Source organism: Trichosurus vulpecula, chromosome 5 (genome assembly GCF_011100635.1).
Source record: "Trichosurus vulpecula isolate mTriVul1 chromosome 5, mTriVul1.pri, whole genome shotgun sequence".
Lineage (NCBI taxonomy): Eukaryota > Metazoa > Chordata > Mammalia > Diprotodontia > Phalangeridae > Trichosurus > Trichosurus vulpecula.
In genome coordinates, this window is record NC_050577.1 from 92909599 (window position 1) to 93053777 (window position 144179).

Sequence of the window (144179 nt, forward strand, 5' to 3'; positions counted from 1 at the left end):
TGAAATCAGTTGCGTTTTTGTTGCTGTTGTGTCATTTTTGAATCTTTATCACCCCTTTTGGGGTTTTCTTGGTAAAGATACTGGAATAGTTTGCCATTTCTTTCTCCAGCTCATTTTACAGATGAGCAAACTGAGGCAAAAAGGTTAAACAACTTGCCCAGAGTCACACAGCTAGTGTCTGAGGCCAGACTTGAACTCAGATGTTCCTGACTCCAGGCCTAGTGCTCTATCTACTACGCCACCTGGCTGTCCAGAAATCAGGTGACCCTGAGTTCAAATCTCTCCTCAATACTAGCTGTGTGACCCTGGGCAAGTCACTTAATCTTTGCCAACTCCATTTTCCCTCTCTGTAAAATGGGGATGGTAATAGCACCTCCCTCCCAGAGTTGCTATGAGAATCAAATAAGATAATATTTGTAAAGCATTTAGCACAATGCCTGATGTATAGTAGATACTTTAAAAAATATTTCTTATTCCCTGTCCCTTCATCTCTTCTTTGGGGATAAGATTGGTTATTATAATTATGTACTACTCAATTTCGTTTTTTTCTTTATATTTACATTGTTGTGGAAACTGTGTATATTATTTTCCTGGTTTTACTTACTTTACAATGAACTTCACAGTTCAAGCAAATCTACCCATGCTTCCCTGAGTTCTTTATATTCATTTCTTATGATCAAGTAATATTACATTATATTCATGTACTATAATTGTTTTAGTTATTCCTTACCAATGAGCATCTACTTTGTTTCTAGTTCTTTGCTACTAGAAAAATGTTGCCATAAATATTTTGGAATATGTCAGACTTTACTTTCTGTCTTTGATGCCTTTGGGGTATGTGCTTAGCAGTAGGATCAAAGGGTCAAAAGACATGGACAATTTAGTCACTTTCATAGCATAATTCCAAATTGCTTTCCAGAATGATTGGGCTCATCCATGGTTCTGCCAACAGTATATTAGTGTGTCTGTCATTCCACAGCATCTCTAACATTGACTATTACCATCTTTTTTATCATCTTTGCCAGTTTGCTGGGTATGAGAGAAAACCTCGTATTTGCTTTGATTTATACTTCTCATATTATTAGTGATTCAGAGGATTCTTCCACATGGTTAATAAGTTGCAACTACTCCCTTTAGAAGTATTTATTTATATCCTTTGATTACTTATGCATTAGGAGAATGGCTTTTGGTTTTATAGGTTTGTGTTGGTTCCTTTTATATATTGGATAGCAGATCCCTATCAGAGATAGTTGTTGGAAAGATTCCCCTCCGCACCCCCCCTCCAGTTAACAGTGTATTTACATGTCCTGGTTCTAGCAGTTTTTGTTAGTGCAAAAACTTTTCAATATCATATAATCAAAATTATCTATTTTATCTTCTATGATTTCCTCTAGCTCTTACTTGATTAAGAATTCTGCTGGAATGTTTTCAAACAAGAAATGTTTTGGGGAGAGAGTCTCCTTATTTCTCAGGACAGTCACAGACATACTTTGGAGAGCATTCTAGAATGAAAAATGAAGGAAAAAGAGACAGTAAAGAGGAGAAAAGAGATTAGTAGCCAGAAGAATGCAAAGCTATTAAGACAAAGGGAAAGAACTGCAGGAGTTAATTCACAAGGGAAGGAATGGGATAAAAATGAAGAGAAAGGTCCTTATAGTAAAAAGAAGCTGCTGGCTGGAAGGGGATGTGGGTGGTAAGAAAGAAAAGGAAGAGAAAGCAGCTTCAAAAGCGAGCTACATGTCAACAGATTACTGAGAAACTCGGGAAGGCAGTTAGTTAGTTCCTTGTAGGTAACCTGCACACACACTCAGAATCCCCACTTGCACGAAGGCATCAGTAACTCAGGGGGATTAGGATAAAAAGGAACCAAAAGATTGTGGAAGAAAGTAATCAAGGAGAATAGCTCCTTAAGAAGAGGGACTCTGGCCAGGAGGGGAATAAATATAAAAGACCTGGAAAACTGGAGACATGGAATGGAAAGTAAGAGACCCCAGCTTGGCCATTATCCCACCCCCTACAAAGTAATCACTAACGCCTTCAGGGTCATATTTTCTTTCTTACAATCATGTCCCTCAGGAGTCAGTGGGTGTGGTATTTCTTAGGTAATTAAGATGCCCTTTGAGTCGCAGATTATGTCAATTAAGTGGATTTTTTTTTAAGGGAACTTCTAATTTCTTCAGTGTTGAGAACTCACCCCTCTACAAATACAGAACTGTTCTGCAACTTATAGTCTTGGAGAATTGCTTGGGGAACTGAAAGGTTACATGATTAGCCCAGGGTCAAAAAGCCAGTATGACTCTGAAGTGGAATTTGAACCCAGACCAACCTAACACAGAGGCCTGCTCTATATCCACTATGTTGAAATGATGGTTTACTTCTTGTGTGTATGTTTTTATATATGTGTATGTGTATACATGCATATATACTATCTCTTGAGGAAAAGGGAGAGAGAAAGAGGAAGGAGGATGGAGGGAAGGGGAAGAAAAGAGAGAGACAGAGAGAGCACATGAGAGAGACAGAGAGACAGAGACAGAGAGAGAAAGAGAGAGGAGAAAAAGGAAAGAGAGAGAGACAGAGAGAGATACACAGAGAGAGAGAGACAGAGACAGAGAGAGAAAGAGAGAGGAGAAAAAGGAAAGAGAGAGAGACAGAGAGAGAGAGAGAGAGAGAGAGAGAGAGAGAGAGAGAGAGAGAATATGAACCTCCCTTGCGGGCAGACTATTTTTGCCTTTTCTTTGCATCCTCAGAGTTTAGCACAGTGCTTTCCATATGGTAACCATCTACTAAACGCTTGTTGAATGATTTGTTGATGCCATACTGCCTCCCAAATAGGTAAGACACACAGAGGTTGGGAGGAAGCAGTACAATCTAGGCACTCATCAGGAAGCAAAAGAACCAAGGGATAAAGAAGTAAAGAACCTTGAGGATGATGAAGGGCAGAACTTCAGCTTAGAAATCATAGAAACAGACTTTTAGTCTTTGCTCCCTGAGCAAAAAAGCAAAGAAAAGGAGGTGAAGGGGAAAATGAAGAATATAAATCCTGTAATATACTACCTATATGATCTTGAGCAAGTCAATTAACTTCTTTAGTCCTCTTTCCTCATCTATAAAATTAAAGGATTAGATTAGATTAACTCTAAACTCCTCACTAGCCCCAAATCTACAATCCCATGACTATAAGGTAAGGAGACAATGACTATGGGTAACTGATCAGAATTTGTCCACTATTTTATTTCCCTAAGCTTCTAAGGTAGGCAAAGATTTTGCCCTATCCATCTTCGCTTTCCCCACAGTATCTTGCATTGAGTAGATGCCATCCTGGCCTAGCAGAAAACTGAGAGGTAAAGGAAGATATGAGCAGTAGGGGAAAGACCTTTATAGGTAGAAAGCTGCTTCTTTTTCCCCCAGATGTCATTGCCCAAGAACAAAGTCCTGGTCACCTCAGCTGGTTACTGTTCAGCCTCGGGGGACAAAAATTCACCTGTCCACTTAAGATATATTCATAATTTCCCTTATAGATATAGGAAACAGGAAAAGACTATTGTGCTTTTTTTTAGTCACATCTGATATTTTGTGTTTGAATCAAGCCAAAACGTAGTAAAAAAAAAATAAAAAAAAGGCTTGTCTGGTTTATGGTGTATTTTAAAATAACCTGCACAGAAAAACACATTGCTGCATAAATAAGTGCCTTATCCTCCTGTGCTTGAAGGTCAACAGTCCTACAATGATAAGTTCATTTGGAACAAAAACCAAAGCATTAGGACTTCCCATTAGTAAATCTATACGTTTACAGCCCAATTGACAAGGCCCTAAATGCATAAACACCAAAACAAACTTTGAAAGTTGAAATTTTTCGTACATTCCTTGACTCAAAAAAGGCTAAATGATGAAGCTTTTTTAAAAAAAGATGAAAGACAATGTAAAATGTTTTTTTCTGGGCCACACTTTAGTGTAATATACCAGGAATTAAACCCCCAAAGTCAGAGGAAAATAAAGAGCTGTGGCACAAGGTTAAGGAGATGCTGCTGAACAGAATGGGCTCATGTCAAAGCTGACAATGATTCTTTTTTTTTCAAGACATTTTAAATTACTTTAATTATCTCTTGGTTCATACATACTGTCTCCTCACTTCTGCCTTGTAGAATCCCTGCTGTCCTGTAGGACAGCTCAAGTGTCCCCCACCACCCAACACATGAAGACACAAAGCCATTCCTACCCCTCCACCTCCAGCAGCTAGGTCCCGCTCTTCTAAGACTTTGTTGTTGCTGTATTTATTTTACATATACATATTTTTATACATGTCTCCCCAGTTAGAATGTAAACTTCCTGAGGGTAGGGGCTGGTTTCGTTTTTTTTTGTTTTTGCTTAGCACATAAGTCAGAGCTTACTAAATGCTTTTTGATGGATCGAACTTTGGTCTTTCTCTGTGGCCTTTATTTTCATCTGCCATGCAGCCCCAGGCAAGGTCTCAAGTGGGGGACGCCAGACTCATCTCTCCATCCTTTTTTAAAGAAATTTATTTGATATTTTAGTTTTTAGCATTGATTTCCACAACATTTTGAATTACAAATTTTCTCCCCATTTCTACCCTCCCCCACTCCAAGATGGCAAATACTCTGATTGCCCTGTTCCCCAGTCAGCCCTCTCTTCTGTCACCCCACTCCCCCCATCCCCTTTTCCCTAACTTTCTTGTTGGACAAGAGAGATTTCTATGCCCCATTGCCTGCATATCTTATTTCCCAGTTGCATGCTAAAACAACTCTTTTTTTGAACATCTGCTTTTAAAACTTTGAGTTCCAAATTCTCTCCCCTCTTCCCTCCCCACCCACCCTCCCTAAGAAGGTAAGCAATTCAACATAGGCCATACATGTATCATTATGTAAAACCCTTCCACAGTACTCACGTTGTGAAAGACTAACTATGTTTTCCTCCCTCCTATCCTGTCCCCCTTTATTCAATTTTCTCCCTTGACACTGTCCCTTTTCAAAAGTGTTTGCTTTTGATTACCTCCTCCCCCTATCTGCCCTCCCTTCTACCATCCCCCTTTTTTATCTCCTTCCTCCTTCTTTCCTGTGGGGTAAGATACCCAATTGAGTGTGTATGTTATTTCCTTCTCAAGTCAAATACTATGAGAGCAAGATTCACTCATTCCCCCTCACCTGCCCTCTCTTCCCTTCCAACAGAACTGCTTTTTCTTGCCACTTTTATGTGAGATAATTTACCCCATTTTATCTCTCCCTTTCTCCCTCTCTCAATATATTCCTCTCTTATCCCTTAATTTGATTTTTTTTTAGATATCATCCCTTCACATTCAACTCACCCTGTGCCCTCCGTCTATACATACATACATACATATATACATATATATATTTTCCCTTCAGCTACCCTAATACTGAGGTCTCATGAATTACACACATCATCTTTCCATGTAGGAATGTAAACAAAACAGTTCAACTTTAGTAAGTTCCTTATGATTTCTTTTTCTTGTTTACCTTTTCATGCTTCTCTTGATTCTTGTGTTTGAAAGTCAGATTTTCTGTTCAGCTCTGGTCTTTTCACTGAGAAAGCTTGAAAGTCCTCTATTTTATTGAAAATCCATATTTTGCCTTGGAACATTATACTCAGTTTTGCTGGGTAGGTGATTCTTGGTTTTACTTCTAGCTCCATTGACCTCCAGAATATCATAGTCCAAGCCCTTCAATCCCTTAATGTAGAAGCTTCTAGATCTTGTATTATCCTGATTGTGTTTCCACAATACTCAAATTGTTTCTTTCTGGCTGCTTGCAGTATTTTCTCCTTGATCTGGGAGCTCTGGAATTTGGCGACAATATTCCTAGGAATTTTCTTTTGGGGATCTTTTTCAGGAGGTGATTGGTGGATTCTTTCAATTTCTATTTTCTAGAGCCCTCTGGCTCTAGAATATCAAGGCAGCTTTCCTTGATAATTTCTTGAAAGATGATATCTAGGCTCTTTTATTGATCATGGCTTTCAGGTAGTCCAAAAATTTTTAAATTATCTCTCCTGGATCTATTTTCCAGGTCAGTGGTTTTTCCAATGAGATATTTCACATTGTCTTCCATTTTTTCATTCCTTTGGTTCTGTTTTATAATAGCTTGATTTCTCATAAAGTCACTAGCTTCCACTTGCTCCAATCTAATTTTTAAGGTAGTATTTTCTTCAGCAGTCTTTTGGAACTCCTTTTCCATTTGGCTAATTCTGCCTTCAAGGCATTCTTCTTCTCATTGGATTTTTGGAGCTCTTTGCCATTTGAGTTAGTCTATTTTTTAAGGTGTATTTTCTCAGTATTTTTTGGGTCTCCTTTAGCAAATCATTGACTTGTTTTCATGGTTTTCTAGCATCACTCTCATTTCTCTTCCCAAGTTTTCCTCTACTTCTCTTGTTTGCTTTTCCAAATCCTTTTTGAGCTCTTCCATGGCCTGAGACCAGTTCATGTTTTTCTTGGAAGCTTTTGATGTAGGCTCTTTGACTTTGTTGACTTCTTCTGGCTGTATGTTTTGGTCTTCTTTGTCACCAAAGAAGGATTCCAAAGTCTGAGTCTGAATTTGAGACCATTTTCACTGCCTGTTCATGTTCCCAGCCAACTACTTGACCCTTGAGTTTTTCAGCGGGGTATCACTGCTTGTAGAGTAGAGAGTACTTTGTCCCAAGCTTGAGGGGCTGCGCTACTATTTTCAGAGCTACTTCTACACAGCAAGCTCTGTCACACCAGCGCTCCTTCTCCCCCAAGAACCACCAACCAGGATTGTGGCCCAGATGAGGCTGGGCAAAGTAGGCTTTGCACTCCTGCTCTAATCTACTGCTTAATTCCTCCTACTAGGTGGGCCTGGGGCCGGAAGCAACTGCAGCTGTAGCTCTGGAAGCAGCCTCAGAACTGCACCCCCTCCACGGCCCTTGGGGCAGTGGCTGACCGGGAACTCCTTTCACTCTGTCCCAGAAGCTTTTCCCACTAACCTCTCTGTTGTCTTGGCGTTTGTGGGTTGAGAAGTCTGGTAACTGCCACAGCTCACTGATTCAGGGCTCTAGGGCCTGCTCTGCCCAGCTCCCAGTCTGGTTGGTCCTGGTGTGGCCCATGCTGGGCTCTGCTCCTCTCTGCTCCCAGCTCTGTGCGAGAGACCCTTCCCAGCAACCATCCAGGCTGTCCTGGGCTGCGGCCCTGCTTCCGTTTGCTATTTTGTGGGTTCTGCAGTTCTAGAATTTGTTCAGGCCATTTTGCAGGTGTTGGAGGGACCTGGGGCAGAGCTTAAGCAAGTCCCTGCTTTCCAGCCACCATCTTGGCTCCTCCCCCGACAATGTAAAGCATTGATTGTATGGAGCATGGTCACATTCAGAGCCACCAGTGGAACTCAACAAAGCACTTTCTATATCTTTAGGTAACAACAAACAACAATAATATCTAGTATTTGTAAAGTGCTTTATATATGTTAACTCATTTGATCCTCATAAAACCCCAAGATGTAGGTGCTATTATTATCCCCATTTTACAGATGAGAGAAAATTGAGACAGAGAGATTAAGTGACTTGTCCAGGGTCACATTGCAAGTGTCTGAGGCAGAACTCAACTCAGATCTTCCTGACTCCAAGCCCCGTGCTTATCTAGTATGCCATCTAAAATATTCATGCTTGTCATTTTCATCTGTCTTGTACCCTTATTTTCTTGGGCTTAATTTTTATTTTAATCTTTAAAATTTTAATGGTGTCTTTTGTTGTCATACCACAATCCTTTCCATAACCCTTCCACCACCATTATCACTGAAACAGAAAAAAAGTTTAAAGCAAACCAGTACAATTACTATTCTTTATTGTATGCAACAATCTAAACCTACAGTTTCCTACTCATCAATATATAGAAGGAAAGTAGGTTCATTAGCTATTCTTCAGAACCAAAACTGTTCATTGAATTAATAAGAATCTATTAGCTGTGCAACCCTGGGGAAGCCCAATAACCTCTCTGAGTCTTAATTTCTTCATTAAATTCTTTAGTGCTATTTTAAATTCAATTATTGTAGTCATTGTGTATATTTTTTTTTCTCCTGGTTTCCTTCATTCTGCATCATTTCATCAAAATCTTCATATGTCTCTTTGGATTTCTCATAGTATAATTATATTGCATTACTTTCCTGTCCCACAATTTGTTCAGCTGTTCTCCAATTGTTGGATTACCCCATTTGTCTTCAGGTTTTTGCTACTATGAAAAGTTCTGCTCTGACTATTTGGTGTATGTGAGACCTTTCTGTCTTTCAATTCCTGGGGTGGAGGATATATCCATTAGTGCAAGAGCTGGGCCAAAGGATACATCTAGTTTCATGTCTTGTCTCTCTCAGGCTTTATGTTGTGTTAAAAAAAACAAAAACAAAAGACTTGCATACCTCAGGTGTTGGGCAGGTGATGACGATCCAGCCTAGAGGTAAGTGGTCTGAAGAACTTTTGCAAGGAATCTTAAATACACTAAATCCAGGTGATGGTCTTTTGTGTTTTATGGAACTTAAATGCCTGAATGTGAAAAAGTACTGGTACTAGACCCTCCTTCCATCTATTAACTTTTAAGATGGCCTTCAGTATGGTCACTCATGTGTTCTTAGCATAATGGTATAATATGAAAAGACCACTGACCTAGGAGTAGGAAGATCTGTGCTTAAGATCTGGGGAATCCAGCCCTACTATTTAATAGCTCTGCAATCCTAGGCACATCAAAAACTTGATCCTTAGTTTATTTATATACAAAAAGGGGTGATAAGAGTTGCTATGCTGGTCTAAGGCAGCAAAGTGTTTAGTTATCTATATTGATTCAATAGAACTTTTACTTAGGATTCCATTTTGAGCCAAAGAAGGAGTCTATACTTGCTATTTAGCTGACCAAGGTTATTTTTTAGAAAGGACACTCACCAAGAATATGTGTACTTGATACACAGTCACCACTGGCCCCAGATTCAAGTACATAATGAGACGTATTATAACATAGGGCAGCTAGGTGGCACAGTGGATAGAGACCTGAGCCTCGAGTCAGGAAGACCTGAGTTCAAATCTGGCCTCAGACACATACTAGTTGTGTGATCCTGGGCAAGTCACTTAACCCTATTTTCTGCCTCAGTTTCTTCATCTGTAAAATGAGCTGAAGAAGGAAATGGCAAACCACTCCAGTACCTTTGCCAAGAAAGCCCCAAAAGGGGTGATGAAGAGACAGACATGACTGAAAAATGACTAAAGAACAATGATCACAAAATAATGTCTGCTTTTGATGCGAGCTAGTAGTAAATGGCAGAATGCATACTTGAGTGGCTTGCAGATATAACATTCAGTATTATAATTCAGTACAGAATCTGCCACCATTGGGAATTTCTCTCTGGCCTTGATACTCAGCTAGGGAAACCATTGCTTAAAATAAGGTCACATAAGGGTCTAGATGAATGTGCAGCTTTTTATATAGTTTCTAGTAGTATGAAGTAGCAAAAATTATGATCCTGAACTAATCAGCCACTAAGTGTCATGAAGTAAAGAAAAGCATTACAAACTGTCTTAATCATAGGCAAGAATTATAAAATTCTGCACTTACAAGTCAATCAGGGCTGCAAAATTACAGCTTATCTCACTAAAAATGGGATAAACACCATCTGGCTTAGGGCAGGGAGTCTTATCTAGATCAGATGGGACGTGCAAGCACAAAGAACAATTCCATGAAATGCTAGAGCGAGTGCCATGTGTAGTGGAATATGGTGAGTCATGAAGCAAAGATGACCAGTCCAGAAACATGCCTCACTAGGCGCATCAACCTATAATGATGACCAGTTCTTCTGGTCTGCTTCACTTATATTACCTAATTCTCAGAGCTGTAATGAAAATCAAATGAGATAATATATGTAAAGTCTTTTGTTACCATTCAATTCAGCAAATATTTAAGTTCCTATTATAGCTGCTTTAAGGAGAACTTGCGCAGCATCCTTCTACAGAATTGCCCCTTCCTTTTATTTTTTTTTGCTTTGTTTATAGCAAGAATATCATGATTAGTACAATTTGTTTCTTCCAATATTATTGAGAGAATCGTATCAGCCAATAATTATTTAGCCTTTGGACAAGGATTTCACATTTGGAGTACCAATAGCTAAATTAAAATTTATAGGCAGTTTTAGAATTGTTATCATTCTTAGCACCCTCTGCCCCCTTTCTACTACTCTGTCACCACTATGGCACAAGCAGGGGGAAGCTTCATGGCCCGGGGGCCATTTTGTATTTTCTTTGCTTCATAGCTTATCATGGAAATAGCAGAACTGGTTTTTATTGAATGCCTAAAGGCAACAAGAAACATAATTTCATGGGTCATTTGGCCATCTCGTATTGCAATGCTCATGATGAGCATTTGCAAAAAGACCACCACAAGAATAATTATGTCATATATACCAACATTTGCTTCAGAGTATGAAGATCCAGAGAAATTCTATGAAAAACTCAAGACCCTCCATTTAAATCAACATAAATTCAATATGTGATAACTTCAAAGTGAAGATAGGAATAGGTGAGGATGTCAAGAAATATGTAGGAAAATATGGATCAGAAATAAAGAATGAGAGAGCCGAAGACTTGTAGGCTACACAGAAGCTTCATGCCTATATAAAACAAATATTTTCTTCAATCAGAAGAATCAGAAAGCTGGACATAGTAAGCACAGAAAAATATCACAAAAATGAAATTTGATTATGTTTTAATAACCAGGAAATGACATAGCTAACGTAAGGGTCATTCCTAAATTCGGTGTCTGTAAATGCTCAGCCCACTAACTTGCTAGAAAAAAGATTGAAATTAGTACAAAACTAGAATATATACCTGAAATTTATGGCGTTGTATGGTCTGAACCCTGAAGCACAACTCCTTTTCCACCATATTGTAGCCAGGTTTCCTAACGGAATAATTATTGCTTTCCTCCCTCCCTAAGATAGTAACATTTATAAAATAATAACCTTTTGTATACATTGGAATTTCCTTGCCATAGTTTATCATACAAACTCGTTTCTAGAATGGTATAAAAGAGGGTGATATAAAATTATAAGCTGTATGACCTCCAAAAACTGTAAAAAAAAAAACCAATGCAAGTGAAAAGTAGGCAATAAAAAGTAGGGAACTAAGTGGTAAAGTGGATAAAGCACGGGAATTCGAGTCAGAAAAACCCAAGTTCTTTTTCTTTAATTTTTTTTTAAATTTTTTGGGGGGAGAGGGGAAGGCAGGGCAATTGGGGTTAAGTGACTTGCCCAAGGTCACACAGCTAGTAAGTGTGTCAAGTGTCTGAGGCTGGATTTGAACTTAGGTCGTCCTGACTCCAGGGCTGCCCCCCAAATCCTTCTTTTAAGTTGTGTGATTGGTTGGACAAGTCACTTACCATCTCTATCTCAGTTTCCTCAACTATGCAATTGTGGAAAATGATGGCGCCCAGCCTTGGAGGGTTGTGAGGATCAAGTGCTTTGCAAACCTTAAAATGCTATTTGAATGTTGATATGAGATCCAAATAAGCCAAATCATCTCAAGATTTAACTCAAGATGAAACCAGAAGACAAATTCAAAATAGAAGAGAGGTAATGTGACATAATGGATAGTGTATTAGATAGTTAGAGCCAGGAAAACCTGGGTTCAGATCCTGCCTTTTGTACTGACTAGCCATGTGACTGACCATAAGCTGTTCATTTAATGTCCTAAGCTTCAGTTTCTTCAACTCTACAATGGAGATAGTAACACACATAGTACCTACGTCACAGGCTATTGTGAGGCTCAAATGAAATAATTAAATGAACATGTTTAAAATTCCTATTATGTGCCTATTATTAGAATAATAATAACAGGAATGATGTTCCTATTATTCCTATGATGTAAATGTAACTTATTTGCCAGCATTACCATAAATATCTATTCTTATCATAGATACCAGGTAATGAGTCCCTCATCATGAAAGGTGTGCAATCATCTATTAGAGATGTTGCAGAGAAGATTTCTGTTCAAATACTGGCTAAACTTGATGACCATGAGTTCCCTTCTCCTCTGAGATTCTGTGATTCTGTGATGGTGATACTACTAAATTCGGTTTCTCTAACAGTGCCCCATGTTCTATGTGAGGAAGTGGAAATAGCACCGAAGTGGAGGAGTGTAGCTGAACAAATACATAGAGAAGATATTGGTGCCTGACATGACAACCTTGAAAGTACTGAGAGATCGGATTTCAAGATATCATAGAGAAGAGAGGACGTCAAAAGAGTAACAAATATAATAGAGAAGATTGTTCCTACAAAAAAAGCAACCTTGGACCACAATAAGTCCCGGCCCAAGCTCCACTTAATGGCTGTATTTAGGGTTCTCCAGGCTTGGAGTGAATATCATTGGTAACTGTTTCTTTTTGGAATAGCAACCCTGAGGGTCTTTCCCTCCCAGCTTGATTTGTTTTTCTTTTTTTCTAATTGAAGAGGCCATCCCTTGACTCACTTCTTAAAGAGGCCTGTTCACTGAATGGGCATTACCTCTCTCTGAGTGAGTGCATGAAAAGGCCTGAGCCCAAAAGGGCCAGGGTCTCCCATTGCCTCCTGGGTCATCTCCAGTCATCTTGATGAATATGTGGTCACTTGATCCAGATGGCTCTGGAGGAGAAAGTGAGGCTGGTGACCTTGCACAGCCCTCACTCACTCAAATAAAGGTCAACTGCAAGGCATGTCATCATTTCCCTGATGTCATAGTCCACTTTGAAAATGAAGGACAAACACAACAGAAAGAAAAAGTTGTAGTGACAGACAAGTACAGAATCATATCTGCTTTCTTCGACATATATTAATATATATATATATATATATTATATATGATGTATATGTATGTGTGTTTCTATTTACTAGAAAATATTAAAAAGAAAAGATATAGATAACTTTATTTCTTGTGATGTTATTACATACTTCCCATCTCCCACATCTCCTAACTTTTTTCTTGAACAAAGTATTCATACACTTACAGCTGGAAGGGACCTCAGAGGTCACTTAGTCAATCAACAAATATGCATTTGCTAAGTACCTACTGAGAAGATTAAAACTGATCGTGTATCATTTTCTTATTGATCCTATTTACAGCTAATTGATTTTGATCCTGTAACTGCCTACGTCATAGTTCTCTGCCTCTAAACTTAGTTCAGAGTTCAGCTGGCCTATAATGGATTAAGTTTAGAAATCCAGTTCTCTGGACACAAGACCAACAACAAGAACACACAGGAGGGCTGCTAGCATAGGTTCTTTGATCTACTTTTCTAAGGAAAGCAACTTTAAGGGGTTAACAATCTCTCTTTAATTAAACATTCATATATCATTCACTTAATTCAGGGGAAAAAGTCAGCACCTTGAACTTTAGAGAGAATACAAACAGAAATTACAAGCATACACTATATAAACAGAACAAACACAAATCAGTAGACAGGCTTCTATCTGTCCATAGCAATAGATACAGTGACCAGAGAGCGAAGCACCAACATCTGGATTTTCAAAGCTGGGGGGTTCTGTGACAGCTACCCAGAGTCTCATCTGGTCAAATCACATGACACTCTTCCAGTGAGTGAGAGCCCCAAAACAAAACGCCAACCTCAGATCTTATATACCCTTCTTAGGGTCAGAGGATGTCACATCCATGGAACTCAAACCCATGTGAACTAGGCTTGATTGTTTCTTAAGCAGGTCATCAAAGACTCTTGATTCAATCAAAGAAACAAAGGCAGGACTATGGCAAAGGCACTAGATTACCTCAGTGATGAGAAGCACCAAAAACAGCAAAAAGTCCCACCTTGCTTGCCATTACATTTGAAAGGCAAGACTCAATGGTACTTGATTACCTTAGCATTCCAAAAGAGAAAACAGTCAAAAAAAAAAGTCCCACCCTGATTACCATTACAGAAGCTTGCATTAAGGGCCTCAGGCCAAATATCTTTATACCATTAAACTATCCTTCAGATATGCCTGGTTTGCTACCCAAAGAAGTCTAGGCCACTGTCTTACAGGTAGGGTCATACAATGAACACTTCTTAGTCACAAGAAGGAAGGAATGGGGTTGTGGCTAGCCCGCATTCCCAACTTCCAATCAATCATATTGTTCTCCACACTCCAGCTCTGTAACCAATCATATTGTCCTCAGCTCCATGATGTTACCTACTCTGTTCCATTCTTTATTCAAAACCTATAAGGGGAGCTGTCCTTTTACTCAGAGTCTTTAGCATAAATGGAGGCACACCATGGACGCATCTTATACTCAGGATTCGTAGCCTGTGAATAAAATCCTATCTTGCTTGGAGAAATGTGCCTCAGTTTACCTTTTTGTTTAATTTCATTCACAATGCTACTCTGTGCCAGGAACTATACCAGGCACTAGGGATACATAGAAAAAAAATGAAACAGCCCCTGTTCTTGAGTTTATATTCTATTCTGAGAGAACAGGTCTACATATAAATATAATGCAAAGTAATTTGGGGGAAGGAGAGTAGGGGAAAAGGTATTAATACTAGTTCAAGTTCCTCTTTTTACAGATAAGGACACAGAGAGGATAAATGACTTTATCCAAGGTCACAAAGGTAGTAAGGGACAGAGCCAGAATTCAAACTCAGCCTCTCTGACTCCAAGCCCAGTAAGTATAAAAGCATGAGTGCCATCTATGAGCATCTGAAACCTTTTGTTTCTTGATCTCAAGCCACATTTTCTAACATGTTTTTGCTGTCTTCCTTTATGCCCATCTTTGCAATTAAATCATTATTAGAGTAATAATAATAATATTTAGCATTTATATCATACCTACTATGTGGCAGGCACTGTGTTAAGTGCTTTACAAACTAATTAACTCATTTAATCCTCACAACTCTGGGAGGTAAGTGCTATTATTATCATAATTTTACATTTGAGGAAACTGAGGCAGACAGATTTTAAGTGATTTGCCCAGGGTCACACAGCTATTACTTGCTTAAGGCTGGATTTGAACCCAGGTCTTCCTGATTCCTGGCCCAGAACTCTATCCACTGTGCCACCTAAAGTATATGTTGATTTAATTTGGTAGAACTTAGCAAGTTCTTTGTGGAATTTATGTACAAAAAACAATTTACGGTTAAAAAACCCCCCAAGAATATGAATTGTTTTACATGCACATACTAAGGTAGATGAGCAATAAACAAATGTTGACTCTGTTAAATAATTAATTCCAAACTCCATCAGAACCTAATTTTTTTTGTTGTATTACACACACACCCTTTATACAATCATATACATATATTATATATATACATATATGTATATATATATATATATATGTTTCTCAAAGAAAGCAGACATGATTCTGTACTTGTCTGTCACTACAACTTTTTTCTTTTCAAATTCCTTTTGGACTGCTTTGCAGAATCCCAAGATCCCACAGAACACAATTTAATAAATACTGCATTACAGCATATTGTCTCCTAATCCTAGCACTGATCCTTGAGAAATTTTACTTTTCTCTCCAGATACATGTCTGCTTTTTCTCACCCTTTGTTTTCTGCCTATATGCCAATTCTATATCCATAATAAAACATTCTTCTAATCCCATTGGTGACTCAATTTTTAAAACAGTCTTTGGTGTAGGATAGCATCAGACGTTTTCCAAAAGTATAAAAAAATTATATATACTGGTAACTCTTTATCTACAGATATTATTTTCCCCCAGAAAACTTAACGATCATGCTTTCCCCTAGTAAAAACCATAGTCTTCTCTCCAATTGTTCATGTCAATCTAAGTATTTAATGAGCCTATCCTTTATTCTCATCTTTTTTCTTCTTCCCCTTTCTTTCCTTTTTGCTATTTTTCTTCCTTTTCTCTTATTTTCTTTATCATTTTAGTGAAGAAAAAGACCTTTTAAAGGCTTCACCACTTCCACTAGCTGGCACACAGTAGCTGCCCCTTTCCCCCATGACTTCACCAGCTTTTGATGTATGTTGTGAAAAATAAACATCTAAAAGTGTGGCACAGCCAGGCAGCCTGTAAAAACAAAACAGTTCGGACCAGGAAACCTATATGATGTTGTGAAGGGTCAGGTCAGAATTCAGCAACTTTAAAGTTAATCTAGGCTTGGATTCATATAAGTAATGAAGATGGAATAAGCCACAGGTCATTAGGTAGGGTATTAGGATGGAGATTCAGGGAGATGGGAGAGAAGGCGGACAGGAGAAATAAGGAAGGAAACAAGTATTTGTTTATTAAGTACTTACCATATGCCAGTCACTAAACTAAATGCATTAAAAAATATTGTCTCATTTAAACCTTACAACAACCCTGAGAAGTAAATACTGTGGTTATTATTCCCATTTTAGAGTTGAGGTAATTGAGGCTGATAGATTAAGTGATTTGCCCAGAGTCACAGAGCTAGTAAGCATCTGAAGCCACATTTGAACTTGGGTCTTCCTGACTCAAGGGCTAGCCCTTTATCCATTGGGCCACCTAGCTACCGCTAAGCTGTGCTAGGTAGTAAGACAAAGCCAAACGGGGAAACTGACCAGGCATCAGAGATCAGAAAACCAGGTGAGCAGGCTATAGAAATTGGGAACAGAAACACAAACCACAAAGTGATATTAAGAACGCAGTCAAAGGAATCTGGACAAAAGGTACAGGGTTGAATTGGTAAGAAAGGAGCTTGACAGCCAGAAACTGTTCTCCATGTACTTCTGTGGTGGGGAATTTACCTTAGATCACCTGGTCAGATTAGTGAATGAGAAGTCAGTTCCTGACCATTAGAAGCATGTAGTAGAGAAGCATGGGAACTAATTGTACAGCTTTATCTCCATCCCAATCTATGATAAGATCTAAATGTGAATTGTGTGACAATTCTACCCAAATATAAAATTTCTAAGTCCTTGACCCTGGAAAAATGAAGTCAGTATCCTTTAGAGCCAGAGCAGTAACAGACATTATGGACTCTCATTAAATAAATGAAGCTAAATTAATTTTTTTTAGAACGCCATTTATTTCATCTTTCATGTGTTTCACAGCTTTTGAAACATACAGGAAGTTCCCTGATGGTTTTATTTTCTCATTCTTCTATGTTGCAGAATATGAGGTCATTTTGATTTCCTCTTTATTCAGAAGGGTTAATTTTCTTTAGCAGGGAGTGGAAATACCTCCAGTTCTGGATAGATGTTATCCAAATACCACTGAAATGATTTGCAACCCAGCATTTTTCTCAATTCAACACGCTCACTGATGTTTCCATACTTTCTTTTCCTCAGGTCAGGTCTTTGTAAAAAAAATTGCTCCTAAATTGGAAATAAGGGATAGGAAAATCCAGAGGGTTAGGGTTAAGGTTAGAATTAGGATTAGAAACAGAATTAGGGTTACAATGTAATTCCGAGGACATGGAAAAGTATAGGAAGTTAATCAGGATGTCGAGGGGACAAGATACCATGTCATACGAGATTCAGTTGAAAGGAACCAAGAAAGTTTATCACAGAAAAGAGAAAAGTTAGGGGAGACTTGAAGGTAATCTCCAAGGATCTGAAGGGCCCTTATGTAGTAAGAAGCATTATATTTGTTCTTCGTGATCTTAGAGGGCTGATCTAGGAACAAGTTTAGAGAGGCAGATTTTAACTTGAGGGGTGGAGAGTTTCTAACAATTAGAGTTCCCTAAAGTGGAATATGTTGCTCCAGGAGGTTGCAAGTTTCCCATTACTAGATAGACCTCTTTTAACAGAGGTTGGTTAGCTACTTGCTGGGGATGTTGTTGAGGAACCTCTTTTTCAGTTGCTAATTAGACTAGAATGACCTCTAAGATCTCTTCTAACTCCAAGATACTCTCATTTGATGACATATAACCTCTTTTTGAAGGTTAAAACCTTAATATTGACTTTTAAACTTGAAATACTAGCAGCTCATATTCATGTACTGTGAAATTTTTGTCTGACCATAATCTTTTATCATTCCATCTTTCCCTATGCCTTACAACTCCAACATTGTTCTTTGCTGTCATTATGATTTCCAATTCCTTCACTTCCAGGTTCTTTCCCAGGCTATCACCTCCATACTGGCTATGCTCTCCTCCCTCCCTTCCCTATTTGACTTCTTGATGAATCAACCCTACCCTAACTTTTACGCTTAAATCACTTGCCCCCTTGCTCCTATTACTGATCAAATCTTTCCAAACTCAGATGTAGATTACCTATACTGTTGACCTGCCTCCTTTGCTTCTTGTTCACATGCTACTGAAGGGAGCTGGAGAAAATCACAGAACCATGCTGACTTGGTGTACTATAAATTTGTTAGATAACCTCAGCTGGATCCTCACTACAGCAAAGCAATCTTTCAATCCCTTAAATCAGTTTGCCATCCCATATGCCACAGCTGTTCTAAACATTTTCATACCTCCTCAAGGTCATCACAGTAGCCCTTCCCCACTCTCTCAGCTGAGGTCCTTGCCTCATATTTCCCTGAAAAAATTGAGGCCATTTGCTTAGAGCTGCCTTGTCTCCCATCACTCAGATATCTTCCCCCTCTATTTCCTCCTTCACCCAGCTCTCACATAAAGGAGTGGCCCTACTTCTTGTCAAGGCAGACCTCTCAATGTACACTTTTAATCGCATTCTCTCTTGTTTTCTCCAGTAGATTGTCCCATTCATCATCCCCACTCTCTTCCTATTCTTCAAACTCTCCCTTTCCTCTGGCTCTTTGTTGCCAGTCCACATGCCCATGTATTCCTCATTTTCAAAAAATGCTTATTGATCATATCTCTCCTTCTCTCCTAGGCTAAAATTCTTGGGAAAAGCTGTCTACATTCCCACATCTCTCGTGCATTTCTAAATCCTCTACAATCTGGCTCCCAAACTAATAGTTCAATTGAAACTTCTCCCTCCAAAGTTGCTAGTGATCTCTTAATTTCCAAATCTGACGGCCTTTTCTGTTCTCATCCTTCTTGACTTATCTGCTACCTTTGACACTGTTGATCCTCCTCTCCTCCTGGATTCTCTTTCCTTTCTGCTCTTTCCTGGCTCCCCTCTTGCCTACTTGACTATTCTTTCTCAGTCTTCTTTGCTGGATCTTCAGTCAAGTTATACCCACTAGCTGTGGTGTTTCCTAAGGGTCCTCTTCTTTTCCCCCCCTCACACTTGATGATCATCAGTTCCCATGGAACTAGTTATCACCCATAGGCAGATGATTCCCAGAACTGTATATTTACCTCTACTCTCCCTCCTGAGCTCTAGTTTTGCATTACCAACTGCTTTTTGGATATTTCAAACTGGATGTCCTGTAGGCACCTCAAATTTAACATGTCCAAATCAAAACTCAGTATCTTTCTCCCAAACCTTCCCTCTTCCCAAATTTCCTACTTCTGTTGAAGGCATCCCATTCTCCTAATCACCTAGGCTTCCAACTTCAGTGTCATCTTTGCCTCCCCACTTTTACTTATTCTACCTATCCAATCCATGGATCAAGCCTTGTCATTTCTACCTTTACATCATCATCTCTTATACACATCCACTCATCTCCATGCACACAATCACCACCCTGGGTCAGGCTCTTATCACTTCTTGCTTAAACCATCAAAATCATATTCTAGTTAGTCTCCCTGCCTCAAGTTCTCCATACTTCCATTCATTCTCCACTCAGATGATAATGTAATTTTTTTTTCTAAAAAAATGACAGGTCTGATTCTACATGACAGGTCTGATCCTGTCATCCTCCTTACTCAACAAACATCAGTGGCTCCCAATTACTTCCAAAATCAGATATAAAATGCTGTTTAGCATTGAAAGCCTTTTACAACCTGGACCCCTCTTATTCTTCTACCTTTCTGACACTTTACTCCCTCAACAAATTCTCTGATCCACCAACCTATTTGCTTTTTTTTTTTTTTGGAATTTTGGCAAGGCAATTGGGGTTAAGTGACTTGCCCAAGGTTACACAGCTAGTACATGTGTCAAGTGTCTGAGGTCAGATCTGAACTCAGGTCTCCCTGACTCCAGGGCCCCTGCTCTACTCACTGTGCCACCTAACTGCCCCCTCACCAGCCTATTTGCTGATACTAGCACAGGATACTCCAGCTCCCAACTCTGTACCTTTTCACTGTTTGTCTCCCATATTTGGAACACTCTGCCTCCTCACCTCTGCCTCCTGGATTCTTTCAAGACAGCACAGATTCCACCTTCTGCAAGAAGTGTATAAACACACTATATACATCTTATATGTAAAATTTTTACATGCCTTCCCCATTAGGATGTGAGCTCCTAGAGAGCAGTTACCATGTTTTTTTCCCCTTTCTTTGTATTCTTTAAATAAATGCTCTTTGATTGGCTCCTTCCTTATATCATGGCCGAAACCCAACTGATATCCACGTACTTTCCACATTTCTACTTATTTATCTGAAAAAAAGGCCTCTCAGTTAGTTTATAGCTCCAATGAAAAAAATCTCTATGTGTTCTGGGTGTGTATCTTATCCTGGGATGGCTAGGATCAAGGACCTTAAGGGAATACATTAATGGAGATGAGCATCTTGTTCACTTTTGAAGCTGTTGAACTTTTGACTATGGTTGAAAGAAAAACAGGTCCCAGCCAGCTGAGGCGTTGGCATTTTAAGAACCTGAGAAGGGTGTGGCAGCTAAAAATTCCATTGGTCAAAACCCCTCCCTTAACCGTAGAGTCCTTTTGGTGACCCGTGGCTGCTTCCTTTGTCTACTCTGATGAGTTGCCTGCTTCTCCTCATTTTGCCTTCTTTGACTCTAGTTCTAACATCTCTCTGAATTAGACTCCTATTGGTTCCCATCAAGCCTTATTGATTTGTTAGCCTTCTTCCCTAGGTCTGTCTCCTAACTATGCTCCCATACTACCTTCCTTCTTTCACATCACAGGGTACACTCTCTAAGATTCTTCCATGTGCTCCTCAGTCCCCATCAAGTGACACTTCTTTAGAACCAGCTTTTGTGGTTTATTGCCTTGCTTCCCACTACTCTTTTGGCCACAGCCAAAACACCATCACTGCTGGGGCATTGCTGCCCTCTGCTGGCTATGGGAAACTGGAACCATCAAGTCCCAAGCCCTGTGTGTCCTCCCTTGAGAGAAGACGGGAAGTAGAAACTAATTAGGGACCCAATAACTGATGGAATGGAGCTAGGCCATGTTGGCTAGGGGTACATTCATTTACTGTGAGGAATAGATCCAAGGGAATAATGCCAAGAAGAAATGAAGTGAGTAAGAGAGAAAGGATCTCATATTGACCTCTGCCTGACTTACCACTAAGGAATTTAAAGTTTCTTACAGCGTAAAGTGAAAATAAGAGTTAGAATTGACAGGGAAGGGAATAATGAAGATGAATAAGCAGGGAAAATAATGAAACCTCCTCCCCAAAGAGAAGGATAGAAATAAAGAAGATGTCAATCAAAAGCGAACATAAATGGATTTGAAACTGAAAGAGGGAAGGTTTAGAAAACATAACCATAGCAGTCACTGTGCCTCTCCCTCCTCTTTTCAAATTAGGAATTAATTCTTACCTTATATTCATCCAACCAAACATGTGCCAGCCGCAGAGTGTTATACTGCAAAGAGTCCATTAGTTCATGAGCTTTGTGTGGTAATATTTTACGGGAAATGTGTCCAACTCTGGAGCAAGGAATGATGAAGAGCTTGCCCCCACACATCCAGATCTAACCATAAGGAAAGGAATACAAACTAACATCTTGTGACTGTGAGATGCGATTACTGTTCTTTGGAAATGACTGTGATACAGATCCTTATAAAACTTGGCAGACTATTTTAGCTAATTACATTGAAGTATTATCAAATAATGCTCTGAAGGTTGAATGTGCTTATATATTATCTTAGTAGAATCATAGAATATGAGAGTTAGAAGGGACCTTAGATTTCATCTTTTCTAATCTCCCACCTAATGCAGGGATCCCCTCTGACAGGAGAAGGAATTCATAGCTCATAAGATTGCCCATTCTATTTTCAAATATTTTCTAATGCTTAAAAAGCTAATCCTTATATTAAACTGAAATGGGTCTTAACCCCTGTAACTTCCATTTAGTTCTGCCTTCTGCTAAACAAATTGTCTGATCCTTCCGACATAAGGTAGCTCTTCATAAATGAGGTTATTAATCAGGGTTGCCTTACATAGCTTATCTAAATCAGATAAGAGCTCCTCTTATTCTGTTTCTGGACAGGAGTGCCTTTGTTGGAGTGGGAACCAGTGTGAAATAGGGTATGGAACATATGGGACAGTGAGCGGCAGTTATATATTTTTATGCACAGCCCTGGAGCTTCAGCTGTCTACTCCTGTCATTTCGATTTCCAAATCTCTCCCTTTCTTTCCACTCCCATCACAACCATCCTAGTTCAAGCCCTTACCTCGTTTCATCTGAAAATGAAAAGAGCCTTCTAACTGGTTCTAATAGGTTTTCCAGTGTCTGGTCTACCACCTTTCTTATTCATCCTTCATGCTTGGTGACCTGGTAATTTTCCTCATCCATGGCTCTGATCCATTCACTTCCCCACTCAAAAATCTTTAATGGATCCTTACTGCCTAAATAATAATATTATTGTCCCAGAGTAGCAAGCCTGTTGGACTGCCAAGAATGATATGAAGGAATGACTTGTGCCTTAGGCAGAAATCCCAGTCTATGATTCTTCAGACCTCCTTAATCCCTTTGGGAGTTGCACTGATAGCTTGGCCAGATTTTGACTGAAAAACTAGTCCCTCCAATCCTAAGAGTAAAGTCAAACCTGAAGCAGGAATGAAGTGTTAGCATGAAAGAAGTGGGCAGTAAAAAAGGGCACCTTGAGAGCATCCCAAACAACTGGTGGTGACGGGGGTGCTTGGGTGCTTGTGCTTGGACTCTAATTCTAACATCACTTTTCTCCTTAGCCTCTGCTTGGGTGCCTGTGCCTGGACCCCAATTCCAAAATCACATCCAGCTCTAAAATCACATCTTTCCCTAGCCTCAAAATACTGTCTCAGGCAGTTCCTCTCCAGTTCAAGGGCAGCATGCCTTAGCAAAACATTTATCTCTCCTTCTGATTCTGCGGCCAGCTGCACTTATAAAACTTATTAGTTTGGATTCCCTGTGTACTGCTAATTGGCTGTGCACTGGGCCATAATGATATTTACTACTTACTGACCTTATGGATATGTATCCTAGACATAGTCAAATGTATACTCCCTTACCTTTATCTTGTCTAACAAAACATTTGATGGAAGCAGCCTGGATATTTCCAGTCAGTCCTGACCGTTACTTGAGTTAGGTTTCATGGTCAAAACCACACCTCCTAGTAGCCCACCCCTTGGGCTATTTCCCAGTGAACTCTGGGTAAGATACAGTAGATATAAAAAGTTCATGTTCCTGTAAGAACTGACTAACCCTTAACCACTCCCTGATCCTACCCCAAAATACCTAATTGACATGCTTCACCCCAAAATCTCTGATAAAAACTTTTGCTGCATCCTGGTAAGGTTGCAGGTTATTATGCTGTAAAGAGTAATAAATCTTTGCCACTTTGACTTGAAAAATGCTTGGGTCTGCAAATTCATTCCAGATGGACCTGACCCTCTCCAGTATTCGGATCCTTGAGGGTTACTCCCCTTCAACAACCCTATCTGGGAACTCCAGTCTTGGGGTTTCTGGACCTCATCTCCCCAACCCTCAACAGTGGAGTGGTAGACCTGGACAGCAGAAGCAAGTGCCATTAAACTGATCAAAGCTGCAGAAATAAAGTCATCAGCTTTGGACTCCAGGGCCAGGAAGTATATCTGAGTAGATCCTATTTGTGCTAAGTTCACCCAGAGGGGCAGACCCAAGGCTGGTGAATCCTGGCTCTGTCACTGTTTGCACAACCTTGGCCAAGTCGTTTAATGTGTTTGGAGCTTCCTTACCTGCAAAATGAAGAGCCTAAACTAGATGACCTCCAAAATCCCTTTCAGCTCTAAACTCTATGATAATCCATAAATGACAAATTATCAGATCAACTTTCACCTTGTTTAGGAGCATTATTAACAACCTCTAGGTCAAGATAAGAACATTTTTTGTGACTCTAATATAGAGCTTTTTACTCTATTCATTAATTTTGGAGGTTAAGAATAGAATTAACATTGTTTGTGATCCACACTGTGCATTTGTTACACAGAAATTTAAAGCCATAAGCATTGTTCTAACTCTTTCTTTTTATTTTCTGTTGTCTTTTATATACGTTGATAATCTTTTTCTTATATAATTAATTACATATACTAATATAGTTCCAAGATATATCCACTGAGCATTGGCTAAACAGAGTTTGGTGATAATAATGTGGAAAAATGAGTAGAGTAGGGAACCCTGGATGAATATCAGATTCTATTCTCTAATGTAAAAAACTACTAATTTAACAAACATAAAGTCTGAATTACCCTAAATGAAATTTCCAAATTTTCTCCTCCCCAGGTATTCATACCACTGTCATACTGTCCAATTTCAAAGAAATAGTGTCTGTTTATAGCAAAAATACCTCCAGCCATTGTAGGGGACCTAGAAAGGGAAAATAATTATTAAACAGATTCCATATATATATCATCATCATCTTGGCTACTTCTTCCTTAAAAAATATTACTTTGAGGGGATTAACCATTGATAAAAAAGGAGATTACTATTATAATAATTAATTATAATTCTGGTTAAAAGCTTAGGATATTTTTTTTCAGAAAAAGCTATCAAAATATAAATAACCACTATTCAGATATAAGTAGCAACTTTCAATCAGCACATATCAGATTCTTTCGGGAAAACAAATACTAATTGTCAGTGAAAAGTGGTTTTAGCTTACAAATGAGGGCAATTAAACAGCATGATGGAGTTCAGGTGATGATTCATCTGGTTAATCTTCCACCTCCACAGGCCTTGGAAAGGAGGGCTCTGCCCTCACCAGCTGTCTGGCAAGTTCTCTTTCCTTTCCCTTGTCTATAAAATAAATGAGTTGGACTTCTTGATCTTGTAGGTCCTTTCTAGTACTTCTGATTCGTGTTGTGTGTGTGTGTGGTGTGTGTGTGGTGTGTATGTATGTGTATGAATAAGAACCACAAACCAAGAGAATCAAGCTTCTTGACTATAAGACAACAGTAGCCTGGCTAAACCTTTCAAGCAAGCAACATTGAAATCATGGTGACAAATTCCATTATTTTACTGCTGAATGAAATTTAACACATTGATTTTTTCCCATGTTTTTTCAAAAGTTGTACTTAATATAGTGTTGAAAATTATATAAAATCTATTTACTACTAGGAAAATTCATTAAATTCAGGGTTCTAATTTCCCCTTGGTAACATAAGTTCTAGGCCTGCTCTCTGCTGCTCCTGACTAGCTGTGTGACATTGAATGTGCTACTTCCTCTTTCAGTTTCTTCATCTATAAAATAAGGGGGCTGAACTAATTGATCTCTAAGGCCCCTTCCAGGGCTAAAATTCTGTGCTTCTATGAATATCTAATAATAACTATATAACATTTATATAGTCCTTGAAAAGCATTTAAAGAAGGAATAGTAATAATTATAATAGCTAATATTTCTTCTTATTTAACATATTTTTTCCCCCAATTACATGTTAAAATAATTATTTTTAACATCTGGGTCTTTTTTTAAGTTTTGAGTTCCAAATTCTATCCCTCCTTCCCTCCTCCTTCACTTCCCTCCTCCCTGAGACAGTAAGCAATCAGATATAGGTTATACATGTACAATCATGTTGTAAAACATTTCCATATTAGTCATTTCATACAAGAAGACTCGAATAAAAGAAAAAGAATAAAGAAAGAAAGTGAAAAATAGTATGATTCAGTCTGTATTCAAACAATATCTATTCTTTCTCTGGTGGTAGTTAGTATGCTTCATCATTAATCCTTTGGGATTATCTTGGATCACTGCCTTCCTGAGAATAGCTAACTCATTCACAGTTCTTCATTGTACAATATTGCTGTTACTGTGTACAGTGTTCTCCTGATTCTGCTCACTTCACTTTGCATCAGTTCATGTAAGTCTTTCCAGGTTTTTCTGAAATCATCCTGTTTGTCATTTCTTATAGCACAATAATATAGATCACATCACATACCATGGTTTGTTTAGCCATTCCCCAATCGATGAGCATTCCCTTGATTTCCAGTTTTTAGCCACCACAAAAAAAATGCTAGCATTTATATAGCACTTTAAGGTTTGCAAAATGGTTTACAAATATTATCTCATATGATCCTTCACAATTATCCTGAGAGGCAGGTACTATTGTCATCATCCCTATTTTACAGAGGAAAACTGAGGCAGAAAGAGGTGAATGGATTGTCCAGGGTCATACAACTATGAAGTGTCTGAAGCTGGATTTGTACTCAGGTCTCCAAATACGTGAGCATAAATTCCGGAAAGGATGAAGACCATGTCTTTTTGTGTATGTGTACATAAACATAACATAATTTATGTATATTATGCATGCACACACATCAATACCATTTTTCACAGAACATGGGAATAATGGATTCTGAATGCACTCTAAAGAAGGTCATCTAGATATAATGAGAAGAAACTCAGTTATTCAGAAGAATTATGGGATTTGGTTTTCTGAATAATGGAATTTTTTGGACAAATGAATATTCTTTCTTTGTGTACCAAAACTTTTAATTATTTTTTGTGAAAACCTTTCTAATGGGTATTATACACACCCTCATTGAACCTGTTCTTTATAGTGGACAAAGTGCTTTCTATATAGTTTCTCAGTTGAGCTTCACAAGAGTCTTGTGGAGTGTGTCTTACAGGTATTATTAACCTCATTTTACAGATAAAGGAAATAAAGTTCAGTATGGTTAGGTGATTGGCCCATAGTCATATAGTTGGTACTAAAGGCAGGGTTTGAATCTATCTTTCCTGACTTTGGTTCCATCTTTTTCCTCTATACCAACCTGCTCCTCAGTAAACTCAATGTAATTAAACTTTTGAAAAAGCATAGAAAAATCTAGATTAGCTTGACATAATATTTCTGAAACTCTCAACCATCTGAAATGACCCCATTTCTGTTTTTCAAAGCACAGTTCCTGGATTCTGTCCTTCTCCCATATTATCTGGTAAACTGAGAAATGAAGGAGTATGTTATATCCTTCTTTCTATCTTCCCCAGTGCCTAGTAGATTGCCTTGCACAAAATAAATGCTTAATAAAAATTCCTTAGTATGAATTAAAAAACTGGAATTAAGAAAAAAAAACTTTGGCTATGAAGAAATAACTTAATACCAAACAAATAGCAATCAAAAAGATGTTGCTGTTCAGTCATTTTCAGTCATGTCTAACTCTTTGTGACCCCATTTGGGGTTTCCTTGGCAAAGATTCTAGAGTAGTTTGCCATTTCCTTCTCCAGCTCATTTTTACAGATGAGAAAACTGAGGCAAACAGGGCTAAGTGACTTGCCCAGGGTCACACAACTCATGACTGAGGTCAGATTTGAACTCAAGAAGATGAGTCTTGCTGACTCCAGGCCCAGAATTCTATCTACTGTACCACCTAACTGCCCCATTAAAATACAAGTCAAATAATAGAAGATAATGAAAAAGTTTGGTTCGGCTGATGTCGTGTGGGGAGGTGGAAGGAGGTAAGTAAGACGAATTGTCTTGTTCTCTTACATACTGTGTGAAGTCCCAACATATGTTCTAAGTAACAACAGAGCAGGGCACATGTCCACATGTTCATGAAGGAAAACTCAATATATAATAAACAGTTCAGTAAATTTTGTGCTGGGCATCATTTGGTACACATCAGTGTTGCCTGTGATCCTGTTTTCTTAGGTGCTTTCTAATTTTGTAGATGTTGGTGTGAATCAATAGAGTAGACATTAAGACTGGAAAATCTGGGTTAAGTCTTTTACAGAGACACACAGACACAAACACACAGAATGGGAGTCTTTGGGGCATGTCCAGAGCATCTAATATGGAGGCGTCCTGGAGGCCTTGCCTAGATATATTCAGATAGATAGAACAACAGCTAGATTGATAGATAACTATATAAAATCATATAGTATGTACAGTTATCCCTTTCACATCACAACTTTCTACATTGCAGTTTTGATATATCGTGGGTCTGCATAAGAAATTAAATGGGAATTTTGGGGGAGTTTTGAGGAAGCCACAGATGACACATGAAGGCCAGCAGATGATATAACCAAATATTTAACCCAAATTTTACAATAACGTTCTTACTGTAAACATTCCATAAAAGAAAAAGAAAAACTTCAGACTTCTTCTTTGGTACCAAGGGAGGGCCAAAACAATTTTACACAGATTTCTCATATTGTGGGGGTGTTGTACCCCTAATCCCCATGGTGTGGTAGGGATAACTGTGTATGTATATGTGCATATATACAATGTATATATCTATGTGAATGTATGTATATACATATACACATACATACATGTCTATGTGTCTATACTGTATATACATGCATGTGTGTAAGTTGCAGAACAATGACTTTGCACTGATAGAGGAAACGTCCTTTTTGACAGTTCCTTCCACTACTGAAATCACTAGTCTGGACAAGGAAAAAAGATGGAGTGCATTATCTGAAGTACATCTTGTTTGTCAATCAACTGAATAGTTTTTATTTTGTATGGGGAAGACTAACTTTTACAACTCAAGGACAAAACTTTACTCCTCTAGTTAAGAAGGCATAAAAACTTTATTTTCGCTGTAATGTGGTTGATCAAGATAAGGCTTAGCTCCCTTACTGGGGCTCTATCATTTATGTTAGATTACCTGGTCACATGGATCTCAACACATGCTTTTTGTAGCTCTCATGATATGGAGAGAAAAAAATGCCATTCAAAAAGAGAACATTTTTGCTTAACAAGTTTATCAAGAATCATCTCTAAGACAAAAAATACTTATGCAACAGAGGGGCCTGCTGGCCACACCGCAGCCCACAACACTCCTGAGTGCTACCCAAACCAGATTAAAATGTAATTGGGAAATGTTTAATGAAATAATATAATATATAAATATCATCATATAATTATATAATATATAAATGTATATTATATAATATGTAATATAATAGAACATAGATAATGTTAACATAGTGTTGTCTTTCTCAATAAGTGGCCCACAGGGAATCTTATGTTCACTGTGGTGGCTTCCCATTTCTATTTGAGTTTGACACTGCTACTATACAGTATTTAAAGTTACCATCACCTATAAGACCTGTTTTATACAGCAAAGAGTTACCTGTACCAAAACCACAGGTAACTTGAAATTTAAATGAAGATGAATGTCCTGATTTAGGTTGTAATGATGAAGCTAAGCATGACAAAATACAGTAGCAGACTGGAGCCTATACAGTTACTTATGCACAAGCTGAACAACAAACAAACATATCTTAGGAGCCACCTATTTGTGATACATATTATGGACCTGTGGGGCAGGGGTTCTTAATCATTTTTGTGATGAAACCCATTGAGTTCTTTCCAGACTAATGCTTTAAGTACATAAAATAAACATCTAGGATTAAAGAAAAACTAAGATAACTAAGTATACTGAAATAGTTATCTATATATTATGTAAATATTAAAAAATAAGCCCGTGAATCCCAGGTAAGAAACCCTGAAAGTTGTAAATGGCAAGGGACAAAAATACAGAATATGTACTTTGTAGATGGCTTGAAATGGCCATGCATAGAGTGAAATCTTAATCTTATCATAAAATAGTAATTCATCCATATTAATGGTATCAAGGCTTAGAAAGATCATCTTTTCAAAGGCTTTGTCGATGCTGACTCATTTTGAAGATATTAGGCTGCTCTGTGCCATAAATAAAGCTATATGTGAGCACCCTAGACTAGGTTTTATAGAGTAATTCTTTGTTAAAGAGCAGAAGCTGCCCCTACCTTAGGCATCTTGCTAAAGAAAGACAAATGTGTTTTAACGGAACACTGTCAATTGGGACATATTTTGAAAGGTGGCTTTGGTGTTTCAAATTGTAACATGCATTAAAAGGATAATAGCTAGTGAAAAACGGTCACCCAACCTCAAAGACCACAGAATGATTCTGTGACTTTTTTTTCAAAGAACTCAATTCTGAGCAGCCTGAACAGTTTCATAAGGTGACTTTTTTAAAAATGTTTGACAACTTCTATCTGGATACATACCAACAAATCAATTCTCCTTGGATTTAAGCAGAATAAATCTGGGGAGAGTCTGGTATAGGTAATGCTGCAGTTTCCCATTAAATAAACTTTTTTTGTGATGAAAAAAAAATCCATCATGCAAGAGCCTTGGAAGGTATTGTAAATATGCCTGTTGTCTACAGAGTATGAGTTAATACACAAATAAACAAAAGAACAAATATCTTTTCTGACTAGTTCTATTACTTTGGGTGCCTTCTGTGAAAAATCATTTCAGAGCCACAGAGCTGTGTACTTAGCCAAGGATATCAAAATTATTCCATTGCTAGATAATTGCCAACCTCACTTTAAGGAAGCAGTGTCAGTGTCTGTGAATATATGTGGATAAGTATATATATAATTTTCATGTGTATATACACATGTAACATGGGTGTGCATGTTTATAATTATATAGCAATATATCTATTTGTATAACATATATGTGTGTGTATGTATGTGGATATATAGATAGATTAATCTTACCATTTTCTGTTCCTCTGTGTTTCTGGAGTGATGCAATCTAATGGTCCAGAACGTTATTCAGAACATCAAATATTTATTACAGATGAGATCTGATGAATAAGTTGATTCAAAATACTGAACTTTGAATCTTGTCATGACATTAAAGATACAGTACTTTTAATGTTGCTTATCCCTGGAATTCTGTTCCAAGTCATACATTAAAGAGAGCTTGGAGGAAATTATGACCTGGCATCATGTCAGTAGAGTACAAGTCAATTATCATTATCATAATGATAATAATAATAGTTCACATTTTATATAACTCCTTAAGATTTACAGTTTTTTCATCACCATAGTCCTGGAGCAGGTGATATAAGCATTATTATCCCCATTTTACAGATCAGTAAATTAAGGGGAAGATAGGGGAATTGACTTGTGCATAATCACAGGGATGCAAACCCCTCTCTTTTGACTCCATGGCCAGTATTATTTCCTGTTGTATCAGATGGAGGAATTTATAGATGAGGATAATGTGTAGGCTTTGGAGTAAGCTACTTCCCCCACCAAATACCTGAGCACAAATTTATGAAATGGTAAAGGACATACATTTTTCATATTCCATGAACAAACTTACTTGTAAGTGATGAAAACAGAAACTTATGAGCCTGTGGCTCATTGAGCTTGTGATGTAGAAATCAAATATTTTAAATGAGGTTGACTAGTCAACATCAAGAGTGGAGAATAAATTCTCTGAAGGTTGAGAAAATGACTTAAGAGAAGGCTTTAATAATTGGTCTGATAATTAATTTTTTTGAAAGGCAGCCATGGTATATAGCCTAGGATTTTATGGTTTCACATGCTTCTTTCCACTTTTATAAAAAAAAGGTAATGACCAAAAAGGGAGATTTTTTTTCAGGAAATCAAGTTCTAAATTTGCTATAATAGTTTATATTCAACAAAATATTATAATTCAATAAACATATCCAAATATAGATATGCATGGAACATTGTGTTAGTATACCGTATGGTATATCCTGGATGGAATTTCCAATTTTCCTTACCTTCGGGGAAAGGGGAAGAATTAATAGGAATACTTTCCTAGGGTGTGCATTCCACACCATCTACAAGTGATGCTATTGCTGACTGTCTCTACAATACCCCATAATGATGCTCATAATGATGGCTCTGAGTTATTAAGAAAAAAAGTAGCTTATATTTATTGTTTAAGAAAGCTAGGAAGCAGGACACATTTAGATTTCTGTTAAATTGGTGCATTGGAATGAGAGAATCTCCCATTATATAGCAAATTCACTTATTTATAAAGCTGTCAGTACCAGATAACCAATCATCTACTGTGATGTAGGTATATAGGCCACTGAACTGAAATCTGTACCAATCCGGACATATTTTGGAATTTGCTTCCTGAACAAAAGCCTTATATTAGATTTTCCCCTACATTTTCTTATTTTACAAAAAACACCCCCCAAAACAAACAAAAACCTTAAAAACACAATGGAATGAAGAATGCGTCTTATCTGATCTCCTGGGCAATATACATGCTGCTTTTCAGTGAAATTGATTATTAATATAAACTAAAGAAGCTTTCTCTAAAGCTATGTCATCACCCTCAAAATAAAAAATTAAACTTCTTTGTCACTATAATGGGGTTTTATGCATGCCCAGATCATCTAAGGTGAAGGCATCCATATGCGAGACGCTGGAGGCCTGCTTCTGGGAAAAGACATTTTGCATTCCCCTACCATTTGAGGGGGAATAGCCTCTTTCCTTTGATTGCATATTCAGAACAGGTTCTGTCCTTTGAAACTACCTGACTGGGAAATGTCTCTCTTTCTGGCAATGCCCAGGGGGTGACGGTCCTATTCACTCACAGCGATGGGCCACAGGGCCTAAAGCAGGGGTGACAGCCCTTCCCCATACCCGACTCAGTTCATGGCACACATGCTGTGGGTGATCAGGATTGTCATCATTTTTTTTTTAAACTCTTGGAAAGAGTGAGAACAGCTCTTACCATCTGGTAGTTTTAAAGAAAGTCTGATTCACCTGTGCAGACACTGAAAGGAAGCTATTCCTCCCCCAATTCCTTAATGTCCTCTCGCAGAAATGAGTCTCAGTCCTGCTACATCACTTTGATTGTAATAATAATAGAAATAGAACTAACTTAGCACTTTAGGGTTTGCAAAGCACTTTATATATGTTATTTCATTTGATCCTCACAACAACCCTGAGAGTTAAGCATTGTTACTTTTATCTCCATTTTTATAGATGAGGAAACAGGTTCAGAGAGCATACATGACTTGCCCATGGTTGCACTAGTAAATGTCTGAGGTGGTGTTTGAGGTCAGATCTTCCTGATTTTCTATGCCCGGAGCTACCTCGGAGCCACAGTATAAACTTTTTACATATTCTTTCTATAATTCTTACATTCTTTATTTTAGCATCAGTAACTTCTACAATGTACTTCTATGATGTCATTTTTCAACTCACACTATTTATCATTGGCATTCATTTTTTGATCTAGAAACTGGGGCACATCTTGCTTCATTTGGAGCCGATACTGTCTTAATTTAAGGGCAAACATCACCATCTTGTAAACTTTAAAGTTATTGCCACTAAGGACCACGAAATATAAAGTTATACGTACTTCACATCTTTAGGCTTTCTTCATTTCATTCCAATTCAATTAAGTATTTAAGTGCCTACTATGTGCAAGATGCTAGGTACTGTGTTAGGTGCCGGGGATACAAAAGCAAAAGGAAAAGCAATCCCTGCTTTTAAAGATAGTTCACTGTGGGAGAAATCCTGACAGGGTGTTCTTTTGATTCACTAATTACAATTACAGAACAATAAAAGGTAAACATTAAGGTAAGCTTCATGAATTTCAGTTCTTGGACATGTATACTATAGGTTTGAACCCCCTACTATGTGCAGAGCTGTTTCTGGAATGATTTTGGTAAAAATAAATACCAACTCTGTTTTGGAGCCATATTTTGGTGAGGGAGCTATATTAAATCAGGAGAGTGCCAAGAATATATTCCATTTGTGAGGTCACAGCACTTTGCAAATGATGGATACTAGATTATGGAAGCACCTTCATTGATTGCCAGATAATAGGTCTTCCTGTACTTTTTGGTTCAGCATCATACTCTGTCAATAACCTGAACTACATTAACCTGCCTTTTAAAGTAAAGATTTTCCATCCCCCTTGATTTCATCCTATGTCCAAAACTTTGTGTTAAAGAAATAACCAGAGAAATGCTTCAAGATGAAACTATCACTGCTTAGAACTGGTCACTGGAGAGCAATGTGGGCAGCAGGAGCTCTTCAGCTGCAGAGAGTTTAGAGGGAGCTAGATGTCAGAACCAGCTACACACATACTAACATTAAAGTATACATGAGTGTGCAGAATGTTGAGTATGGCAAACTGAGGGGAGAAAACTGAATTCACACCTTGCTCCATGCTTATCTCAGTGTCAAACTCTAGAAGCCTAGAACTCCAGACTTAATAGTCTTTCCAAAAACTGTATCCTAATTTCTGACTGACTTATCATGAGACAATTCTGCCTTCTATCTGCATGAATTTCCAGATTATTCACTTCCCTTGCTCCATAGGTTAAAGAGGCTTCAACCTACAGCATGAAATCCAAGGAAAGTCCACTCATGAGACATCTCACTCCCATTCCTATCTCCACTCAAGGATAGGGCCCAGAGGATCAGAACAGATCTGAAGCAGTTAGGCACCTTAAGAGAGATGGGAGGCAGCATGTGTGGAGAAACAAACGGTCATTGCCTCAACCACCAACCTCTAATCAAACCATGATAGAGCTAGCTCAGGACGCAGATTCAAAGAGTTCTGGGAATAGCAATGTCCCACAAAGCATCAGCCCTGCTTCCACTCTGGGCCCCATAGCCATCACCAAGGGGAACAATCACCAGGGAGAAGGGTCCCATCTTTCTGCCAACACCAACACTATTAAACCACATGCTACTAACAGTCATGAAACCCAAGCACCCTGGCAGGGGTAGCACCCCCTGCCCCACCCCCACCACTGGACTTGCTTCCAGCCTAGCCCTTGCAACCATTGTTCCCAGAAGCAACCTCTGTGGAGGTGCGACCTGCCAACAGATTCTGTGGGTGTTTCAGACACTGCTTCTTCAGCAGCCACAGCTAAGAAGACCCAGAAATGTCTCACCACTAAAGTCCTTGGCATTGTCGAATGGTTTCACATTAGAAACAGACATGGCTTCATCCACAGAAGAGACATCAAAGAAGAAGCATTTTCTGTCTGCTTTCCCATTGAGCCTTCACGACAATGAGAACATTCCATATGACTTGAAGCTGAAACCTCTTACATATATTGTCTCTCCCCTATGAAAATGTGAGCTCCTTGAGAGTGGGGACTATTTCCACTTTTTTATTTCTATCCTCAGCCCTTTACATAGTGTTTTGTGCATAGTAAACACGTCTTTCATTCATTTATTCAAAAAAGTATTTTTGAGCACCTGATTTGTATATGTCACCACATTAAGTACTGGGAGGGATACAAAAGAAGTCTAAGACACTATCCCTATCCCTCAGATTGGGAAAAAGCAAAGGGAAAAAATTTAGGAAATATAAATGAAGTCCCTTCCTATTCTTGCCATACACCCCTCCCTGGGCTTGAGTTTTATTTTGTCAGGAAAAAATTTTAAGAGTTGGATTTTTTTTAACATAATGAATAGCATGCTTAACATAGGTATATTGCTACTCACCCTCTATCTGCCTCTCCTCTGCCATGGTAAATCCTTGCAAAAACCCATACAGCAGGAATGGCCTCAGTAGTGGATTGTAGTGGAGAGGGTACCACCCTAGGGCCCTGGGTTGGAGTCTACCATCATACACATTTTAGTTATATGAAAATGGGCAAAATATTTAGTCTCTCTGATCCTCAGTTTCCACATATGTAAGATGGGGATAATAATAGTGCTTACAGGGTTGTTGTCAGGATCAAGTGAGAGCAGTTGTAAAATGTTACCTAAATTTCAGCATTATGGTATTTTGAGAATAAGCAATTCAGAACAATTCTCAAATGTAACAGCAAGAAGCATTTCTATCTCCAAGGCCCTGTCTTTTTCACACAAGAATGAAGAAAGTTTCTGTCATCTTTGCTTGTAAGCTTACTTTGGTTGTCTTTGGATCTAGTGGTTGGTGGATGTTTCTCCCTATACCTAACTAGGCATTGAAAGACTCATGCATCCACTTACTACTGTAGAGATTAGAAATGATGACTTTACTGCTGTCCTTGCTAAAAAGTCTCAGAGTGGAAAAGATAAAATCGATTTGATTTTAGAGTTGAAAAGAAGTATAAACGTAAGTTTTCCTTAAGATTCACAAATGAGTCAACTCATTTATTTATTGAAAGCTGGGAACTTAAGTTATCCGAATTCTGAATATTAAACCAATATTTCATTTGTCTTAACATACGTTAAAAATTTATGTAAATGAAGTTGAATTGATCCAGACTCAATTTTCCATTCATTTTTGTCTCATAAGATATAATTGTTTATGTTGAATAAGCTACTAGACAAATACCTCCAGATAAAACTTTAATTCCTAACTCCTTCTCTCTCACCTGCTTCAGCACAGTGGAAAAAAGCTTCTGTTTAGAAATAGTAATACTAAATTAAGAAATATAATGACATGTGAAAAGGTAGAAAAAAAACAAATCTCAATTTTAAGAAATCCATCAAAATTATTTAAGGAATTTTTCCATAAATTACAAAAATACAAGGTCGTTGAAATCTACCATCAGAGGAAATAGGAACCACTGATATTGACCGCTCCGAAAATGAGACATTTGATTAGACAGAGTTCCATGAGATGAGTTCTACTCAGTGATTTTGGAATTCCCTCTCACCCCTTCCTTTTTGCCTGAGCTCCTTTTATGAAAACGAACGAGTCTATTTGACATATTTTCAGGATTTATGGTCCTTTTTAGTAATATTTCTCTTTGCTTTCTAATAATGCTGATAGTCTCTTCTATTCTCAGGGATTTGCCTATGTCTCTTAAATAAGCAAAACACAAGAAACAAAATTCCCTAAACTTTGGAAGCTTATGGCTCCATTTTGTAACAAAATAAACAAAATATTTAAACATAAATTCCATAAGCCAATGTATGTTATTTAAATAAATTAATCTAAAACTTCAAAATGTGATCATTTAATGAGCAAGCTAAATTATGCCTAATGTATTTTTTATGTTTTGAAACTAACATAGTCAATTTGAATCTGGACAGAGCACTAAAAACATGTATTATATGTATTTCCTTTTCCCTCTCAAAATATCTCCTTATTTTTACAACAACAAAAATAGGAAAGTGGTTTGTTTTCAGCGATTTCAAAATTTTTGAATATTTTTTTTCTATCTAGTATGAATTTTAAAAATCCTCCAGATCCGGAATTTCCCAAGAAAGAATCTTTGTTTTCATTACTCTATATCTAAATTCTCTGACCTAGGGCTTCTTTAAGTTTTTCCACTTGCAGTTCCTTTTCATGTTTGGCAGAGTTAGTTAGCATTGTGTTACCTGAGGGCATGCACAGTGCAAAGAGCACATATTTTGTGTCCAGAACCAAGGCTGCAGTGAAGTTGCAATGCAACATGGGTAAGCACTGCCAGAAACACCTTGGATTCTTTACAAGTTAGATTTTTTCTGAGTAATTTAAACATTTATTAATAAGACCAGCATGTTTATTAATAAAAGATGGTCATTTGGCCATTTTTCTTAGACTAGAGCTGGTGAACCTGCAGCCCCAAGGTCACATGCGGCCCTCTAGGTCCTTCACAGAACAAGTCCCCTTAATAAAAGGATTTGTTCTGTAAAACTTGTACTCAGTCAAAAAGCTGCACTCAAGGACCTAGAAGACCACATGTGGCCTTAAGGCCACAGGCTCCCCACCCCTGTCTTAGACCAAAGACCCCACATGGTGCTAGCCTCACAGTTTATATGCCCCCCTTGGAAGAGCAGGTGTTTCTGAGGGTGGCAATCAAATCCGAGTGATTAACAATTAATGAGAAAATTAATATTAAAATGAGAGGGTAGGCTATATTACAATGAGGTACATGACTTGGGTCACCAAATCTTGGTCATAGAGACTTGTCAATTTCCATAACATCTGTCTGACAAAAGGGAGGATCCACATTTCTCCAGACCTGTCTGACTAAACACAATGAGCAGGAATGCACCCATTAGTCTAAACTCAGAATTTCTTTTACTATCTGATTAGACCTTAGCCTGGGTAAATCTTTTTTTTCCAGGTTTCTTTTTTTAAAAATATTTATTCATATTTTATTATTTAATATTTTTAGTTTTCAGCATTGATTTCCACAAGATTTTGAGTTACAAATTTTCTCCCTGTTTCTACCCTCCTCCCCACTTCAATATGGCATATATTCTGATTGCCCCGTTCCTCAATCAGCTCTCCCTTCTGTTACCCCCCTCCCCCTCCCCATACACTTTCCCCGTACTTTCTTGTAGGGCAAGATAGATTTCAATACCCCATTGCCTGTATATCTTACTTCCGAGTTGCATGCAAAAACAACTTTTTTTTGAGCATCTGCTTTTTCGAACTTTGAGTTCCAAATTCTCTCCCTTCTTTCCTCCCTCCCTACCCTCCCTAAGAAGGTAAGCAATTAACATAGGCCACACATGTATCATTATGCAAAACACTTCCACAATAATCATGTTGTGATCCTCTCCTGTCCTCCTTTATTCAATTTTCTCCCTTGACCTTGTCCCTTTTCAAAAGTGTTTGCTTTTGATTACCTCCTCCCCTGATCTGCCCTCCCTTCTATCATCCCCCTTTCTTATCCCCTTCCCCCTACTTTCCTGTGGGGTAAGATACCCAATTGAGTGTGTATGTTATTCCCTTCTCAAGTCAAATACTATGAGAACAAGATCCACTCATTCCCCCTCACTGCTTCCTCTTCCCTTCCAAAAGAATTGCTTTTTCTTGACACTTTTATGCGAGATATTTTACCCCATTCTATCTCTCCCTTTCTCTCTCTCTCAATATATTCCTCTCTCACCCCTTAATTTAATTTTTATTTTTTAGATATCATCCCTTCATATTCAACTCACCCTGTACCCTCTGTCTATATGTATGTATATCCCCTTCAACTACCCTAATACTGAGAAAGGTCTTATGAATTACAAATATCATTTTTCCATGTAGGAATGTAAATAAAACAGTTCAACTTTAGTGAGACCCTTATGGTTTCTCTTTCTTGTTTACCTTTTCATGCTTCTCTTGATTCTTGTATTTGAAAGTCACATTTTCTGTTCAGCTGATCTTTTCACTGAGAAAGCTTGAAAGTCCTCTATTTTATTGAAAATCCATATTTTGCCTTGGAACATTATACTCAGTTTTGTTGGGTAGGTGATTCTTGGTTCTAATCCTAGCTCCTTTGATCTCCAGAATATCATATTCCAAGCCCTTCAATCCCTTAATGTAGAAGCTGCTAGATCTTGTATTATCCTGATTGTGTTTCCACAATGCTCAAATTGTTTCTTTCTGGCTGCTTGCAGTATTTTCTCTCTGACCTGGGAACTTTGGAATTTGGCTACAATATTCCTAGTAGTTTTCTTTTTGGGATCTTTTTCAAGAGGCAATTGATGGATTCTTTCAATTTCTATTTTACCCTGTGACTCTAGAATATCAGGGCAGTTTCCCTTGATAATTTCTTGAAAGATGATATCTAGGCTCTTTTTTTTGATCATGGCTTTCAGGTAGTTTGATAAGTTTTAAATTATCTCTCCTGGATCTATTCTCCAGGTCAGTGGTTTTTCCAATGAGATATTTCACATTGCCTTCCATTTTTTAAATTCCTTTGGTTCTGTTTTATAATAGCTTGATTTCTCATAAAGTCATTAGCTTCCACTTGCTCCAATCTAATTTTTAAGGTGGTATTTTCTTCAGTGGTCTTTTGGGCCTCCTATAACACTTGGTTAATTCTGCCTTTCAAGGCATTCTTCTCCTCATTGGCTTTTTGGAGCTCTTTTGCCATTTGAGTTAGTCTTTTTTTTAGGTGTTAATTTCTTCAGTACTTTTTTGGGTCTCTTTTAGCAAGTCATTGACTTGTTTTTCATGGTTTTCTCACATAATTCTCATTTCTCTTCCCAATTTTTACTCTACTTCTCTTACTTGCTTTTCCAAATCCTTTTTGAGCTCTTCCATGGCCTGAGACCAATTCATGTTTTTCTTGGAGGCTTTTGATGTAGGCTCTTTGACTTTGTTGACTTCTTCTGGCTGTATGTTTTGGTCTTTTTTGTCACCAAAAAAAGATTCTTTAGTCTGAGTCGATTTTCACTGCCTGTTCATGTTCCCAGACAACTACTTGACCCTTGAGCTTTTTGGCAGGGTACAACTGCTTGTAGAGTAGAGTGTACTTTGTCCCAAGCTTTAGGGGCTGTGCTGCTGTTTTCAAAGCTACTTCTACTCCACTATCACTCCAAGCTCTGCCATACCAGAGCTCATCCTCCCCCAAGAACTGCCAACCAGGATCACAACCCAGATCCAAGCAGGGCAAAGCAAGAGAACACTGCCTCTGCATCAGCAAAACCCTCCCTGCACTCCTGCTCTGATCCACTGCTTGATTCCTCTCACTGTGTGGGCCAGGGACTCTGGAAGCAACTGCAGCTGTAGTTCTGGAAGCAGCCTCAGGAGCTTCCTGCTGCTGCCACCGCGCCACCTCCACCACCCCCAGGGCTGGGGCCAGACCACACACCTCTCCAGAAGTTTTCTCACTAACCTGCTCTGTTGTCTTTGGTGTTTGTGTGTTGAGAAGTCTGGTAACTGCCACAGCTTAGTGATTCATGGCCCTATGGCCTGCTCCCCCCGACTCCCTGTCTGGTTGGTCCTGGCATGGCTCATGCTGGGAGTCAGGTGGAGCAGGCCATAGGGCCATGAACTGTATGGTAGCTTCAGGCTCTGCTCACTTCTGGGTGGGGACAGTGTTTGAGCTGAGTTTTTTTCTCTCTTGGGTATTTCTGTTGTTTTCTTGTGGTATTAAATACTGTGTTATTCCAAGATCTCAGGGACCATTCAGGTTCAAAACCTTCAAGCTTTCAGTGATCTCTTAGTGGTGTGATGTAGGGCAAATTCTGTTCACTGCCATTCTGGTCTGAACTCTATAAGTTCCTGATCCAGATTTGAGTCTGAGAAACATGTCTGTATACTTATTTCTGGTTGAAAGTTCCCCTGCTGCTGGACTTTGCCACTATAATTCACTTGAAAACTCAGCAGATTCAGTGGCCAAATTACAGGGTTTCTTTTGGTCTGGGATTGTTGTTCTGGTCATTCCGCTGCAGGCTTCAAACTTGGCTAGAGGCTAGAAATGCATCCCTGCTTTGTTCTTGAGGTTAGAATCACACAAGTACTATTTGCTTCTAAACTTGTTCCCTGATCATTACATAATCTAGGGGCCTATGACTGCTCCTGATCCTAAAATCTTACCCCTAAGTGCAGGTGCCCTCCTGAGTCCACTGTGGATATGGCACTCATTCCTATATCTTGCACAAGTTTGGGGTCCCTGTCCTCCTGCCCTGGTGCTTACTGTCCTGATACATAATCTTAGTCCTCTTTTCATCCCTGGAGATGCTATAATACTCCAGATAGCATACCTTTGGATGGACCTTATCCTCAGTGTCTAGAGACTTCTCTGTCTGTCTTCCTCTGCCAATATGGACTGGAAAAAAATCATTCACTGTAATTTTTCTCTGGATTTCCTGATCAAGACTTGGTCTGGTGCATTTTCTAGGACTTTGACTTCCAATCTCTCAAGCACACTGATTGTTCTTCTTTTTCTCCTTCCCCTGGTTTCCTGGGCAAGAAAAAAGTTCTTTTCCTGCTGACCTATAGAGATTCTTTCCAAGGCTCTGGATCTCTCTACATTAACCTGGGAGCTGTCAGCTCTACTTTCTTAGAGCTTTCCCAGCTCTAGTCCCTGTGTATATTTTTTTCACATATTTGACTCATTCCTTACTTGATTTTCCTGAAGCAACTTTGCTAGCTGGTTATTCTGGCTGATTTTGCCCTTTTGGTTAAGCTTGACTTCTCCAATTATTTCTGTAGACAGCCATCTAAGCTCTGATATCTAGAAGCCATATGGTCTAGGACTATGAAGTCTAGACTTCTGCGATCCTTGAGCATGCATTCTCTGGTGCTTGTTCACTGCAGAGTTCCCCAGAAGACTACTCTTATTTTTCCCTTTAAAGTCTATGTATGACTCCGCTTAGATTAAGAGTAGTATTTTCCTATTTTCAAGAAAGTTTAAACATAATAAAATTTAAAATAAAAAATGAAAATTCAAGAAACATCTATTAAGCACCTACTATGTACAAAGCTGAGGAAGATACCGATTTTAGATTAGCCTTTCAAATTTCCCTATTTCTATCAAGGGTGTCATCTCTTCATTGTCTCTCTGCTCTCATCCCCAGCCAATCAGTTGCCAAATTCTTTCATTCTACCTCCACAACAACTTCCATATATCCCTTTTTCTTCATTAACATACCACCCTAGTTCAGGCCATCATCATTTCTCAATTGGACTATTATAGCATAGCTAGGTTCCTATTACTGCCAATAATGAATTTGGTCTGTAAAGAGGGTGTATGAATTTGAATTTGCACTTGAAGTTGCATTCAAAGTTATAATTATGTAAAAACTCTCAGATTCCATGGGTCTAACCACAGTGAGTTAGAACAGTGCTTCTTAAACTGTGGGTCATGACCCCATATGGGTCAGGAAAAATTTGGCAACAATAAAAGGTATCTGAATACACAACAACCAAAAATTAATTAAAAATCAAACTTGTAGGGGGTAGAGCCAAGATGGCAGGTGGAAAGCAGGGACTCACTTAAGTTCTCCCCCAAATCCCTCCAAACACTTGTAAAAATGACTCTCAACAAGTTCCAAAGCTGTGGAACCCATGAAATAACAGAGGGAAGCAGGTGTCCAGTCCAGGACAGCCTGGATGGTCACTGGGAAGTGTCTATCACACTGTGCTAAAGACTGAGAGAGAAAAAGCTATGAAAAGTGATTAATCATTCTGATGTTATAGTTCTTTCCACACTGGTGGCAAGGAGAAGCTTTTTTGTTGTTTCTCTTAGCTGGTGGTTGTGGAGGCAACTAGAAGACTAGCCAGATTCTGATGTAGGAATAATGAATCCTCCAAAGAGATCACATTGTTTGAACTTACACTGCATATTCCCATTGAGTTGGAACAATTATCAAGAAGAAAATTGGAATAACGAGAAAAAAGACCATAAAGAACTATTGTAATGACAAGGAAGCTCAATACAAAAACCCAGAAGAAGAGGATGACTCCTATAAGCAAAGCCTCAAAGAAAAATATTACCTAGGGACAAGTACAACCATGATTCCTGGAAGAGATAAAGCAAGACTTTTTTTTAAAAAAAAAGAGCTAAAAATGATTTTAAAAACCAAATGAGAGTGCTAGGGGGAAAACAGGAAAAGAAATGGGAAGTATGGGAGAAAGATATGGAAAGAGAATTAACTGCTTGGAACAAGATAGACAAAACCTTACCAAGAAAAAACCCTGAAAATTAGAATGAACCAAATAGGACTCCTTGAGACATCAAGAAATAGTAAAGCAAAGTGAAAAGATGGAAAAATTAGAAGAAAGTATGAGGTATCCCATACCAAAAACAACTGACCTAGAAAACAGATCAAGGAGAGATAATTTAAGTGTCATTTAACTACCTGAAAGACCAAACAAAAAAAGCCTAGACATCACATTTCAAGATATCATAAAAGATAAAGATCTCTTAAAACCATAGGGCAAAGTGGAAATAGAAAGAATTCATTGGTCATCTTCTGAAAGAAACCACAAAATGAAAACTCACAGGAATTATAGCCAAAATCCAGAGCCTTCAGGTTAAAGAAAAACTATTGCAAGCAGCCAGAAAGAATTCAAGTACCAAGGAGTCAAATCAGAATCAACCAAAATTTAGAAGCCACCAATCAATATGCATTTATTAAGTGCCTTCTATATGCTAGCATACTGTACTAATCACTGGAGATAAGACAATTCCTGGCCTTAAAGAGTTACAATTTAATGGTGAGAAATCTAAACTGTATCACCATTATAATGAAACATAGGGCTTGAATTATGTTCCAGAAGGCAAAAGATCTCTGCTTACAGCCAAGAATAACTTACCCAGTAAAAGTGAATATAATCTTACAGCGGAAAATGGACTTTTAATGAAATAGGACTTCCAAGCATCCCTGATGAAAAGACCAGAACTAAGTAGAAACATTGAAATACAAACACAGGAGACAAGAGAAACTGAAAAAGTTAAACATAATTGAACAGTCATAAGAGACTAAAGAAGGATACATTGTTTATACTCAAATATTGGAAAATGATACTTGCATCCCCTTGGATCTTTATCATCAAGGGTCACAGAGGGAATCTAATTAGGCAGAAAACTTTTATTTTTCGACTGGGGTGAGGAGAGAGGAAGGATGGGGAAAATTATCTTACATTATTAGAGTATGCAAGTAGCCTATATAAATAAGGAGGAAGTGGAGAGCAGGCAATATTTGAACCTCATTCTGAACTGGTCAAAGGAGAAAATACACTTATATAGTTGTGCACAGAAATAAATTTCACTTGACAGGGGAACAGGAGGGGAAGTAATTAAGACAAATGAGGACTAAGAGGGAGGACAACTTAAGGGAGGCATTAGTTATAAGAAAAAGCAATTCTCAAAGAGAAGTTGGGAAACAAATAGAGGGAAAAATATAAGGGACTAGGATCCAAGGAAATGTTCTTGAACAATGTTGTGAGGCCAAAAGGAAGAATTTTTGGAGAGCCAATCAAATTAGAAATACCTTTAACAAGCCGAGGGCTCACAATCCAGAACTGAGGCTGGAAAGCAGATTTGAGCATGTCTGAAAAACCTAGTATTCTTGTCAAATCCAATCTATTTTGGCTAAAATACCTAAGCTTGATTCACAACCAACTTAGAATTGAACTGGTTTACTCTATAGACAAGATCTGGAAAAAGAGATTTAATAAAAAGAAAATCTAAATAAAAAAAGTTAAGGTCCACTTCCCTGTAACTTTTTAACTTTGCCTTTTGTTTATTATGCTAATTTCCTGTTTTCTTGCAGCAATGTAGCTATAACCTGTATAATTATTTTCCCACTCAAGACCATTTCACAATGTCACTAATATGCTATAACCAAAACCAACTAACATCATTACATCAATAGCATTTATGGTATTTCTCTTATTGAATCACCTCCTATAATTCTGTTAAAATATCGTGCTTTTGCAGAACCAATTAATGACATTAGATGGAGGTGCTTCTGTCATAGTAAAGCCCTTTCAAGAAAAGTATTCAAGGTGGCAGAATATGAGAGAAGGTTAAAGCCTGCATCCTCTCACCATAGGCAAAACTGGGCATGTAAAATTGCATTTTTTCTCTCTACTCCATGTCCTTTCTTCTTTCTGCTGAGAGAAGAAAAGGAGTAGTGATTCTAAATTAGCCCCAAATCCAGAAAGCCATGCTTATGCTAAGGAGACTTTAGACAATTCGCTAAAATAGTTCATTCCTAACTGAGGTTAGAAGAAGATATAGTGGCAGCAGTAAAGCAACACAATGAAGCAATGAACCAAATTTTGAAACTTAATGGGAGTGGGGGAGGTATTACGATAAACTAAGGAGCACTTCTAATAGAAATTATAAGAGGTGATAACACTCTGAAACCTACAACATAAAAGAATTTAGGATATGACAAAGGTAGCTGATGGTGGTGTTTTCATTATCCTTCAGCCTTTAATTAAAATCATCTTCACTCCTGCAGGTACTGCTTCAGAATGTGAAGCCTCCCCTGACACAACTCCTAAGGAGCTATCCTTGGTCCTACTTCAGCAAGGTCTGTTAGACTATCTAGCTTTTGCCTGGCACCACAGTTACTGCTTTGGACATTGCTAAGCCTGTATTTGCTGCTGCTGCCTTAAACTGTCTTTGCACCAGATGCTCGTATCCAGTACAATGTACCTTTTGCCTCTTATATTTTTCCTCTACCCCCGTCAATTAGTTTTCCTTCTATCATTCCTTAAACTGTTTGTAATACACACACACACACACACACACACACACATACACACACACAGGTGCATATGTTTTTGTGTTTCCCATTTTTTATTTTAAAACTGGATGAACTTATCTTTTTAAAACAATAATAAAATTAAATTGCTTTTTTTTACTTCTACATAGTCTTTAATTAATCTTCCTCCCCACCCCCACCTTGTGGACCAGATTATCTCTATAGAAAAGTTGTGCCTAAAAACAGCATAGAAAGTTCTAAAAATATATAATATACTTACCCAAAGAACACATTGACAAAAAACACAACAACAACAAAAATACAACTCTGCCATTTAAGGAATTAATGCCCATGTTTTATTAACTGCTAGGGAAGGTGGTTTTCTCTTCCCCTCCCTTCCTTCCTCCTTACTATTTCAATCTTCCCCTTCTACTTTCACTTCTAAATTATAATATTCTCTCTCCCCCTCAGTTTCCTTCTTCCCCATTCTCAGAGAGTAATAGAAAGGGTTGGAGGGTAGACCATAAATATAATACAGTTAAGTTTTTTTCTCAGCTATCCTAAACTTTCTTTTAACCTCTTCTTTTACAGTTTATTATAAACCTCATCTTAATACAATAATCTTGTTTAGAATTATCCTTTGTAATCCACCCATTTTTAGCTAGTCGTCAAAAGCCTCCTTAGCATAAACTTGGCTTTCTAGGTTTAAGGCTAGCCTAGAATCATTACAGCTTTGCTCCTTTCCTTCTTTCAGCTAGCAGAAAGAGGAAAGTTTGTGGAGAAAGAAGAAAAGATACAATTTGGTGGGGGGCTGAGATCTTATCCCTATAAAGAAAGATGCAAAATCTTTTTGTTGCAAGACAGAAAGCCCCTTGACCAATTCCATACAGTCATAGATGGCCTTTCTCCTGTGCAATATCTCTTTTACTGTTTTTTTTTTAAAGAAACCATTCCTGACCCATCCCTCTGGTATTTGATTTAAATCTACATATAACTTTGGTGTTACTTAGCCAAGGTTGCCCCCTAGCAATTGCTTCAGCTATAAAATGCTTTGCTTTTTATAGCATCCCTGAGAAGCTATTTCTATCAGAAGCTTTCAGTAACAGAGAAATCACAAACTTCAGACTTAGATCATTTAAAGCAAAGAATTAACAGCAAATCAAATTTGTTTTGTGTTATATGTATATATAGTCACACATTTGTATGTGTATATATGTACACATATATTATTAGAAACAAAATTTTCAAAGACAAGAATTAGGAAAATCATATTAACTCCAATCCAAACTCTAGACCATAAATCCTTAGTGAAAAGGTCTTTGTCTGACCTTGACAAGATGTACCTTTTGTGCAGCATTACAGCAATGGTGCCATATAATTCATTTGATTAATATACTCATGTGCCCCTGAATATAAGATCCAAAATAGAGGGAGCTAGGTGACATGGTGGAGAGAATACTGCACTTGAAGCCATGAAGACCTGAACTCAAATCCTGCCTCAGATACTAGTTATGTGACCCTGGACAGATCACTGATCCTATCTGTGCCTCAATTTCCTCCTCTATAAAATGATAGCATTGGACTCAATGGCCTTTTTCCTGTCTGGATTGATGCTTTAACAGTCACTTATACATCTGTGAGCGAAATTAGATGGGGCAACAATACCATGAGTATTTTGGAGCATAACGTTCATCTTGAGTTAAACGTGCGGAGGACTAAACCCTTCCAGGTGCCTGTCAAGTGTCAGGTCACTGAATCTTTCTGGAAAAGATGTACACAAAGAATTTCAGAAGTAAAAATCTATCTGAAATTCTAACACTTTCTGTTCTTTAAGCACAAGAAACTGAAGGAATTGCCTCTACAACAAATAGTTCATTCTTTTCTATAAAGTACAAACTAGTAAGTTTTCTATCTATTAAGAGAAATCTTACTTTATTGGTGCAGCAGCTCCTTCTGGTCCTAGTAAGTAAGATGGAGGGACAAGCTCCCATTTAAAGTGTAGATTCCAGGTGAACCCTCCACGGAGGACAGGAGATGGCTTATACTTGAGGGTGTAGGCATTGATTGCATCAATTAGAGGACACACCACCATGCTGTGGTCTTTTTGGATCGCAAACAATAAGGGCTGTAGCCACATTTTATTCACCTCACAGTGGCTGTCTAGGAACACAAGAACTTCTCCTAGGAACATAAAACCAAAGATCTAGTAGATCCTAATAACATTCAACTTGAATGCCTCTACTCCTTCAATCCAAAATACCCATGTTAAAATGCAATTAGATTCAATGACCATTCTTGAGCACCTGGTATATATTCAGCATTATCAGCAAAGCAATAAATATATAGTAAGCACCTGATGTGTGCCAGGCACCGTGTTGAGTGCTGGGGATATGAAGAAAGATCAAAACAGTACCTTCCCTCAGGGAGCTCTCAGTGTTGTAAGAGTCTGAGAAGCACAAGGACTTTGCAACAGTTAAATAACAAAACAAATAATGCAAAGTTATATGCCATTAAGATTAAGTGCAAAAATAGTATAGACAATAAGTACCATAGAATTTCAGAAAAGAGAAAAGTTACAGTTGGCTGGAATGGAGGAGGATGAAATAGGAACTGAGTTAGGTCTTGAAAGATAGAGAGGATTTGAATCAATTAAGTAATTAAAGAGTATTGCCCAAGATGTACCAAATACTACACTAGATGCTTTGGGAAAGACTAAAGAAGCCTGATAGGTCCTTGCTTTCAAAGAGCTCATAACTGAGTTATGGTGATATGTGTAAAACAAACAGAAAAACAAAATGTTTAAAACAATCCGAAAATAACGATGATATTACAGAATGAAGTCTAAACTGTGTGATATAAGTGCTATAATATAGAAGGGAGAGATCACTACAGAGGCTTCTTGGAGGAGGGAATAAATGTGTGAATGAAAAAACATTTATCAAGTACTATGTGCAAAACATTGTGCCAAGTGCTGGGGATACAAACAGAAAAGCAAAGCCATTTCTGCTCTCAGGGAACTTGAGTTGGACAAGAATGGAAGATGTGAGCAGGGGCTTATAGGATGAATGGGACTAGTTAGATGGCAGAAAAAATTCCAAATGGGGTAGAGAGAAGAATAAAGAACATTGTGCATGGGAGGAAAGCAAAGGTAACAAGATGGGAATGGATTTATCTTCCTTAGGGAAAATCATCATCAGAGTAGCCTGACTAGAGTAGAATTTGCATTAGGAAAAAGTCAGAGATAAAAAATTGGGGGCAAAATGTGAAAGGCTTTGAATGCCAGACTAGAAGTGTTTGAGCTTTGTCCTGTAGGTAATGTGAGGCCCCTGAAAAAAAAAATTTAAGCTGAAAAGTGTCATGGTTAATGAAACCCTCTACTGTCATTCACATATGCATATGTGTACACACACATATGTGTATATATATATGTGTACACACATATATCTCAGAATAGCATGTTAAATACAAATAAAATTGCCAATCACAAATCAGGTCCAATGTGGGAAGTTAAGTCAAAAATTCTTTTTGAATGGAATTGTTGCAATCCAAAAAGCTTACACATGTGCATGTAAAACTCTCTTAAAAAATTGAAGCCATGTTCCAATTTAGTTACACAGGCATCTCTGTGTCTGATTCTTCCAAAGTTCCCATAGCAACATAGAGAGCCGAATGTGATTATTCCTGGGAATTAAGTGGCCATAGCAACTGGATGACTGGAAATATGAGAGATTGGGTTAATTTGTAGCTATGTCAATCAATCAATCAATCGATATTTATTAAATGCTTACTATATGAAAGGAATGGGACACAAAGACTAAACTGGAACAGTTCCTTGCCCTCAAAGAACTTACATTCTAATGGGGGAGACAACTCATCCGTGTATAATATATGTAGCATATACACAAAATGAATACAAAGTCGTTTGCGGAGGAGGTGCCCTTGTAGCTGGATGGAAAGGGACTAGAAAAGGCTTCATGAAGAAGGTGGAGCTTGAGTGAGTCTTGAAGGAAACCAGGGATTCTGAGAGGTGGAAGTGAGGAGGGAGGGTTTTTCATCTCTGGGGATTGACCAATGCAAATACATGGAGATAGGAGATGGAGTGCTGTGTGTGCAGAACAGGGAGTAGGTCAGTAGGGTTCTCTTTGAGCTTTTGGCTAGGCAACCAGCTGAAGTACCGCCCCCAGGAATCGACAGTAAAAGCTCACCATCTTGATAAGATGCAGATCCAATTTAGCTGGTGTTATTTTGAGTCAAACTATCCCTTTCTCCAAGCTCCACAAAATTGTATATGTCAAAAAGCAAGATTTCCATGATCATAGAGCAGGAAAATCAATTAAAGTGGGTCCTGATTTGAAACTGTGTTTCACAGGATCATAGATTCAGAATAAAGAAAGGACCTTAGGAATTATCTCAGCTGGTGGTAGAGTAGGTAAAATGCTGGGCCTAGATTCAGGAAGACCTGAATTCAGATTTGACTTCAGATACTTACTAGTTTTGTGGCCCTGGGTCACTGTCTTCCTCAGTTTCCCCAAATGTAAAGTGGGGGTGATAATAGCACCTACTTCAAAGGTGAGGATCAGATGAGGTAATATTTGTAAAGCACTTACTTATAATAATAGCTAATATTTTTATAGTGCTTATTACATACCAGGCACTAACACTTTGCAATTATCATCTCATTTGACGTGACTGGCATGTAGTAGATACCATATAAATCCTCATTTCCTTCCCTCCTTAAGTCTTTCATTTTATAGATGAGGAGTTGAGGCCCAATCAGGTCTTTGCCATCTCAGTTTGGATACAAGCACCTTTTGACAAATTATTCAATTAAAGCCAGCTGATTCCGCAGTAAACTCTAGGCAGAACCTGGAATATATTCACATACTCTCCCACTGATGTTGGAGCACCAGTGTTGGAGCTGGCAACTTCTCTGGTTGTCTGACTTCACGCAAAGCTATTGACCCAATGTATCTTAGCATCATTTCAGAAATTCCTCAGAGTTGCTAAGCAGCAAGCTACCCCATCAGATAAGAGAAGCACCATCTCAGATTTAGAGGGGGCCTCATAAATCTGCTTCATCCAACCTGCACCTGAATGAGAATTCTGTCCTCAGTGCTCCTGACAAGTTGTCATCCAGACTCCATTTAAAGAGAATTCACTTCCTCCAGAGACAAGATCAGATCAGTGTGGAGGGTGATCCAGAGAGGTGTCAATACCAATGGTGGGGTGCACCAGTCACTGCTACCCTTCCAGTAATTCTCTGAGGACAGGGACTTTGTCTCACACTTCTTCTGTCATCTTCCTAGTACTGAGCACAGTGGATTGCACAGGGTAAACACTCAAATGTTTGTCAATAATTTAGGATAATAGTTGAGGTGTTTCCTCAACTGTTACATCATGTAAAACATATGCATTATGTAGGCCATTGAATCAGCTATGCATTGTGTAGCACATAAATGATGTACCTAACCTCTTCCACCACTGTATTCAACTAAAGGAGGTCCAACACAGAGTCAGTATTCATAGAGGCACTATTCTAATCTGCCTAACGATGCTTCTAGACGTGGGGAAAATTACCGTTTATCTTATATCTATTTAATTTTCGAGAGGTTCATTGTCCATCTGAAGTGTTTGTGGGGCAGCTTAATGGGCAGTGCATCCAACTGCATAGCCTAATTCCACTTGGTTTATCCTGTGTTAGAGACAATTCTTTGACATGGTATAAATCCTATTAAGGACTCTGTATGGTGTTCTGGGGCTTCCTGCAATCAGAGCAAAGTAATCCACAAATAAGAGCATCTGAAGGATCCCACCAGCTAAAGAGAATTGACTCTGTGCATGACATTCTCCACAACAGTGGCAAACATATTTGGTAAGTATTTGTCTCTATGTTCTATGACTCATTTGTGGGAACAGAAGAGGAACAATATAAGAAAGGTGTAGCTAAATGGAAATTTACATAGATTTTCCATGGGGAAGCAACTGGGTAACATGGGTAACAACAAAAGTCACTTCTTAGGACACTTGGTCATCTTGCCTTGTCATTAAGCCCAAAGACCACCATGAGGATCATTATAATTTCTGCACCAATATCTGTTTGCAAAGGATGATAAAGTAGAGAAATGCTATGAAAAACTCAAGGCCTTCTGACTTAATCTAACCAAAGCTATAAAGCTTGGGGACTTCAATGTAAAGATGAGCAAGGGGAGAATGGGAAAAGTAAGTCTGTAAATATGGCTCAAGTTCAAGAAACAAAAGAAGTAAAGACTTGTAAACTATACAAAAGCTTCCTGACCACATTTCTTTGAACTAGTAACTGAAAAAAATAACTATGTTCCAAAGACCCTAAATTGTGTTGTTATCGTTCAGTCGTGATCACCTCATGTGATCCCATGGACCATAGCACGTCAGGTCCTTCTATTCTCCACCATCTCTCAAAGTCTATCCAAGTTCACATTCATTGTTTCCACGACATTATCCATCCATCCCATCCTCTGCTGGTCCCCTTCTGCTTTTGCCTTCAATCTTTCCCTAGATTAGGGTCTTTTCCAATGAGTCCCATCTTCCCATCATGTGGCCAAAGTATTTAAGCTTCAGCTTCAGTATTTGACCTTCCAGTGAATAGCCTGAATTAATTTCGTTAAGTATTGACTGATTTGATGTTCTTGCTGTCCAAGGGACTCTCAAAAGTTTTCTCCAGCACCACAGTTTGAAAGCATTGATTCTCCTGGCATCCAGCCTTCCTTATAGTCCAACCCTCATAGTCATACATTGCTACTGGAAAAAACATAGCTTTGACTATACAGACCTCTGTTGGCAAGGTGATATATCTGCTTTTTAGTATGCTGTCCAGATTTGTCATAGCTTTTCTTCAAAGGAGCAAGCATCTACTCATTCTGTAGCACTATTTTATGGTTTTAGAAGCCATGGAAATGGTGTTTGCTCCAGGGAAGAAGGGATTAGCTATGTAAATACTCTACTTCCCTCCAATTACCCTCATAAGTTTTTACCTCTTTCTCTACCCTGTCTTCTTCAAAGTCCTGAGCTGGGACAACCACTGTGACCAACATGTCTTCTTGGTTATGATCCTAAAGGTGGGGAAATCTCCCTTTCTGTTACTCCAAGGGAAGCATACTATCCCTTACTCCTGAAATTCCTTCAGTTCCACTCTCACCCATATTGCCACCTGTTGAAATCTTTTTTTGGAGGGGGAAGGCAAGGCAATTGGGGTTAAGTGACTTGCCCAAGGTCACACAGCTAGTAAATGTGTCAAGTGTCTGAGGCCGGATTTGAACTCAGGTCCTCCTGACTGCAGGGCTGGTGCTCTACTCATTGTACCACCTAGCTGCCCCTGTTGAAATATTTTCCATCTTTCCAGACTCACTCAGGGGCTGTTTCTACAATGAAGCCCCTAAAATCTTTCGTGGCACTTTTTCTGGAACTCCCCTAGATACTTGCCAGTCAATGAACATTTCTTAAGCATCTACTATGTGCTTGCTATGCACCTAATATGTACTACTATGTGCCAGGCGCTATGCTAAGTGCTAGAGATCCAACAAGAGACCAAAAAAAGTCACTGCCTCAAGGAGCACATGATCTAATATAGGAGACAACAAATAAATATGTACAAATAAGCTACATATAGAATAAATAGGAAATAATTAACAGAGGGAAGTACTACAATTAAGAAGAATCAGGAAAGGTTTCCTGTAGTAGATGGGATTTTAGTTGGGACTTGAAGGAAGCTAAGGAAGCCAGAAGGCAGAGATGAGGAAAGAGAGCATTCTAAGCACAGGGGAGAGCCAGAGAAAATGTTTGGAGCCAAGAGATGGAGTGTCTTGTTTTTGGAAGCAGGTCCTAATATGTACTGTAGATATGCAGAGCTGTGTCATCTCTACTAGACTGCAAACACCTTGAGAAAAGGGACTGCGTTTAATTCATCTTTCTGTCTATAGCATCTATCACACAAATATGCAGGACATAAATCCTCAATAAATGTTTATTGAATTTAATAGAGTTGGAACTTATTCAAGAATAACTTTTTACTAGGAGATGGAATAAACAAACAATACCAAATAGCACAAACCAATGATTTTTGGCTAATGCAATTAAAGTCTAACCACATGTTGTTTTAACTGCCACAAACTGATGGGGTACTTTTCTTTTTCCTCACTTTAACCTCATCCTGTCTTGGTTAGATTAAGAGAGAAAAGATTGATAGAATTTTATCTATAGGATATACATCTGAAAACCAATTCAACATTACAAAAGGATTATTGAAGAAATAGTTGTAGTCCCAGGACCTTCTGTTAACCCACAACAAGGAAATTTTTCAGCTTTTAATTCAGAATATCCTTGGGGAATATCAGGATTCAAAACCAGGACTCTATGAAGGGAAAGCAAAGAAATGCAGAGAAGTAATGGTAAGCACAGAGGTGGCTTTTAAGACACAGGGTGATAATTTTCCAGTGCGTCTTAGGAAATCAAGAGTCAAGATGTAGAGGACAACTGAAGGCTAAGAACAGCACATAGCAGATGCCTAGAAAAATTTGATTTGAAAAACTAAATTAAATCTAAGCCATTAGTAGAACTAGTAACTTTTCTGTTCTTGATTCTTGCTTTTCAGGCAAAAAGCCATGAAAAGTGTTCAATTCAGATTCAGATAAACAAATCAAAGAAAGTCAAATAAAAACAAAATTTCATTTAGTGTTAATTTGTTTTCAGACTTATTCCCTCTTCTCTAATCCACCTCCTCCCAACCCAATGGAACAGAATCTGTCACAAGCAATTTATATTTGGTACAGTTGGCAATACTCTTGCTTATGACAAAAAACAATGCTATTTTCCAAAGCCTTTTACAATTAAAAACAGACTAAGTTAACTGTCTTTTGAAGCAAGTTTGGTGTCTCTGAATCCCAGGGCACAAGTATGAGTCAGTTGTGCTAGAAAACCTTACAATTGTCTCTTAATCAGATTTGCATATGACAGGAATTGAACCTCTAAATGGAAAGCTTATATCTCTAATGTGGGGAAAGCTGGACCTAATAAATACAAGGTCATAGAAATGTTTTGCCCATGTTTGAGCAGTGGAAGCAACACACATTTTAACACTCCAAATCAACAAAATCAAAGCAACGGTGTTAAATTACTTATTAGTATTAATGCTGCTTATTCGAGGTTGATATTAATTTAAAGGCAAATAATAACAAGTGGGACTACTGTGTTTGGCCATGCAACAAATCCTGATTAAACTCCCAAACGTCTATGGGTTGGGTCAGAAAGTGTCGAAGACTCTCCTGTGGCTGAACTGATGTCTGTTTCTTTAAACTAAGACAAAGGTGGCACTAGTGAACTTTAAATACACCTACACACTATCTCTGAGATATACAGCCTTTTATCCAAGAAAAAAGCACACAGTATGTATACCTGTAGCATTAAATGCTCCAATCATCCTTGCTCGAATCAGTCCCTCTCGTTGGTCATTTCTTATTAATTTAACATTCTCAGGAAATTTTTCTTTGATATAATTACGTAGATCTTCTTTCAAATTATCTAAAAATAGAAGAATAATCACATACTTATGGGACACAATCACACAGATATTGACTTACAAGTGTTTAGTATTTGCTGGACTCCATAACATAATTAGATTGCTCCACAGATCAAGTGAGTGTTAATTTGTGTTAAGAAACTTTAATCTACTTTTTAAAAGTTTGTTGGATAACAATGATAATAGCTAGCATTTATATAGCATTTTAAATTTTGCAAAGTGCCTTGATTTGATCTCATTTGATCCTCACAGCAACTCTGTGAGGTAGATTCTATTATTATACCAATTTAACAGGTGAGGAAACCCAACACTAAGAGAGGTAAAGAGATCTATCCCAGGTTACACAGCTAGTAATCGTTTGAGGTAGGATTTGAACTCAGACCTTTCTGATTGAACCTAGTACTCTACCTACTGTGCCACTGGAAGAGGGAAGAGGAAGGGCAAGCTACAGGTGAAAGCACTTCAAAAGTTAAAAAAAATGTTTTGTATACGTAGCAATTGTGAACGTAGAGAATTCAATTGAAAAGATGTCAGCAGTCCTCAAAGAAATCCTGCTTATGGTGGTTGGAAAAAGGCTTGAGCATTCATATACATGTAAAGACATGAACTGTGGCCATGGCGATTGGAAACCTCACTGTAAAGAGAGAGGAACCTAGAACCAGTAACCAAGTGAAACCATGAATTTTCAGAGCCAATCTGGGACCTTCAGGAGTCACAATAATCTAGAATTTCAAGTTGAATGCACTGAAAATTATGGCATATGCTAAGAGATGTCAGTCAAGAGACATTACCCTGAGAGTGAGGCTGGAGCAAGGAAACCAGCAGGAGCCATAAGGAAATAGGCAGGTGAAAAGTACATTCCATCCAGATCCTTGACTCTATTCATACTACTGGAACTTCACCTATTGGTGCTGAGTTTGCAGTGACTAAGATTGAACCTCTTGGGGAAAAAAGGAAACTGAGCTCCCAACCAGATGGAGGATTTTAACTCATGCTTTGTTTCAGGGGCTTTAATACTAGCCACTAATCTTTATGCGTCACTAATAATTTTTCCTATGTTTATTGCTTTGGACCCATTATGCTTGCAGAGGACACTTTAAAGACACAAGCCACATTCTGAACTTCACATAGCTGAGGGCAATGTACCACAAATATAATTATTAGACAGAACTCCCAAGATTAAATTCAGTCCATCTGTCAGCGAGAGTGGGCCCAGTGACATATAAAGCACACATAACACCACAATTTTAATTAATTATTAGTATCAGAGTAAATCAGCAATCTCATTATTTTGATTTTTTTCATCTGTTCCTCTCATTACCCTCCCCATTAAACAAATTTAAAAACAAATGAATAACAAATCCCTCAATAAATATCTGTATAGTCTAGCAAGATAATTTCTTACATTAGCTATGTCGGAAAATGTTCCTTTCTGCATTTTAACTTCTTCTTCACCTCTCTTTCAGAAGTTAAGTGGACGGTGTCAGCTTCATTTTTTTGGACCTATGGCTCATCATTAAATTGAGCAGAATTCTAAAGAGTGTCAAAGTTGTTTTTCTCTACAATATTGTTATCATCATTTTATAAATTGTGCTCCTCATTCTACTCATTGTGCTCTGCATCAGTTCATAAAAATAACTCCATTTTTCCCAAGATTGTTTATTTCATCTGTCACAATTATAGTTCATTACATTCATTACTCTTTTCTCTCTTTCCTTTTAATCCTCCCTTTATGTTTCTTTCCCCAGTATGTTTTGCTTATGACTATTCTTTCACTTCCCTTATGACTATTCCTTGCCTCCCTCTTACATCCCTTTCTGTCCCTCCCTTATCCCTGTTCCCTCCTATTTCCCTTTTGAATTTAATGTATTTCTATACCAAGATCTCTGTGTGTGGTGGGGTAAGTGTATTCAATCTTCTTTTAATTCAGATGAAAATGAGTTTCATGGGATGATCCTTCCTACCATTCCTTCCTCCATGGTTATATATACTCTTCCTCTTATGTACCTCTATTATGCAATAGTAATTTTCTTCTTCCTTCTCCTTTCCTCTCCAGTATAGACCCCATTCCTTCTATTTTTATCTTTTCCCAAACCATTAAACATAGCAAAACCCTGGAAAGCAGTTTTTAGGCAGAAATTAGGTTTAGATAAACACCTTAAACCAAATTCCACATGTCCATATTTACATGCTCATGTGACCTTAATATTAAAGATTGTATTTGTTTCAACAATTCGGCTAGCAGCTGCTGTGGGGGTGAAAAACCAACATGAGCCCAATAACAAGAACGCTGCAAGCCAGATTCTTTTGATCTGCTTTACTAAGGAAAGCAACGTTAAGGGGTCAACAATCTCAATTTAATCAAACATGCAAATATCATTAACTTAGTTCAGGGGAAAAAGCCAGCACCCTGAACTTCAGAACAAATACAAACAAATTACCAGCATCAACAGACAGACCTTGTCTAACAAAATCACAATATACAGTTACCAGAGAAGCATCACAATCTGGGTTTTCTTCAAAGCCGGGGAGCTCATAACAATGGCTTGCATAGAGTCATGCACCACTCCTGCTGTGGCTCAGAGCTCCAAAAAAGAAAGCCAACCTCTGGGTTTATATATCTTGTTCAGGGTCAAAGGTGAGTCACACATGCGACTCACCCACATGACCTAAAATCATCACGAAAATGTGACTTAAACCCATGTGGTCTAAAAGCCTCTGATGTCACAAACATGTCACTCAAACCCATGTAAACTAGGCTTTCCCTTGAGGCAAGGAGGTCATCAAGGACTCCTAATTTAATCAAGGAAACAAAGGCCAAACTCTTCAAGGGCACTTGGTTGAATAAGTGCTAAGAGCCCATCTTGATTCCCAATAAAATATTATAAAAAACATTAGAAGAAAAGCAAATTATATACCTCTGACGACTATGGGTGGGAGATATATTCTTAGCCAAACAAGGTACAGAGGCAATTAAAAAATAAAATAGATGACTTTGATTATATGAAACTGAAAAGCTTCTGTACAGATAACATTAATGAACCTAGAATAGGAAGAGAAGCTGTTGAATGGGGGAAAAATTTTGTATCAATTTTCTCTTATAAGGGTTTGAAATCTAAGATACACAAATAATTAATAAATAAAGGGATAAATTTAAATATACTGCTAATAGAGAGGCAATGTGCCTTAGAAAAGTGTTGGACTTAGAATCCAAAAAATCTAGGTTTAAATTCTACTTCAGATACTTACTTGCTTTGTGTCCCTGGGCAAGGCATTCAACCTCTCTGAGCTTCAATTTACCCATCTGTAAAGTAGGCATAATAGTATCTACCACACAGGGTTGTTGTAAGGACAATAACAGCCAGCATTTTAAAGTTTGGAAAGCACTTTCTGTGTTATCTAATTTGATCCATACAACAACCCTATGAGGTAGAGGTTGTGACTTCTCCACCTGAGTCTGAGAGGAGATCGTGGTTAAGGTGGTGGTGGTGGTTTGACTCTGGCACATGCTGTTTCCTGTCTCTGCCCTAGGGTATTTTGCTGCTTTAGCTAGGCTCACTGACTTGTCCCTTGGGAATGGTTGGTGGGCAATTGATGGGGTCGAAGGGCCTCTTCTCCAAATGGGTTGCTTTCCCGAATCATGACTGGGGGTGAGGAGATGGACTGAAGAGAGATGAAGAGATGTAGGTCTTGCTGCCTAGGGGCTACAGGCACTGTTAATCTACCAAAGGAATAACTACTGTTGCTCCTATCTCCTTTGCTTTACTTAAGGTGAAAGCAATAACTATTTCCTCAGGTTCCCAGGATCTCAATTTCTGAGAGACAGAAGTGAGCCACAAGTCAAATCAACAAGGATTTATTAAGATCCTACTATGTGCTAGTCACTATGTTAAGTGCTGGGCTAAACCATGAAGTTTTCCAGTCTAGAGGCAGACAACTGGCTTACTTTAAGATTTCGTTGCTTCATATATTGAACATGGACTTTCAAAAGGAGGATAGAGGGTGGCAGTAGACACACGATTTGGGACACAGGGTAATTTCTGCCACACAGCACTATACATTGTCCTTTCATGAATGATACTAGAGTGGAACACAGGAGGAGAAAAGGGGGATGATGGGGCAGGACTGATAAAGGAAATAACACAAAATTACTTAGAAAATTGGGCTCAAATCTGGTACTTTAGTAGCTTTCACTCCATAAAGAGCACATGGTAATTAAAGAAGGAATAAATAAGGTTATAACTCACAGATCAGAGAAAGAGATTTCAGAATGGACCAGAAAGGAAGAGAATTAACAAAGACAACAAAGAGTATGGATAAGAACCTCACAGGATGAGAGATGCTATGTTGTAGGGGGAAAAGATTGGATCTGGAGTCAGAAGAACTGGGTTGCTTTTAAATCCTGCCTCTGCTACCTACCACATGCCTTTGGACAAATCATCTTTCCGGACATCAGTTTCCTCAAGTGTGAAATGAGGAGGTTGGATTTGATCAGTGATGTCAAACTCAAATAGAAATGGATCTTGGATCCCTGCAGGTTATGCATTGACTTAGAAAACCACAAATTAACATTATTTGTGTTGTATTTTTATTTATTTTGTTAAACATTTCCCAATTGCATTTTAATCTAGTTTGGGTCTAAGTTTGACAGTTCTGGATTAGATGACTTCTAACATCCCTTCCAGTTGTAAATTTGTGATCTTTCTATCCTAAAAGAACTTTTATGGTCTCAAATTTGATCCTGGGGCTTTATAGTTGATCATAGACACTGGATGGGCTACAGTCTATGCTTACAGAGAAAATAGATACAGGATGAAATCATATATCCACTGAAATAGTGTATCTCCACGTTTATTACAGGAAGCTGAGGAGGAGCAATTCTCTGAAAGCATTTTGACTTTATACAAAAAATGAAAATGTAGAGAAATCTTATGATCTTGGTTCATTTCCAAGTTATGGTAGGCTGGTACTAAATGGCACAGAATTAAGTAAATGTGGATTCATCATCCAATTTGTTCAATCAATTTTATCTCATTCCTCTAGTATGTTTATGAAATGACATGACGATGGTGGTATTCAGTCATGTCTGATTCTTCATGACCCCATTTGGAGTTTTCTTGGCAAAGATACTGAAGTGGTTTGCCATTTCCTTCTCCAGCTCCTTTTACAGATGAGGAAACTGAGGCAAACAGGGTGACGTGACTTGCCCAGGATCACAAGCTAATGACAGTTTGAGGTTAGATTTGATCTCACTAAGATGAGTCTTCCTGCCTCTAAGGCCCAGTACTTTATCCATTGCATCACCTAGCAAGCTGCTCATGAAATGATATCCAACCACCTATCGTTCATTGAGTTCTCTGAAAGTAAGGTAGGGTGCTACTGGTAAGGTAGCACAAACATTACCAAAAGTGATGATATAAAAGAGATATTGAGATTCCTTAAGTTTATATGTTTGAAGAGAAGAGGAGGAGGAAGTGAGTAAACAGTATTTTTTCTATTTTTTTGTCATCTAATTTTTAATTTATTTAAAGTTATGCTAATATTTCTATAGTGATTTAACAGTTTGTGTTGAATGAAAAGAAAACAAAATATACAGATTAAATATTACAGAGACTGGTGCTACAATAGTAGAAAAAGCATTGGAATGTGAAAATTATGAAGCCCATTTCTAGCCCCAGTTCTGATACTAACTAGCTGTGGTGCCTGGAGGAAGTCACTGATACTTCCTTAGTCTATTTACTTACCTGTAAAATAAGAACTTGAAGAATCTCTAAAGTCTCTTCTTTCTCTTACCTCCTGGGAGTTGCTTGTGTAAAGGATATGACCAGACATCAACCAATCAACAAGCATTTTGTTAAGTACCTACTATGGATCTATGGAGCTATGGAAACTACACAAGACACTAGGCATTCAAATTCAAAAATGAGACAGCACCTGCTCTCAACGAGCTTTGCAAAATGGGGGAATAATGTCAAACTGTTACGGGCCGAGTTAGAGCTGAGCCCTGCTCTCCTCAGACCTCCAGGCCAAGGGGCCTGCTGAGATAGACTCAGGGCTTTGGGATATGGGTGGAGCCAGGAGGAGGGGTCCCGCCTTTGTTGCCTCCCTAGAGATTCCAGGTCGGACCTGCCTGACCACGTGGAACTTCCGGCTCTCTGGCAGAGCATGTGGAACTTCCGGCTGCCTGACCACGTGGAGTTTCCGGTCTTTGCCTGGACTGCCTGCCCGCAGGGAGCTTTGGGTAGTGCGGGAAGAGAAGGGGAGGAGAGTAGGTGGAGTCAGGGCGGTCCTAGGACCCAGGTGTATTAGCTTTACCTGTCTTTCACCCATGTAACCAAAGAATGTACCTACGTCACTAAAGGTATAAATGTGCTGCTTGCTGAAATAATAAACGGAGTCATTCGCCATCTTGTTCGGCTCCCGCCCCGTACATTGTCCCCGAGATCAGGTCCTTTGCTTAGGCAGAGGCCTGGGGCTTGGGGGGAACCCCGAGCGTAGTCACGAGGCTTTGGAAGCCCGTGACATCAAACGAGACTGGAAAAGTCAGCTGAAGACAAGTTTTAATGATGAGCTTTAAAAGTCAAACAGAGCAGTTTGTACTGTATTTGTTCCTAAAAGGCAATAGGGCATCCTAGCCAGAGTAAGCCCTTACTCTTCCCACTGGCTCCTGAATCAGTTGTGAAATCTCCTGCAAGGTATGAATTCTCTTTATCCTATGTCCTATTGAGAAAGCATAGATGAGGGTCACTGAATTGACACACTATTGATAATAGAAGTTACATATTATCAGAGTTTAGCCTTTAAAGAGAGGCAGGGAATTGAAAGTGGGGGCTGGGGTAGGACACAAAAACGGAAGACACAATCAGGACGACAGACGGAGGCACAGAAACAGAGGGACACAAACACAGATGCTGGGCTATAGGCTTGTATCTCTGTGTGGAATTTACAGGGAACCAAGTTCATCAAAGGCCCAGTGCCAGAGACACGGAAGAGAAGACTGGGCCTGAATCAGAGAGAGAGGAGAAAGGTATTGAGTGATCCAGTGAGCGGAGAGAGCAGAGAAAAAGCTTTATTCAGATTTGGACAAAGGCTTATAGTTCAAACTACCTATGTAATTCCAAAAGAATTAGCACAACACAGACCCATATCCATTGAAAAGTAGCCAGGACCTATCCCTTCACAGGTAATATGAGTCATGTGGATAATATAGGTCCAGAAAGAAGGTGAGACCCACTAGATGGACCTTTCCTAACTATAGATTAGTACAGGTACTATTTCCTTCTGTGTTTTTGTCAGGTGAAATAAAACTTGTCTTATGACCATTACTTTATTAATCTGAATGCTTGCAGGACCCTTTTGGGTAGAGTTGTGAGTCAAATTCTGATGTCCAGGGAAATTGAAAAATGAACAACAAAGATCATTGAGAGTGTCTCCCAAGGCAGATCAGATCCATCAGTGTCAGGGATTGGGATCCAAATGACAGAAAGGTGACATTTCTATTTCTCAAGAAATGCAAACCTAGTCCTCTGTCATTTTTCCAATTTTCACTTCATTCTAAGCTTTTCCACAGAGACCCTGTTTTGGGTTACAATTGTTTTCAGTCGATATTGTCAGCAGTTTTATTGTTTTCCTCAAGTTAGCTAAACAAACTAAAATACAGTTACTTGTGTGTGTGTGTGTGTGTGTGTGTGTGTGTGTGTGACGCAAAGAGGGAGAGAGAGAGAGAGAGAGAGACAGACAGAGACAGAGACAGAGAGACAAAGACAGAGAGAGAGTTAAAGAGAGAGAGAGAGAGACAGACAGACAGATAGAGAAGACTTGAGGACCAAAGACAAAACCCTGTTGAAGGAGGAAGGAGAAAGGAGCAAGAGGGAAGAAGACCAAGGAGATAGAAAATGAGAAATCAGAGAAGCAGGAAAAGAATCAGGATAATGTAGCAGAATACAAGTCACATCATCTATCAATTTTTCAACCCATTCATGAATAATCCAGAAATAGATCTGCATGATATATGTACCATGGCTTTTAAAATGGTTTAATCTACAAAACTTATAAGCTTCATGCTCAAGGTAAAAAAAATCATCCTTTCAGTTCTATGGAATTCAAATCCATATATTGTGGATTTAAAATCAGGGAAGTTAAGACTATAAAGCAGAGGTTATATGGGCTGATCTTTTGTCATTGATATGTGCATGTAAGCTATGTCAGTCCTTTAAAACATTCTATTTACTCCTTGGAATTCAGATAATAGCACCCATTTGGAGTTCTTGTATTCACTGTTAATTTCCATACAGCTGCAGAAGAAAATAACATGCCAGGGCACTTGGAAACAGCTGCCTACACATCCATCATAACTGTAGTCATGCTTCCAGGAAGTCACTTGAACCATCCAGAAATGACTGTGGGGTTCTTGGTAAAAAATAAAGTATGGTATCCCCTGGATAGTTTCTAATTTGCCAGGGAGTTATTTGCAGAACTCTTCCTCCTAAACAAGATGGTGCCAAGAGGTTTTGGATTTGTTCTATTGCAGCAGGCCCCCCATCAGGGTTTTATTGGTCAGGGTCCCATTTACGTTGCATCATGAATCTGTGTTTCCTTGTGGATGAGAGTCCTTGGAACTGGCCCAATGGAAATGGATTTAGACTTCTTTTTTCCCAGGAAAGTAGAAGACTCTTGAAGTCATATTCTTTTTTTTTTCTTATTTATTTTTAGTTTTCAACATTCACTTCCATAAGATTTTGAGTTCCAAATTTCTCCCCATCTCTCCCCCCACCCCCACCTCATGATGGTATGTAATATGTAAAGAAGAATTAGAACCAATGGGAGAAACCACGAGAAAGAAGAAACAAAAAAGAGAGAGAGACCAAACAGTATACTTCGATCTGCATTCAGACTCCATAGTTCTTTTTCTGAATGTGGACAGCATTTTTCATCATGAGTCTTTTGGAATTGTCTTAGATCCTTGCACTGCTGAGAAGAGATAAGTCTATTAAAGTTAGTCATCGCACAATGTGGCTCTTACTGTGTACAATGTCCTCTTGGTTCTGCTCACTTGAAGTCATATTCTTACTATATATAATGGCATGTATTTTCCATGCAACATGAGAGGACTTGAGTCAATTCAACAAACATCTATCAAACACCTATTACTCTGATCTATGCTGAGGGTACAAAGGCAAAAATAACATAGTTCCCTCCCTCAAGAAGGAGGCATACAATATGTATACAAGTAACACAGCAGAGAATCAAAGCTGGCTTCATGAGGTGGTACCTAACCTGAGCACCAAAGAAAGAAAAGTATTTGAGGGACAACTTCTGTGGGTACATGGAGCCAGGAGATGGTATGTTGAGCCTGAGGGACAGCTTCTGTGGGTACATGGAACCAGGAGATGGTATGTTGAGCCTGTGGGACAGCTGGTATTCAGTTTGGCTAGAATGTAAAGTATATGCTACAGAATAATAGGAAATAAGACTGAAAGATAGGCAGAAGCCAAATTGTGAAGAATGAGGAATTTGTATTTTATCCTAAAGTCAATAAGGAGGAACTAAAGGTTTTTGAGCCAAGGAAAAACATGGTCAGACCTGTGCCTTAGGAAGATTATTTTGGTCCATGTGTGGAGTTTTGATTGGAAAGAGAAGAGTAGAGCAGAAAGATAAACTAGGAAGCTACTGAAATATTCTAGAAGGGGGTGGAGCCAAGATGGTAGATTAAAAGCAGGAACTTAGGTGAGCTCTCCCCCAAACTCCTCCAAATACGTGTTAGAAAAATGACTCTAAACAAATTCTAGCACATCAGAACCCACAAAATGACAGAGTAAAACAAATTTCCAGCCCAAGACAACCTGGAAGGTCAACAGGAAAGGTCTGTTGCACTGGGCTGGGAGAGGAGCACAGTCCAGTGTGGGCCCTGCTGGCACAGACCAGGCCCCCAGAAACCTGCAGCAGGCTCCAGGAGACTGAATTACTGGCAGCTGTGGCAGTTTCCAGACTTCTCAACTCACAAATGCCAAAGACAACTTAGAAAGTCAGTAGGAAAGGTCTGTCCGACTTGGGTGAGAGAGGATTGCAGGGTGGGATTCAGATGTCATTAACCTGAGTAACTGGGAGGATAGTGGTACCCTCAATAGGAACAGGAATGTTTGAAGGGAGGGCAAATTCAGTTATAGCAATAGTAGATGGCATTTATACAGTGGTTTCAAGTTTGCAAAGCACTTTGCATATATTATATTATTTAACTGAAACCATCCAGTGAGGGAGGTAGCATAGATACTACTATCATTTTGCATTTGAGGCAACTGAGACTCGTAGAACTGAGGCAGCTTGCCAATAGATGGTGGTGGATGGGGACTTCAGGCCTAAATCGCACAATTCCATAATACAGTGCTTCTTCTAAATAGGTTATTTTTTGGGGGAGGAAATGAATTCAGTTTTGGATGCTGATCAGATATCTAAGTGGAGATATATAGTAGGCAGTTGGTGATCTAGGAGTTGAGTCTCTGGAGAGGGATTAGTGCTGGATACATAGATTTGGGAGTTAATTACATAAAGATGATAATTGAATCTATAGGTTTGGATGAGTTCAACAAAGAGAAGAACATAGAGAGAGAAAAGGACAGAGCATTGGGGGAGACCCATATTTAGGGAGTGGGGATATCCAGCAAAGTAGATTGAGAAGAAGAAATCAGGAAGGTAGGAAGAAAACCAAGAAAAGTTAGTGCCAAACACTGGGGCAGTCAACAGCATCAAAAGCAACAGAAAGGGCAAGGATCGAAATGGTCATTAGATTGAGCAGATAAGAGGCTAATGGTAACTTTTGTGAATATTTTCCATAGATAACCAGATTTCCCTGAGCTCAAGAAGATGGGAAGTGTGAGAAGAAGAGTTATATGATAAAGGAGAGTTTATTAATAGTAGGATAAGGGTGATGCCCATCAATTGGGGAATGGCCGAACAAGTTGTGCTGCATGATTGTAATGGAATACTATTGTGCTATAAGAAATGATGAGAAGGATGCTTTCCAAAGAACTTGGGAAGACTTATGTGAACTGATACAAAATGAAGTGAGCAGAACCAGGAGAACATTGTACACAGTAACAAAAAATATTGCACAATGATCAACTGTGAATGACTTAGCTATTCTTAGCAATACAATGATCCAAGACAATTCCAAAGGACTTATGAGGAAATATGCTATCCCCCTCCAGAAAAAGAACTGATGGAGTCTGAATGCAGATCAAAGCATGCTTTTCAAATTTTATTTTCCTTGAGTTTAGACATGTTAGACAACATGTCTAATATGGAAACATGTTTTGCATGACTGCACATGTATAATCTATATCAAATTGCTTACCTTCTCTAGGAGGGGGGAGCAGAGAAAGGGAGGAAATTTGGAACTCAAAATTATAAAAAATGAATGTTAAAATTTGTTTTTACATGTTGTTGAGAAAAAAATAAAATTAAAAAAATGGAGTAGGGGTTCTACATTGGAAACATAATAGAAGGGGCAATAGGAAGATGAGACCAGTGATTGGGGGAGTGAGAGGACCAAGCAGGCATAAAGGGTTTTGTTTGGTAGGTAGGGACCCTGAATTACAGAGTTTAGAGGAAGCATTAAGAGACATGTCCTGAGCTGAAGGTTGAGTTCACCCACCCTCTGCTTATTAAAGCTGACCTCAGGATAATGCACTGACTAGTGTCTAAGAGTATGTGGCGAAGGCCCAAACGTGTCTGGCATCAGAACAACTGGAGAAGATACAGTACCCTCACAATGAGAGAGATTTCACATAAACCATTTTAGTTTTTAAATAACTTCCAAGTTAAAAAAATCCTAATGTTTAACCAAAAGTTCCTTTGACCTAAGTGGATAATCTTGACTTTGACCTAAGATAACTATTTAGAAACTGGTGTCCTTTCATTATGCTATCTTCATCTTTTTATGTTAAATAAGCTAAGTGTATCCAATCTCGTCATATTTTATGACTTTGAGTTTTCTGACTCCTTTGGCTGCTATCTTCTGGACCTCTTCCAAGATATATGTATGTCCTTCTCAAACACTTTTTTCCTGAATCAGACACAGTACAATGCCATCAGTCCACAATTTGCAAGTGGTTTTTGTTCCAGAAATTAGTTTGGAAACTCACAATAGATTTTTTTTCTCACAAAACAATATTTTAAATAGTGACTCATTACTTAGCTACCTCGTTAAACCATGTCTAACCCAGGACGTAGTTGCAATTACATATTTTTTCCCCTATGAGTTGACTCATCGATTGACTCTACTCTTTAAAGCCCTTCTTGTTTTACTCCCTCATACTCCTGTGTCTTCTCCTTATTCTTCTTTTTCCTACTTTTCCTTCACTGCCTTCTCCTCCCATAACACTTTAGGTACAATATGGGCTTTTGTGGGATAGCCTAGGAACCTATCTGCCACGGGAAAGTCATTTAACTTTATTGGGTCTCAGTTTGCTTAATAACAATAGCTAGCATTTTTATGGCACTTTAAGCTGCTGTAAAAATATCTCACAAATGTTATCTCATTTATCTTCACAAACAACTCTGAGAGGTTAGTGCTTTTATTACCTCCATTTTACAGATGTGGAAACTGAGGCAGACAGGCATTAAGTGACTTGCCCAAGGTCACACAACTTGGTAAGTATCTGAGGCAGGATTTGAACTAAGGTCTTCCTGATTCCAAGTCTAGGCTCTATCCACTGGGTTACTTAGCTGCCTATAAGATGAGGAGGGTCACTACATGACCCATAAGGTCCCCGCCAGTTAGGAATTATGATACTAATAATTAACTATATACCTAAATATATATATACATATATGTATATATGAATATATATGTATATATAAATATATACATATGTAATATATAAACTATATATATATATATAAATATATACACACAACCCTATATACCTATATAACTAAATACCCTGATTTCCAGAAAAGTAGCATTTATGGGATAGGTAAGCTCTTAATTATACCTGGTCCCATTAGAATCACTGTGCTGGCTAGGAGACTGTATCTTCATTTATGCCAGCTATGTGAATGTCAATTGTCAGAAGAAAGGGGAAAAGCCAAATGCCTCAGGGATATCACTGCAGTCCAAGGTGGATGTCAGCTTTCATTTTTATCATTAGAGTTCCTTACCAAATTCACTGTGGTCATCTATCAAAATAATTTCATGAAGGAGATGCTGTGGAGTATGATCAATGACACTGTGCACTGTCCGAAGCAAGGCAGAAAGGACTTCATTGTAGAAACAAATGATAATGCTGGCAAGCGGGAGATAGTAGGGATAAGACTTGGCTTTACATCTGTAGATATAAAAAAAAGAAGAAAAATATTCATTGAAAAACTTTGAATGGTTCAGGCTCTAATTTACCAAATTTTAGGTACTCATTTCTAACATCCTCTGCTTGTCCTTGATCTCATTCTATTTATGATGATAAGAGAAGCTGACATTTGTACGGTAGTTTACCGCTTATGAAGGGCTTTCCTCTTAATAATCCTGTGATGTGAGCAGTACAAGTATCAATATTCCCATTTTAGAGATAGGATAAAGTGAGGTGAAAAGAGGTTAAATGACTTGCCCATGGTCACATGTTAACCTAGGTCTTTTGCTTCCCAAGCCCAGCGTCCCTTGCAATAGGCTACCCCAGTTCATTAAATAAACATAGGGTATTGAGCACAGGACCTGAAATCTGGAAGTCTTGAATTCAAACCCTGCTTGCTTCAGACACTTACTAGCTATGTGACACTGGGCAAGTTGCTTAACCTGCCTGCCTCAGTTTCCTCAACTGTAATATGGAGATAATAATAGCACCTACCTCCCAGGGTTGTTATGAAGACAAAATGACATAACATCTCGAAAGCTCTTATAAATGTTAGCTAGCTATTTAATAAGTTTATAAATAAAACTATTTATAATATTTATGTTATAACTACTTATAGTGCTATCAATAGGGATTTATAAAAGCAAGCTATCTGTTAATAATAAGCTATTCACAGCTGCTAAATGATAAAGAATATGGGATCACTTAGCTTTTTCTAATATTTTCCAAATAATTTTTTCTCTTGCTATGCCTATGCTGATTGTTCGGCCTTGTTTTGGTAAACTTCAGAACTGGAAGATCATCTTGCCCAATTCCTTATTTTACAGAAGATGAAATTGAAACCCAAAGAGGCAAACATATTTTGCCAAGATCCTACACATTTTCATCCCAATTTATTTGCTGTGGTGAACTTACTGTCTCATTTTCATGAGATGGAAGACAGCAGAAAGGAGATTATAGAAATCAAGCCAGGACATTATCCAGCAGCATGTCAGTGAAGTATCAAGAGAAAAAAGCATCAAGAAAAAAAACTGAATTTAAATTTTCATTTTTAACAGCTGATAAGCTTCAATGTAGTACAGTAGAAAGAGTTTTGTAGGCTTTAGAGTTAGCAGATTTGAGTTGAAATTCCACTTTGGATGTTTATCAGCCTCGTGACCGTAAAACCATCACTTGACTTCCATGGTCCACAACTTCCTCATCTGTAAAATGAGGAGAGTTGGACTAAATGACCCCTGAGATCCCTTCTAGCTCTAGCTCTATGATCATATAATCTTAATATAGCATTCTTTGTTCTCCCCAAACTGACAGATTTCTCTATTGGCATGTCTCCCTTCTTTCAGTCTATCCTTCGCATTAGATGCAAGGGAAAGGAATTTTTTCTCCCTGGTTTCCTTTTCCTTCCTCCTGGACTGTGAAAGAAGGTTCTTTTTCTTTTGACAGACACAATTATTTCCTGAAATAATTTAAGCATCCTCAAGATTTTTACTCAGTCTCGTTGTGTTTGACAATTTACATTTTTTCATGGAAAAATATACTTTTTAAAAGAATTGTTTTGGTGCCCATTTAAAAATATGTTCTATAGTTCTAATGGGTCTTTCTCCAAATTAGTCAAAATTATGGTAATTGGGTTTTATATTTATGAGTCATTTATAATTTGTGTGTCACACCAACTTACAAAGAAACTTTTGGAATACAATCCATTTATAAGTTGGAAACTGCCCACTCTCATCTGTGTCTAATTAAGGAAGAGAAGTTCTTGAGAAGGATATCTGGGAATTCTGGGGAAATGGCAGAGTAAGAGGCTGCAAGGAATCCAGGTTCCTCACATTGCCCTCAAAAACAACAGAAATTCAGAAAAAGAGAAATGAAAATGAGTAGCTATCTCTAGAGAAACACAGCTATATGAGAGCAACTAAAGCATATACCGAAGCAGTGCAGAGAGATAAAGATGATGCAAAACATCCAAGAGATGATCTCAAATGTATAAATGATACGTCTAATGAATTAGAGCAAAAATTAACACTGGCAAAAAAATCACAAGTTGAAAGGAAAATAGAATTTGAAGCTGTTTAAAAACATGGTAGGAGCCGAAGTGAGAAACTGAACGATACTTTAAAAAAAAGATTGGGAGGAAGTAATTGAAAAAGAATTAAGACTATAGAGAATATAATAGAAAATCTGAAAATGTTAATGGAATCAAGAACAGAGTTAATATAGTAATAGGCAGTAATATAATAATAGGCAACACAGTAGAGATGAGGAAAAACAGGAAATGACTCAACTGGTGGATAAACAATTTTTGGAGCAGGAAATGCAACATATTAACAAATACCAAAAACTAGTTCAATGTATTTAAATGTATTTTAATTCAATGTATTTATATTTATTTAAAATCACTTTATGATTGCACCTTACACCTATCAAACTCACCCAAAAAGGTTTAAAATGGTAAAATTCAGTAGGGGTTGAGCTTCTGTGGAGCAACATATGTTATTTTGCAGCACAATACGTGCCTGCAATTGTAACAGTCTATCACAGAACTGATCATCCCCTCTGATCAACCCAGAGATTGCATTGCTTGGACTTTAAGGATGCAGAGGAGGGGAAAAGACCTATCTGAACAACAGTGTTTATGCCTGCTTTATTTGTAGGAGCAAAATAGTGGAAACAGACTATTTACCTAACAATTTAGAAATAACTGAATAAGATGAAGGCAAAGAAGTATGGAAAGATTTAGAAGGGGATGCAAAGCAAAGGCCATAGAATAAGAGCGACATACAGTATGTATTAACTGCAACCACTAAAAATACACACATAAAGACAACAAAACTTTATAACTACAGAGATGGATTTGGAAGGTGATGGAGGACAATCCATTATTATTTTGTTAATACATATTACATTGCATATATCATATCGTATCATATTATGTTATATTATGTTATTGTTAATTACCTTGTTACATTGTATTATATTATATTATGCTAATTTATATCATTAGGTTATAGTGTTATATCCTATTATGTAATATTATATCATTATTTTTTCCTAGCCAAAATAAAAGTAGCTTAATTTTTAAATTTTATTGGGAGCTTTACAACACAAACTGATTTTTAAAAATTTGTTAAGTGTTAACAAAGTTTCTAAGGGAAAAAACAGATCAATTTTTTTAAAGGATACATACACATCTATATCTTGGAAGGGGCTTGCCACTAGCCACTGTGATCAGCATCCCAACTAAAACATTCTAGTGTTTAGCAGTACTACAATATTAACAGAAAAAAATGTTAGATCATGTTAAATTCTGTCTTCATCATTCTATATGGAAGGTAAACACTCAATCTAAGAAAAGGATTCTCCATTGTATTAGACTTGTAGAGCTTAGAGAAAAACTATCTTGATGAAATGGAGATTAGCATCCCTCTTTAGTCGAAGACCACCAGAAACTACAAGGTGTTACAGAGAGGTATAAAGGTATCACTCAATCGACAAGCATTCATTAAGTGCCCACATGCCCGGAATTAGTGAGTGTAATCACAAAAAATTGTAAGAGCATTGAAAAGGAGAGCTATATAGAGAAAAATGAGGGTCACTGTTTTGTGTCTATAATAAATGAAATCATAGATTTGAAGTTAGAGGAGACCTTGGATGTCATCTAATCAAAACCTTTTATTTTGCAGATAAGGAAGCTGAGGTCCAGAAGGGTTGTGACTTACCTAAGGTATACAAGTGATAAATGGCAGGGCCAGGATTCAAACTTGGTACTATTTTCCACTGGCCCACATTCTTTAAAAAAAAAAAGTTGCATCTGAAAATACAATCTCAGATGATTTCACTTGAAGTACTACAGCCCTGGAATTCTTTCTTAGAATTACTAACAAGCTAACTGCTAGGCTAACTGCAGGATTTCAATGCTACCCTCATGACTTAATTAAAAGAGCCCCAAAAAGCACAATGTTAAACTGCATTTATACAGAAAACAGTAACATACTCCATGCTCCTGGTGTCTGGCACATCTCTTTGATAGCTCAGTTGGTTACTGATAAGTGCATTGAAGCCGTACTGCTTGAAGCCCAAGTCTCTGATCTTCTTATCATTTTCATAAAAAATCATATCTGCAGCAGAAAGACACAAGTCAGTTACATCATGAAGGCAAAATCAAGCTAAATCTACAAAAATTATTTGCATTTCTATTCTTGTGACACACTAGTAGGAAATACAGTAAGAATAGTCAAATATCCTTCCAAATTATCATACTTGAATATGAATTTTGACTTGGGACACAAGATATTCACTCAAAGAAAATCATAAATTCCTTCCAGGAAAAACAAACGATGACATGAAAAAAATTGAAAGATATATTTTTTATCCTGAGAACTGAGAAATAAAGCAGAGAATACTATATATTTAAAGATGACAATACTCTTGAAATTATAGATTTAATATAATGTAGAAATGTAATATAACAAATTTAAAATAATATAGTAAATAGATTCAATTTAATGCTCATTAAAATATGCAGAATATTTTATAGAACTTGACATACTAATAATAGCTAGTTTTATGTAGTGTTTTAAAGTTTGTAAAGCACTTACAAATATTATCTCATTTTATCCTAACAAAATCCCTGGGAGATAGGTGCTGTTGTTATTCTCATCTTACAGATGAAGGAGACAGAGTGGGGTCAAGTGACTTATCCTGGGTCACACAGCTAGCAAGTATCTGAGTCAACATTTGAACTTAGGATTTCTTACTCCAGGTCCAGTATTGTATCCACTGCACCATTTAGCTGCCTATGTATGTTTGAAAGTGAAATGGTTCTATAAGAATAATTGTACAAGTCACGTCCAATGGACAATGACAAGAGGAGGAGTGACCTCTACATGATGGAATAAAACTGTTTCCCTCTTCTGCTCTCATATTCCCTGCAACAATAAGTTGGCAAGAATATAATATAAGTTTTAGTTAATGATGATAGCCTCAAGATTTGAATTAAAAGCAGAAAAAAATTGATCAATGAAAAAGAATATAAGTTCCAGAAATAGACTCAAACCTTCTGAGACTTTCAGATATGACAAAATAGAAGTAAAACAATGAGAATAAATAAATATTGAGATAAATGGATAAGATTTGACTTGGATCCACATCTCATTCCATAAACTCTAATACATTTTAGTTGGTCAAAGAATTACATTTTTAAAAAAAATAGAATAAAATGAAATAGCATATTTATCTCAGCTATGCAGGGGAGACTTCTGAAGGCTGCAGGAGTAAAAGCTATCAGATTATTCAGCTATACAAATTAAAAGGTACAGTAGAGTCCCATAAAATAAATATCAAAAGGAAAATAACAGAATGGAGGAAATGGGGAAAATGAATCAAACATGTATTTATTAAGTGCCTACTATGTTGCAAGCACTGTGCTAGGCTATAAGGGCAAAAATACAAATGAATAAACAAAGCAACTCATAAAAATGATAAAAAGCTTGCCATATAGAATGTACAGAAAACTGATGCAAGTATTTAAGGTCAACAATGAGATTCTGCTTATCAAGTCACAGAGCTATAAAATGTCAGAACTGGAAAAGACCCTAGAGATTATCTAATCTATGGGTTCATTTTGTGTCACACACCCCTTTGGCTATCTGGCAAAATCCATGTATGGGCCTCTAGCATATAAATAGACAAAATGAAATGAAAAGGATTAAAAGAAAATCAATTACTCTGAAATACAGTTATCAAATTAAAAAAAAACAACTAAGATCTCTTGATCTAGTCCAACTCCTTCATATACAGATAAGGAAACTGAGGCCCTGTAAGGTGATGGCACTTGGCAAAGACTGGATGGCTATAATGGCATAGCTGGGAACAGACAGTCTACACATAAAGAAATACAAATAACAAATCTCCATGGAAATAGGACATGAAAGAACATACAGCACTACTAGCAATTAAAGAAATGCAAATTAAAAGAGATTTAAGGTATTTATAAACAACTAAGTTGGCAAAAATAAAATGCTTGAAAACAATATTGGCAAGGCTATAGGGAAATAGATACACATATGTTGCTGATGGCACTGCAAATTATTTTAATCTTTCTGGAGAAAGATCTTCCAATATTTAGCAAGAGCTATAGAACTACTTGTTACCCTTTGACCCAAAAACCTACCTCTTTATAATTCAATATTTATTATGTGAAAAGTACTGTACCAGAGAATAGGGAAGACACAAATATAATTAAGACGTGGCACCTGCCCTTAGGAGCTTCTACCCCAAGGAAATAACCCAAAAGAGAAAGAAAAAAAATTTATACAAGGTGATCATGGCAGCACTGTTTATAATAGCAAAAACTTTGACATAACCTAATAACTCTATAAAACAGCATTACAAAGCAAATTATGATGTAGATAACTCCCAGACCAAGGTATATACTTGTATGTGTGCATGTGGTTTTCCTGATTGAATGTAAATTTGAGGACATGAACTATTTCATTTTTTGTCTTTGCATCTCTTGATGATGCCATATAGCTACTTAAATGTATTAAACATCTCTAAAGTGGTTTCTAGCTGTAGTTTTCTAAAATCTATAATGTTAAATTAGTAGAAAGAGGGTTGGTTTGGGAGTCAGGAGACTCCTTGGGCCTCAGAGTTCTGATCAACCTTAAACAGGGCAGGGAATCACAGACTCACAAGATCATAGGACTTCAGAGTTGGAAGGGACCTCAGTGGCCATCTAGTCCTACCTGTATCTGAAAAAGATTATCAAATATGACGTACCTCTCAACTGATCACACAGCCTTCCTTGGAAGACCTTCAGTGAGGAAGAACCCAGTACCACCTTAGGCAACCTATTCCACTCTCAGATAGCATTAATTTTTATTTTTTTAATATAATCAGATAGCATCTTTAAAAAGAGGTAACAAAGTAGAGTGGAAAGATAAACTGATAGGATGGAATCATAGGGCCTAAATTAAAATCCTACCTCTGTCACTCAGATGTAGTAAGGACAATTGACCCTCACTGCAAGATCATGGGCAATTCACTCAACCTCCTTTTCTTGTCTGTAAAAATAAAAGGACAGGACTAGATGCCCTCTAAGATTCCTTCCAGGTCTGAATCCATGATCTTGTGATGTATGGGCTATATGACCTGATGACCTGGTTTTGAATCAGGACTCTGCCACTTACTACCTGTGTGTCTCTGGGTAAGTCACCCACTTCTGTGTGCTTCAACTTCCTCATATGTAAAATGAGAGGAACAGATGACCTCTAAGAGCCATTTGAGCTCAAAATTCTGTGACTTAATTGTTAGGAACTTTGCTTCTCTGAAATTTCCATCTACTGTTCTACCACGTGGGGCCAGATAGCCTAAGTATAATCTTTCTTCCACGTAATAGCTTTTCAAGAATATTTTGTTTTGTTTTAAATCTTAAAACTTTACTCAGGATGTCCCAAAAGTCTTAATGCAGTTTTAAAAAAATTTTCATACCTTTAATTTTTTTTGTCTTTAATAGTATTTTATTTTTTCCAATCACGTGTAAACATAATTTAAGACATTCATTTTTTATAAAATTTTAAGTTCCAAATTTTCTCCCTCCTTCCCTTCCCTTCCCCCTCCCTAAAACAATAAGCAATCTGATATAGGTTATGCATGTGCAATCATGTAAAACATAATTTCATATTAATCATGTTGTAAAAGAAGAAATAGAACAAAAGGGAAAAAAAGGAAAAAAAATAAAGCAAAAATAGTATCTTTCAATCTGCACTCAGAATCCCATCAGCTCTTTCTCTGGGTGTGGACAGAATTTTCTATCATGAGTTTTTTGGAAATGTTCAAGAATGTTTTTGAAGGCAATTATCATGCATTGGGGGGTGAGGAGTGGTGTGGGAGGGGGTGGAGGAAGAGAGTGTGTCCTTTTCTTCTGCAAGTTCTTCCAACCAATCCTTGGCATGGATGTGAGACCCTTCGTCATCCTAGCTGCCCTTCTCTTGACTTGCTCTAACTTAGCTTTGTCCTTGAACTGAAAACAGTATTCCAGATATGATCTTTAATCAGGGCAGATAAATCAAAACTATCAATTAATAAAGATTAGTAAGTGCCTACTTTGCTCCAGAAACTGAGCTAAGCATGGGGGAAACAAATATAAAAAAGAAAGACAGATCCTGCCCTCCAGGAACTTACAATCTAATGGGGGAGGACAATACACAAAGGGAAGCCAAAAAGTGGAGGGTGGGGAGGTGGGCCCTGGGGAAGATACCCTACAGGAAAGGCACCCGGTGGGGAAGGTACCCAACATGTAGGCATGATGCAAAGTCAGAAAAGTCTCAAAGCTGTGCATTAGGGTTAGGTGAGAAATGAGATGTTCTTAGCTGAGTTCCCTCCTTAAATGGAGGTTTTGGAGTTCACAGCTCCACCTGCCAATCAGAGGGACAGAGAGATACCTCTAGATGTCTAGAAGTTACTCCTTACTTAATGCAGCCCAAGACTGCAAGAGCTTTTTTGGTTGTCATATCATGCTGTTGACTCACGCTGAGTTTATAATTCATTAAACACCATAGACCTTTTCTCAGATGAACTGCTATCTAATTATGTTTCTCCTATCTCATACTTGTGAAGACAATTTGTTGACCCCACATATAAGACTTTACATTTATTCCTATTAAATTTTACTTTATTAGATACAGCCCAATTTTGGGCCTGTCGAGATTGTTTTGGAGTCTGACTCCATCACCCAGGGTTAGCTGTTCCTTCTAGGTCTGCATCATTGGCAACTTTGATAAAGATGCCTCCTATGCTTTTATCCACATCATTGATAAAAAATGTTCAAAAGCACAGGGCCAAGCATACATCACTGGGGAGACTCCACTGGAGAAGTCCTTCCAAGTTGACATGGTGCCATTAATGATCACTCTTTGAGCTTTTCTATTCAATTAGTTTTTAATCCATCTGAATATACCCTTGTCTAATCCACATGACTATGTCTTTACCACAAGATTAGCGTGAGATATTTTATCACATTCTTTGCTAAAAGCTATCGTATCTCTAGCTATAGTATTCACCTGACCCACCAATTGAACAACCCTGTCTAATAAAGGAAATAAGGTTACCTTGTCAAGAGCCATTCATGATGAAACTATGCTTTGTTATCTCTGCTTCCTTTTCTAGGTGTTTGCCAACCATCTCTTTATTAATACATTGTAGAATTTTCTAAGGAATTGAAGTCAAGGTAGCTCATCCATAGTTTGTAGACTTAAATCTCTTCTTTGAAAATAGAGACAATATTTGAACTCTTATTCTATAATATCCCTCCTGTTCTCCATGATCTTTCAAATATCACTGATAGTGATTCATCAATTGCATCTGCCATGTGTTTTCAGTACCCAAGGATATAGTTTATCAGGGTCAGATGACTGGAATTCAGCAAGGGAAGCTAAATGCTTTCTTTACTATCTCCTACTATCTTTACTGATAAGTTTATACTTGTCAAGTATAAACTATCCATTAGCCATTTTTGTTCTGTTCTTTTCAGTCCTAAGGTCATTCTCCTTGGCAGAAAAAACTGAAGCAAAAACAAAAACAATCAAACAAAAGGAATTAATTAGCTTTGCCTTTTCTCTGTTTGTTGGGAAAAGAGAAACAAATTCATTTCAGAAGAGCTTCTAAAGCAAAATATGATAAAAGTCAGGACTTTCACAAAACTCGTGAACTTTCGCAGCTTCATCTGCAAAACATTATATAATGTAAAGTCCTGGGGCAAGTGAGTGTTTGGAAAAACCCTAATCTACAGAGTCCCTAGTCACTAAATGGAGTCCAGTAGACTAGATCTGAAGCTGCTATGATACAGGGAATCAGAATCCAATCTTGAACAATCTAATGAGTATTTGTAAATACATGCTAGGTACTGACTTAGAGGACACAAACAACAAGTGAAAATAGGTTCTTTTCTCAAGAAGCTTACAGCATAGCAGAGGGGTGCTATATATGAACATAAGTACATACATGATAATTGGAGAAGGCAGGAAAGAGCACCAGTTACTAAAGAGATCAAACAAGGTTTGCTGTAGGATAGGATTCATGAAAGAAGCTAGGAATTCTATGAAGTGGAGGAGAGAGTACATACCCCACATGGGGATAGAAAGCAGAAAGCCTATGCAAAGGGATGAAAGTGGAAAATGGAGAATCAAGCCTGAAGAAGAACAAGTGCTATAGGCCATTTAGGCTGAAATGGAGACTGTGTGAAGAAGGTAATGTGTAACAAACCTGGAAAGGCAGACTGGATCCAGATTGTGAAGGCTTTAAATGCCAAGGTGAAGGATTTGTATATTGTCCTGGAGGGAACTGCTTAGGTCTAAGACTAACTCGGACCTGAAACCAGTCACCATAAATCCGACTTCATTAGAGACTACTCAAACAACATAGAATATATGTCAAGAGAATACAAACTACTACTCTACTACAGTTACTACTCTAATAAACTATTTTCTAATTAGTAATTTTACAAGATTTTACAAGATTAGTAAATTTACAAGATTTACCAAAAAGTAAATCTAGTTCACCAACACACCTCAAAGCTCTGATACTAATTCTGCACTTTTCCTAATTGACCAAGGCTAGACATATTACCTTCCAAACAGCATCCTGATAAAGGTAATGTTCTCTTATAGATGTTTTCTTCCCCAAAAAAGGATAATTATTGAACATTTAAAAGAAGACATCAAGGCAAACACCAAGGTTAGAGACCTTGATGCCAGACAGACCCAAGTTCAAATCTTGCCCTAGACACTTACTGGTTGTGTGATTATGGATAAGTTACTCAATCTCTTTTAGTCTCAATTTTCTCATCTGTAAAATAGGGATATCTCTCAGCATTATTATGAGGATCAAAAGAGATGTAAACTTTAAAGTGCTATATAAAGGTGATTGTTATTATTATTAAAGATCAACAAGAGTGGTTAACAAATCAGATCTGCCCGTCCTTTTGATACCAGAGGAGTGGTACATGAGACAGATGACCTGAATTCATCAGGGGCACTGTGGTACAGTATATGGAATGCTGGAGTTGGAGTCAGGAAAACCTGGGTTTGAATCCAGACTCTGACCCTTACTCATTTGTGTGCACATGGGCACATCATTTAATCTCTGTGGGCCTCAATTTTCTTATCTTTACAGTGGAGACAATAATAGTCATGGTACCTGCCTCACAGGATTATTGTAGGGATCAAATGAGTTAATGAATGTAAAGTCCTTTGGAAACTTAAAAGGGCTCTATAAATGTCATTTTATAATTATCCTCTTATTTACCTTGGGTAACAACTTCCAACTTAGACAGTGTTGCTCTGTCCTTTCCAGTACAAAGATCATTTTCCACAAGAGAACCAGAAAAATATTTATCTTTAGCTATCAGCCGGAAGTGTCCTACTGTGCTTCTTTTTAGCGGCAGAAGTGTGAGCACCTTAGTATGTTCTAAGAACATTTTATTCACTACTCTAAATCATCCACAAGAGAACTAGGAAAATATCTACCCTTGGTTATTATTATCCAGAATTTTTCTATTATGTTTCTTTAGAATAAGGAATCCCCAGCCTGACTGTTGCTGAATACTTAAGGCATCTGAGAGAATATACCGAGACAACAAAAGAATTTAAAAGAGGAAAAGAAAATTTGCAAAAAGTATTGAAATGGTCTATTTGTAATTTAATGAAGTAATTTAAGTGGTTGAGCCTAAATATACATACCTAGTACTGAAAAATTTCAAAAGACACAATACTCTTGAAATATAAAAATTTATTTAGAAACTGTTTAAACTTATCAGGAAAGACAAGGTAGAGTCTGTTTTCCAAAGTAAAATGTAATTTAGGGTAATAGAAGTCTAAAAGCACTGCTAGGAATATGATCCTATTAGATTATGTGACCTTGGGCCAGGCATTTTATTTCCTTGGGGCTCAATGAAGAGTTTGAATTAGGTGATCTCTAAGATACCTTGACAGCTCTAACCACCTGAGTTGATGATGCCAAATTATTTTGTCAGATGGTATTTTGTTTTTAGTTAGAGTACATGATTTTCCTCTCTGGTCTTATATTTTAGGTACAAGGTTGGGGAACCTGCGGCCTCGAGAACACATGTGGTCCTCTAGGTCCTCAAGTGCAACCCTTTGACTGAATCCAAACTTCACAGAACAAATTCCCTCTAGGTCCTCAAGTGCAGCCCTTTAACCAAATGAAGTCTGGATTCAGTCAAAAGGCTGCACTTGAGGACCTAGAGGGCCACATGTGGCCTCGAGGCCACAAGTTCCCCACCCCTGGTTCAGGACACCATTCTTCTGCCTTCAAGTCTTTCAAGGGCAAACACAAAATTCATTACAAAATGTTAAACCTAATTACTTTTTTTTTTTTTACTAACTCTGGCCATATTCTTCTCTTTGGCCTTTTACATAGTTGTATGTAAAGTTCAAAGGGCAAAATAGGTTTGCATTATTATACTTCAGATGCATTCCTGGTAGTCTGTGAAGAAAACTAGTAGATATATGTCAAAATGTAAAGCAAGAAAATGTCTCCTATCAGTTTCTTACCCATCATTGAATATTTTCATCTCAACAGTATAGAAAATTAGTAAACCCCTGAGAGCTTCTTTCTTGATATCTGAATTCATATTCTAAGAATCAGTTTATACAATAACCATCTATGGAATAGAAGGGTCTAGAATGTTGCCAGGAATTGAAGTCAAGCTCACTGAACTATAGTTTTCCACAATCAGGTTATTTGCCTTTCTCCAGTGCTAGTAGCTCATTTTCTCTACGATCTTTCAAAGATCACTGACAGTAACTTAGCAACTACATATATTACGTCTTTCAGGACTCTGAAATATATATTCATATGTATATACATACACACAAAGATACGTATGCACACAAATGTACATATGTATATATATACATATATATGTGTGTATATATATATACATATATATATATATACACGCACACATTTAGGCATGAACAGGTGGTATAGAAGTAATAGTGGAATTTAAAGCTTTTGTAGTCCTTTGAACCTTATAGCTATAGATAGATCTATAGATAGACAGATAGATAGATAGATAGATAGATAGATAGATAGATAGATTTACCTAATAGCTGCCATTTTTGTTCAGTTTTTTCCAATCCAAACATTATTCTGCAACTTCAGCAGAGAAAATAGAATCAATATTAGAGTTGAGTGGTTCTGTCTTCTCTTCATTGACTTTTACCATCATTCCATCAGATCTGGGCATTTGTTCCTGTCTTTTCTCTAATCTTTTCATTTTTTTCAAAATAGCTTTTAAGGCAGTTTTTACTGACCATAATTTTCCTCCTCAGCCTCGACTCATTCTGAGTGGCAGTATACCTATTACTTTTCTTACAGGAAGATGCTACATTTTCACAATTCATGTTATAGTCATATTCTACATCTTTTTAAAATTAAAATCATTTTCTGAGCTCCCCATGAATGCAGGTTAACTTCTTTAAACACGTCCCCATTTTCCTTCTCATTAGAATTGTTTCTTTTTGTGTCTTCAAAATTTAATTCTTGAGAGCGTTCAATCCTTTCTGGGATAACTTCTGTAGAATTTGAATAGCTGGATCCTTCTATCCATTCTCTGAACTCTTTGAAAACTGCTCTTCCAAAATCTAAAGTGCATGTTAAACTATACCTGGCTTTCCCCTCCTCTATTATGATAACTAAGGTGTAGTTATCACTTCTCAAAGGTTTCCTCAATTTCTACTTCAACAACCAGTTCTTCTTGGCTAGTCAGAATCAGTCAGAATCAGAACAGCAGTTTCCCTCTATGATTGTTCTGCCTTTGAAGGATGAACTTATCAGAAACGCAAGTCGGGAAATTATTTTTTGTGACAGAGACAGCAACAAGTTTTTAGCTATCTGAACACCGTCTCCGCTATCACTGCTATATCATGCTTCAAGATAGACTTGTGATCTTTTTCCTAAATTCTTCTTCTATTTCCTTTATCTGTCTAGTTGATCTATAATATATTCTGAAGACTATCACTTCTATTTCTGTTCCCACTAATTTTTATCCAAATCCTCTCCACCATATAGCTACCCTCTAATTCTTGTGTGTGTATACATATCTATGTATTTATATGTGTGATATATGTACATATGTGTATATATGTGTGCATGTATATATTGTGTGTGTATGTGTGTGCATGTATGTATATTATGTGTCTGTATATATATATATATATACACACACACACACACACACACATAGGGAGCCAGCTATATCCTGTTTAGGCCTCTTAGACCTCTGCAAGGCAGGGTCAATTGAGGATGGGTCTATGCAAGGCAAAGGCCATGTTTAGGATAAGAAGACGTGGCAAAGAAAACCCAACATCGTAGCTGATTATCCACATGGGAAAGAACAGAAATGTTTCAATTCAGTTAGCCTGCAGGAAACTGGCATCTCATTCCCAGGAACAAGGAGATGAAAATATTAACCAATGCTCCATTGCGCTCTTCTGAGAAGTCAGGATGACTCGGCAATTAATCTATATAAAGTACTGTCAGTAACTCCGCTAAAATTAGTCCATAGTCTGACTATATGACTCGCCTAGCCCCATGTTTGTGTTTTTTTGTGTCAATTACTTAATCATATACTCGCGCCACCGCTGGCACATATATACATGTACATATACATATACATATACATATACATATACATATACATATACATATACATATACATCCCTTCCCCTTCTTTTTCTTTTTTTACCTATCCTGTTCCCTTTGAATAAGGTATGCTTTTCCAGTCATATTCTAGTTATAGGTACCATCACACAGTCTCAATGATACCTATAAGGTTAAATTTGCCTCCTAGATTTGGGATCTCTACTCCACCATGCTTGTTATCCACATTTTATACATGTGAGTACAGACATCTAAGCCCATGGGTTTTATTGCTTGCTTTCTTGAATTTTGTTTTGTGCTGATTTCTGGGCATCTCTTGTGCTATTCTTACATTGTGGTGGATAGATGTAGTTTTTCCCTTTCCTCCTTTCTTTTCAGCTTAAATCCTGTAATGGTAATTTAAATTTGAAGATCTTTCCCACCCATTAATAGGCTTGCTTACCTCACAGGAAGGCTAAGTCACATGTGGTGGGAGGAGCTTGCTGAGAGCAAAAGGAAAGTGTGTCACAGGAAATGCTCAGAGAGCAGTTAGAACTGAGGGAGAGAGCAGACGCAGGTGTGCTAGCTGTGCTGTGAGTGTGTTTGTGCAAAGGCCCCAGCAGGCGGGCGGATGGCTTTGGGATGGAGTGGTTCTCTGCTGTGATATTGTGTATTGAATTTTTTGCTGCTATGATGGATTGGGCTTGTTGGTTTTGGGATCTGGTTCTCTGGTGTCTGAATAAATGGTTTACTTCTACCTTTTATACAGAGAGTCTCCTATTTTGTGATACAGAACTACATAGGCATATTGACAATTATCATCTATGTTGTGATTATTGCCTTACTAATACAAATTTCCTTTAAACGGATTTGTAAGAATGCAGGCAAATAGTTTTACCAGGCTTTTCTCCATCCTTGGCCAAATGCTTATTACTCCCGTATTATAAGTTATGGTCCAGGAACCCAAGTCTCATTCTCAGATGCCATCTTCTTAACCAGATCTTATTTCTTAAATGTCTTTCTCCTTAAAGCCCATACTTTTGATTAGCAACAGTGACAAAAACATTGCACGCACCGCCAAGACCTTTAGCCCCTTGTTTAAGACTTGACGATCCTAATAATTTAATTGTAATCTCAAATTGTTCTCTGTCACAAAGCCACTCTCTTAGCAATATTTTTTTTGGTAATACTATAAGGCCACAAATTGGGGAACAGTCTAATCTCAAAAGAATTAAAGAAATTTATAACTCAGAGAGCAATACAGTGATGCATACTACTGTAAGTGTAAGCAAAGTGGATTTTTGTTATTATTTCTTGGAGTTCAGTTTCCCAGGATCCATGGCCATAATAAGCTCCTGTTCCCAGGTATTTTGCCTCGCCAATGAGGTACTGAGTGGCTTTGGTACCTTGTGGCTCTGAGCTTATGTATTTTGGGAATTGATCTTTGGCCTGGGAGGCTTGCTCATGGGAAGAATCATTGATTTCCTGGATGGGACTCTGGGTAGCCACTGTTAAGGAGCCCTCCCCCCCCCCCCCGCCAGCTACTCAGATATCAGTGCTCTCCTGGTCTGGTGATGTATGTAAATGGTAAAGTGTGTAGCAAGATTACGGGACAGTTGGAGCCCTGTCTATTGGATCTCTGTGCTAATTTCTCTATGTTTCTCTGCTTGTTAGGAATTGATTTTCTCCACTTTCAGGGTGCTGACCCTTTCCCCCTGAATTAGTGAATGATATTAGTCTTCCTTGGGTATTCACTTCTTTACCTTTAATTAAAGTAAGATGATTATTAACCCCTTTGGAGCTGTCTTTCCTTTATAAAAGCAGATCGAGAATCTGTGCTAGCTGCCTACCCTGTGTGCTAGTATGGTTGCTAATACAACCAGGCAGAAGCAGGCTAAAGAAATGTTACCAAGTATGATGTGCTTGCAGAAAGTGGCATAAAAGAGATTACAGAGCATATGTATGACCATAAAATATATATGGGTCTGTCAGGTAGTGAGAATGGACAACAAGCATTCCAAAAATACTTATAGGACAGAAGGAAAACCTCCCTTGCATCTTAGTATATTCTTTATGGAGGGCTTATGGGAAAACTTGGCCAAGGTTGATTGACAAGGTCAAAAGGAGAAATGAAGTCACGGCTTGTTGAAAATATCACATTAAATATGGTACCTAAATTATCACAGCTTCAATTTTTGTGTCCTTTGTTCTACCTCATTGTCATAGGTAACTAAAAGTCATTAAATCATCTTTCTTTTAAAAAAAATCTCTTTTCTATCCCTTTATTGATTTTCATTTTTTTCTCTAAATTCTTAGTTTTTTCTCCACATCTAGTAAGGGCCAGGTTGGCATTTGCCATGTAAGGCAGTTGGTAGTCTTCCAGGGTGATAGCTGAGGTATCTCCTTGCCCGGCACCAGAATGAGTTGATTGCCAGAAGCCAGAACTTGTCTGGAACAATCCAGAAGCAAAAACAAAAATTAAAAGTGTGAGCCAAAGCAACCATTTGGCAAATGGAAAACAAAACATGTCGAGAGAAGGGAGTCTTAGTAGTTGAAAAGGGCCAATATGTTAGTCCCATCTTGTTAGGAACTTGTCTAGAATGTTAAGATAAAGGTCAGGGTTCTAGGCCTATTTCCCTCCCTATGCACTCTCTGCTGGACTATTGTTATGAATACTGTCAGCTTGCTTCCCTTACTCTCTAGAATGGGAGAGGGGAGAAGTAAAGTATATTAGGGTCAATAGACATACCATCATTCATCAAATATCAAGACCAGAATGGGACACAGTTCTCTAGAGTATGAGATTCATGGAGGAACTACTTCATGATGTCTATATAAAATCATAGAAATGCAGTCATATCACTGACAACAATATGAAACCTAATTTTTAAAAAGGCAAGATGAGCTTTTACTCTGACCAAAAGGATAAATTTCTAAGCAACGTTCAGTTGAAAATACAATTTAGAAAAGCATTTTTCTAAATCTTCCAATGATTAAATTATACTCTCAAGAGAGCTAATAATGGAAGCTAAATCCACTTACCCAGTTCAGGAGAAATCGCTATGTTATTTGTGGCTTTAATATCCTGATCTAACTTATTCTCAACATTGTTGGTTTTTAACTGTGGCCTTATTTGCTTTGGGAAGTTGGAAAAATTGGAAGAGAATTTTGTAGGAAATGTCTGATGCGGTCCAACACTCTGGAGGGGCATATTCCTGAAAAGTTGGTTCACTTCGACATAATTTAAATAAATAAAGAGCAACACAGTGCAGATCAAAGATGTAAACATGCACCCATGGCCAAAGTGGTGAGTCTTAATATTTTTCATTGTAATTTCAATTTCCTGAAAGAGAAGGAAAGAAAAGTTTTTTAGATGCTTAAATGTGCTTTTAGATAAATCATTAGACTCCAATTCAATATTTAAAAAAAACAGCATTCTTTTGAAGCCAAATGAAAAAAACAACAGTGGTCCCAGAAAGTAAAAATAAAGCAAAACTGCCTAGCAGAGAAGTGGTGGCCTGCGGACAGAATGTTGCATACGTACGCTATCAGACATAGCTGGTACATCAGATGTTTTGCTTGGCTATTTCTCTTTGTTACAAGAGAAAGTTCAATTTCAGGGGGTATTGTGTGGGTGTTGTACATCCAGAAATGACTGTGATATAGATACTGAAGGCACCAATGGAACTTATTTAAAAACACATACACATGCACTTTTACATCAGTATCCTTTTGAAACCAAGTGTTACCATGTAACATTTACAAACCGGAAGGCTATTTTTGTTTCTACCTAAATCATTTTTTCTTTCTTTCCATCTATCAATCTATCGATCTATTTATCTACACACACATACACCTATGGCATCTCCTATGATCAAGGCACTATATAAAGCTCCACAAAGGATATAAAGATTATCAAGAGCCCCCCGGGGGTTTTACGTTCTAGATGCATAAGACAACTACACAAAAGCCTGAGTTCCCCTCAATACAGCCCCTCCCCCCCTTCAGCTATACCCAGGTTCATGGTTTCACAGTCAGATCTCCGCCACCAGTTACCAATATATCTCTACATACCAGACCATGTCATGTGACAGATTAATTCAGAGCAAAATGCATGTAATAAAACAAAATTCCAAGGTAATAATAAATTGAATTAATCACATTTGTTCCACGAACATATTAAGTGCTCATGGCAGCCATTCCCAAATGGCTCTTACCTTCATACGTGTCCCAGAAGCACTAGTCCAAAGATTCTTAGCTGTTTTTTGTGTCATGGACAATTGCAATTTTGGCAATCTAGTAAAGTCTATGGACCTTTTCTTAGAATAATGTTTTTAAAATTACACGGGAAAGAAATTATATTGAACTACAGTTTTTGAAATATTTTTTTAAAACCCAGGTTTATGGACCCCGGGTTAAGAATCTCTGCACTAGCTTATTCTCAATGAATTTTTCTGTCTCTCTAAAGCAGCAAGAGGGAGCGCACCAATTCATTCACAGAAAGGCGCAAGGAAAACTGGCCACAGCCGCAAACTTGGGAACATTGGCTGCTCAACACAACCACTAGGGGGCATTGTAGAGATCACTTTTAATTTTTTTTTGGAACAGCCGCAGTCCAGAGGGCCTTGGCCTCTCTTGACGATGTGCTGACCTCTCTTGACACTGTAGTCATGCTGTCATGTTAGCCCCTGATGTTAGCTTGAGATGCCACTGTCCTTTTTCTTCAACTCACTTTATGATAATCTGCCTGACAAGACTCCCCAGCCTTTTAAATTGCATACATTGAAAGCTCACCCACTCAATCAGAGTACATACTGGGTGGTATTATCATATACTCCTGGTTCAACTCATTCTTTTGACTTTTCTCCCTCCTCCTCAGCAGCCTTGCCTCTATCCTGAGGGCTGCTCTTGGGATTGACGAGTCCCTAATCTGAACTGTCATTTCATGAAGGGTCCCAGCTATTTTCACTTTGCTCCAGCTCAATTCACTTTCTAGATTTTTCCCCCTCCTTTTCAGCAGCTTTGCATGGGTACCCTTCCCCCAGCCCACCTTTCCATCTTCCCTGTAGGTGTTGTCTTCCCATTAGCACGTAAACCCTTGAGGATCGGGACTGTCTTGTTTTCTTGTATTTGTATCTCCAGTGTATAGCACAGTATCTGGCAAATGGAAAGTACTTAATAAAATTCTGTTTAACTAGCTACTGTTTAGTCCATGCACAGACTTTTGGTAGCTGTAGTCCAAAGAATATTTTATTTAATAAATGAGGCTCTCTTGACCCTAAGCATTATGGGAACTTGGTTCCCACACATAGGTAAACTCCTTCCTCACAAATGTAATGAGGCTGGCAATTTGGAGTCCATTCTCAGATCATGAACAGAGGACACTGCTTGCTGCCAAACCATGTAGATAGGCTTGATGAGCCTGCTTCCAGAAGCTCATGCTAATGTATAACGGAAGAGTCTTGTTCTCAACTTCAGAGCACACATAGCTATTCTATGACTGATTCTTGTTGCTAAGCCAGAACATAGTGAAATGCAAAAGGCAGTAATCTGGTAAATCACACTCTTTCTTTCTTGGTGGTGAGTGAAGCAGTGAGAGCTGTAAGCCTCTGGGTAGGGAGACGAGACAGGTAGTAGTAGTGATGGCAGCAGCAGCCTCCTGCCATGTTAAGTCATGCCTAACACTTTGTGACTCCATTTGGAGTTTTCTTATCAAAGATACTAGAGTGGTTTGCCATTTCTTTCTCCAGCTCATTTTACAGATAAGGAAACTGAGGCAAACAGGGTTAAATGACTTGCCCAGGGTCACACAGCTAGTAAGTGTCTAAGGTTGGATTTGAACTCAGAAAGATGAGAATTCCTGACTCCAGGCCTGATACCCTATCCATTGCGCCACCTAGCTGCCCCGCAGTTTCCTGCAACCAGCTACCTGTTTTCCCACCTAGAGTGATAAGCAGTCATGAATATGGTGCCTCTGTTTCTTTTCCTCTTTGCATTTGTTCTTTTCTCCTCTTAAGTGGAATATCAGAGACAGAATAAACTATACTGCATTCTTCTAGGCTTCAAAGGTTAGGAGAATTATTAAGGGTCTAAGAACTTGAGTTTCTTCCAGGCTTTGTCAGCAGCTAGGCCAGGTGACAGGACCACACTCAGTAGTGAGAACTAAAAGAGAGGTACAGGCAGATGGCTAGTGTAACAAGAGGACCAGTGTATGCACAAAATGTCAAGGATAACAATTCCCTATGTGGAAGAGTCTGGAGAGCCTGATTCTGAGGGAGACATAGTAGTATGTAATGAATGTGCCTTGGAGAGACTTAGCAAATGTACAGATACTGTATAAGGGTTTCTGGTATGCTAACCACATAGTGAATAGTAGCTTCTTGGGAAATGGGGTGCCTTCAAAAGGCATTAGTTGCTCTCCATCTCTCTGCTGATTGAAACTCTTCTCTTGGTCTGACTTCTTTGTTCACAGTGCCTGGTGAGAGATAACACTATGGGGAGAAGCTACAGTCCTGTGAAAATGGCCCTTGATTCTTTGGCTCCCTCAGTGTTTGTGCTTTTATTTTAGGTAAATGAGATTAATTTGTTGGCCGCAACCTTGTGAGTTTGAAAGGTCAGAGAAGTAAGCCATCCAGCAGTCTGGAAATCCCGGCATTCACGGGTCTGGGATTTGATTCTATGCTAGGTTTTGCAGTCAGCTCAAGGATCAAGAAGCAAACTTTAGGACCAGGCCAGTGGTAGCTGAGATGAGGACTCAACTGTCAGCAATGTCTTATTTGGACATAAATTTGGTTGGACCAATGGCATGTAGAAACTGTGCTAAGTCTGAGCCTACTTATTTGCTCTAGAGACTGAGGTGTTAGGAAGAAGAAATGTTTGCACTTCTTCTGTTTCTGCCATATCTTCAAAGGAAATATCCCTTTGTAAAAGCCAGTTGATGTTAATTGATTAAACTGAACTGGGGTATTAGTTATTGATGACTAATCATGGGAAGAACAGATCCAGAATAAGGCTTCAGCCCATAGCATTACAAAGGAAACAAAAAAAAAAGTTTTTGCATGCAACTAGAAAATAAGATACATAGGCAATGGGATGTAGAAATTTATCTTGCCCTACAAGAAAGGAAGGGAAAAGGGGATGAGAGGGGAGAGGGGTGATAGAGGGGAGGGCTGACTGGGGAACAGGGCAACCAGAATATATGCCATCTTAGAGTGGGGAGGAGGGTAGAAATGGGGAGAAAATTTGTAATTCAAACTATTGTGAAAATCAATGCTGAAAACTAAATATGTTAAATAAATAAATTCAAATTAAAAAATAAAAAAAATTAAAAAAAAATAAAAAAAAAAGAAAGGAGACACCCAACAGACTAGGAGTATGCCTAAGACTATACAAGGAAGATGAAGTCAGCCTGGTTCTGGGATAGTAAGCCCAGAGAGCATATCTACCACAATAGGACGATTCAGAGGAAGGAAAATATATAGCATCAAGCTGAGTGTCTCAGGGAAGATTTTATGAAAGAGCTGGCACCTGAGCTGAGCATTGAAATATGAATAAATTTTTGAAAAGGGGAAGATATTCCAGATAAAAGGAACAGCATGAATAAAGGCATAGGTACAAGAAAGTGCACAGTGGGCATTAAGGAACGGTGAGTGATCCAGGTTGTCCAGAGCATAAAATATTCTGGGAGATAAGGTTATAAGAATGGGTCCACATTGAGGAGGGCCTTCAATAAATTACTTTTAAATTACATCATCAGCTCCACAATACAAACTCATTAAATAAAGGACTACTGATCAAGATAACATAATTAGCTTTGGATGAAGAAGTTTCATTTAAAACCACAGGCACATTTGTTAGTGTTCTGGCAACCACATTCAGCAAAATAGATGAGTTATGTTCATTTATGCTTGGTTGAATTCTGGTTTGTTTTTCTAACATATCACTTTTCAGAGAGAAAAATAAAAACATAATCATTAACTCATTACGGTACATGGTCTCTCTCTCTTTTTTAACCCATGAAATTCAAAGCACTTTAGTGCGGCAAGCAACATTCCCTCCTACAGCACTCTTCTATTATTAAAAATGAATAGATGACAGAAAGACACTCCCTGCCCTCAATAATGTTGTATGTCCTTCGTTCTTGAAGAGAACCACAACATCAGGGAAGTGATGCCATGACTTGCAAGTGAATTGGATTTAAGTGAGGCTGGGCTGTGCAAAGTCACCTGCCTCACCTTTTCCTCCAAAGCCATCTGGGTCCAGTGGCCAGATATAAGATCAGGACAAGTGGAGATGGCCCCTCCCTCAAAGAGCTTACATTCTAATAGGGGAAGACAACATTTTAAAGGGAGCTGAAAAGCTGGGCATGGAGTGAGGCATAGCTAATTAATAAGTATTTATTAAACGCCTAGCTTATGACATACTAAGCACTGTTCTAAGTGCCGAGGATGCAAAGAAAGACAAAAGACAGTCCATGCTCTTGAGGAGCTCACAGTCTAATGAGGGAGACAACATGAATGTAGCTGTAAAAATAAGATGTGTGTGTATGTGTGTATACGTGTGTGTGTGTGTGTGTGCACGTGTGTATGTGTTTGTGTGTGTGTGGTATAACCTGGTGATAACCAATGTAGGGAAGGCACTAGAATTAAGGGAAATCAGGGAAAGTTTCTTGTAAATGGTAGGATTATAGCTAAACCTTTGGGGAAGCTAGGGAAGCCAAGAGGCTAAGATGGGAAGGGAGAAAACTCCAGGAATGGGGGACGTACTGACAATGAAAATGCCCAGAGCCTAGAGAGGGAACAGAGGAGGGCAGTGTCATTGAGTGGAGAAGATTGGGAAGGTAGGAAAGGAGCAGGTTGCAAATGGCTTTGAATGACAGCAAGGATTTCATATTTTATAATTATAGGGAGCCACTGGAATTTATTGAATGGGGGTATGTGTAACATGGAGCAGGGGATTAGATGTATGCTTTAGGAATTCGTAAAGTGCTTAGCATAGTGTCTTGCACACTGTAGGCACTATGTAAATGCTTATTCCCTTCCCTTCTCCCTTCAGAAGCTGTTCCATTTAACAGTTGAGTGGAAAATGGATTGGAGAAGGGAGAAACTTGAGACATGGATACCAGCCAGATGGCTATCGCAATAGACCAGGTGTGAGGAAATGAGGGCCTATACCAGGGTGGTGGCAGTGTCAGAGGAAGGAAGATGAGGTATATAAGAGATGTTACAATGGTAATAGGGACAGGATGGTTTTGGGAGGCACTTACCAATGGGACAAGGGAGCCTCAGAGGCTTCTGAAGCATAATGGCAAAGTCTGCTTGAATGAAGCACATTTGGTCTGGGCCTTTTTCTTAAAATGGAGGGTCTGGGGAAAACTGACCAATGGGAGAAGGTGGCTGCAGGAAAATCAATTTATTGCTACCAGTACTTGTGATGGGGTGCTTGTGTTTGGACCCTAATTCTAACATCACATTTCCCCTTAGCCTCTGCTTGGGTGCCTGTACTTGTGGCAGAATTCAAATTTCAGAACACATCTAGTTCTCAAATATATTCTTTCCCAGGCAGCCTCTCTAGCTAAAGGGCAGTATGCCCCCAAATTATCTCTGCTTCTTCCTCAGTAAGCAGCTATGCCCAATTATAGATTGATTCAGTATGCTGATAACTGACTATATGCTGAGTATAACACGTATCCTAGACAGAGTCAAATGCATACTCCCTTACATTGATCTTGTCTAACAAGACACATGATGGAGTCCACCTGGACATTTCCAGCTAGCCCTGAACTTTTGGTGACTTAGTGATGTTTCACAGGCAAAACCACACCCCCGGATAGCCCCCATTTGGGCTATTTCCCAGTGAACTCTGGGTAAGATACCTGCACAGTAGATACAAAAAGTCCATGTTCCTTTAAGAACTGACCAACCCCTAATCACACCTTGACCACTCCCTAATCCCACCCCAACACACCTAATTGACAAATTTCATCCCTAAATCTTGTGCTTAAACTTTCCCTGTGGCCTTGTATGGTTACAGGTTCTCTAAGAACTCTTGCCTACTTTATTTACTTAAAGCATAATAAATCTTTGCCTCCTTGACTTAAAGAATGCTTGGGTCTGTGAATTCATTCCAGGCAGCCTTGCCTTGGGAATTTTGGTTTGGGATTTCTACATCCCTGGGTTCATTTCTCCCTCTATACTTCAATGTGGTAACAAGTCAGGTCAGGGAAAAAGGAAATTCCAGGCTATTTACTCTGACAAAGAGTAATTTGGTTCAATTTTATTTAACAAACATGGAATGCTTCTGATGTGCAAGACCCTGTGGTTAGCCACTAGGGATATAAAGTTGCAAAAAACCCACACATAGAGTCTCTAGCCTTAAGGAGCTTATACTCTAATGGTGGAAATACAACATGCATGCAAATAAGTGTGACACAGGTGAAATATGACAAGGACAAGAGAGAAATCCAGACAAAGTACTCTGAGAAATTCTGAGAAGAGGAGATCCCTTTTGTTTGGAGGGATCAGGGAAAGCTTCATGGAAGAGGTGATACCTGAGCTTCACTTTGAAAGAACAGGAATATCTAGTGAAGAGAGTGTGTTCTAAGCCTGAGGAACAGTTGGACACAGAGGAAGGAGAAAGCAGTTTGAGGGAAAAGCAGGTAATTCAGTTTGACTGAAATATAGAACAAGTGAAAGGGAACAGTCTGAAATAAAGCTAAAAAGGTAGTTTGGACGTAGGATTGTAGAAGATTATAAGTGCGTGGCAGAGAAGTTTGGAGTTTATCTTATAGTTTATCTGTTATGGAGGCACTGAAGGTATGGGGACAATGGAATGACAGGGTTGAGTCTGTATTCTCAACCAATGAGATGCAGTGGGACTGGATCTGTGATTTCACAGGTATAGAATTCCTCTGAAAGAAACTTACTCCCCCCATACGGATTGGCATCTTCCCTGCAAATTACAGTCTCTTACAGTTGCCTGTGGGCAGTGAGTTTGCCTTGTCCAGGGCCACACAATTAGTATGTTGGAGGCAAAATTTAAACCAAGGACTTCCTGACTCAGAGGCCTCTCAGTGAACATGGGCCACATAACAGAGTTCAAAGCATGTCGGGTTTTTTCTTTCAATGCAGTCTTATGATTAGGCCTATACTCTTCAGTATGCTGTTTTAATATCATGAATATAATCAGGGATGTGGTATACAAGTCAGAGATACCTTAAAAATTCAGAGGTTTGGGTGATTAATAGATGGACAGAAATGCCCTCACTTGCTCAGATAAAATGCATTCCATTCTGCCTTCTTAATATGTATCAACTTAATTATGTATCAACTCTTCACATAGAGGTAAGGAGGAGGTTCTTTCCATTGGGAGTCCATCCTTTTAACTCAGTTATCAAGCGTGTTTTTAAAAAATGTATTTTATTTTTAATTTATGGAATAAAACATGCATTTCCATAATGTAGCACAATAAAAAAAATGATTGCATGTGAAACTGAAAATCTATTATGCACAAATTGCTAAACCTTTCAAATATACAACAATATTATCATGTAGATTTCTTTTTTCCCCTTTTTTCTCTCCCCCCCAAGATAACTAATATTAGACATAAATAGATATATATGTAAAATTATTCTATACATACTTCTATTTATCAGTTCTTTCTCTGGAGACAGTGTCTTTCTTCATATGTCTTTTATATTTAATTTGGGTATTTATAATAAACAAAATAACATTATTCCCTGTAAGGTTAAGCAGGATGGGACTTTTTTTTACTGTTTTCTCTTTCAGAGCACTTATGTAATCAATTGCCTTTGATGAATCTGGCCTTTGTTTCTTTGATTAAATGGAGAGTCTTTGATGACCTGCTTACCTCAAGGGAAAGCCTAGTTTACATGGGTTTGAGTCGCATGTTTGTGACACCTTTTGACCCTGAACAGGCTATATAAACTCAAAGGTTAGCGTTTTGTTTGGGACTCTCACTTACTGGAAGAGTGTTGATGTGGAGACTCGGGGTAGTCGCTGGAGCTTCCAGGCTTTGAAGAAAACCCAGATGTTGCTGCATCTCTCTCTGGTAACTGTTGGTGCATGCTTGGATGGACAGCTAGAAGCTTGTCTGCTGATATGTTTATTTGCTCTGTTTATGTTGTCTCTGTTTGTAATTTCTGTTTGTATTTGCTCTGAAGTTCAGGGTGCTGGCTTTTCCTCCTGAACTAAGTGAATGATATATGTATGCTTGATTAAAGTGAGATTGTTAACCCCTTAATGTTGTTTTCCTTAGAAAAGCAGATCAAAGAACCTGTGCTGGCAGCTCTTGTTGGATCTTATACCTCAGCAGTAGCTGCAAGCAGCATTGTTGTTACATTCCCTCAAAGTTGTTCTTAAAACAATATTGCTGTTACTGAATATGATGTTCTCTTGGTTCTATTCATTTCACTCTTCATTATTTTGTGCAAATCTTTCCATGTTTTTCTAAAATCATTGAGCTCATCATTTCTTATAGCACAATAGTTTTCCATCACAATCCCAAAGACTCAACTAAAAAGTTAGTTGAAACAATTAGTAATTTTAGCAAAGTACCAAGATATAAAGTAAATCCATATAAATCATCAGCATTCCTATATATCACAAGCAAAACTCTGCAAGAATGGATAGGAAACAAATACTCCATTTAAAATAACTCTAGACAGTATAAAATACCTGGGAGTACACCTGCCGAAAAAAATCCAGGAACTATATAAACAAAATTATTTTTTAAAAAACTTTTTATACAAATAAAATCATATTGAAATTGGAGAAATATTAATTGTTCATGGGTAGGTAGGGCCAATATAATAAAAATGACAATTTTACCCAAAAGCCATCTCAATTAAATTACCAAAAAATATTTAACTGAATTAGAAAAAAATAATAACAAAATTCATTTAGAAAAACAAAATGTCAAGAATATCAAAGGAAATAATGAAAAAAATGTAAAGGAAGGAGGCTTAGCACTTCCAGATCTTAAACTATATTATAAGGTAGTAATTATCAAAACAACTAGTACTGGCTAAAAAATAAAAAGGTAGATCAATGGAATAGAGTTGACATACTCTGTTTTGAACATGATCTATCCCTTCATTAATTCTTTAGCACAAGCCACAAGATACTTCACTCCTTTAATGAGACTACATGACAAAATCCATGCCTTACGGAAATAATAGTGAAATCTCACAGACGATACACACCTTCAAGAGACACTACTCTTTAGTCCTCATTAAAGTCGAAAGATAGCACCATTGGCCTACACTGAACTTATTGCTATTCCATTAAAGAAGTTAGCTCTGGAGAATAGAGGTTCTTTCAGAAAATGGAATATTTCTTTGAATTCCAATTGATCTTTTGCTGTTCAAGAGCCTCTGAGCTTCCTGAAATTTCTCTGGAGGGTCACTGATATCCAAGCAATAATTTTCAAATGTAATTTCTGCTCTCAAATTCTGTTAAGGAGGAAGCTTGGCACAGTGGATAATGTGCTAGACTTGGAGTCTGACTAGATATGTGACCCTAGGTAAGTCACTTGATCTCTATGTTCCTCAGAGAACTCCTTAGAACTAATCTATTAAATCATAAGCAAATTGTGGTCTGCTTTGGGGAAGGAAAATTCACACTGGAGTTCTCCAAGAGATCCTTTGCCTTGTCCCATAATTTCTGCTAATAAATGTCTAGTGATCAAAGATGATTAGTATAATACTTTGCACGTAGTAGGTGCTTAATAACTTTTTTGAATTGAAATTGCCTGAGCTATAAACAGTAGGGGATGACTTTGAGGGGCAAGAAGACTTCAAGAAATGTGTATCCAATACCTGGCCCCTTAACCACTTTTGCAACCTAATTGAGACTTGAACAAGAAAACCAAGAATACACAGAATTCACATCTTAGTTCTCTCCTTTCATTGAAGACTTCCAGCATCCCTTTGGGGAACTAAATGCTAAATCAGAGGATATTGTAGTTTCAATGATACTAAATTTTTATTCTAAATATCCCTTTCTTGGTAAATTGCAGTCATCCTCTTTCAATTTTATCACTAAATTTTGTTTCTTTCCTTTTCCACCATAATTACCTGGTCTTGCCTTGTTTTCCTTCCACATTACCCTTTTCACTAAATAAATTCCAGGTTCCCCTAGTCTTCATTCCATTCTACCCATTCCTTTAAATTCTAGCTTTATTTTCTGCCACTAAAGATTCTCATCTAAATCATAGCTAACTCTGGAAAGTCTTTAATAACATTTTGGGAAGCAGTGAATAAGAATATCGCTTTGTAATCATTCAACCAGCGACTTGACTTTTCTAAAGCACTTCTGAAAACTGAGAAGGGGCGGATAAAAGACTTCTCAACAGTCATAGTAAAGATCATAAAGTCTATGCTCTAAAACACATATTTTACTCTTATGAGTGTCTCTTAGACTCACCTGAATTAGACCATTTGCTATTATTTCACACACAATTCAAACAAGCTTGGTTGCTAGTTTCTCCAACTCATGGCAGATTTAAAGCAGCAAATAAAAAGAGGAAGAGGGAAATGGAACTGCCAGAGGCAAATATATAGACACCAACAAGGAAGCAAAAGCTGACAGCAAAAGAAGACCCACAAAATGATTAGAAATAGACCCAAGAACTTTGGATACTCTGGGGCCATTTAGTAAAAGGACAAATTGCTCTCCATGCCTTGATAGTCCCTGAGGGATGTAAATTTACTATAGCACAATAAAATAATTAATGCTAGCATTAGATCTTAAATTCTCAAAAAAGCTCAAAATATTTTTAGTATCCTTCCTTTTTTTAACTAAAGACATAAAGTGCTTAATATGACTTGTCAAGATTCCCATACAAATATTTTGAAAGGTGGTGGAGTTTGGGGTTTTTTTGGTAGAGACTAAAATAATACTGAAAATTTTTCTTATGTACTTCTTTTCCCAAATTATCTGGAATACTGAATATGCCTTTTGCAATTCTTTAGCACTTCTATACCTTTCAAAATGAGAAGTCCTCAATATCAATTTAGAAGGAATTTTTCTTCCATGGGTGGAGAAATAGAGAGATAAATGAAATCCAAAAAAAAGGAGGGGCAGGGGAAATAAAACAGTCATGTTTGGTAATCTGCTTCCTTTCTAATAAACTGAAAGTTTGCCAACTGAATTTTTTTTAATCAGTATGTAAATTCTCTCCACACTAGAGAATTACCTAGGGCTTTGAGAGTTTAAGTCACTTATCCATGTGCTAGTAGCTTAGCCTCCTTGAGACTCATCTATAAAATGAGTTTACATTAGATTACCTAAGGTACCCACCTCTATGTCTATGGCCCTGCTATACGGTTCCCAAATGCATTAGGCTCAGTCTCTCCCTCTGACTCAACTGCAATGCTTCTCTGGGATGCACATACAGATGTGCTCATTCTACCTATTTTCATGAGTGTTAGTCATTTTTTTTTACCTATGTGATTTTTCCTATGAATATGATTCAATAAACTTCCTATGCATTATTATGAATTCCACAATAATTTTTTTGTAAAATAAATAGAAGCATCTCCAACAATTTTTAAGAAATCTAAAGCTATACAGAAGTTCTGTTAAAAGTGGACACACATTTAGCAGCAAAAATCAGAATGTGCCTGGGAAAGGAAAAACAAGCTATTTTGCTTTTGAACCCATTTTTCCTTGAATTTTCCTTGAAAATTCTTAATAATCATTTTAATACAACAGTTTGTGACTTCCTGATGATATCACCTTCTATGATTCAGTCCAAATATGCAAACATTCCTACATGTATAGGTGCATGAACATATACATATGTGTGGGTTTGTGCATAGGTGGATACATACACATAATATGCACACACACAAATATGTATACACACGTATATTCATACACACACACACACATACATCTGGAATCCCAAGACCTTTGCTGAATTGAGGGTGCTGGTGACCCTTAGACAAGATATTATCACATTGTGAAAATGAATCAAGAATTATCACCATCTTAGATTTTGGGGTTGACCCAAAGAATAATGGAAAGACATATAGTGGGTGTTGGTTGGCTAGAGTATTAACAGTAAGGGCTTAGAGTAATTGCATCCAGAAATTGTTTGATTGGAAAAGGAATGATAGCAAGGGATAATGTTTTTGCAGCATGTTGCCCTGAGAACGCTAAAGGCCTAGAGAAAAGCTTTTAGCATGTTGGACAGGTCCTCTGTAATATAGAGGAAAGAGCCCTGAGAGCCTAGGTCTGATTCCCAGCACTGCAGCTTACTTCTTATGTGACACTGGACAATTTACCTCACTTCTAAGGGCCTCATTTTTCTGAACCGTAAAATGGGGATTGGACTAAGCGAACTCTAAAATCACTTCCGTGAAATCTATGACTCCGTGATTTATAGAAGGGTATGGACAAGAAGGTGAAATGTGGATGTACCATTGTAAGTAGTATCAATGAAATCACAGATAAAATAAAATATATATATATGTATGGCATGGGAGTGAGAGGGGATAGAGGGTTATTTCCCCAGCATCTCTGCCCAACCCTTTCCACCACCCTGACCTCACTTACAGTTAATGTGATTGCTTGGCTTGAAATTCTATTTTGTGGTCAAAGTAGTTTCCAAATAGGGTGGAGAATAGACATTAGGGCAATGTATAGTATAAGATGCCAAACGTGATTCTCCCTTGGGTCACGCACTGCTGTCTCCTGGGGCCCAAAGAAATACTCTGACTATATTTTAGTGACTGACCCTGCTTCTATGGTATTGGATAAAGCCCCAGGATCAGACAACCTCAGATGGTCTTAGTGACATCACAAAAGACATCAACAACCATCAGAATCCCAGTCCACAGGTGGAATCATATAATATTAGAGATGGAAAGAGACTTTAAGAATTACTAAGCTCAACCTCCATAATTTTACAGAAATGGAAACTGAGCCCCAGAAAATTTTAGTGGGCAAGAACTAGAATTTGCCTGATTTCTTGGGTGAAAGACCAAACCAAACCAACCAAAGCTAGCCCCCTCAAGCTCTTTGAGTTGCTGCAGTAATACGACTGATCAGTCAATCAAAAAACATTTACTGGGCACCTATTCTGTGCTAGGTAATATGTTAGGTACTCTAGTGAATACAAAAAATAATAAGTAAGGGTTTCTGCCCTCAAAGACAAACCACAAGCATACAAAAAGATAGAGATAAAACTCTTGTCCTCCCTGTCTCCTAAAAGGGATTCAGTGAATTGGTGAAATGGCTATTCAGCAGGTCTACAAAATGTCACATGCTTTCAAGTTTTGTGTATCAATATTCTGGGAAAGTAGAACAGGAATTAGAACTTAGTGTCTCATGTTTTATATCTTTGTCCACGCATAATTTCAATTCTTGTGTTTCTAGCATTTCGTCCGTGTGGAAGAAATAAATAGCTGTGCTTTTCCTGGAAAAAAAATGACAGAAGGACTAACTTCTATAGCACTTTAATTTTTAAAAATACTTTCCTCACAACAATCCTGTTAGGAAGACTTTGTAAATCTTATTATTTCCACTTTACAGATGGGGAAACTGAGGCTTGGAAAAATTAAGTGAGGTTCAAATACTTTGCCTGCTACCTACTAGCTGCGCAATCTAGAGCCAGTCCCATGCTCTTTCTGGAGCTCAGTTTCTCCTTAAGCAGAAGAGGATTGATCAAGATGCCATCAACACTCCCTTCCAGCTCAAAAGCTGTAATTCTGTGATCTCTAAGAAGACTTCTGGTTTTAACTGCATGAGCATGGGAACAAAAATGGTTTAAAGGGATAGGCATAAAGAAGCAGAGAATAAAGAGAGGAGAATAGCAAAATTACTCTAATGAACCAAAGAGAATCCCTAGATCAATGATCTCAACAGGAAGAACTACTGAAAGGAATACATCTTTTTTTCAACTTTATCTAATTTTCGGTGATTGATGCCTTCTATTTTTACACCATATTCATTTCCAAATATATAGCTTCTTCAGATCCTTTCCCAAGAAGCCATCCTTCATAATAAAGATATTAAAGGAGGAAGGCAAAAAGTAACTCAGCAAAACTATTCAAAATATCGACCATGCCTGACAGCATATTTTACCAGAATAACATTTCTTAGCCTTAGATTTGGTCATATCATTATTCTACTCTTCAGTGGGTCCTATTGTATATCAAGTAAAATTCTTCTGCCTATTATTTAAGGGCCTTCAAAATCTGGTCACCCTTTCCTTTCCAGGATTATCTATTATTATTCTATTCCATGAACTCTGTACTTCAATCAAACCATGGTAATCTTTGCTCCCCCAATATTTAGTGTTTCTCTATATCCATGCCTTTGCTCAGGCTATGCCATACACCTAGAATGTCCTCTATTTACCTCTTCACCTGTTAAAATCCCACACATCCCCCTAATGTCACTGGCTCTGGAGTCCGAACACTTGCATTTGAATTCTACTTCTAATGTTTATTAACTATGTCACCTTGGGCAAGTCACTTAATCTGGTTAGTCCTCTGTTTATCTTTAAAATGAAGAATTTAAACTAGATGGCTTCTGAGGTCCCTTCCAGCCCTGGATCTGTGATCCATGAAGCCCTCCATGACTACCCCCTGATGGTAATGACCTTCCCCCTTGGCTTTCACATGATACCATTTAATACTGTGTGTTGAAGTTATCTATGTTTGCATCTTATAGAATGTCCACTCCATGAGGATAGGAATCAAGTCTTATCTAAACTTTGTATTTCCTCTAGCACATGACACATTTTTCTGCACATAGTGCTAAAAAATAAGTTTGTTATGATTGTTGTTGGTGCAGCTGGCCACCCTCTGGTACAAGTATACTCATAGGACATAAAAGGCATAAAGGAAAATCAAGGGGTACAAAGCATCTATACATTGCATTAAGGGCCCCTGAGGAATACTTTGAAAACTACAAAGCCTTGTTCTATTTACTGATCAAGTTCAGCAACAGGTGAGCTGTGGCCCCTATCTGGTATGTTGTAGTTCTAAGGACTTCCATGAGGGGGAGCCATAGAACATTTCAGAAGATGGCAGAGGCTTTCACTTAATCATGGCTTGCTTAGTTTCACTTCCTGCACTGTTTGCTCTAACACAGGCCCTTTTTGCAAGGTTCAGCCACTGAACAACTCCTATTGCAATAGAATGAACTGGAGGCAGCAGTGAATGAGACTTTCTGGTGCCCATCTATTAAAACTTTATTTTAGAAATAAATCATAACATTTCCCATTTATCCTATACATAGCTTGTCTGGACATAGTTATTTATATGTTGTCTCCTTCATTAGATTGTGAGCTCCTGAGGGCAGGGACTGTCTTTGACCTTTCTTTGGATCCCTCACTCTGGCTCTCACTGATTGGCCAGCAATAGGTCCCAGGTCAAGCCCCACTTGGTCAATGTTTGGGTCCTGATTGGCTCAGAGTGAATATAAATAGGAATTGTTTTTGTTTTATTCAGAAACCTTGAGGGTCTTCCCCTCCCAGATTGATTTTTCTTTTCTTTTCTTTTTTTTTTTGACTAGGTAATAGAGGCTATACTCTGCCTCAATTCTTACCTAGTCTTAATCACTGAAAGGGCTTTGCCTCAATCAGACTATGACTCAGGAAAGAGCTTAGCTTAAAAAGGCCAAGGTCTCCCACTGCCTAGGGGCCATTTCCTTTCATCCTAATCTATATCTGGCCACTGGACCCGGATGGCTCCAGAGGGAAAAGTGAGGCTGGTGACTTTGCACAGCCCTCCCTCACTTAAATCCAATCACTTGCATGTCATGGCATCACCTCCTGGATGTCAAGGTCCTCTTCAAGAATGAACTTCAAGAATGAAGGACAACTACAATCACTTAGCACAGTGCCAGGAACATAGTAGATGCTTAATAAATGTTAACTGAAAAAAAATGTAGATTAAACTTTTTAAAAAAGAAATGAATCATATCAAAAATGTTTTAGAGACTAACAGTAGAAAGGAGTCAAGGGGTACAAAGACAAAAAGATAGGAGAGGTTTTTCTAGGTGAATAGAGCTGCAAGGTGGAAAGTTCCCACAAGGCATAGCACCGTACAAAGAGCAGGGAATTTAGAATCCAAGGACCTAGGTTCAGATACCTCACTACCTGCTAGCTACATGATCTGGAGTTAATCCTATCCTCTCTCTGGACCTAAGTTTCTCCATAAAAGAAAAAGAAGGGATTAAGCTAGATGGCAAAAAAGGTCCCTCCTAACTCAAAAATTACGATCCTGTGGTCTCTAAGAGGCCTTCTGCTCTAATTTCATGAGTTTATGAACAGAGGACAAAAATGGTTTCAGGGGACAGGCATACAGAAGCACAGAATAAGGAGAGGAACAGGGGATTGGGGTGGGGGAGACCAAAGAATGGCAAAGTTACTCTAAATCAGTGATCTTATGTGCCTTCCCGACCCAATGCTGAAGACAAAATAAATCATATTCTTTCTATCTATTACTATTTTTCAAATTATAGAGATGCTATGGTGATTAATAAAATACAAATACATTTAAAAGCACTTTGTTGTTGTTCAGTTGTGCCCGACTCTTTGTGACCCCAGTTGGGGTTTTCTTGGCGGAGATGCTGGAATGGTTTGCCATTTCCTTCTCCAGCTCATTTTACAGATGAGGAAACTGAGGCAAAAAGGGTGAAGTGACTTGCCCGGTCACACAGCTAGTAAGTGTCTCAGACCAGATTTGAACTCAGGTTTTCCTGACTCCAGGCCCAGCAATCTATCAACTGTGTCACCTAGCTGCCCATTTTAAAGCCATTAATAGTCAGTGTAGCTTTTGTTAGGCATTTTCTCCCAAATGTCAGGAATAACAGTCTCGGAGACCATCCAGGTCCTAGGTACTCAGATCTCAGGTCTCCTGACTCCTAGTTTCAGTCCTTGGGTTACTTGAGTTTTTTGAGTGGGGTCAATTTTAATACCTGGAGCTAGTTGCTTCTGTAGAGAGAAATCCAACCTATCCTTTAAAGTCAGCAAATATTTACTAACCATCTACTGTGTGTCAGGCATAGGGCAGCTAGGTGGCACAGGTAGCACAGTGGATAAAGCACTAGGCCTGAGGTCAGGAAGACTCCTCTTCCTGAGTTCCAATCTGGCCTCAGACACCAAATAGCTGTGTGACCCTGGGCAAGTCACTTTACCCTGTTTGCCTTGGTTTCCTCATCTGTAAAATGAGCTGGAGAAGGAAATGGAAATAACCACTCTAGTGTCTTTGCTAAGAAAATCCCAAATGGGGTTACAAAGGGTAACAACTGAACTGGAACCTCTTGACTCCAAGGCTGGCACTCTATCCACCATACCACCTAGCTACCCCAAAGGATAGATATGCCCACCATAACATTCAGGTTGGATACCACTGCACGAAAACAGCAGAATCATGTGGCTGGAGGCTGCTGGGATTGGAGGCAAAGCCTAGGTTTGAATGCTGACTCTTGGACTATCTGGGTGACCTACTACTTGGTGGATCACTTAACCTTTCTGGGGTTCAGTTTCTTCATGTGGAAAATGAGGCGGTTGCACCAAATGACTTTTAAGGTCCCTCCCAGCTCTAAAATCAAAGATCTGATGATAACAATAATAATAATTATAATAATTGGCATTTATGTAGCGCTTTGAAGTTTACAAAGCACTTTACATGTTTCATCTCAATCGATCCTCATGACAATGCTGTGAGATAGGTGTTATTATAGTCTCCATTTTAGAGATGAGGAAGCTGAGGCTGAGAGATAAACTTGCTTGGGTTCATATAGCCAGAAACTGTCTGCAGCCAGATCTGAACTCTGGAAATTACAGTGCTACTGAGCCCAAGAATAATTATAGCTATGTCCCAATAAAAGATAACATCATAACTATAATTTAGAGCTGTATGGGTTTTAAAGAAGAAAACTGTTCACCCCAAGTTTTAGTATAGTGTTTCTCTACCCCAACACACACATACACACACACGCACAGAGTCTGGCCAAGAGCTGGAAATGCTGACTACTTCCAGAAGCTACACTCTCAATTATGTTATGGAAGCCAAGAGCAAGGTTTCTTGGTTCCCATATTGTGTGCCAGGCTCTAGGTAAACTGGAGCCAAGAGTAGGTCCTGGAAAACATCAGGCTAACAGACTCCCACATAATGAATGTAGGCCACTGGGTGCTGGAATATTACTATAACGCTATTAATAATTTTATTCACTTTGTGGCTTGGTTTTTGGGTTTGGTTTTTTTGGTATTTAATACCTTTGAAGTTCTAGTGGTTGTAATCTGCAAGGATGTTAAGGATGGGGAAGGACTATCTCATAAAGATACATTCATCTCTATCTGTCTATTGATACCTCACCCAACACAGTCAGCCACATTTACGATCATATTCCCTTATGTCCCCATGTCCCCTTTCTTATGTAAGCATAAGAGATAAATCATAAAATTATAAATCCTGCTGCCAGAAAGTTCTACAGGTCCTCAAAGTCACCTAGTCCAACTCTCAACCAAATCATGACTAGCATTAACCATATCCCTGGTACATGGCAGGCTAAGGTCCTCAAAGATTCTCAAATGGTCCTCAAAGTCACCTAGTCCAACTCTCAACCAAATCATGACTAGCATCAACCATATCCCTGGCACATGGCAGGCTATTAGCCTAAAGAATTTGGTGAAGTCCTTTTCAAGGCTACCTACTAGTAGGTGATCACTCAATCAACAAACTTTTATAAAGTGTTTTTTAAAGCTTATTTCTCTCCAGGATGCACTCAGACCTTTTCTATCATGTCTCAATTGTTTATCCTGAAGCCTCAGTCCAGCCCCGGAACTCATATATTGAAAGTATCCTCCACTTTTACAGCCCCTCCCTCTGATTGGATGATTGGATGACTCCTCCATTTAAGGAGAGCCCCTAGGCCAGCCATGTCTCATTCCTATCCAGACTTCCTCTACCATGCCCTCCATGGGTACTTTCTTCCCCTATTCCCTCCCCCTTTCAGCTTCTTTTTATATGTTGTCTTCCACCATTAGAATGTAAATTCCTTGAGAACAGGGACTGTCATTCTTTCTGCTTGTAATTGGGTTCCCAACACTTAACACCAGTACCTGGCATACAGACTTCCTGTGATGGGAAACTCACTCCTTCACAGATGCAGCCCATTCTAATTTTAGACAGCCCTGGTTGTAAGGAAGAGCTAAAATCTGCCTCATTTGACTTTCCTCCATTGGTCTTGGTTCTGCCCTTTGGGACTAAACAGAATAATGGAAATTCCCTTCCATATGACCATACTCCAAATGAGTTATCATGTGGCCTTATCCCCCAATCCTCTCTTGTATAGCATGGTTCTGAGCTTCCCTACTGTGACAGAAGCAATGGGACCCCATAGTGTAACTAGAAATTCACTACAAATGGCCCAAGAAGAATGGAAGGTCCTTACCACCTAGACTAGCTTGTTTGTTTGTCTTAAAGGCAACAAAGCCGTCCTTGAGACTTGGTTTGGTCCAGGAGATTAAGGTTAGAACAGACAGTATCTTCCTTGTTGCCTAAAGTATAAAACTCCAGCCCATAAATAGTTGACATTCCTCAGGCTAAGACACCTTTCTGACTAGGTGTGTCGTTACAGTCAATGTAGTGACCAAGAGAAAATATGCCTAACAGAACCAACACTGTGTTTTTGCTGCATATCCTTTCCATGTAATTACAAAATTCCTTTTTAATTTTTAAAACATTTTAGAATGTTTCATTAATTTATTCATTTATTTTTATGAACACCCTTTTGTCAAATGCTATAAGATCTACCAAGCATAGCCCTATAGCTCTTATTTAATGAGAAGGTGCTCTGCTCTATGAGCAAAACAGAATTGCACTAGCTCAAAAGAAATGTCAGGTGCACAACTCTAGAGACCTCTCCATTCCAAATGTTCATATGGACTCTTCGTGCCTGACCTGTGGCAGAGCCTTCAGAGGTCGTGTGGGTCTGGTTAGCCACAGTGGGACACACTGTACCTTGAACCCAACATAGTGATGTCAGTTTGATCCTCTTTGAGCACAAAGGGCAACCACAATCACCACCACCAACCAACCAATATGATCTATAAACATCTAATTTCATACCAATCCTGAGCCTGAATCACTGGACCAGCCTGAGTCAGGCTTCTTGTTGATGAGTCATTTCAGTTGTGTTTGATTCTTTGTGGCCCCATTTGGGATTTTCCTGGCAAGGATACTAGAGTGGTTTGCCATTTCCTTCCCTGGCTCTTTTTAAAGATGAGGAAACTGAGGCAAACAGGGTGAAGTGACTTGCCCAGGGTCACACAGCTAGTAAATGTCTGAGGCCATATTTGAACTATTTGTAACTGCAGGCCCAGCACTCCATCCGCCACACCACCTAGCTGGCCCCTAACCAACATAGTGACCATTCTGGCTACCTGGCCTGTATGTACTTTAGCTTGTTAAGGTTCTTCCTAAAGGTTCAGAACCAGACTTAATTTTCAACATGTACATATGCGGTCTAACCATTATAGAGTACAGAAGGACTATCGCTTCTCTTGCTCTAGAGACTGTATTTCTACTAATACGGCCCAAGATCAAATTAAGTCATCTGGTCACTCTGTTGACTCATATCAATCTGGAAACCTACTAGAGTTGCTAGGTCTTCTCTTTTTTCTTTTTCCATGAAAACTATCGTACCCCCAGTCACATTACTCCAATCCTATACATGTGCAGTGGATTTCTTTTTGAAGCCAATTACAGGAGTTTATATGTATCCTTATTAAATTTTAACTTGTCAAACCACCATCCAAGTCTATTGAGACTTCTATGGATTCTCATTTGGCCATCCTTTGTATTTTCCATCTTTTCCAGCTTTTCATCTCCTGAAAACTGGATAAACATGATGTCAAAGCTCTCAACCAAGACATCACTAAACCTATGGCCCAGGACAGGATTCATCAAGTAAGGGAACGGTCACTTCCTTGATCTTCCCTTTGCTAGCAACACAGCTGAAAAATCATTAGTATTGTGTCTGGCACTTACTCCAATGGGCTTTTGGCTCCTCAACATTATCCTTATCACTCTTTTCTGTTTACCTTAATTATCTGCCCTTTCCTTCATCTTTCTTAAAACCTCAGTTTATCAACTTATTCTCACTCTTTTTTCTTCTGTTCCTTTTGCATTCCGTTCTACTTGACTGAAAGAACAAGAGGGTGGGGGTGACGGTGGTACCAGTGAGGTAGAGGTAGGGGAGGAGAAATATTTTTTCACAAGTGGGTCTTTTAAGGCCTCCTCCAGTCATAACATACCAATAGCCTATGCTTTGGTCCTATTTCCACCAACCTACTTTTCTTTCCTAAAACAGCCTCAGACTCTCACAATGAATAGGAAGGCAGCCTCTGCCATCAAATGTGGTCTACTATGATCTATCAATTAGTGAGTCAATCAAATATTTATTAAGTATTTTCTATGTGCCAGGTACTTTTCTAAGTCCTGGGGGTGCAAGTACAAAGAAGCAATCCTTACTTATCCAGTAATGGTGATAATTATCTGCTTCTCGCTCCATGACTGACTTCCAATACCACTCTTTCTTCTTATAGGGGAAATGGAGGGTTCTTTTTTCCCTTTTTGCTGCCATAATGGAGTAAAAAAGTGATATAGCTACTTTTGGAGGTCCTCTCTGGTTTTTCTACCAATTCTAGTTTAGACTTTATAGGGTAAAGAATCTGTTGGTCACATCTACCTAATGTGAAATAATTTCTTCCCCTCCCTTCTACCTGTATCTTTATAAGGTTTTTTTCCCTTTTAAGGAGAAAGTGGCATCAGAGAGGGAATTTGGGGTCCTTTGAAGTTATCACTTGTTTCATTACATATTAACATCTGTCCTTGTGAGAAAAAGGCATGCTGTGGTACAAGGGAAGCTAATTATTGACCAGGTTACAGAATCAGTTCATTGATATGGTATATTTCAATGTTTTGCTCAGGATGTGAGCAGAATGGTTAAACTTTCAGAAATCCACTTACTAAGTTGAAATGAGCAATTAATATTTTCCTAGTAGAAGTGGGTTTTTAAGTTTGTTTTATTTTAACTAGCCTGATCAATGTTATATTTTCAGGTAGATGAATTAGACACTGTTCTCTTGGATCTTTTTCTTCTCTCCATATAAAAAGGAGACAGAAAGGCATTTATTTTGTCTTCTGTGATTATAGTCTTGCTACAAACATCGATAGACATCCCAGACAAATACTATGGAGTTTCATTCTCCTCCTTGAAATTAGGAGAGCGCTACAAAGTGTCCCTTCTGGTTGTGGAAGGAAGAAATGCCTGTCTCCAACCCTTTTGGTACATTGTTTTCCCAGGTATCAGGCTTGAGTGGGAAAGGTCACTGCCCTACCAAGAGCCTAATGATAACTACTGGCAATCCAGAGAATTTGGTTAAATTGTTTTCCAAGCTGACTTAACAGAATTCTTGCTGTCAATATGCCAGTCAATCAATCAATCAACATGCATTTATTAAGTGTTTACTATCTATCTTCCAGGCACTGTGCGGGGTGTTCTAGATACAAAGACGAAAACAAAAACCATTCCTTCCCTTATGGAGCTTATATTCCATGGAGAGAGAAGACGTGTACATTAAAAAGTATATACAAAATATAGGATCAGGACTGGACCTAATGCAGCTCAGCACTTTCTACATAACGTATAATCTTAGAGAGTGCCCTAGGACACCGAGAGGTTAAGTGATTTCCCCATGATCACCCGGACAGTACATTCCAGAAGCAGGATTTGAACCCAGGCCTCCCTAACCCTGAGGCCACCTCTCTATCTACTACACCTCCCCGTTATTGTGGTTTTGTCAGTTAGATGTGTCTGACTCTGTGTGACACCATTTGGAGTTTTTCTTGGCAAAGATACTGGAGTGGCTTGCGGTTTCCTTCCTTCATCTTTACAGATGAGGAACTGAGGCAAATAGAGTTAAACAACTTTCCTAAGGTCACACAGGTTATATATAAGGGCCTGCATCCAGATTTGAACTCAGGTCTTCCTGACTCCAGGGCTGACACTCTATCCACAGCACCACCTGGCTACTCCTACACCCCACTGCTTTTCACAAAATACAAAATATGTAGAAAATAAAAACAAACAAGGTAATTTAGGGCATAAGGGAAGGGTGTACCAGCTACTAGGCAAACAACAGATTGATGGTCCACCTATTTCTAGTCACTAGCTCTGCCAATAGCACGCCTTTGCCAGCACTCTTTCTGGGCTCTACAGAGGGGAATGGGTACAAGCAAAGTCACCCTGTAAAGATTCACCCCACCCACAGAAAAGTTTTGCCCCCTGATTAAAGTAAACACTAGAACCTTATTATATGATCTCTACGCTACAGGAATCTAGGTGGTACAGTGGATAGAATCCAGGACTTGGAGTCAGGAAGACCTGATTTCAAATCCTGCCTTAGTCACTTACTACCTATGTGACCCTGGGCATGCCCCCCCCCCAAAAAAATCTCTTTGTGCCTCAGTTTCCTCATCTGTAAAATGGGGATAGTAATGGCACCTACCTCCTAGAGTTGTCGTGAGGATCAAGTGAGCAAACATATGTAAAGCACTTTGTAAACCTTAAAATGCCGTATAAATGCTAGTAACTATTATTATTATTATTTACTCTTGTCAAATTGGGCTATTCTTCATTCCTCAATGCCTTCTGACCTTTTTTTGCATCTGAGCCTTTATACCTACCCATTCCCCATCCAAGGAATTAATTTAACCCAATCTGTTTTTTTTTCTTTTTTTAAATTTTTCTTTATTTTATTTTTGATTTATAGAATAAAACAAGCATTTTCATAACATAGTATAATTAAACAAAAAGGTGATCGTACCTGAAACTGCAAATCTATTATGTACAACTTGCTATTCCTTTTAAATATATAATAAAATTATCATGTAAATTTTTTTCCTCTTTTTTCTTCCTTCCCTCCACCAGAGATGACTACCATTAGACACAAATACGTATATATGTAAAATCATTCTCTTCATACTCCTTTTTATCAGTTCTTTCTGCTTACATTTATTGACATCCTTCCTCTCCTCAAAGGTGTTGCCTGCCCCTGTTAGACGTTATCCTTACCTCACTTAATCTCACGGGTTATTCTGTTTGACCTTTCTTATACACTCAATCATTTTTAACTTGTGTTACAGTTACTTGTGTACATTTCATCTCCCTGCTATTTACTCTTTGAAGGTAGTTCTAGGAATCTATGAAACTGTGTCTTTTTTTTCATCTTGATATCCACGGCCTTGCACACAGAAGATGCTTAATAAATGTTCTTTTAATTGAATTTGTGCTGAATTGAATTAGCAGCACTGTTCAGTATTTATACTGTACTTGATATTTACAGAGCACTTTGTTCAATCTTATTAGAGGGAGCTCGGTCTACTGCAAAAACAAAACAAAGGACTGAGCTAAAACCAGGAAACCTTGGATAGATTCCCAGGTCTGCTGCTGACTTGTGTGATTTTATGAAGGTCATTTTAAATTTTTCTGTGCTTTAGTTTTTCCGTATTGTAAAATAGCTATTGTGATACCTGCTCTTTCCTTCCTACATTAGGGAGAGAGGTGTTGTAAGGCTAAATTAGATCATATCTATAAAGTGCTTTGAGATCCTAGTAATGGAGACAAAGTATGTCCTTGTACTACTGCATTTCAATGAAGTAAATCAGTATCATGAAAACTCTTTTATAGCTAAGGAATAGAGACACAGACCTTAACCTGACTCTTTTGTGTTGGAGAAAAAGCTAGATTTCAAATTCAAAGCTTAGGTTATTTTCCTTTTTCCAGGGAGACCTATGGAAATGAATGAGACCATGTAGCTCATTGCAGAATAGGGAAGTCCTCTGAGTTCCCTTTTTCTGTTAAGGGCACCACCCCAGTCCTAGTCTTCCAGTCTGAAAACCTTTTAGTCTCCCTTTATCATTTAATCAGTCACTAGGTCCTTTCGATTCTTTCTTAAAAACACATCACAGATTGTCCCTTTCCTCTGCATTCCCACCTCCACCATTTTAGTTCAGGCTCTTGTTACCCCATGCCTGAATTACTGTAATAACTCAGGGCGATGGCAAAGTATCTGGCCCTTTGCCTGCTTTTGTATGACTGGCAATCTAAGAATAATGGAAACCATTCTTAGCTTGCCCAGCTATACAAAACCAGATGGTGGGCCAGATTGGGCCCTTGGACCATAGTTTGCCAACTTCTGCATAACCTTACGGTTCTACCTGTTTTCAGTCTCTCCTCAGATTAGTCTGCCTTGTACAATGCTGACTCTTGCTAGAATACCGATTATTCAAAATCTTTCAATGGACCCATATTACCAAAATAAAGCCCAAACTCATTAGCATTTAAGACAGGATGTGCCGAAGACGTCTCAAATTCAACATATCCAAAACTGAACTCAGTTAGCTTTCTTCCAAAACCCATCCCTATTCTAAATTTCCCCATTTCTGTCGAAGGCATTGCCATCCTTCTGGTCTCCCAGGTTTACAACCTCAGCATTATCCTATCTAGACTCTTCACTCTTTCTGCCACTCCACATAGTCAATCAATTACCCAACCTGGCCATTTACAGCTCCACAACATCTCTTACATATCATCCTTTTTCTCTTCTCACTCAGAGCTACTGCCTTAGTTCAAACTTTCATCACCTCTTGCCTAGATTGTGGCAATAGCTTCTTCATTGGTTTTCCTTCCTCAAGTCACTGCCCACTCCAGTTTCTTCTCCACCAAACTGCCCAAAATGATTTTCCTTAAGTGCAGGTCTGATCATACCATTCCCTGTCCTCAATAAACTCTAGGGGGTCGTTATTACTTCTAGGATCAAACAGAAACTCTTCTGTTTAGTTTTGAAGGTCTTTTACCATCCGGCCTCAACTATCTTTCCAGCATCATTGTAAACTACTCCCCCTCTTACGCTTTGCAACCTGTCCAAACTAGCCCTTTCTATTACACACATGGAGCCCTCTACCCCCTGTCTCTATGCCTTTCTACTGGTTGTCTCCCCTGCCTGGAATATACTCCCTCCTCACCTCTAGCTTAAAGGATTCTTTTCCTACAAGACTCAACTCAAATACCATCTACATGAAGTCTTTCCTGATCCTATCTGCTAGTACCAGACTTCCCTGTAGTTAACTATTTTCAATTATTTCATTTTACATGTATATATATATATATATACGTACACATACACATTTGATTCTTTATATACTCATGTATGTGTGTTCTCCTCTATTAAAATGTGAGCTTCTTATGAGCAGGGTCTGTTTCATCCATTTTACTTTTATCCTCAGAGTCTAGCACAATGCCTGGCAAACAGTAGGACCAACAGAAACTAAGGAGTAGAGACCACTTTTGGTTATATAATGCCATCTTTCATAACCCTACCCCAGTTGAACTCTGAGGACTGATTATAATGATGGCAATGTTGATTAACCATTAAATACAGCATCTCTGAGCTGTTTGTTCAATGTTTGTAGTCAAAAGATTTTAGTTGGTTAGAAAATCTTAGACATGGATATAATAAGTCTCATATGTAAAATCAATCTGGGTTTATCAGGTTCTGTGTTTCTAGATCCATTCAGTAAAGACACAGATGGAGCCAGAATTAACCAAAACACTGTCCCTGACTCCTATGAGTCTTATGAGTTACTGTTTTCCAAACTGTTAGAAAGAACTAGGGAATCAGGATGAGTGAGTCAGGAGCTTGGGAAGGAGAGAGAGTTACATTTTGTGGTAGCAAAACCTCAGAGCTGTAACTAAGGAGGGCTGAGTGGGGCTTTGATCCAGGGTATGGAATTTTAGAGGTGGCAACAGATACCTCCCTATAAGATGCTTATACTCCTAAACCCCATATCTTCTTAGCAGCAGCTTATCTTTCAGGAGCTTAGAAACTTAGGATATGTTTCCTTCCCCTCTCGAAGTCACACCAGAGATGAATACCCCTCCATCCTATATTCTTTCTGCTCTCTCTTCCCCCCAACCCCATAATTATCACAATTTCTTGACCCAGGTGCAACATTTTCTAGTTATGTCTCTGGAATATCTACAAGACAGAAGAAATTAGCATGGGAACATCTGGAGTCCTTGGGATACAGGAGACCTTGGGCTGGGACAGGAGAGGCATTTAGGGATTTTAAAGTTGGAGAGCCATAGACTATTATATCAATTCCTTAATTGTTGGTGTTTTATTCAGTCACGTCTGTCTGACTCTTTGTGACCCCATTTAGAGTTTTCTTGGCAGAGATACTGAAGTGGTTTGACATTTCCCTCTCCCGCTCATTTAATAGATGAAGACACTGAGGCAAACAGGGTTAAGTGACTTGCCCAGGGTCACACAGGTAGTGTCTGAGGCTGGATTTGAATTCATGAAGATGAGTCTTCCTGACTCTGGGCCCTGTGCCACCTAGCTGCCCCAGTTCCTTAATATAGTATTCCAAAACTGTTGAAAGTCATAAGTTCAAAGGTTTAGTGGATCTGTTCTTAAGCGCTCAGCATCACAATAAGCAGCCCCATAATAGTGTGTTATACGTTAACTAAATTACCAGACAACGGCTGTACCTGAGAGCAGAAGCTCTCCCAAAGATGGTCATTTTCCTAAAGTATCTAGAAAATTAGAGTCAATGAATATACCTCTGCCAAATGCCTAATTAAAAGGATAGAAAACAGCACCTTTCCATAGGCTTATTGTCCTAACCATGATGTGTCTTCAGAGTAAAAATTAAGCTGTAAGGCACTCATTTTAAAACACTGCCATAAATGAGCAAGGAGGCAGACAAGACCATGACTTGAAGTGTGATCATAGGGACTTGGGAAAGGGTTCCTTGTGTATAAATCTGTGAGAAATCTCTGCCACAGGGTACAACGTCTTCTATAGCACAAAGACAATGATCCACAGTTTTAGGTTTACACTTTTAGGTTTACCTTGGTGTTATAGACATCACAATCCCCATTTTACAGAAGAGGTTTGGAGAAGTCAAGTCATATACCTGCAGCCACACAACTAGAAAGTGTCAAAGTCTGGAGTAGAACTCAGGTCTCTTTTAAATGGAAGTCCCATATCCTTTCCTAGGGTTCTCTGGCTGCCCCATCAAACTGTTGACTCATACAGAGCTTACAGTCACCTAAAACTCCCAAATCCTTTTCAGGCCCACTTGTATCTAACCATATGGTCTTTGTCTTGAACTTGAGAATTTGATTTTTTTAGTACAAGTGTAAGACTCCTCTCCCTCCTTCTCTTCTTCCCCCTCCCCCTTCTCCTCCTCCTCTTTTTTCTCCTCCTTCTTCCTATGATTTCATCCATGTGGGAAACAACCCGGATGTGGAAACTTCCTCCACAGATACAGGTTAGTAACTCCTCTGTACCTTAGTCTTAGAGAATGGCCTGGAACTAGGAAGGAGAGAAGCAAGGAGTGAGGTATTTTTGTCTATTTTTAAGTTTACAGGTTTTTAAGACCCTCCACCAAAGGCCCGCTCTAATGTGTCATTGTGGCATGGAGCTGAGCCCAAGTTCTCAAAGGCCTTTCCAGCAGAGGGCCAGCTCTGGCAGGGCCTATCAAACTGGAAATGGCCTGCATGTCTATCGTCCGAGAATCAAGCCTAGCCTAGCTATATTCATAGGATCATAGCCACAAAGCTGGGAGGGTCCTCAAAGGTCATCCAGCCCAATCCCCTCGTTTTACAGATGAGGAGGCTGACGTCCAGAGGAGGTAAATGATTTTCCTGTGGTTACACAGATAATCTGTCGGTAGTGCTCGAAGCTAAGTCTTCCTAACTCCAAGGTTGCATCATGCTGCCTTTCTGTGCTTGACATTTATCCCTATTAAATTTCATCTTACTGGAGTCAGCTCAATGTCTAACATGCCAGGATCCTGATCCTGACATCCGGTGTGTTATCTAGTCTTCTCAGCTTTATGTCACCTGCCAATTTGATCAGGAATATGTCTCTGCCTTCCTTCAAGTCATTGATAAAGAAAGGATGAACAGCATAAAGCCACGTACAGATCCCTGGGAAGGCCCCACTGGAGATCATCCTAGCTGACCTTGAAGTAACTAATAACTAATCTTGAGTCCAGTCATTCAATCAGTTCATAATCTACCTAATTGTACTGTTCCCTGGCTGACATCTCTCCACCTTTTCCACAAGAACAGCATCAGATGGCAAACTCTAGGAAAATTAGATCTACAAGAGTTCCCTGATCAACCCGACCTACTAACCCTGTCCAAAAAGGAAATGAGGTCAACCTGGCCTGAGTTCTTCTTGATGAAGCTCTCTCTAATTATTGACCTGTGACATCACTGTTGTCCTCAATAGATATACAGGGTTTCATCGATCCTATGACTCTAACTAGCCTAGTCCTTAGACAATAGACATACAGGACATTGCCAAGGTCATTTACAGTTTGTTAGGACCCGTTAAAGCTGGCACTCTGATGGAATAGCTTCTGACAACTCAGGGTCACCCCATGCCACAATGAAACATCACAGCAGGCCAGGCCTTTACTGGAGGTTTTAAAACCCATAAACTTTAAAAAACTGACTCCTTCTCTCCCCTCTTCCTTCATTCTACTCTTTCAGCTCTCAGATCTTTCCTCTCTAACTCAAATTCTCTGTGTGAGATTCTGAGAGTAACTCAGAAGGAAAAGCCATTTGCAATATGCAATATGCAGTTTGGGTTGGGAAACATTACCCTAGCAAGTGTAAATATTTCAAGAAGTCAAGCATTCTACGAGTGAACCCTTGGGAGTATAACAAGGTAGCCTGCGTCTAGGCAGAGTCAATATCCTGTGTCCAGATTGTAGGTGCAGCTAGGGTGGGGCACATCACAATTAGGACTGCTTCTAGTGCAGCTCTAGAAGGCTTTAACCAAGTTCCCTAAAATAACTGTGGAGGGCCATATCTGCCACCAGAGGGCAGTGCTGAGAAAGTGCCACTGAGCTGTCCAGCTGCTGAGGGACCAAGGAGTAGTTTGAGGAGGGGACAGTAAGGGCCCAAAAGGAACCCTGAGGCATCTTGTCTCTGCCTTGCTTTGCCACAAAGTCACCAAGGAGGAGATTTTACCACTGGGTAGAGACTAGAAGGCTTGAATCATCTATAGATTGTAACCCAGCAGTCCCACCCTTTCTTTTCTCTGGTCAGGAAAAGAAAGTTAGTTACCCTTGTATTTACTGAATACCTATCATGCCCATAGCACTGTGCTAACAGCTGAGGCTATGACAGTATTCACAGAGAAATCTGAAAAGAACTAGGTGGCGCAGTGGATAGAACCCCAAGCCTGGAGTCAGGAAAACTCACCTTCTTGATTTCAAATCTGGCCTCAGACATTTACTGGCTGTGTGAGTCAAGCCTTCTAGTCCTTTAATTCATGAGTTGGACTAGATGGCTACTGAAGTCCCTTTCAAATCTCAAATTTAGTGATTATGAGGTTCTGTGATTTTTGCTGAAATTGTCTTATTTGTTGGATGTTAAAAAAAAAACTGTGTACTCTAAATCAGTGCAAGATCCTTAAATTCATACTCTGATTCAAAAGGATAAAATAACTGCATTTATGAAAAAAATTAAGCTATGGATAATAAATTTACAAAATAGCATTTTAATGTTTCCCAATTTAAAAGCTACTTAGCCTGCAAATGAAACTGAAATGGAATAAAATAGGGAACAACTGGTTAATCACTTGATTGGTCTATAGAAGTGATTTTCATTTTATTTTAAAAATCTAGATATTTTAAAATATGAATGGATAAGGAGATCATTTATTATAGAAAAAGAGGCTACATTTGGTGCTATTCCATCTAAAAAAGAATGGTTATTAAGCTTGTGATGGTAAATTGAAATGAGCACACTGTAAATTTTACCTCCCTCTTATAGAATCAGTCTCTCACTTCCTTCAAGACACAGCTCAGGCACCATCTTTTCATGAAGTCTTTCCTGATGCTCTGCTAATGCCCTCCATCATAACCACTTTGTATTTAACTACTTTACATTTGTTTTGTGTTAATTCTCTTTATATTTATTCTTATAAACTGTAGATGTGTATGGTTTCTGTTCCAAAAAGCTTGATAGAGTAGGAATCTACTGCCTTTGTATTCCCTGGCATACAGTAGGCACTTGAATGCTTGTTTATTGATAGATATATTTTTGCCTGAGAATGAATAAAGAGTTCTCTAGTTTATTGAAGTGATACAAATTTTACTACTGTTCATAGTATCTTATTTATGTGAAATGGGGTTTTCTGCTGTAAATGCTATAAAGACAAAACACCAATCTTGATTAGAGATTGAAAAAGAATTAGGGTATCAGTGTTGACACCACATTTTGAAAAATTTAGTGCTGAAAAATAAGTCTACCAATCATATTAGTAATATTATTATGGTTCATGTTTTTCAAATTTATAAATATGAAAATCATAAAAGCTTTTATAAATAAATAAATACCTGTGCTACTCTTTCAAGATTTTTGCGTTGTCATTAGAATTGTGATAAATGCTTACTTTTATTTGAATAAAATATGAGCTATGAAATTTATTGGCATAAACTTTTTTATGAAAATTATGATAAAACATAACATTTTTTAACTAAAAAGTTTGGAAACCACTGCTATAGGCAGTGGGAAAGGATTAAAGGATTTTGAACAAGAGAATAACTAGACAAAATCAGTGTTTTAGGGAGTGAGTTGAAGCCAAGGGATGAGACACTTGGAAATAGATATCCCTTGGGGGGTTTGTTACCATACAGAATAAATTGAGGAGAGAATGGCGCTGGGAACAGAAAAGAAGAGATATGAATGTAAAAAAAATTATCTCATCATGAAAAAGGACAAATGTAGAGAATTCAGAAAATCTTGGGAAGTTTGTATGAACTGATGCATAGCAAAATCAAGACAAAAAATTTATCCCAAACTGCAATAATGTAAGAGAAAATAACTTTGAAAGATTTCAGTATTCTGATAAATTTAGTAACCAATTTTAACTTCAGAAGACTGATCAAGCCCTCTTTCAGCTTCTTGGTAGAGGGGTGAAGGAAGGACTAAAGGTGTATGTGGTTTGAGATATAGATTTTCAAACATGTACAAAGTATTGATTTGTTTTTCTTAACTATACTTATTTATTGCAAGAAAAGGCTTCTTTTTGAGGAAGGAAGTTAAGGTAAGTGGGCAGGGATAGAGATCCTCTCCACCACCGTCAAATAGCATCATAACATAAAAATATATGGAAGAAAACCAAAAGGGTCAGTAGGAGATACAAGCAAAAAGAGCAATTTTATTATTATTATCTTGCTAAATTTAATATGCACTTTAAAATTACAAACTTGTATAAAAGGACTCTATGGTTTCATATGCCAATCCTCTTTTTTGTTCTTTGTAGATTAAAATATTTGCTATTGGTGATTATTAACTTTCTAATAAAATTTTTTTCTTTAAAAAAATCACCCATGAGAGACACTTCAAAGAATTGATGGGACTTGGTGGCTAATTGGTACAGTTAATTTTAGAAGGTTTCTGGAACAAGGCATAGATAGCCCCTGATTAGACTTCATCTGGAGTTCAAATGTTGGTACCATATTTTAGGAGAGGGCACTGATAAGCTGAGGGCAGCTAGGTGGCACAGAGAGTGCCAGACCTGGAGACAGGAAGACCCATCTTCCTGGGTTCAAATCTGACCTCACTAGCTGTGTGACCCTGGGCAAGTCACTTAACCCTATTTGCCTCAGTTTCCTCAACTGTAAAATGAGCTGGAGGAGGAAATGGCAAACCACGCCAGTATCTTTGCAAGAAAACCCCCAATGGGGCCATGAAGAGTCAGAAACCACTGAAATGACTCAATAATAATAAAAAAACTGATAACTGAAGAGTTAGCAGGGGAGAGCAACCAGGAGGGTGAATGGCCTCTAGTTCACACTATATGAGGATCAGCTGAATGAGATGGAATGTTTAGCCAGAAGAAGAAACTACTTGAGGGAGATATGATAACTGTACTCAGATGTTTGAAGGGTTCCTATGTGAAAGCCTTAGCCTTGTTCTAATCAGTCCTGGAGCACAGAACTAAATGGAAGTGACCATAAAGATTTCAGAGTCAGCAACATGGAAGTGATCTTTGAAGCCATGACACAGGCTTAGGCTGAGGAAGAAAAAAAGAGAAGAGCAGAGAGCCAAGCATAAGACTTGGGAAACTGGCAAAGGAAACCCAGAAATAAAAGTCAGAGAGGAAGAAAGAAAGCCAAGAATGTCCAGTATTTTGGAAGCCAAGGGTAGGGAGATTTTAAAGGGATCAGGAGCGAAAGGTATATCGATGGTTTGCAATTCTGCAAAGAATTCAAGGGAAATTGGGACTTCCTTGAGGGAAGATTAGGAGAAAAGACCAGTAGATATGGCAAGGAGGTCACATGGGAACTTTGAGAGTTTTGGTTCAGTAAAGTGATGAAAGTGAAGCTATAATAAAGGGGGGGAAGACAAGAAGACAGCTATAGACCACTCATTCAAGAAGTTTGACAGCAACAGGAAGGAGCTAATTGGTGAAGCAGTTTACTGGAAACAGAAAGTGGTGTTGTTTTTCTTTATTGCTTACTATTTGGGGATTTTGTTTGTTTTTATTTTTGTATTTATTTAGTTTTGGAGACTGGGCTTCCCTATGTCACCTAGGCTGGATGTGAAATAGCTACTCATTGGCCTGACCCCATTACTGATCAGCATGGGAGCTTAGACCTGCTCCATTTCCAATCCAGGCTGGCTCTCCCCTCCTTAAACAGTCTAGAACTCAGCTCCTCCCATTGCTCAGCAGCTTAGTGTCGACATTCAGTCAGCTTTGGGCCCTGCAGCTCACAACTTCAGAACTCTGGCTAATCCACCAGCCTCAGCCTTCCCAGCAGCACAGATTAGAGGCATGAGCCACCACATCTGAGCTGTTGTTTTTGGCTTGTTTATTGATCTTTGAAGGCAGAGGGGGAAAATCAGGGGTTAGGAAGAGACTGAAGATCCTAAGAGAAAAAGCATTAACATGTACCTGACTAAAAGGGGAAGACATTTTTTCCCCAAATCCTTACACACTGTTTCTTGAACCTGAAGTCTTGATTGTGAAGGCTATCACAGCTCATCATTTCCGGACCAGTCTGCAACCTCATTCTGAAGATACCCCTATTGTCTTGCTTTCTTAGAATAGAGCCCAAATGACTAACATGTGTGTTGCTATTTAAATGCATTGGTATCATCCACAGCTGGTGAGAAATCACCCCCAGCAAAGTCTCATGTGTGATTCCTGCCCTGTGCAGCTATCACCATGACTGGGTCCCTTTCTCATACATCCAGTTTCCTTGGTATAACATTTCTCTGCTTTTTTGGACAAGTGTCAACTTCTTGATTCCTAATACAAGATGCTTTCCCTTCTGGGATCTCTAGAGATTTAAAATAGACTGTAATTAAATTGTCTGTCTCTCTGCAGAACTGAGTGAAGACTGATCACCTAGTAAATAAAAAGATTTCATGAAGACCTATTCATGAACTGCATGGCAGCATTTGGCTGGGAATCTTGCTGTATTCAGAGGAAACAACTAACGTATCTTTCCCCTGTTAACAGGAATTGGATTCCTATTAAGTCAAGGATTTAATCCTATAAAATCAAAGATTTTAGAGAAATAAGTGATTATTTTGGAGGGGGTAGGGAATGAGAGGGATGCTAAATATGTGATTTCATCACTATAGGGACTGCCTCAGCCCACCAAACTACCTCTATCAATAACAATCAGCAACTTTTCTGAAATGTATATTATTGGAAGGTACTTGGAACACTGTGAAGTGAAAAGTGAAGTAACTTGCCCAGGGCCACATAGATAGTATATCCCTAAATTGGAACTTGAGACCAGATCTTCTTGACCTTAGAGTTCAGCTCTCTATCTACCATACCAGGCTTCTTGTGATACCACACAGATTCAGATGAATACTGCATGTCCTCCCATCATTTATACTTGGCTTTTTTTCACTGAGTTACCATTTATCACCCCCCTTAGAAACAAAACCAACTCCCAAATTCTTACCTTGAGCAATCAAAAATTCATCGATATGTAGGTCCTTGGTTCAGGTTGTTTCCTCTGGCGCTAATGCCCTTCCTTCTCCTCTCTGATTATTTAGGGAAGGCAGCATGGTGCAGAGCTTCTTAAAGTGTGGGTTGTGACCCCATATGGAGTCATAAAAAATTTGGCAACAGTGAAGGTTTCTGAATGCACAACGACCAAAAATTAATTAAAAATAAAATATGTAATGAATCCAAGGTGTTTCTGGCAGTGCTTGTCCATGTTGCATCGCACAACTTCACTGCAACCTTGGTTCAGAACAAAAAGCATGCGCGCTTTGCACTGCACACGCTGTCATGCCACACAATGCCAACAAATGCTGCCAAAACTCGAAAAGGAGTCACGTGGAAAAAGTTTAAGAAACCCTGGATAGTGGAAAGAATCCTCGATCTGGAGTCAAAATACCTGGGTCAGACTAGATAATCTCTGAGGTTCCCCCCAGTTCTAAATCCTTTCTGTGTTCCCAGCCTTTTTCAAAACCCACCTCTAGTACCACATTTTTCGTGAAACCTTTCGGGACTACCCCAACCTTATGTAATAATTTCCCACTCTGAACGCTAACAACACATTATCTATCCTGCTTATTTGGAATTTGCCATCAATTCCATCGTGTTTTAATTGTTTTATATGGGCCAAGATGGCGGCTGGTAAGCACGGACTAGAGTGAGCTCCGTACCCGAGTCCCTCCAAAAACCTATAAAAATGGCTCTGAACCAATTCTAGAACGGCAGAACCCACAGAACAGCAGAGGGAAGCAGGGACAGCCTGGATGGTCTCTGGGTGAGGTCTATTCCACACGGAGCTGGGAGCTGGGAACGGAGTGGAGCAGAGCCCAGCCTGAGCGGCGTGGACGATCCAGACCAGAAGTCAGGCGGAGGGGGCCCTAGCGCCCTGAATATGTGAGCTGCGGCAGTTACCAGACCCCTCGACCCACAAACACCAAAGACTGCGGAGAAGGTTAGTGGGAAAAGCTGCGGGAGTGGAAGGAGTTCGCGGTTCGGCTTCCAGCCCCGGGGGCAGCGGAGGTGGGGCAGCTACAGCTGTTGTTACTTCCGGCTCCAGGCCCACCTGGTGGGAGGAATTAAGTGGCGGATCACAGCAGGGGTGCACAGCCTGCCGAAGATCTGAGCCCAGTCTGGACTGGGGGTCCTTGGGGAAGGAGGAGTGCGGCTCTGACAGAGCTGGCACCTCCCCCCCAAACGTAGAACATAGAACTCTGTAATCTACAAGCAGTCATACCCCACTGAAAAACTCAAGAGTCAAGTTAGTTGGTTGGGAATATGGCCAGGCAGCGAAAACGCGCCCAGATTCAGTCTCAGACTTTGGATTCTTTCTTTGGTGACAAAGAAGACCAAAACATACAGCCTAAAGAAGACAACAAAGTCATAGAGCCTACAACCAAAGCCTCCAAGAAAAACATGAACTGGCCCCAGGCCATAGAAGAACTCAAAAAGGATTTGGAAAAGCAAGTTAGAGAAGTAGAGGAAAAATTGGGAAGAGAAATAAGAAGGATGTGAGAAAACCATGAAAAACAAGTCAATGACTTGCTAAAGGAGACCCAAAAAAATACTGAAAAATACACTGAAGAAAACAACACCTTAAAAAATAGACTAACTCAAATGGCAAAAGAGCTCCAAAAAGCCAATGAGGAGAAGAATGCCTTGAAAGGCAGAATTAGCCAAATGGAAAAGGAGGTCCAAAAGACCACTGAAGAAAATACTACTTTAAAAATTAGATTGGAGCAAGTGGAAGCTAGTGACTTTATGAGAAATCAGGATATTATAATTGTTTTATATGCCTGTGTCCTTGCTTCACTGCTAGATGTAGAATGGCTGAAAGCTAGAGAGACTTAGTACCAGCCACATATCAGTATATATGCCTCATGTCCCATTAAAAACAGGGATTTGAAACAACGGCTTGAGCTGAAGGCTGATGCCTCATTTTGACTCCACTACTCTCCCCCTTTTTTTGTTCTTGTCTATCTTGTCTTCATGTACATGGAAGACCCGAAGGGTCATGGAGAGACCAAAGACATCCTGAAGTCATTAATAGGAGACACAGATTTGCAATCAGCAATAAAACAGGAATCCTAAGGATTTTCTAATTCTAAGTCAGAGGCTTGGTACAGAAATGTTTCTCCTACTGAGGAAAAGGACGGATGTTTAAAGGCAGCCTAATGACCTACAAGTTCTATGTTATTGCTGACTATTCTGTGTTCCAAAAGAATTTGATCTCTGGAGGCTAAGACTCTTGATGCTAACAGACTCTTCTTTGTATGGAGAGATAGCAACCTAGAGTTTTTTCCCAAGGCTGATGATAGGGACTACATTTCTCATGGGAAGAATTGAAGCTTAAGCCTCTGGGCTCTAAGGTAAAGGAAAGGTGACAAAGTCACTCCCCCTCTTACAAGGAAGAAGTATCTCAGTAGAGGACTCCAGCCAAAGCCCAAAGCCAGTAGCAGAGAAAAGCTCCAGAACTGCATGCCCAGTGCAGATGTTCAGCAATGACCACAAGACCAGTGGGAGCAGCACAATAACATCATCAGAAGACAGTAGCACAGCAGCATTAGAGGTGTGAGTTGTTCCTTATGTATGTGTGCGGGTCCTGGCCACAGGTAGATATGTCTTCATGTATGTGCCCTGGTCACATACTTTCCCAATGAGTTTGTCTCACCATACATAATTCCTAGGCATGTCTACTCTTTCCACCATTGGTGTGTGTATTTGTGGTGTTCAAGGTTGATGGGGAAAATGTTCTACTGATACTTTCCTAATAGGCTATTTCATTAAATGCCTATGTCAACGGAAGCCTGTGAGCTATGTTTTTGGGCAAATGCAGACCCACAGACTACTTTAAACCTGGGTAGCTTGTCCAGGGGGCCCTACACTCCAGTGGGAGTGCCTCCAGTTGTTACAACACCTGCTGATTTATCTTCGCAACATCTCTCAAATATGCCTCCTTCTCTGACACTGACACCACTGTAGTGTAGATACTCATCACCTCACACCTGAATTATTAAAATAGCCTACTGGTTGGTCCGCTTGCCTTAAGTCTCTCCTTACTCCAAACCAACTTTCACTCAGCCACTAAAATTATTTTCCTAAAGCATAGGTCTTACCACTGCCATACCTCTAACTTAATAAACTCCAGTGGCTCCCTATTGCCTCTAGGATCAAATACGAAATGCTCAGTTTGGCCCGTTCCTATCTTTCCAGTCTTCTTATACCTTACTTCCCAACACATTCTCTTCTGTCCAGTGACACTGGCCTCCTGGTTGTTCCACAAACAAGACACTCCATCTCTCAACTCCAGACATTTTCTCTGGCTGTCTTTCATGCTTGGAACCCTCTCCCTCCTCTGCTCTAACTACTGACCTCCCTGGCTTCCTTAAAGTTTCAATTAAAATGCCACTTTCCATAAGGAAGTCTTACTCAACCTGCCTTAATTATAATGACTTCCTTTTGTTAGTCATTTCCTATTTGTCCTGTGTATAGCTTGCTTTTTATATATCTGTTTGCATTTTGGCCCCCCCATTAGACGCTAAGTTCCTTGAGGACTGGGACTGTCTTTTGATTCTTTTTGTATCCCTGGTACTTAGCACAGTGCGTGGCCATGTAGTTGTTATTCACTTGTTCAGTCATTTCAGTCATGTCTGACTCTTCATGACCCCATTTGGGGTTTTCTTGGTGAAGGTACTGGAGTGGTTTGCCATTTCCTTCTGCAGCTCATTTTACAGATGAGGAAACTGAGGCAAATGGGGTTATGTGACTTTCCTAGGGTCACATAGCTTGTCAGTGACTGAGACCAGATTTGAACAGTACCTTCACCAGGTAGGGTAACATAGAGCTGTAAGGGATCTCAGAAATAATCTCGCCTAGCCCCTCCATTTTACAGATGAAGAAACTGAGACCCAGATAGGTGATGTGACTGCTCAAAGTCTCATAGGCAATAAGTCTCAGTCCCTGGGTTTGAATCCAGCTCCTCTAACCCCAAACCCAGTACTCTTTCTACTATGCCATATATAAAGGTCCAAGCAAAGACATATAGGGAGGTACAGGATAGACTGGTTTAGCCACATCAGAGGATTTCTATTGCAGTATAGATAAGACAAAAAAAAAAGCAATTTAGAGTGAGATTGTGTAAGAACTTGAAAACCAGGCAAAGTAGTTTAGATTTCACCCTGACAACCATAGAGGAACCATTGATGGTTTTTTAATAAGGAAGTAAATATCATGATCAAAGCAGCATTGTAGGAAGGATTTAGGGTAGAGGAGAGATCCAGCTCACCAGCTGTGCCTTTGCTGAAGTCATGGCTGTTACTGGGAATCAAGCTTTGCCTATTTCAACATTTTAGACTGAGAAAAAAAAGAAAGAAAAAGAAAAAAAAGCAAGGGGGGAGGGAGGAGAGAAGAAGTACTGCAGCCCGTCTGCTTTTGACATATTTACGGTGCAAAAGAGTTATTCTGGAATTCAGCAGTTGCCATGGTAATGTATAATCGCCAGGTCTTTACTGAAAATGTGAACAGCTGCCCTCATACTAATTATTGATCTACAAATCCTTCATTTCTTCTCCCACAGATGATTTTTCTTGAAGACAGGTATATCCGAGGGAAACAGCTTCATCCTGACAAGATTCATTCCCTCACTGTAAAACACATCTGTCTGCTTGGTTGAGATAAAGGATGGGAAATAAAAACTTCAGAAGGGAGACAATTGAAATTTGTTACCAAATGTGTTGAGTTCCTGGCTCCTGAAAATAGGCTGCAGTGCCCAGGCACCCTAGTCAGTTCTTCCCATGCATCATCGAGTTTAATTTCAGACTCTGGTGCATTTACGTCTTTGCTTTACATCACAATGCCACATGACCGTGCTGAGGGAATGAATGTTTGTTCTATGTCCTGATCCTGCACAGTGCTTGGCTTCTAATGTTTAGAAGCTAAGCAAAATATGTTCTAGGTCATTTCTAAGTAATGCTGTTGAACTTTGAAAAAAGACAGCTGACAACTAGTAGCAAGGAACAACATCCTCAAAATGAGTTGACCTAAATGATCTTGAGTAGCAGTGAGGTCTATTAATGAATCAATAAGCATTTATTAAGTGCCTACTCTGTGCCAAGGACACAAGACAAATGAAATAGTGCCTGCTCTTAAGAATCCTACATTTTAGTAGAAGCTTATATTTTGTCATAGTATGGTACAAAGAGTCCTGGACTTGGAGTCAGCAGAGGCCTAGATTAGCATCCATTCCTTTCTAGCTGTATATCCATGGGTAAGTCACCTAATGTCTCTGTACCTGCTTCTTTTCAGTTAGATGGTATCAGATAATGCCCACAGCCCCTACCTCACAGGGTTATTGTGAGGGGCAAATAAGATGATGTATGTAAAGTGCTTTGTAAGCTTTAAAGTATTATATTAACCTAAATTGTCATCACTATCTTTGATTTCCCTTCCAGTTCTAACATTCTGTAAGTTCACAATTCTGTGAAACTTGCTAAATAATGTGGATTTTTTCAAAAATTGAGATCTATTGCTCAGGGGGTGTCTTTGCATCTCAGATGGGTTAGACTAGTTTGCAGCTTTCCCTCTGTTTAGAATACTAATGCTATTGTTGGTGCTGGCGGTGGTTCTCCATTTTCAAAGAGGACCAGTGACATCACAACAGTTATGTACTGCTACCCTTCACCCCTACTCCCTCCTCTCTATGTACCCAAATCCCAGCTAATACTATACCACCTCCTACCCCCACCCCTACTTCTACCCTACACCCTACACACACACACACACACACACACACACACACAGAGCCGCAATACAGTAGATATCTATGTAGATGGCTCCACTGTTTTCCCTAGCCATAGTACAGACCAAACTGCTACCCATTTCTGTTCTTTGAATGGCAATGGATTGGACAACAAGAAACATCATTTCCTGTGACATTTGGTCAGCTTCAAATGTTACTGTGCATGGCAGAGAATAAAGTACTTAACAAGATCCATCAAATTAGGCCAATATTTTCTAGGGCTATGGAGAAATAAAAACATTATTACATTAGTGGTAGAGGTGAAAATTGGTGCCATCTTTCTGAGAAGTAAAATGGCAATATTTTAAAATGTCAGTACTTTAAGATTTTAAAGAACTGCCCATAAATTTCTATCCGATGGTCCCACTAATTGGACTATATATATGTGTGTGTGTGTGTGTGTGTGTGTGTGTGTGTGTGTGTGTGTACACATATATAGACATACACACATATGTATATATACATAACATATCATACTACATATTATGTTATATACACTTGTGTATATGTATATATATACACATATGTGTATACATGGGTGTGTATATATACAGGTGTATTATGTATTATGGTATGTATATATATGTATGCAGGTGTGTATATGTGATCTGAACCTGCAGTCTCCTTTGTGTGGGGAACTGTTGATGTGGAACCTCCATTCACAGATGTAGGTTGGCTTTTCATCTGTAACTCAACAGTATTAGAGAGTTACATGTATCACTGAGGTTAACAGGGCTGGTACATGCCAGAGGCAGAATTTGAGCTCAGTTTGTCCTGAACCTTTCTCCATTACATTCTACCTCCTCTCAAGTAGAAGATTAAAAGAAAAAAATAACCTATGCGTAGACACATTCACATCAGCTTTATTTGCTACAGCCAAAAAAAAACCCCAAGACAAAAATGTAGATATAATGCATATGCCTAGTGATTGGGAGGTGGCTGAATGAATTGTGGTTTCTATTATGTGGAGCACAATAGAATATATGCGCTATAAGGAATTATACAGATGAAGAATAAAATGAAATGTGGTGGGACTTCTAGGAAGTGACGCAGAGTGAGGAAAGCAGAACTAGAACATCATATAACCAGGCTTTGACTTTTTAAAAACAGCAACAAAATCTTAAAAAATAACACACAGAAGGAAATGAAATCAGCAGGGGATGTGATGGAAACAAACATCATAGGATCATCATTTTAGAGGCAGAATGGACCTTCAATGTCATCTAGCCCAATTCCCTCATCTTACATAATATTATTGTCATTATTTTGTTGGAATTAATATATACTTAAAACCTATAAATAGCTTGGTCATGGCTTAATGTATGGTCATTTGTTTACCCAAATGCTTTTGTTAATGTTTACTAATTTTTTAAAAAGTTTGGACATAATTTAATTTCAAATTCCTTGATACTCAGTGCCTTAAATATAAAACTGAGCACGGGGAAGGATGGTGAAAACTGTACTGAAAAATACTTTCAAAATTGTTTATCACTTAAGAAGCATATGAAATTAAGTTATCAAATAAGCATGTGAAATAAGGACTGAAACCATAATAAGATACTTCAAATATAACAACATTTTAGTAGAGCAAAACCAAATAAGCAAAAAACAAACAAAATCCTATGTGGATAATTAGCCCAGAGTCCTTTGAGTAATTATATATCTCATTTTAGAGTCTCCACAATGATCTGGGTCTCAATGCAGATCAGTTCAATATCATCACTTGCAAACAGGAGCAACGAGAGGACCTTACCAGCTAAAGGTAATCGATGGTCCATTTGTATCCCCCATAACAATAGCTAAAGTTACTTTTGTTAATGCAACTTTCAAGGATCATAGGTTTAGAGCTGGAAGAGACCTCAGAGGAGAGAGAGGTTAAGAGGTTTGTTGGGCATCACACAACCACTAATTGTCTGAGAAAGGATTTAGACTCAGGTCCTCCTCATTCCAGAGGCAGCTAAGTGGTGCAGGGGATAGAATGCCCCACCCGAAGTGAGGAAGACTCTTCTTCCTAAGTTCTAATCCGGCCTCAGACACTTACTAGCTGTGTGACCCTGGGCAAGTCACTTAACTCTGTTTGCCTCAGTTTCCTCCTCTGTAAAATGAGCTGGAGAAGGAAATGGCCAATATCCTTGCCAAGAAAACTCCAAATGGGGTCACAAAGAATCAGACACAACCAAACAACAGTAACTTCCTGATTCCAAGTCCAGCAATTTATTCAGTCAAAAAATCGTCAGGATTTTAACGCACTTACGGGAGATGTGGATAATAACTGGAATAAGCAAATAACTGTAGCCAGAATGGACTTTGTTTTCTTTGAATGACTCAGCTTGCCTCATTGAGCTTCCCTGGACGCTGGGGCTTGCTCTTCCAGGGCAGGAGGCCCAGCGACCATGCCAGGGATCGGAGAGCTTCCTGTGTGATGAGTCGTGGGGCTAGCTGAGGGGAGGTGTGTTAACGCGGTCTACACTAGGGGGAGGGGCCAAGTCAAGAACCAATCAGCCCTGGTCGTTCAGGCGGCGCTTGATGATGTCAAAAACTCTATAAGAGGGGAGAGGACAGCTTGAAGATCCTCCTTTCCTTTTCCGGTTGGAGCCAGAGACGCCTACAGCCGAAGCTGAGCCGCCAGTAGCAGAGCTGACTAGAGGCTAGTGGGTAATCTTCTACCATAGAGGGGAAGCATGTATACGATTTTGCCTTATACCATCTTGCTTCTCTGTGGCCTCCTGGTTACCCTTGTAAGGCAGACTTATTGGGCCTGGAAACTTTTGATGAAAATATCAAAATGGGGACGCTGGTTTGTGGGCTTGTTATTGTGGAGTGTAAATACATGCTTTAGTTCTCCTGCCTTCTGCCTACAGAATTCCTTATATCCTGCGGTTCCGGACCTTTTAGGCACATATGAGATTCTCTTTGAAATCATAAATTCTGCCTTCCTAATATAATAACCCACAGAGCCGGTACATTAACTTGACGTCCAGTCTTGGCTCTTCTACTTACTAACTAGGTGGCTTTTAGGAAGTCACTCTATGTCTCTGAACTTCAGTTGCCTCATCTTTAAAATGGGGTTAAAAGGCAACACAGTCAGAGGGCTGGCATAAATGATTTGAGTCACAGAATCACAAACCACAGAAGGGTTTTGTACAGGGACTGTCTTGCTTTTTATATTTGTATTTCCAGTGCCTAGCACAGTGTTTCACTCATGGTAAGTGCTTAATAAATGTTTTCTTTAAAAAAAAAAAGAATATATACCTTGGATGAATGTAGAAGATAGACAGTGAACTGAGCCCAGTATTGAATAGGATGAGGGCTGAAGGTTGGACTACTTTTAGAAAATTTCTCAGGGCTTTTGATTACTCCAAACTTCTCCCAGAAACAAAGGGTCATTTTTTTTAAACACTGAAGGACTTCCAGTGATCCAGTACGGTTATAGTTCATAGACCATGGCAGACTACAAAGAACTAAAGTTGGATGACACCCTTCTATTTATAAGATTGTTGGTGCTCAATTGTTTCAGTTGTGTCTGACATTTTGTGACCCTTTTGGGGGTTTTATTTGAAAAGCAGTATATACTGGAGTGTTTGCCATTTCCTTCTCTAGCTCATTTTACAGATGAGAAAATGGAGGCAAACAGGACTGAGTGACTTGCCCTAGGTCACATAGCTAGTAAGTGTCTGAGGCCAGATTTGAACTCAGGAAGATGAGCCTTCCTGACTCCGGGCCCTGGACTCTATCCACTGTGTTACCTAGCTGCCCTGGAAGTCATCCAAACGACAAGGGAGGTACATTGTGGTTGTGAGTAGATTGTAGCATGTTATTAACAAAGAACTGCATGGATGATGTTATTGGAGACATATAGAATCAGAAAAGGAGGAGATGGATCAGTGTTGTATTAAGAACAATGGATAACCAATGAATATCCCATGTACTCTGTTGGTATCCATATAATGCCAAGAGGCCTAGTACATTGGATGGATTCTCCTTTCCTCCATGAGAGATTTAGGGGAGGGCTTGAGCAAGAGTATAATTGGCTAAGAAGTCACAGATGACCATGTATTATTGTATTTTATTTAGTATGTTTGCATAAATATTCATTAATAACATTGGTCTATAATTATATTTCTCAGTCTTGCCCTTGTCTTGTCTGAATTAATCTATATACTATTATAATGGGCAGCTTGGTGGCTCAATGGATAGATCCAGGGCCCTGAAGTTGAGGACATGAGTTCAAGTATGACCTCAGACACTGGACAAGCCATTTAAGCTCTGTTTGCCTTGTTCCATGGGAGAAGAAAATGGCAAACATTCTTTGCCAAGAAAACTCCAAATTAGGTCACAAAGAGTCAGACATCACTGAAAAACAACTCGGCAACAACAAAATACTCTATCATCTTGGGACCAAATTCTTTTCAGTGGCTTTTTTGATTTTTCTTTCTGAAATTGGGTCTATTTAGGTTATTAATTTCAGTACTTCAGAATTTTAGTAATTGTCCTCATCGTTTTAGATTTTCAACTTTATTGATACAAGGCAATGCATAATAATCTTATGCGTTTCTTGTTTTCTTTTGCCTTCATTGTAATTGCTTCATTTTTATTTTTAATTTTGGTGCATGGGTCTTCTTTTAATTAGTTGTGCAACTTGTTTATCTTGTCTTTAAAAAACTGTTCTTAGATTTATTTATCAATTTGTTTTCTTCTCTTCAATTGCATTAGTCTCTGCTGATTTTTATTTTTCTTGATCATTTTCTATATGTATATGACTTTTAAATTTTTTTAAGTTTTTTAATTACAAATTTAATTTCTCAAGTTTCTTCTTCACTTTCTTATTGATATAGGCATTCAGTGTGCTAAATTTTCCTACAAATATACTGCTTTGGCTAAATCCCATAGATTTTTATATGTAGTATCTATATTCTCATCATCTTTGACATTACCTGCAATTGTTCTTCTGAAGAGGAGACGTAATTAGCTGCCTTCAAGTGCTGAATTTCCATGACTGTCAAGGGGAAGAGTCATTAAGTTTGCTCTCTTTTGTTCCAGAGGACAGACTTAGGAATACTGGCAGGTGGGCCCACAGGGGGAGGGAGTTACAAAGAGGCTTGATATCAGGAAAAACTTACTAATAATTACAGCAGTCCAAAAGCGAAATAGGCTTCCTTAATAAGGTAGTGAGTTCTCTGTCATTAGAAGTCTACAAGCAGAGACCGGATGACCTCTTGTCAGGCATGTTGCAGTGAGAGTTATTTTTCAGGCATCAGTTGGACCAAATGTCCCTAAAATATCTTTCAGCTATGAAATTCTGTGATTCCATTGGGTATCGTAGACAATATTATTAGTAGTTTATTGTGGAAGGAGAGACCTTTGTGAACTGAAGTGGACTGAGGTGAACAGTAAAAAATTAACAGAGTTTCTACTAGGGTTCTGGCTTGGCACTTACTTGATTGTTTCAACCTAGGAGAAACCCAGGGGTTGGAGGGGATCCTGCACTTGCTACTATAATATTGGAGAGAAAAGAAACATTTCCTAGACTTGAGAGAAAGTGGGTTTTTCTTTGTCTTCCTAGCTGTTAGAAGTGGAATTAAAATATGACTCAGAAAGAGCGCTTGCGCCTTCCTGGATGAGCCAACGTTCTGAAGTCAGTATCTGTTCTCAGAAAGCACTCTAAGAAAAAAGGATAGAGGAAATAGAATTAGTGATTATCCCAACACAAGGAGTGTCTGGCCATGACACAGAGAATGAGCAGTGTCCTAACTAGGCAATATGAAGAAATAGACAACATTATGACTCAGCAAGAGTCATAGAGGAAGACTTCTAGAAACACTGAAGTACTCTTCTGGAGGTGAGGAATTCAGTTTCTTCCTGTAGCAGTCTAGAGGTTCTTCATTGTGTTTCATGATCCTCCACTGGTTTGTAGCATGTAGCAAAATCCCATTGCCTTTCCACTCAAGGTTCCCATTGTCATAGCACCACTGCACCAAGTTTTGGAATATACTCTTTGATTGACGCCCCTAGCCTGTTCCTTCCCCTGCTTCAAACATTTTAGAGTTTGAAAATCACTGTCATATCTATTTTCTTACTTTATCCTTATGACAAATCTGACATGACTAAGGCAGGGGTTATTAGCCCATCGTACAGATGAAGGAGCTAAGGTTTAAAGTTGTTAAATCTCTGCTATCTTATCTGTCAGTCAATAAACATTTATTAAACACCTACTATGTGTCAGGCATCATGATAAGCGCTGGAGATACAAAAAGAATCGAAAGTCAGTCCCTATTCTCATGGAGCTCACAATCTAACAGGGGGAGATGACCCACAAACAAATATGTACAAAGCAAGCTATATACAGGATAAATAGGAAATACTTAAGAGAGAAAAGGTATTAGAATTGAGAGAAGTTGGGGAAAGCCTCCTATAAAAGATAGTATTTTAGTTGGGATTTAAAGGAAGCCAGGGAATCCATTAGACAAAGATGAAAAGGAAGAGCCTTCCAGGCATGGGAGGAGAGTCAGATAAAATGCCTGGAGTCCAGGGATGGAGTGTCTAGTATGTGTAATAGCCAGGAGACCAATTTCACTGGATTGAAGAGTACGTGGCAGAGAGTAAGAAATAAAGAGCCCGGAAAGGTAGTAAGGAGCCAGGTTATGAAAGATTTTGAATGCTGAACAAAAGATATTGTATTTGATCCTGGAGGTGAAACGGAGCCACAGAAGTTTATTGAATGTATGTGTTACATTGGTGACATGATTGGACCTGAGCATTACGAAAATCACTTTGGTGAATGGTCTCAATTTTTTCTGTAAAATGTGAGACAAAGTCCTCGGCTGAGAGGGTGGGGGAGGGGAAGTCATGAGAAGTTTCAGGAAGGCTGAAAATGTTTGAAAGAGTTTCTGTGAAGAGTGGGATAGTAGTTGATAAGGGAGGGATAGTAGGATTGCCTAGCAAAAGTGAGGACTGCTAAAAATTATGTGAGGGCCCAGTTGAGATTGTGTAATATAAATCTGTATGTAGTAGACTCAATTAGAACAATTGCATAGTTTTCTCCACCTTTATTCAGCAGCACATGCGTAGGAACAAATGGAAGAAATAAGCCAAGTCTGAGGTTTGGCTGAGAATAATAAGCAATTATGATAAGTGGGCTCGGGACTTAAGGAAAGTGTAGAATTGAATTAGTTCACTGAGAGGTCAAATTGAGGAAAGGAAGAGAGAGTGGCTAGTGCAGGGGAGATGGCCTAGAATCTCAAGAACTGGGGGGTCAATGACTGGCGGTCATGCTATGGTCATAGAGGAGGATTTGGTAAGGGAAGACAGAGGGAGAAGTGGAAAGCCAATAGATTAGTCAGATAAGGGGATTTCAGAATTCTTAAATATGGATGTGGTTCATTTGTGGGTGGGAAGATCAAGGATATGACCATATTTGTATGTGGCTGAGGTGGGGTGGAGGGGTAGGTCATGAGAAATGAACAGCTTGAGGAACTGAATAGTTACAGTGTTTAAGGGAGAGTCAGTACTTATGTTGAAGTCTCCAGTATAAGGGCAGGAGTTGAGGAAGAGAGAAAAACTGTGAAAAATTATCTCTGTGGCCCAGGCTATATAGCTTGTTAGTGGTTAGGATATCTGACTCCTAATACAAGTGTTCTTTAGAAGGGTCCTTGAAAAGAAACAAAAGAAGGGAAGGGAGCAGCTGAAAAAGAGGAAATTGTACATTTTTAGAAGCAACCATAAGCCTAATAATAAGGAAGAGAAGATTGTATTTTTTTTAAAAAGATGATATGGGGTAGTGAAAGAAGGACAAGAAATAGCAATGTACTATTGGGACAGAAAGAATGCAGAACCAGGGTCAAAGAGAGACTAATAAAAGAATCCCCCAAAGTAAAGAGGAACAAAAAAAGGACTTTGTCCAGACATGAAATAAATAGGAAAAAATGATTGGCTACAATGAAAGCCATAGTTGGCCCTCAATTAAACCAAGGAATTATGTGACCTTCTCTTAGCTGTCAGTTATAAAATGTCTCTTGTGCCCTGCCAAGACTGAAGTCAAGTAGCTATGAAGAGTATAGTTAGAATAGAGTTTTTTCAATAAGAACAAAATATTTGTATGACATGATGAATGTGAATATCACATCTGATATTCACATTCTCTACAGGGTGACATTATGTTTAAACATTCAAACAGCTATAATCTACTGTGAACGAAGAATAATTAGCAAGATCATGGCCTATTTTTTTTGTTTAGTCTTTGATTCCTAAGTCTACTTTTCCCCATTTAAGTAAATTAGGCTTCTGTTTGATTATATTTGTTCATAAGTAAAAATATATTTGGGTTTTATAATAAGCTAATAGTTCCCAAGAGCCTCACTTCTGTAACAGATCTATGTAAAAACAACTCTTTACCGTAACAGCAAGAGTCAACAGTCAGGATTTTACCTATTTGAATTTGGCAGTTCGTTAGGTTATTTGCTTTTGTTGTTAAGTCATTTTGCAATCGTGTCCATGTCCAACTCTTGGTGACCCCATTTGGAGTTTCCTTGGCCAGGATACTGCAATGGTTTGCCACTTCCTTCCCCAGCTCATTTTACAGAAGAGGAACTGGGTTAAATGACTTGCCCAGGGTCACACAGCTAATAAGTGTCTGAGTCAGGATTTGAACTCATAAAGATGAGTCTTTCTGATTCCAAGCCCAGTGTTCTATCCACTGTGCTACCCAGCTGCCCTCTATAATTATCCCTTCCACAGGGAAGAGGTTAGTGGCATGGCACCCCTGCAATACGGAAAATTTATGCAAATTTTTTCGGCCCTCCTGTCATACTAGATTATTATGGTATCAAAAAATAAAATAAATTGATATTGTACAATACTATACATATATTTTATGCATTTCTGAGTTTCTCAACTTTTTCTGTGTCATATGCTAGCTTTCATGCCAGCTTCTGCAAAACTCCCCCAAAATTTCCATTTAATTTCTGATGCCAACCTGTGATATATCAAAACCATGATGGGGAAAGTCACAACATGAAAGGATAACTGTATTTGCTTGTAGCAAACCTCAAAGCATACTAATTTCCCTTTCAAAATCATCCTCTATGCATTAGTTAATAATTCATTTAGAACGAGTGTCAGACATATCTGGCTTAAACTTAGCCTTTTCCATGTTCTGTGGGTCCAAGTAAGGCGAATTAAGACTAAGGTGTTGGTGGAGTTTGTAGAAGTGATGCTGGAGTGATACCAACCTAAGAAAAGAAGCTTCTCCCTTCTGATGTAGGCATTGTCAACACACCACCTGGCTATCACACACAGTAACTGGCTAAAACTGGAAAGGTTTGCCATCAATCAGCTGTTTTGTTTGTAGAATGCTAAATCACTCTTAGAAATTCAAGTGATTTTTCTTCATCATCGAATCATTTTTTGACCGAACTCACTGATTCTCTTGGCTTTCTTCATAACAACCCTATACAATAGCTGCCTCTAAATTAGATGATCTCTAAAGTCCATACTATCTGCAAAGACTTTAGCACGGTGCCTAGCGTATAGTAAATGCTCAATAAATGCTTATTCCAGGGGCAAACAGGTGGCGCAGTGAGTAGAGCACCGGCCCTGTAGTCAGGAGGACCTGAGTTTAAATCCGACCTCAGACACTTGGCACATTTACTAGCTGCGTGACCTTGGGCAAGTCCCTTAACCCCAATTGCCCTGCCTTCCCCCTTGCAAAAAAAAAAAAAAAGCTTATTCCCCTTCTACCTCCCTCATCATTCTGGTTCTAAACCCTATGATCTTAAGTAATAATCATGATAATAATAATAACTAGCATTTATATAGTACTTTTACGTTTGCAAAGAGCTTTACAAATATTATCTTATCCTCACAACAGCTGGGGGGGGTGTTGATATTATTATATTGTAAAATGGGGGGCTAATGTTATTATTCCCCATTCTATTCTATTATTATGTCACTATTCTTATGGTATTATTCCTCATTTTTGGCTAATATTTTCCATATTATGCTATTATTTCTCATTTTACATATGAGGAAACCTAGTCAGATGGAGTCTAGGCAACTTTTCCAGGGTCACACAGCTAGTAAGTGTCTGAAGCTGGATTTGAACTCAAGTCTTCTTGACTCTAAATCCAGTGCTCTAGTCCATCAGACCACCTTGCTGCAGGAATGAGCTATGGCTACTCCTCCAGATATTTCCATTGTATTGCTTTCTTCTGAAGTTTTATAAGTTATCTGTATTTCCCAAGAAAGAGTCTATTAACATCGGCATAAGCAGTTTTAAGCTGTTAAAGCTTAATATATTAGGATATATACATATCTATTAAATATGCTTGCATATTCCAATGTGTGTATACACACAAATATATGCATAATATATGACGTCCCCCAAAGTCTTAGAGTGGTTTTTAAGCTATCAAAGCTTAATATATTAGGATATATGTGTATCTATTATATATATATATATATATATATTTGTACATTCCAATGTGTGTGTATACGCACAAATATATGCATAATACATAATGTCTCCAAAGTCTTAGAGTGGCTTTTAAGCTATCAAAGCTTAATATATTAGGATATATGCATATCTATTATATATGTTTGTATATTCCAATGTGTGTACACGCACAAATATATGCATAATACATGATGTGTCCAAAGTCTTAGAGTGGCTTTTAAGCTATTAAAGGTTAAAACTCCTTTAAGACTTTAGAGACATCCTGAATAATACACATACATATAATAATAATGTGTGTATGCATACATATATGTGTACATGTACATATGTGTGCATACGTGTGTATATTTGGACACCAACAGAGAAGTCGATTCACATATTGCTAAATTCTGTGTTCTTGGACTCTGTGGGTCTGCATGTGTGCACATGTATTTATAAGTGTGCTTAGTCATTCATGGGCAACTATAGGGTCTGGGGATACCATATTTCTTTGGGGCCTGCCTCATCCAACAGCATATCTACAAAAGTGAAATCCGGTTAAAATGAACCAGGTAGGAAGTATAGCAAGAGAGATGGAGGACTGTGGTTATAGATATTGAAGGATAGAGGAGACAGCTTGCTTTGCTTTGAAAATGAGATACTAACTATAATACTGAACATTTACATAATACTTTAAGGTTTACAAGATGCTTTCCTCACAAACAACCCTATGGGGTAGGTAATGGGCTATTATCTCCAATTTATAGATGAGGAAACAGAGTCACAGAAAGTTGAAATTACTTGCCCATGGTCATCTGGCAAGTACCATCAGTTCTACTATAATGGGACATATGAATTCCACGAAAACATCATGATAGGTAAAAATCCCACAATAAAAACCATAGGACCTAATTGGGGAAAATGGAGTTAGGAGCACAACACTTAAGCCCTTCATCAGTGACGTTAAAAAAAAAAGATAGGAATCTGATTTTAAAAAAAAAGATAGCACATTTTTATACTGGTGAAATGGTTAAGGAATGCATAAATAATAATAAATAGTGGCCAAGTCAGCAGGCTCGGGCTGGGTCCATGCCTGCACCCCAGGGCCCAGGTCCTGGCAGAGCTGCAGAAGAACGGGGTGAAGGTGAGGTGGTTCAGACCAGGCCTAGTCCCAGGAGAAATACAATAAATATGGTGCTTTACCTTGACCAAGATTTGTAGTGTGTTTGTGGGCGTGGACAGAGTTGCAGATTGTGAGCAGTTGGGAAGTGGAGAAATTTTCTGCATTCTCACTGTATCTTGAGGAAGAAATGGAGCAAAAACAAACTCGGAATCTGACTGATGCTCGCAATGTTCCCTACTATGTCAATCACATTGGCAAAATTCATGTTCCTGAAACACGTTATATATCATCAAGTGATGATTCAAATCCACGTTTCTTTACTGCAAAATCAATGAGGATCCGGAACCTGGGAGGCCTTTTCCTTTCCCCCCCTTCTATGCGCCTCAGGCACCTACTAAGGATGTATCTAGTAACATAATTATTGGGACCAGGAGGTTGTTTGACTTTCTAACCCTAACTTTATTTGTTAATTGTATTCTTTGTGCAGCTCTGAATGCCCAGTTCCCACAGGCATATTCCCTTTCCCTCTATATAAATATGAGGTTTGGAGTAATCGTCTTCTTTTGCCTAAATGACAGCTAGATACTGGAAAGAATTTCATTATAGCTAGACTTGTTATCATTACATTACTACAAACAAATCTCAAGTCCAATCATGTCTCCAAAACACTGCCCATACAAACATCAGGACCATTATAGAGCCCCGTTGGCCTCCGAGGCAGATGTACTCTATCCCCTAATGCCAGCTATTGTAAAGAAGCTCTTGGATTACATAGAGCATTGATGAAAATATAGTCATTCTCTGGCGTTAGACTGATATGAGTCATTTTGTGATTTCTAATTAAGACATAAACATGTTAGTTCTAAATTGGGTTGCTATAGTATTGATTGCAACTTGTCTCTTCTCTAATTTCCACTTGGAAAGACGGCTATCATTTTCCTTACACATAGTATTGCCAGGCAAGGCCTGGTTCAGGGGTGGGGAACCTGCAGCCTTGAGGCCCACATGTGGCCCTCTAGGTCCTCAAGTGTGGCCCTTGGAAGGGCTGTAGGTTCCCCACCCCTAACCTAGTTGGTACCTTATGCTCCACAGAGAACTAGAAGGAGCATCTGAGAGTTTTGAGTCCTAAATGGATTAAAGTGTTGTGGTTTGGCCCAAATCTTCACCAGATTGTCATTTTTAAAAATTCTAGTACTGTTATCTCTGATGTTGTAACTAGATGAGATGTCAATGGTCAAGTCTGGCTTATACTCTCTGCTTTCCTGGCTGGGCCCACGGATTGTATTGCCCCTGGAGGCATCAATGGATGTTATGAAGATGTTCTTTGACAGCTTGCAATCTCATAAGGAGAGACTGAAGGAGAGACTATGAGCTCCATAAGGGCAGGAGTTCTATATATAGTACAGTGCCCGGCACATAGTAGGCACTTACTAAATGTTTATTGACTAACTTGGTGGTATGGTAAATGTAGAACACTAGGACTGGATTCAGGAGACCTTGATTCAAATGCCAGCTCCAACACTTACTAGCAGTGTAACCACGGACGAGGCACTCAACCTAAGCCTCAGATTCCTCGTCTGTAAAATGGGAATGATAATATTTGCACTCTCTCCCTCATAATTATCTAGAAAAAGGGCTTTGTAAACTTTACAGTGCTATAGCAAAGTGGGTTTACAAGTCGTATAAAAGCCATCAACACGGAAATATTTGCTCAGAAAAGAAAGTGGGTCAGTTGTGTTGGAGTGGATGAATGGACGGATGGATGGAAGAATCAAAAAGGATTTATTAAGCACTTACTGTGCACCACACTAAGTGTTGGGGAGAAAAAAAAGAAAAAGCATGACTTTCTACCCTCAAAGGACTCATATTCTAAGGAGGGGAGATAATGCATATATAGGGTTTCAGCTGCAAGTCAGCTGGAAAGGCCCTAGGGTTCAGTCGCAGGGAAGATGGTAATGCGTGTTCTTTCATGTTATTTCCCGGGATAAGATCACATCCATTTCTGATGCTGAACCTTTTATCAGTGCCAAAGGCAGTGGCCAGGTGGAATCTCCACAGGGTAAACTCCCCTGGACAAGGGATGGTTGTGGGGTGGGGCTGGAAGCATGACCAGTCCTGTAGAGGGTGCTGCTATTTCTGGGGCTCTTGGGTTCAGTGTCCTACGTTGTCTCCATCAGGGTCTGATGAGGGGAGATGGTGGCAGTGCTTTGATTGGCTTGGTACTTGCTGCCCACTCTCTTTCCCTCAAGGTATCTTGGTTCTTCAGCCCTGTCTGGACAAGTAAGAAACAACAGAAATGACAACCCAAATGCTGCACAGGTGACCTGTGAATGTTAAAATGAAATATTTGTGGGAGTAAGTACATAGATAAGCATGACAAAGACGAAAAAACAGGCACAGTTCATAATATCTCCTGGTGAAAAGAATAGTCACACGAGGAAGGTCTAGAAACATGGGTTATCACCTAATATCAAATTGCTTGTCATTTCAGAGAGGTGGGAGAGGAGGGAGGGAGCAAGAGAATTTAGAACTCAAAATTTAAAAAAAAGAATGTTAAAAATAGTTTTTACATGTAATTGGGAAAAAAACAAAATACTTAAAGCTTAAAAAAGAAATGGGTTATTGTTATCAAATGAAATAGTGAATATAAAAACACTTCATAAACTGGAATGTACCATATAAATGTGAACAATTAATACATACAAACACTTTGGCAAGGCTTGGGCTGGCTACAAAGATAGTGGAAGTTTTTGTTTCTCCCAGCCTATGAAGAGAGAAAGCTAAGGTGTGACCGAAAGATTCCTCAAGATACAGCAAATAATTTAAATCTACCTGAGAAGGAATGTATTTTCCTATACTCAGTAGGAGTTGTTTTTTTTTTTAAGAATTTATGGAGGACATTGATTCTAATTTTTCTTTACAACATGACTAATGTGAAAATATATTTAATATGAATGTATATGTAGAGCCTATATCAGACTGCACGCTGTCTTGGAGTGGGGGGAGGGGGAGAAAATTTGGAACTCAAAATCTAATGGAAGTGAATGTTGAAAACTAAAAATAAATGAATTATTATTTTTTTAAAGGAATTTATAGAGGAGCAGCTAGGTGGCGCAGTGGTGAGAGCACTGGCCCTGGGGTCAGGAGGACTTCAAATGTGGCCTTAGACACTTGACTCTTAGCTGTGTGACCTGGGCAAGTCACTTAACCTTGATTGCCTTGCAAAATAAAGAAAATTTTTTAAAAAAGAATCTATGAAGAAGAGGAGAGGAGAGAAGATAATAGGAGGAGAAGAGGCAAGTAGTGGGATCTTTCTTCCCCTCAACACACTGAATAGCAGTGATGGCCAAGTGAACAGAGACAGCCAACTGTAATAACACCTTTCTTCATACCTAACCCCCTTTAGAGACCATCAGAAGTGATCTCTATAGAACCAGGAGAACATTGTACATAGTAACAGCACCATTGTGCCATGATCAACTATGATTTACTTAGCTCTTCTCAGCAATACAATGACCTAAGACAGTTCGGAAGGACTCATGAAGGAAAATGCTATCCACATCCAGAGAACCAATGGAGTCTGAATGCGGATTGAAGCATACTATTTTCACTTTAACTTTTTCGTGTTTTTTCCCTTTTGTTCTGTTTCTTCTTTCATAACATGACTAATATGAAAATGTCTTACATATTTGCACATACATGATCTATATCAAATTGCTTACCCTCTTAAGGAGGGGGAAGGGAAGGGAAACATTGGGAACTCAAAATTTTATGAAAAATGAATGTTAAAAATTGTTTTTACTTGTAATTGGAAAAATACTATTTAAAAGAAAAAAAAAGAAGTGAGCTCTAAATAGACAAGAGCAAAGGTTTACAGTTTTGGGGGCTTGGGGGTGTTTTTAATCACAGGTGATCACTCCTGTGGCTGGAAGGAACCCTGAGGGAACAACAGTTATAAGGAACTGACTGTCCTTACCTCTTCTCTCTGTTTTACTGCAAGTGGGTAAGACTGGAGCCCATTCCTCTCATATCCTTTTATTCTGTTAAAGGCTGAACTTGACTAATCTAATATGATTTCCCATAAACACCTGTGGTTGACCTTGTCTTTACATTTCCTTATGTATCTGATCGCTCTCAGTATGGAAATCACCGCTTTGCTCCCCTACCTCAAAGCAAAGGTTCCAGAGGAGAAGAAATGCCCACAGTCACACAGCTAAGGAGATAATACTCAATTGGATGGATAGCCCCTACAAACTCATTTTATAATTCTATTTGTCCTTTAAGACGTAGTCCAAATGTTCCCTCCTCCATGAAATCTTCCCAAATCATTGCCGCTGGAAGTAATCTCTCTCTTCCCTGAACTCCATCAGAGAATACTCCTTTGAGTTAGTATTTTTATACATGCTTATCTCTTCTGC

At 38.6% G+C, this 144179-nt stretch overlaps 1 protein-coding gene across 1 annotated transcript; it reads right to left on the bottom strand.

The window, feature by feature from the left end:
- Positions 1-17120: 17120 nt before the first annotated feature.
- On the bottom strand, positions 17121-86638 carry LOC118851965 (polypeptide N-acetylgalactosaminyltransferase 11-like). The gene is made up of 8 exons (XM_036761574.1): positions 86353-86638; positions 72641-72764; positions 68462-68628; positions 55180-55305; positions 47685-47934; positions 24395-24512; positions 21507-21659; positions 17121-17285 (listed from the first exon to the last, which is right to left on the bottom strand). Exons 1-8 carry the CDS (start codon positions 86636-86638, stop codon positions 17121-17123), a joined length of 1389 nt encoding a protein of 462 aa, XP_036617469.1.
- Between the last annotated feature and the right edge of the window lie 57541 nt (positions 86639-144179).

Coding starts and splice junctions, on each gene's coding strand:
- LOC118851965 (XM_036761574.1), bottom strand. CDS start 86,638: ATGAAAAATATTAAGACTCACCACTTTGGCCATGGGTGCATGTTTACA. Junction 47,935..55,179: donor TGGAGCATTTAATGCTACAG/GTATACATACTG, acceptor TTATGTTCCTAG/GAGAAGTTCTTGTGTTCCTA. Junction 21,660..24,394: donor ATTTGGAAATTTCATTTAGG/GTAATTCAGACT, acceptor CCTTATGGTTAG/ATCTGGATGTGTGGGGGCAA.